The sequence below is a fragment of the Phaethon aethereus genome (assembly GCF_964289735.1).
Source record: "Phaethon aethereus genome assembly, chromosome: 5".
NCBI classification, from domain to species: Eukaryota; Metazoa; Chordata; class Aves; order Phaethontiformes; family Phaethontidae; genus Phaethon; species Phaethon aethereus.
Genome location: NC_138579.1, coordinates 71,916,541 through 72,051,724, shown reverse-complemented (window position 1 = coordinate 72,051,724; position 135,184 = coordinate 71,916,541). Strand labels below are relative to the sequence as shown.

At 58.9% G+C, this 135,184-nt stretch overlaps 10 protein-coding genes across 12 annotated transcripts in view; 3 read left to right on the top strand and 7 right to left on the bottom strand.

The window, feature by feature from the left end:
* Nucleotides 1-29,725: 29,725 nt before the first annotated feature.
* On the top strand, nucleotides 29,726-31,888 carry MPEG1 (macrophage expressed 1; the record flags this gene model as incomplete). Its single annotated transcript, XM_081999987.1, has 1 exon — nucleotides 29,726-31,888. The coding sequence occupies one exon, from the start codon at nucleotides 29,726-29,728 to the stop codon at nucleotides 31,886-31,888; it is 2,163 nt and encodes a 720-aa protein (XP_081856113.1).
* Nucleotides 31,889-34,697: 2,809 nt separating this feature from the next.
* Nucleotides 34,698-43,021, bottom strand: DTX4 (deltex E3 ubiquitin ligase 4; the record flags this gene model as incomplete). The annotated part of the gene is made up of 9 exons (XM_082001121.1): nucleotides 34,698-35,109; nucleotides 35,492-35,581; nucleotides 35,969-36,130; nucleotides 36,863-37,015; nucleotides 37,337-37,398; nucleotides 37,542-37,703; nucleotides 37,855-37,916; nucleotides 38,770-39,493; nucleotides 42,811-43,021. The coding sequence occupies 9 exons, from the start codon at nucleotides 43,019-43,021 to the stop codon at nucleotides 34,876-34,878; spliced, it is 1,860 nt and encodes a 619-aa protein (XP_081857247.1). The 3' UTR covers nucleotides 34,698-34,875.
* A 4,903-nt stretch (nucleotides 43,022-47,924) lies between these two features.
* CNTF (ciliary neurotrophic factor) lies at nucleotides 47,925-49,030 on the bottom strand (the record flags this gene model as incomplete). The annotated part of the gene is made up of 2 exons (XM_082000942.1): nucleotides 48,728-49,030; nucleotides 47,925-48,398 (listed from the first exon to the last, which is right to left on the bottom strand). Exons 1-2 carry the CDS (start codon nucleotides 48,860-48,862, stop codon nucleotides 47,925-47,927), a joined length of 609 nt encoding a protein of 202 aa, XP_081857068.1. The 5' UTR covers nucleotides 48,863-49,030.
* Nucleotides 49,031-52,618: 3,588 nt separating this feature from the next.
* Nucleotides 52,619-71,858, bottom strand: ZFP91 (ZFP91 zinc finger protein, atypical E3 ubiquitin ligase). Its single transcript, XM_082000420.1, has 11 exons — nucleotides 71,361-71,858; nucleotides 70,534-70,559; nucleotides 59,343-59,558; nucleotides 59,052-59,088; nucleotides 58,479-58,571; nucleotides 57,996-58,118; nucleotides 55,632-55,682; nucleotides 55,038-55,116; nucleotides 54,555-54,669; nucleotides 53,940-54,039; nucleotides 52,619-53,561 (listed from the first exon to the last, which is right to left on the bottom strand). Exons 1-11 carry the CDS (start codon nucleotides 71,714-71,716, stop codon nucleotides 53,051-53,053), a joined length of 1,707 nt encoding a protein of 568 aa, XP_081856546.1. The 5' UTR covers nucleotides 71,717-71,858; the 3' UTR covers nucleotides 52,619-53,050.
* Nucleotides 71,859-78,798: 6,940 nt separating this feature from the next.
* LPXN (leupaxin) lies at nucleotides 78,799-81,088 on the top strand (the record flags this gene model as incomplete). The annotated part of the gene is made up of 8 exons (XM_082000247.1): nucleotides 78,799-79,137; nucleotides 79,257-79,327; nucleotides 79,675-79,780; nucleotides 79,857-80,012; nucleotides 80,104-80,277; nucleotides 80,347-80,428; nucleotides 80,590-80,738; nucleotides 80,822-81,088. 8 exons carry the CDS (start codon nucleotides 78,799-78,801, stop codon nucleotides 81,086-81,088), a joined length of 1,344 nt encoding a protein of 447 aa, XP_081856373.1.
* Nucleotides 81,089-84,232: 3,144 nt separating this feature from the next.
* Nucleotides 84,233-99,429, bottom strand: CTNND1 (catenin delta 1; the record flags this gene model as incomplete). 3 transcript variants are annotated; one of them, XM_082000636.1, is made up of 17 exons in its annotated part: nucleotides 84,233-84,417; nucleotides 84,512-84,598; nucleotides 84,930-85,017; nucleotides 85,573-85,687; nucleotides 85,794-85,986; nucleotides 86,262-86,412; nucleotides 86,995-87,122; nucleotides 90,155-90,223; nucleotides 90,481-90,498; nucleotides 90,901-91,054; nucleotides 91,728-91,845; nucleotides 92,129-92,312; nucleotides 92,417-92,880; nucleotides 96,840-97,372; nucleotides 97,591-97,749; nucleotides 98,029-98,100; nucleotides 99,235-99,429. In XM_082000636.1, the coding sequence occupies 17 exons, from the start codon at nucleotides 99,427-99,429 to the stop codon at nucleotides 84,302-84,304; spliced, it is 2,844 nt and encodes a 947-aa protein (XP_081856762.1). In that variant the 3' UTR covers nucleotides 84,233-84,301. The 3 variants fall into 3 exon arrangements, with proteins under 3 accessions (XP_081856762.1, XP_081856761.1, XP_081856763.1); XM_082000635.1 differs by lacking the exon at nucleotides 90,481-90,498; XM_082000637.1 differs by lacking the exons at nucleotides 84,512-84,598; nucleotides 90,481-90,498.
* A 25,954-nt stretch (nucleotides 99,430-125,383) lies between these two features.
* SELENOH (selenoprotein H) lies at nucleotides 125,384-125,963 on the bottom strand (the record flags this gene model as incomplete). The annotated part of the gene is made up of 3 exons (XM_082000136.1): nucleotides 125,787-125,963; nucleotides 125,558-125,703; nucleotides 125,384-125,484 (listed from the first exon to the last, which is right to left on the bottom strand). Exons 1-3 carry the CDS (start codon nucleotides 125,918-125,920, stop codon nucleotides 125,384-125,386), a joined length of 381 nt encoding a protein of 126 aa, XP_081856262.1. The 5' UTR covers nucleotides 125,921-125,963.
* Nucleotides 125,964-126,514: 551 nt separating this feature from the next.
* Nucleotides 126,515-129,167, bottom strand: TMX2 (thioredoxin related transmembrane protein 2; the record flags this gene model as incomplete). Its single annotated transcript, XM_082000068.1, has 7 exons — nucleotides 126,515-126,855; nucleotides 126,990-127,302; nucleotides 127,415-127,521; nucleotides 127,599-127,675; nucleotides 128,034-128,147; nucleotides 128,327-128,387; nucleotides 128,979-129,167. The coding sequence occupies 7 exons, from the start codon at nucleotides 129,165-129,167 to the stop codon at nucleotides 126,709-126,711; spliced, it is 1,008 nt and encodes a 335-aa protein (XP_081856194.1). The 3' UTR covers nucleotides 126,515-126,708.
* A 271-nt stretch (nucleotides 129,168-129,438) lies between these two features.
* Nucleotides 129,439-131,252, top strand: MED19 (mediator complex subunit 19). Its single transcript, XM_081999933.1, has 5 exons — nucleotides 129,439-129,649; nucleotides 130,055-130,311; nucleotides 130,413-130,509; nucleotides 130,600-130,694; nucleotides 130,857-131,252. Exons 1-5 carry the CDS (start codon nucleotides 129,454-129,456, stop codon nucleotides 130,923-130,925), a joined length of 714 nt encoding a protein of 237 aa, XP_081856059.1. The 5' UTR covers nucleotides 129,439-129,453; the 3' UTR covers nucleotides 130,926-131,252.
* Nucleotides 131,253-131,968: 716 nt separating this feature from the next.
* ZDHHC5 (zDHHC palmitoyltransferase 5) overlaps nucleotides 131,969-135,184 on the bottom strand; it is a gene marked incomplete at its 5' end in the record, with an annotated part of 6,718 nt that continues 3,502 nt past the window's right edge. Inside the window, 3 exons of the mRNA XM_081999889.1 lie at nucleotides 131,969-133,429; nucleotides 133,917-134,797; nucleotides 134,888-135,000. Coding sequence (XP_081856015.1) covers nucleotides 133,264-133,429; nucleotides 133,917-134,797; nucleotides 134,888-135,000 — 1,160 coding nt within the window. The remainder of the gene's footprint in view (nucleotides 133,430-133,916; nucleotides 134,798-134,887; nucleotides 135,001-135,184) is intronic.

Sequence of the window (135,184 nt, the reverse complement as noted above, 5' to 3'; positions counted from 1 at the left end):
CGACGGGGTGCAGGACAGAGGGAGGAAATAAAGCACAGAGACAGGGTGCCGGAGGGAGGGAACTGTAGCGCGAGAAATTAAAATGCAGCAGGGTGCAAGAAACACAGGAAAGCGTTAAAAAACAGGGAGAGGGAGCCGCAGAGAGGGAAACGTGGAAAAAAATTAACAGGTGAAACGGTACAGGGCAGAGTCGGCAGACGAGCAGTAAGTTTCGGGGAGCCGACACACAAGGGATTCTAAAGCAGTTCCAAGAGCTTAAAGTTCTCGGTTTCGTATTTCACGTCCAAAATATGTCGAACTTTGACAGAGATGACATCGTGTTTTCCTTAAACCAGCTGATTTCAAACTGCTGCACTGGGCGAGAACACCATAAACAGTTGAAGACGAACGGCCACGCTCCTAAGTAAAACAATAAACCCAGCGCACGGGATCCGCGCAGCCTCTGCTTCGGCCTTCGCCTCTCGCCATCCACCGCCAAGCTGCTGCCGCATCCTGCGCGCCACACGTAGCAGGTTTCCAGCCACGGCCTGAAAGGCGGTAAGGGTAAAATACAAGAAAAATGTGCCATTACGCTCTGCGGTTACGATTAATTCAGTTCCTGTTTTACAGTCCGGTTACGGAACGCGGGGTCGCTCGCAGGAAGCGTCGTGGCGGAAATCAGAGGGGTGCCGAGGCGGCCGGAGAGACGGCAGAAGGCTGGAGGGCACAGAGGTACTCGGGAGGGGATCTGAACGGAGCACAGGCGGCGTCGGGGAGACGCTGGCCGACGGGAGGCGAGCCAGATGGAGGAGAGGACAGAAAGACCGCTCTGAGGAAGAGGGATGGCCCGAGGAGATGTTCTGACAAACCGAGAGGGGTACAAATCACGCTCCCGAGAGAAAAGCGTGCCAAGGAGACCCCATAAAACCCCGGGATGGGGGGGGGGGGCGGTGAGCAGGGGGGAAGGGAGACACGCCAGGGAAATCTGAAAAGCGACGGGGTGTGTGACAAACAGAAAGAATTGGAAAAGAATAGACATCTTGATAAAAGCAAACATAGAAAGAAAATTTAAAAAGAAAAAAAGGGTATGAGGCAGGGAAGGAAAAAACTAACAAATAGGGAGAGAAGACCAGATAAAAGTAGACAAAAAATTATCAAAAGCGAAAGCGTTAAAGAAGGAGAAACTTGGCAATGGGGCAGCAGAAGAAATCAACAAAGGCAGAAAGCAAATTTAAGTAGTGACAGGGTATAGCAGAGACAGGAATGAAATAAAGACAGTGAACTGGATGAAAACAGATGGGGAAAAAAAATTCAGAAGTGATTTCACACAGGATAGGCAGGAAGTAATAAAAACGTAGGGTTAGCCGTCTCCATAAAAGCAGACACAGAAAATGTAAAAAACGATGAGGTAGAGGAGAGACAGGAAAAGAGTAAATAATAGTGACAGAAAACCAGGTTAAAGTGAGCATAAAAACCTAAGTTCCTCACCGTTCCTGGAGGTATTTAAAAGGCGCGTGGATGTGGCACTTAAGGCCACGGTTTAGTGGTGGACTTGGCCGTGCTAGGTTTACGGCTGGGCCCGATGATCTTAAGTGTCTTCTCCGTCCTAAATTATTCTGTTATTCGAAAATGAAGACATTAAGACGGGGGAAAAAAGTTAAAATAGGGAAAAAACCTGAATAGGCAAAGACATAGCAAGAAAATTTCACAAGCAACAGGGTATGGGACACACTAGAATGACCTAAAAAAATGAAGCTGCTGAAGTGGATAAAAACAGACGAGGAAAGAAAATCTAAACGTGAGGGGGTACAGGAGAGACAGGAACCAACTGAAAAAAAGGGAGCTGCATCCTAAGAAAAGTAGATTTAGAACGAACATGTTAGAAGCGGCAAGTTACAGGAAAGGGGAAAAAAAACCGCAGGCATAGAAAATGAGATAAAAGTACACCGAGAAACAAAATTTCAAACCAAAAAGAACGATGACTAAAAAAATTGAAAAATGGGGACAGTGAGCCACATAAAAGTAGACGCAGAAAGGAAATACAAAAAGCGGTGCCCTGAGGAAAAAATAAGAGAAAAGAACTAATAAGTAACGACAGCGGACGAGATAAAAGTAGAAAATTTGAAAAGCAATGGGGATTAAGGACTTTTTGATTAAAGACAGCGATGGTGAACTAAAATGGAGATGTAGAAAGGAACCTGAAGAAGGGGCGGCACTAAGGAAAGACAAGAAATAATTGAAGATACAGACGTGGAAGGGCACAGAAAGTACATGTTAGAAGTGACAGGCGTTAGGGAAATAAAGGAAGAAACAGAAATAGGGACAGTGGAGTAAAACAGCTGTAGAGAGAAAATTTTAAATGCGATGACAATAAAGAAAAACCAGAAGAGAGAGACAGAAGATGGGATAAAAGTAGAAAACGTTAAAAGCAACAGGGATTAAAGAAATAAGCAAAAAATTGTGAACTAGGGACAGTAAACAGAGATGGAGAAAGAAAGTTTTAATAGCGAGGGCGCTAAGGAAAGACAAGAGCTAATTAAAAATGCAGACAAAGGGAACAAAAGTAAGCCTGGCAAGAACATTTAAAAAGCGATAGGTGTTAGGGAAAGAAGGGAATAAAACATAAAAGAAACGGCAAACTTTTAAAAGAGTTGGAGAAAGAAAAATGAAAAAGCGAGGTGATGCAGAGAAGTGAGAGAAATTTAAACTCGGTAACATCACTGTGTCATTAAGCAGACGTCTTCTGTTTCACTTCCCCCCTTTTCTATTACCCTTGCGAATTCTTTCGCAGTCCCTTACAACGTACCATTCTCCTCTGTCCGTCGATTAAAATACCTCCCTGTTGCGACTTCAGGTTTGACCTTACTCTTTTTCCAGGTAACACAGTCATCCCCATTCTTCTGACAACGCCATAGCCAACCTCGAATTACACAACACGTACCTAAAACAAATAAGCTATCAACTAATACGAGTACAAGCAGCTCTTTGATCCATTTAAAATTTGGTAACCGAGAGGCTAATTTGCTCCGAACTTCTTCACAACCCCAAGAGGTGATGTAAATCTAAAGTCGTTCTTATCATGACCTACTCCGTAGCGGGGGTTGTTAAATAGAGAGGGGTTAACCGGAACCGGAACTCCTGTTAGAGGGAACGTCTGGCTAGACCCTCTAGGCACTTGCAATCGCTCTCGTTTAGAATTTCCTAATATTATTATGTATTTCTATAGATTATTTTCGCCTAACTGGGTGAGCTCTTCCCCTCGGTATTGGGATCGGTGACGGCCGCCCCAACAAAATTCCAAATGGACTTAAATTCTCTTTAGTTCCCGGTTTTACCCTGATTCGTAGTAGGGCTACAGTGGGAGCGCTTGGTACCAATGTAGATTTGCTTCTTGACTAAGTTTAGCTAGCTGTTGTTTAATTAAGTGATTCATTTTCTCCACTGGCCCACTTGCCTGAGGTCGGTTGCCTAAAATTTTACTAACTCGTTGCGCTATTTGCGCACAAAAATGAGCACCCCTATCAGAAGATATTACTGCTGGTACTCCAAATCTGGGAATAACTTTCGTTTAAGAGTACTCCTGTCACTTCCCCTAGCCTTATTAGCCCTACAAGGGAAAGCTGCTGGCCAGCCCGAAAAGGTATCCGTTAATACGAACAAATCCCGAACCCCGCCCCACCCTTTCCGTGGGCGTTCAGAAAAGTCTGTTTGCCAATGTTGACCTGGAACTTTCCCTTTACCGAGACTTCCAAATTTTACACGATTTCCCACCTTTGCATACTTCACAGTTATTAACCATGGTTTTTACAGTTTGAAACAAATTCCTGGCTACTCTTTGCTTCATAAGGGAATCATACGAGGCTTCAGTTGCCCAATGAGTCTGGTCGTGTTCTGCTTTTACCGGTTTCCGTACTATTCTAAAGGGAACTATTACTCTGTTACCTTTTGATTTTGCCCAACCCGATGATTCAACTTCTGCTTCCAAATCTTTAATTCATCTAAGATCCTTCTCATCACAGTCGACCGAGTCCGGTAGCGGCAAAGCTTTTTCAGGAATCAAACTTAACATCTCACCTTGTTCCGCAGCTCTCTTTGCCTCCTAATCTGCCGATTTATTCCCCACTTCCTGAGCAGCGTCACCCTCTTGGTGCCCCTTGCGGTGCATAAGCGCAACCGCCGAAGGCGACTGTACCGCATCCAAAAGTCTTAGGATCACGTCAGCAAGCTTAATACGTTTTCCTTGGGCGGTCAGAAGTCCCCGTTCCTTCCGGATAGCCCCACGGGCATGAGCTACACCCAAGGCGTATTTTGAATTTGTCCGGGCATTCGCTCGCAGTCCTTCAGCAAGCTCTCGCTAAAGCAATTCATTCGGCTCTTTGTGCGGATGTACCCTCAGGGAGTGACTTTGCTTCCAGCGCTCGCTCTGCGGTGGTCACCGCATACCCCGCCGTTCGAGCTCCATCCTTGGCCGACAGTGGGCACCCTGATCTTTCGGGAGGGGTTTGACTTCCCCGAGACGGGGCACTTGGGCTACTTCTCATGGGTCCTCGCCTCCCATTAGTGGTGTTTCCCGGTGGGTTCCCAGAGGTTACCTGGCCCCTGCGGTGCGCAAAGCAGCCGCCGTAGCGCTGGCAATTGTTTTGCCCATTCCCCCCCGCCCCCGCCTGTCCCTATTGCGACACACTTGCCAAGCAGTCTCCAGCAATTTCTCTAAATCTCTCACATCTGTTCCTTGCACTTGCTCTAACTTTTTCTTGGCATCATCCGTCAGCTGTCCCAGAACCAGGAACATCAACTGACCCTTTCCCTCCTGAGAGGTAGGGTTTAAAGGAGTATATTTCTGCATCCCTTCTTTTAATCGGTTCAAAAAATCAGTAGGGGATTCTTTTCTATCTATCTTGTTTAATTGCATACAATTTAGACCAATTTACTGATTTTGGGACAGCACTTCTTATTCCAGAAGCCATTCGTTCCCTGTACCGCAGTACTAAGTCCCGGGCTCCTGGCTGGTTAGGGCCCCGACCGGGACTGGTAATGGGAACATGGTTATCCGCTGTTCCCGGCAGAGTTCCAGCCAAAACCGGAGCCTGGCCTTGGGTGTCTGGCCACCCTCACAACACTCTGCTTTTCTGCCTCGCTGAACACCGCATCCGACATTGCACGCACATCCTCGCAGTCGGGGTCAAACAATCCTTTCATCTCCCATTCTGTCAACCTATAAACATCTTTGTCCAATGCTACAAGGCGAGCAACATCTCTTTTGCTTCCTATTTCGCTTTTTGTTTGTAACAGTTAACCAGACCTCCAAATGGGGACGCAGCCCCTCCAAACGGGGAAGTTAATCCCCTACCAAATGGGACACAAGTCCCCCAGAGGTACACCTGTAAGGTGCTAGCGAGCCGGTATACGCCGACCCGCGTGCACGTCTGCACGTCTTAAAGACGGTCCCAAACTGATCGATCGTTGCCAGTTCAGGATTTAAGGATGTCTTCTTGCCGGAGGGTCTTTGTCTGTCCCCGCGGTGATCCGACTGAGAACGGGGGTCTCTCCGGAAAAGATCTCCGGGGGTGCACCCAAGAGAGTCCCAGACTCATGGGGTCCCGCAGCCGAACAGAGGATGTCCCTCCCAGCTGGGTCACCAAATGATTCACAAAAGTTACAGAAATTTAAACTCGGTAACGTCAAAGTGTCATTAAGCAGACGCCTTTATTGCCGCGCCGGACGCCTGGGGGATATCTCCTCCCAACGCGCGCGCGCTGAAGCAAAACTTCATCCTTTATATACCTGAAAGACGCGAATATTCGCACGTGTCCTGAGAAATCTCCGCCTCCTCGCTTATCTGCCACATTTACGTAAGGCTGGCGTTGCAGAACCACACTACGCGTGCGCGGGGGTCTCGGGCGGTCGCCGGTGGTCGTTTGGGGAGTTAGCCCCCTCCTCCTTTTTCCCTTTTATGGTCACAGGTCTCCTGAGGATAGTTCCTTCTCCTTGGATGTTTTCCCCTTCTGTTCTTCAGCCAAGCGGTTCCTTCTTCTCATCCGTGTTTGAGCACTCCTGCTAGGACGTTTCTGTGCTGAGGGTGAAGATATCTCCTCTGCACTCATCAACTTCTCAGTCCTTGCTCTTAACTCTTCTCCTCTTGGTTCTCTCCACCCGTCTTCTCCGTTTCTGCTTGGGTTTTAGTTTTCATCAGGGCGGCTTTCCTCCTGATGAACTGTTTACATATAGGTACAGTGTTAGCACTGAGGCAAATGCAGCCTAAGGACTATGAGAATAGGCCGTTAAACATAATGCCACGGTTGCTAGGCTAAAGAAGTCTATACTAAAGTGAAACTAATCACGAAATCAATAACCTTCCAGAAAGTACATCTCTTCAGAAATTTGCAAAACTGACAGTTGATTCGTTACACATGCGAAAACCTTACAATTGTTTTAGATCCTTGTTTCAGAGGGCACTAAGGGAAGGGAAGAAGTCAGTTAAAAAATAAGGGTAGGCAAATAAGGACCGCGAATGAGAGAAAAGGCAGCAGAAAATTTTAAAAGCAATGGTGATTACGGCAAAAGGAAAAATATTAAGAGGCAGGGATGGCGAACTAAAACGGAGACGTAGATAGAAAATCTAAAAAGTGAAGCCACTAAGGGAATACCAGAAACAATCAAATACAAAGGGATACTGAAAAGTCGGCCAGAAAACCCTCTAACACTTAGTTTGAAGCTTTAGAAGGCGGGCGTTCCTTACGGCAGCGCTGGGCAGCGCTGGGGATGGCTCCACCACGAGTGCTCCGACGGGTTAGTAAAGCACATCAGTTCATATGCAGAAAAGTCATACGTGGTCATCAGATGCCCCGAGAAGGGCAGTCTTAACGGTGAGGAGTCCCCGGAATTCGTTGACGTAGTCCAAGCATGCACAGTAAAATTAGGGTTAGGGTCTTTTCACCCTCAGGTGGTCGTCCACAGTCTTCCTCACGCAGTCCGCCAGTTGAACCTGGGGCTTCCTTTGTCCATATCTAGTCATCGAATTAGCTCCTCGGTCTTTCGGCCTCAGGATGGCACAAGGAGGTCAATTTAAGCCGGTACCAGTGATTTCCACGGGAAGCCTAAGGAGCTTGCTCACGGTCTGTTTGATCTTGTCGGGCAAGAAGTGACATGTTTAAGGTCTCAGCCAGTGATTTTACTTAAAAGAGTCAGTAAAGACGGAGACGGGGAGACGGACAGGGAGAAAGAGTAAAACAGCGATGGGCTTCGAGAGGGAGAGAGAGAAGAATTAAAAGATCCTGGCAGGGAGCCGGACAGGGCAAGACGGCAGAAGAAATGAAACTGCAGCGTGGCTCAGGGCTGACAAGGACGAAATTGCAGAACAGGGACAGGGAGCAGGATAGAGGGAGACAGAGGAAGAGAGAGACTTGTGCTGTGCTACAGGGCCGAGAAGCAAGACCTTGAACATCAGCAGATGTTCAGCCAGGCAGAGAGAGCCAGAGACTAGAGGACAGAGTGGAAGGAAGGCAAAAACGGTGGCTGGGAGCCGGACAGAGAGAGACTGCGAAAGAAAAAGAGCAGCAACATGCTACATGGCAGAGAGGGAGGAATGGAAAAGCAGGGACAGGGAGCCAGACTGGGAGAGGCAGAGGAAAGAAAAATAGCCACGAGCTACAGGGCAGGGAGAGAGAGGACCTAAAAGATGAGGACGGGGAGCTGGTCAGAGTGAGATGGAAAAAGGAGGTATGGGCGGGGGGGGGAACCACATCAGCGTGGGAAAGAGGGGGGGCCAGGGGAGGGGCAGGGAGGGCCCGGGATGCAGAATAGGGGCAACAGGGCCCCGGGGGCCTGGGACTCACCGCAGCTTTCACTCCCTGCACTGCTGGGAGAGGTTGCCAGCTCAGACGCTTCCTCCTCCTCCTCCTCCTCCTCCTCCTCCTCTCCTCCCTTCGCCTTCTGTAACTCCTGTCGCTTGGCTGTCCTCCACCTAAGAGGATACCGGGGTGTCTTACAGCTCGTACAAGACGGGGCTCCCTACACACGGAGCCTCGCTCGTGCGCTACGCGGCCGCCTGTGGTGACGCGTACAGACCCTGCATGTCGATGGCCTGGCCTGCTGCGGACTACGAAGAGGGATCCTACCTCACCTGGAGGGGCTGGCTCTCTCTTCCCTGCAGCGGGAGGCAGCTGCCGGCCGGCCTTCGGTTTCTTCTTCCTCTTTACCGTTCTCTGGCCTCTCCAGCTCTGGCCGCGGCAGCTCCCGCCCAGGGCCGGCAAGCGCTCCGCCTGTCCCTTCCTGCAGCCGTGCCACGAGGAGAGCGAGGTGCCACGGGCAGAGACAACCCACGCGAGCCCGAGGCGGGTGCGGTCAGCGGCGAACGGACGGGGACGAACGGACACGCGCAGCCTCAGCGCGGCCCCCGGCAGAGGGAAAGAAGCAGCAGCGACCCTTATTACCGTAGTTCCCCCCTGGCCGAAGCCTCTCCTTCCGCGGGGGCCGCCGGAGACGCCGCTCTGCCCCTGCACCGCCGCCAACGGCGCCCGCTTTCACGGAGAACCCAGCGCACGCGAGGCCCGGCTTGCCGCCTCTGCGACAGGGCCCGGGGCCGGCCCGGGGCTACGGGACGGGCTTCAGGGGAGGGGCTGGAGCTGGGGGCAGCTGCGCGGGGCCAGGAGAAGCGAGCGGGGCGGCTCTGGCGAGTTGGGAGGCGCCCGGCGTCTGCGCCTGGGGGGGGGTGTCCGCCTCCTTCCCTCCTCCCAGCCCCCCGGTAACTCCCCGGGGCTGCCCCGACCCGGCTCGCCTCCAGCGGGCCGGCAGCCGGCCGCAGCGGGCGGCTCGAAGGTCCTGTCCTCGCCCCGCCACGCGCGGGCGGGCGGGCGGCGCGCAGGAGACGCCCCCGCACCCGCCCCAGGGGCTCGCTCGCCTCACCGCTGGCCCCGGCCCTTCACGCCCCGCCGGGAACGGGACCCCTCTGCGCCGGCATGCTGCTCCCGCGCGCCGCCCATGCGCCGGACGCCGACGGCGCGCCGCAGGGGCGAGGGGCGGCGGCTGCAGTAGCAGCGAGCACCCGGCGGCCGTGCCTCATTTTGCAGGGCGAGCGACCGCCCACGCTGCGCACATGGGGCGGCAACGACGCGTCCTTACCGGGAAGTAGCAAAGAGCGCGCAGGGACCGCAGAACGGCATCGCGGTTACCGGCGGCCGGCAGCGTAGGTCACTTAGGCGCGTCCGCGCATGCGCGGCTTCCTAGCCACCGCCAAGTGCCCCACCGCGCATGCGCGGCTTCGGAGCGGCGCTCAGGCACTGCACCGCGCATGCGCGGCTGTCGAGCTCCGCGAAGCTCCGCAGCGCGCATGCGCGCCTTTCGACCTGCCGCGATGCACCCACCGCGCATGCGCAGCTCCGGAGCGGAGACGAGGCGCGCCACCACGCATGCGCGTTTGCCAGCTGCGGCGTAGTGCCCAGCGCGCATGCGCGGATTCGCGCTGTGGCGTCGCGCGCCGCCGCACATGCGCGTTTGCCAGATGCAGCGAGGTGCCCAGGACGCATGCGCGGCTGTTGACCTGCCGCGATGCACCCACCGCGCATGCGCAACTCCGGAGCGGAGACGAGGCTCGCCAGCGCGCATGCGCGTTTGCCAGCAGCGGCGAGGTGCCACCGCGCATGCGCGGCTTCGGGTTGTGGCGTCGCGCGCCGCTGCACATGCGCGTTTGCCAGATGCTGCGAGGTTCCCAAGGCGCATGCGCGAGTGTCGGGCGCAGCGAGGCGCGCCACAGCGCATGCGCGGCTTCCGAGTCACCGCGAGACACCCCCACAGCGCATGCGCGGCGTCTGAGCGACGAGGCGCTGTAGAGCGCATGCGCGTTTGCCAGCCGCCGCGGGGTGCCCGGCGCGCATGCGCGGCTTCGGGCTGTGGCGTCGCGCGCCGCTGCACATGCGTGTTTGCCAGCCGCCGCGAGGTGCTCACCGCGCATGCGCGTCGTCCGAGCCGCCGCGAGACAAACCACAGCGCATGCGCGGCTTTCGAGCTACGAGGCGCTGCACCGCGCATGCGCGTTTGCCAGCCGCGGCGAAATGCCACCGCGCATGCGCGGCTTCGGGCTGTAGCGTCGCGTGACACCGCGCATGCGCGTTTGCCAGCTGCGGCGAGGTGCGCCATAGCGCATGCGCGGCTGCCGAAGTGCAGTACCTAAGTTCGGCCACAGGGCGGCAGCACCGAGCGCGGGGAGGAGGCGCGGCAAAAGTACAGCTCCCGGCATGCACTGGCAAGCGCAGCATGGCCGCCCGCCCCCCCCCCGCCACAAGACTACCCTTCCCGCCACGCGTCAGGGAAGACATGTCATGTTTAAGGTCTCAGCCAGTGATTGTCTGGTAATTAGTCCTTTCAAAAGACACTGAAGGAAAAAAGTAGGCATAGAAAGCACATTTTAAAAATAAGAGGAATTAGGGACAGAAAGGGAAAAACTAAGGAAAAAATGACAGGAAACTAAAACAGATGTAGGGAAAGAATTTTCCAAGCGAGGGACCTCAGGAAAGGTAAGAAACTAATTAAAAAATAAAGGCAGTGAGCAGAATAAAAGTGGACATAAAATGTAAGAAGCAAATGGGACCGGGGAGCTGAGGAAAAAATTAACTAATGGCAACATTGAACTGAAACGGAGAAGTAGAAAAAATTTTTTGAAGCAACGGCACTAAGGGAAAACAAGAAAAAGTAATTTTGAACTAAATCCCGGAAGTCCTCCGGCATCAGCGATACATACCTCCAGGGCCCTATAGAGCGGCGCTATGGACCACTGAGACGGCTTTCCAGCGGCTAGAGTTTCAGCAGAAACTGCGGAAGTCCTCCCGGATGACTGACACATACCTCCGGGGCGGCTACAGAGGCACTCAGCGCCATAGAGACGGCGGGTGCCAGGCTAGAGAGTCGCCTCCCAGTGCGGAAGTCCTCCCGGGTCACAGAGAAAGACCTCCGGGGCGGCTACAGAGGCACTCAGCGCCATAGAGACGGCGGGTCGCCGGCTAGAGAGTCGCCTCCCAGTGCGGAAGTCCTCCCGGGTCACAGAGAAAGACCTCCGGGGCGGCTAGAGAGGCACTCAGCGCCATAGAGACGGCGGGTGCCAGGCTAGAGAGTCGCCATCCAGTGCGGAAGTCCTCCCGGGTCACAGAGAAAGACCTCCGGGGCGGCTAGAGAGGCACTCTGCGCCATAGAGGCGGCGGGTGGCCGGCTAGAGAGTCGCCTCCCAGTGCGGAAGTCCTCCCGGGTCACAGAGAAAGACCTCCGGGGCGGCTAGAGAGGCACTCAGCGCCATAGAGACGGCGGGTGCCAGGCTAGAGAGTCGCCTCCCAGTGCGGAAGTCCTCCCGGGTCACAGAGAAAGACCTCCGGGGCGGCTACAGAGGCACTCAGCGCCATAGAGACGGCGGGCCCCAGGCTAGAGAGTCGCCTCCGAGTACGGAAGTCCTCCCGGGTCACAGAGAAAGACCTCCGGGGCGGCTAGAGAGGCACTCAGCGCCATAGAGACGGCGGGTCGCAGGCTAGAGAGTCGCCTCCGAGTACGGAAGTCCTCCCGGGTCCTAGAGACACACCTCCGGGGCGGCTACCGGGGCACTCGGGCCATACAGACGGCGGCCGCACGCCTAGCGACTCGCCCCCAAGCCCAAAAGTCCTCCCGGATCACGGGCGCATACCTCCGGGAAGGCGCCAGACTGCCCGTCTGGTCAGAGAGAGGTACTTCTGCCGGTCGGACAGCCGCGTCCGCTCCCGGGAGCGCTCCAGAAACATCGAGACTCACGGCTGGGCCACAGAGCTCTGCTTCCACAGCGGCAGCTGGACTGCTTCTAGCCACCAGCCACATCTTCCCTCTGATACCACCTGCCGACGACCCACCTCCTCACCGCGCTCCGCTCGTCACCTCCGTTCCTCTTGCGAGAGCTGCGACTTCGACAAAACGAGTCCAAAGGCGGCTTACGCAGCTAAAAGCGTGCTGTGGGGAACGTCTAAGACCTTGGGTGCCATCGTGACGGTAGCAGCGGGGTTCCGAGAGGCACAAGGAGGCTCAAGGACACGACGACATAGCCCAGAGGGGATGTGAACAGTCTACAGCTGTCCTCACGCGACCCGGGACTGAACAGAGGCGTCCTAGCTAGCCTCGAGAACAAGATGAGTGTTCTGGAGTTGAAAGATGGCATCAAGAAAGGGTTTTTGGGAAGGGAGAAGGGCGCAAAGTGCGCTACAGAGCCAAAAGAGGGTTGCGGGGGGGGGGGGAGGGCGGGGCGTGGTGGTGGGGTGCAAACGTAAAAAGCGACGAGGTACACGATAGCCAGGAAAAATAAAAAAAGGCGATGCGCAGCCTGATAAGTTTTCCTTCTATGTCTACTTTTAAGTGACTGGGTACAGGAAAGACGGGAAAAAAAACTTACAAAATAAGCGACAGTGAACTGGAACTGAGAAATACAACAGACGTTTAGAAGCGGCGGCGCACAGGACAGAGCAGAAAAAATTAAAAGATAAGGACAGCGAACAGGACAAAAGTAGCCGTAGAAATAAAATTTAAAACTAACAGAGGAGAGGAAACAAAATAAATGGAGTCACAGAGAGAAAACTGTTAAAGCGACGGGGTACAGGACAGAAAGGGAGGCATTACAAAGCAGGGACAGGGAGTCGGGTGGAGGGAGACGTAGGAAAATAACACAAAGCGACAGGCTACAAGAAACGCGGGAAAGAATCAAAACATAGGAGCAGGGACCAGAATAAAAGGAAACACTGAAAGAAAAATTTAAAAGCGACAGGGTATACGGAAGAAAGGGAGGAATTAGAATTTAGGGAAATGGAGCCGGATAAAGGGAATTGTTGAAAGGGAGACTAAGTAGCAATGGATTACAAGAAGTCTAGAGAAGAGTTAAAAAACTGAAGGCAGGTAGCCGGATAGAGGGAGAGGAGAAGGAACTTTGAAAAGCAACTGAGTACAAGGAACATAGACAAGAATTAAAACACAGGGGACAGGGAGATGGACAGAAGACAACACAGAAAGAAAATCTGAATTGTCATCGGGGATAAGAAACACAGGAATATTAAAAAACACCACCACCACCACAGGGACAGGGAGGAAACACGGGAAGAAAATCTTTTAAGTGGCGGGGTACAAGACAGAGGGAGGAATTAAAAAAAACTGAGACAGGCTCCTGGCGAGAGGGAACTGTAGAACGAGAAATTAAAATGCAACAGGGTACAAGAAACACGGGAAAGCATTAAAAAGCAGGGAGAGGGAAACACGGAAAAAAAATTAATAGGGGAAATGGTACAGGGCAGAGTCAGCAGAAGAGCAACAAGTTTTGGGGAGCCAGGCAGGTAGGTGGGCCAGCAGAGAGGGAGACGGAGGCAGGGACAGGCAGGGAGGCAGGCAGAGGGCTGGGGCAGGGCGGCAGAGGCGGACCGGGACGCACGCGAGCGTCCTGGCTTCAGCTGGGACAGAGTTAATTTTCTTCACAGACGCCAGTGCGAGACGAGCTGTGGAGAGCAACAGCTCAAAACATCAGCATGTGAAGTACCCAAGGACAGCCCAGCTTCTCATGCTGGCCGGCCAGCGAGGAGGACACAGCCGGGACAGCACACCCAAACTGGCCAAAGGGATACGACGTCGTGCTCGGTATATAAACCGGGGCGGGGGGGGGGGGGGGGGAAGAAGGGGGAAGTGGCACACGTTCGGAGTTACTGCATCTTGTCTTCCCAAGCGACCGTCACGCGTGATGGAGCCCCGCTTTCTGGAGATGGCTGAACACCCGCCTGCCGACGGGGAGCGTGAACGAACGCCTCGTTTTGCTTTGCTTGCGTGCGCGGCTTTGCTTTACCCGCTAAACTGTCTTTATCTCCACCCACGAGGTTCCTCCCTTTCACCCTTCCCATTCTCTCCCCCATCCCGCCGGCGGGGAGCGAGCGGCTGCTTGGGGCTTCGTTGCTGCCTGGGGTTACACCACGACACTTCGCTGGTATAGCTGTGTCAATGTCCCGATTTCTGGACAAGGAATGAAGGGACTAAGCGGGGGTGATACTCCTCTGCTGCCTGTGCATGAAGTTAAACAATGGGAAACCAGGAAATCCATGGGAGAAGATGATGCATTTTGAATTATTACCAAAAAAACCTGTTCAGATGGCAAATAAGGCGAGCTGCTGGGTTTGTATTCGTTTTCCAGAACGCTCAAACAAAGGGCTCCCGCTAATCGGAATCCTGGTACCGACTGATACCTCCTCACGGAGTGGTTTGTGGAAAAATGCAACGCAGAGCGCCAACAACGCTGAAAATCAGGAATGGGAAATGGAAATTACAATTTCCACCAAAAATTATGCAGGTTGCCTAACGATACGTCCCAGAGGTACCCCTTCGGCGGGGACGTGCCCGTAAGGCCTCGCCACCAAACTGCTTTGGAACTTGCGTTCTAGGAGCCATAGTTCCAAATAGCGCAATAATCGAGAAACTAGAGTCTCGAGCGTGACTAAGAACCTACCGCGTGAGAAATAAAAGAAACGGAAATAACCCACGATTGACAGACCCGCAGGATTTCGCTCCTTCGCGAGGTGGCTTACTCCCTGGCGAGGAGGTAGCGAATTAGAAAAAGCTATAATAAATACTTCAGCCGCAAGCGAGAAAATCGGAAGCGAGACCTGTGACGCTATAAAGGCCCTGTCTGACGCTCACTTCCCAGGGAGGGATAGGCACAATTTTAAATACGGGCTCCTGCGTACACGTGGATCAAAGCGGCAGAACCTCTCCAGACCTAGAAGACATACGGAAACAGACTAAAACGCTCCACGAGATACAAAGGCATGACCCACCTCATGGATCTGCGGAAACATTTAAATGGTGAATTTCCTGGTTCCCTGATCTGAGCCTATGGCTAAAGAAGTTATTGAGCAGTATAATCATCGCCGCCTTAACTTTTGTAGGGATCTGTGTAATAACACAGGGAGGTAGGGTTATGAGAAGATGAGACTCGTACAAGAGAAACTACAGCGAAGTTCCTCTTCCACGGTCTCAAAGGGAGGAAACGTAGAGCGACTAAAGCTGCGTGTCCGGGTTAGCGCCTGGGGGACAGTGACGCTGCTTAACGGAGGCCTGGCTGCTTCGTGTAAACTCGCCCGCCTCGCTCATCACCAGCCTCCGGAGGAAAACCGAAAAGAGGCACTTCAGGGACGGGCAAAGGGAGACATCCTGCTACAAGGCAGGTAACAAGGACAGAAGAACGTCGCCGGTACGAAGTCAGCGGAACCCACGGCGACCGGGATGAAGGTAGAGGCGGCAGGGCGAGATCGCGACCACCGACTCCACGGAGGGACCGTGCAAATTGCCTCCCCGGCTGCCAAGAGCAGGCGTGCCGACTGACAGAGCAAGCGAAGCTCATTTCCATATACCTGAGCAGGAGCGAGTGACAGGGTAGTCACTAGCCAGGGCATGTAAATTTGGGCGGGTTTTCCACTGTCTTTACTAAACACCTAACAAGAGACACACGCGGTCGCTCCTCCGTGCGGTGTGCCAGCTTTGGGGAATTGCCACCCGGCACCCACCTTTGCGCAAACGCTTTGACGTAAATAAATGTCTCGGCTCTGTGTGCAAGACTGGCCGATGGCACACCGGGTACCGGGCCTGACTGTGGGACAACACAGGGAGCGGGAGGGGGGGGGAAAAAAAAAAAAAAAAAAAAAAAAAAAGAGAGCTGGAGAGCAAGAACAGCAGCGATGAGCACGGAAAGAAGGGGGGTGGGTGGAGTCCAAAGTAGGGTCATCAGGGAGCCAGAGACTGAGAGGGAGAACGGACAAAAGCGACAGGCGCTGCAGGGGCGAGAGGGAGGAATGGATGAGCAGGGACAGCCAGCCAGCCAGCCAGCGACGGAGAAAGGCAAGAGACCACACGGGCGACAGCGCGGAGAGGGAGGAATTAAAAGTGAGGGACGGCGAGCTGGGAGAGCAGAGGCGGAGAAAGAAACGGCATCACAACGTGCTACGGGGCCAAGAAGGAAGAATCGGGGACAGGGAGCCAGGCAGAGAGAGCCAGGGCAAGAAAAAGTACGGACAGAGAGAGAGGAACGGCAAAATGGGGTTCCGGAGCCAGGCAGAGAGAGAGATGGTGAAAGAAAACGATAGCGACGGGCTACAGGGAGGAGAGGAAGGAGTGACAAGATAGGGACGAGGAGCCGGACGCAGAGAGAACCGTGCCTCCGTGCTCTGAACGAGAGGCCTGTCTGGAAATGGAAAGTGCAGATACTAAATCTAATAAAATAACAGGGAAGACGACATAGATGAGACGTGACCAAGCGTAGCACAAAACGTAACGCACGCTACCCTGCGCCGTCAACCGCTGTGGCCCAGCATCTAATGGCAGGCTTACTTTCTGTTTTCCAAGGAGAGTACCACAAAAATGTAACTTTCAGATTATACGAGTGTTTGATCAGGCTATACAAAAAAGGTAACGAAAATTGCCTTACAGATCTACGTGAATACGTGACAGCAGCGGGAAACTGCTAGACTAAAAACACTCAGCCTTACAAGTCCACAGAAAGACATTAGGTCTTGTAAATAATCCGTTACAAAGACGCCGATGCCAACACAGCACCGCAACATGTCACCCACAGCGGATTTCTTTCTTCCCGGGTTTAAGGAATTCATTCTTTTGGGGGGGTTAGATTTGGTGGGGGTTTGTGAAGAAGGAAGTTCCTTAGCTCTGCTTACGCCTTAATTCTGGCATTCCAGTGCAAGTCGTAACAGCTTTGTCTTTCAGTGCGTTAAGCCTCGGCATCGATTTCCACAATGACGTAACCAGCTCCATCCTAGTACTTTCCACTCCCTTTCTAGCACAGGACTGTGCCACCTGTCATACGACACATAAGGGATTCTAAAACAATTCCAAGAGCTAATCCCAGGAAACCCAAGATTAAAGCTCCCGTTTTCCTATGTCACGTCCAAAATATTTAGAACTTTGACAGAGATGACATCATGTTTTCCTTAAAACAGCCGATTTCAAAATGCTGCGCTGGGCGAGAACACCATAAAAAGTTTAAGACGAACGGCCACGCTCCTAAGTAAAACAATAAATCCGGCGCACAGGATCTGCGCAGCCTCTGCTTTGGCCTTCGCCTCTCGCCACCCACCACCAAAGCTGCTGCCGCATCCTGTGCGCCACGCGTAGCAGGTTTCAGACCACGGCCTGGAAGGCGGTAAGGGTAAAATAAGAGAAAATGTGCCATTACTCTTTGCAGTTATGATTAATTTACTTCCTGGTTTACAGTCTGGTTATGGAGTAAGGCTGCAGACTTTATATCAAGCATTTGCCATTCAATATGCCAAACGTATAAAAAAGCCCGGTACTTTAGAAAGGGGCACAAAGCTAATTCACAACCACCACATGAAGGACAGAAATAGAAATAGTAATATTAAAAAAAAAAAAAAGACACTAATTAGCTTCATTATTTTAGACGGGTAACTATCTCAGCCCCTCGATGGTCAGTCCTGGCAACCAATGCATCTGTTACAACCAGACTCACGCGTGCTTTCCCTCCTCTCCCTACCACTCGATTTTAGATAAAAATAGCCTTTGAAACTATCGGGTCTGCTCCAGCAACAGAAACCAAAGGTGATTAACTGCTACGGCGTGCTGTAACGATCGCAGATTTGATGTGTTTTCCTGGAAACAAAAGCTGAATGCAGAAACAACTCAAAGACCCAAGCACAGAAAATGAGCTAGGATCCTGGCGTACAAGCTGGTGTAGCCAGAAACGCTACAGAAAAGGCGGCTAACTGGAAAGTCCTCACTCTGCAAATGCTCACACGCTTACCAATCCATTACTTGAATCCACTAGCTTCGGATACAGTAAAGCCTGCGAGAGTAAACGTCGCCGTCTGCTTGGTAGATTCACCCGTGACTCCGTTCACTGCATATTCAATATTCTGCCTTCCTGTCAAAAGGAATCCGTTTACCAAACGAAGCTCACATCGTCCACGGTCACTTTTATGGGGAAACTGGCATAAAAAAGATTTGTCCCTAGGGCGGAAGAGGGAAAATGTCGTGTGGCCAAAAGAACAAACCCAGGATTCAAACGCAAGTCCACTCACGCCCTAAGAAGTTAAGACTTCCTCTCCTATAACAATTCCCCACACAGAGCTCTAGAGAACGAGAACCTTGTTTTGCTAGTTCTTGGATTTTGCCCACAGTCAGGAACAAAAAAAAAAAAAAAAAGCTCCTCAAGGTTGACTCACAGACACGTCCTTCTACAGCTGACAAGACACTAGGTGTTTGAGGAGGTAGGGGGTGATGAGGACTTTGGGTTTGGTTTGAATTTTTTTTTTTTTTTTACAGCCCAATTTCAGGTACAAATTAAGGAAAAAAAAAAAAAAAAAGGAAACATAGCAACACAGACACGCATAAAACTTCCCTCAGGTTTGGTTCCTTCCACAGTAGTCATCATGCATTCAAAACGAAGGTGCATCGCTGTGCAAAGCAACGTGCCACTTCTCCGCATTATTCATCACAGGCGACGCAGAAGTTCAAATTCAACGCACGAGTTCTGCAAGGACGCAAAAGGGGACAACACACGCCATCTAGTTTCCTGCCCACTGAGAAACTGGAAAGCAGACCAAAAAAGGCAAGACATACAGAAAAGGATCCACGGCATTAAGAACTCTGTTATCCTGGTGAATATTGGCAACTATTGCTTGGATTTCTTTGTAAAAAGAAACACAAAGGAATTAGACTATGATCAACGAGAACTAAGCCAGCAGGGTAAAAACCCAAACCCACCCAACAGATACACAACTTGAACTCCTCCAAAATAGCTTCCGACCATTTCTTTCGAAGAAAAATAATAGGGAACGCGCAGTTACTGGAGACCTCAATATTGATGTCTTTCTGCGACTCTCTCCACCTACATTTGGGGAGAAGACTATAAAACAAGTTCACAGCGCATGAGGTCCTTTAAACTAAAAATGGATTAAACTTATGAGGAGTATTGTACCTTCAGAGCTTCACTTGTTCTCTTTGCATTAACACAGGACCCACAGAAGCAAGTCTAAAAAACTTGTGGAAAATTAATTACGTGAAGTGTGAAAAGAGCCCAGAATCTCTCCATTTTAAACCTACCTCAGGCAAATGATTCCGCCAGCAGCTCTTCCACGTTTTCCAGGGATTTTCCTGCTTTCCGTATTTCCGACGGTGGGGGAAGCTACCATGCTTGTATAACCTTCGAAGCTGTTGGCACTTCTGCAAAACACGAAACATTCCTACACACCCTCTATGCAACGGGGAAGATTTTACAGCCGTCCCTCTGTCGGTACACACAATGCCATCCTTCTCTCAAAACTGGTAACCAAGGAGCGAAGGTTTTGTACACTTTTACCTTCACCTGAACTCTACTGCATAAATACGAGGTCTTTTTTAAAGTGCTGCAAACTCCTCTTCCTCTTCTGGGCTTGCTCGGTATGGATATACGCCACGTTTTAATCAGGCCTTGCTACCTAGCAATTCCAGACGCTTCCTAGCTCAGAGCTTGACAAACGCACATACTCTGAACACTGCAGATGTCAAGGGTGGTGTGCAGAAGCTTGGCTGCTAAAAGGAGTCCGGCGTGACAGGCCACAATTTAAGCGTCACGGAAGATGGCCAAATCTGTTCGGAAAGTACTACAGTTTTTTTACATCGCAAGTCATAAAAGCGTTGGTATTTCCTTCAGTGCTCAGCAATTTACAACAAATGATTACGGATGGACAACAAAAGAAAAAAACAAACCACAACCACCACAAAAAAGTCTCTCCTAAGCTTCTTGATGATAACAGAAATCCAAAAAACACAGCGTGCCCTAACAAGCCCTGAACTCACAAAGAAAGCAAAGAATGAAATGATCTGCAGTATAAAAATCTCAATTTTTATGCTAGTCCCATGATTACAGCAGGCACTATTCGGGATGGAAAAACGTCTGGAGTTTGCCTACTGATCGGTCTTCCATAGCTTTCAGGGAAACTTTCAAGGAGAAGCAACAGTCTAACTCATCACCAAACCACCACTGCTGTAGCAAGCCATCCTTCCTAAACCTCTCACACAGAACGCGTGATTTTTACCCCGGATACACGTATTCATAAGCTCTACACACACACCCCCACACACCACCACCCCCCACCCCCGCTGTGGGCAGGACCAGATGTTTTCCAAACACAGGCAGGCAACTGGGAACACGGAGGATTCGCTGGGATTTCTACAGCTGCTGAGCTAAGCGAGAAACACCCTTGATCACCATTTCCCCCAGGTGGTTTGTCACTGCAGCACCACTTGCGCCGACTTCGTCTAACCAGGTTCTGTGGCGAGTGGTAGGATTGGGTGGGGAAGGGGGAAAAGGCGGGGAAGGGGGAGCTGATGTAAAGGAAGATTGAGACTTTGCCTTAACATTAAAAAAACCAAAAAGCCCAAAGCATCACAGAGTCTTTTTACTCCTCCAGATAAGAAGGTAAGAAAGAAAGATTCTGCGAGCCTGGTTTGGACCTAGGTTACTGTTATTCCACCTGCGACCTTCCAACTGCCCCTTAGGAGACAGCAGGACCCCATCACCCAGCTTGGTTACACAAGCGAAACCCATGTCAGAGGCCCAAAACTCCTGCAAGGATTTAGCCAATGAGGCACCTGGAGCCAGAATATTTCACAGTTGGTGAGACAACCTCCAAGTAACTAACTAACCCTTAATGCTTTCACAATACTGAAATCATTCCTACCATTGTATGGACCATGACGTTTCACCAACCAACATAAAAATGGCAGGGGAGTACTTGCCAGGTGTAATTACCTTCTAATGTAGCTTTTTCCAAAGCAGAGGTCTTCACCCTGACTGCAACAAGCTCACCTGCCGCGTAAAACTTTCCAATGCACACATATAAAAAAGTCATGGCCTTTTTTTTTTTAATTGCAGACATCAAAATGCAAAACTGAAACAAGCGTGCCCTCCTGCTACAGACTTAGTGCAAAGAAAGTGAACGTCAGACCTTCCAAAAAACAGGTGTAAGACGACTTGAACAGTAGCCACTAACAGATTTCCTGTAATCTAGTTCTCAGAAACACCTCAAACTTTTGAGTTGAAACACAAAACTTCCAGGAACTTGCAAGTTTTAGCCCACAAGAATGGGTGACACCACAAAGGTTCAAGACACTGAAAACTTTTTTTTTGGTTTTTTTTTTTTGTTGTTTTTTTTAAATCGGAAAGGCCGGGCAAACTTAGAAACTAAGAGCGACGCACAGGCTGCTGTCACAATATTTGAACACCTGCAGCAGAAGAGCTCATCCTTTCAGAGGAAAACACTGTTCTACCGAGTACACCACATAGGGCATAAAATTTAAATAAGCTTTAAATAAGAGCTGGTCCTTTAAGAGGAAGAACGAAATGCGTGGAGAGAAAAATAAAACCTCACCTGCCCAGTCAAAATACTCATCTTACCTTTCTCCTTAGTATTATCTTGCTGACAGCACATTACCCCAACACTGCAAGGAAGAGAAATTAGATGTCACCGTACAGAGAAAACTATGGAAAAACCCCAACCCCTAACCTGTAAAGAATTCACGTCCAACAAAGGAACCGGTGAACTGCCCACAATTTTTCAACTAAACTTTGGATTGGCAGAGCTGCCCATCTCTTCAGGATTTCAACTCACTTCAGGTGAACCTGCAGGTGCTTAGAGCCCTAGAACAAACCAGCTCTTTTCTCCACATTATATCGGAATCGGAGATGCAGTAGGGACTCCATAGTACCTGACTTGGCCTCTAAACCGAGGGGCCTTGAAAGCAATCGCTCGGAGATTACTAAATTTAAAATAGTCGTAACACCAACTGGCTGCACAGAACAGCTCACAAATGGTATTTCAGTTCATACCTTCAGGAAGACGACATCTGTCTGCCTGCAGCAGAGACACAACCTTTGTCGGAGAAGCGCGTACCATATACTGTTCGCGTTGCCAGAAACTCATCTAGAACAACAAGAGCTCTATGTTTTCAAAGTTCTCCAGAAACTAAAGAGATCAGGCACTTTTCTTTAAAATAAACAGACGTTTCTGGAAAAAAAAAAGTATTAGCAATTATATAAAACTTACGGGCAGATATGAAACGTGCCCCAGAGCACAGCATTGCTGAATTATGTTTTTCCAAAGTTATTCTACGAGCTGAACTTTCCTACACACGGAGCCTCGCTCGTGCGTTACGCAGCCGCCTTTGGTGACGCGTACAGACCCTGCATGTCGATGGCCTGGCCTGCTGCGGACTACGAAGAGGGATCCTACCTCACCTGGAGGGGCTGGCTCTCTCTTCCCTGCAGCGGGAGGCAGCTGCCGGCCGGCCTTCGGTTTCTTCTTCCTCTTTACCGTTCTCTGGCCCCTCCAGCTGTGGCCGCGGCAGCTCCCGCCCAGGGCCGGCAAGCGCTCCGCCTGTCCCTTCCTGCAGCCGTGCCACGAGGAGAGCGAGGTGCCACGGGCAGAGACAACGCACGCGAGCCCGAGGCGGGTGCGGTCAGCGGCGAACGGACGGGGACGAACGGACACGCGCAGCCTCAGCGCGGCCCCCGGCAGAGGGAAAGAAGCAGCAGCGACCCTTATTACCGTAGTTCCCCCCTGGCCGAAGCCTCTCCTTCCGCGGGGGCCGCCGGAGACGCCGCTCTGCCCCTGCACCGCCGCCAACGGCGCGCGCTTTCACGGAGAACCCAGCGCACGCGAGGCCCGGCTTGCCGCCTCTGCGACAGGGCCCGGGGCCGGCCCGGGGCTACGGGACGGGCTTCAGGGGAGGGGCTGGAGCTGGGGGCAGCTGCGCGGGGCCAGGAGAAGCGAGCGGGGGGGCTCTGGCGAGTTGGGAGGCGCCCGGCGTCTGCGCCTGGGGGGGGTGTCCGCCTCCTTCCCTCCTCCCAGCCCCCCGGTAACTCCCCGGGGCTGCCCCGACCCGGCTCGCCTCCAGCGGGCCGGCAGCCGGCCGCAGCGGGCGGCTCGAAGCTCCTCGCCCCGCCACCCGCGGGCGGGCGGCCGGCGCGCAGGAGACGCCCCCGCCCCAGGGGCTCGCTCGCCTCACCGGCGGCCCCCGCCCTTACGCCCCGCCGGGAGCAGGACCCCGCTGCGCCGCCATGCTGCTCGCATGCGCCGGACGGCGCGCCGGAGGGGCCAGTGCCGGCGCGAGAATGCCGGGCTGCAGTACCACGCTGCGGCCACGGGGCGGCGCCAGCGGCGGCGGCGCGTGCCCCAGGGCCGCACCGGCGCGGCCGTTCCGCGCTTTGCGCGCCAGGCGCCCGCCGGCACCGCGCACGTGGGGCGGCAGCGACCTCTCCTTACCGGGAGGCGGCAACGAGCGCGGCGGCATCACTGCGCAGGCACCGCAGCCTCGCGATGCCGTGACCGGCGGATTGCAGTACCGCGTTCTGGTCGCCGCGTGGCAGCAGCGCCGTGCCTGGGGTTTCTTCCAGCGCAAAGGCCTTCCCGAGCCTGGGGTCACGCTTCGGGGAGGGCTGCGCGCCCCAGCCCCCGGCTCGGTGAGGCAGGGAACGGCTGTGTGTGAGCTGGGAGCCCCGCGGGGACGGAGCAGGGTCCCAGCAGGGACGTGCGCAGGGGCTTGGTTCCCTGGGTGCTCCTGCCGTGGGAGGCGGCCGTCCCACGGAAGAAAAAAAACAGCCCGGCAGCGCAGACACCCAGAGCAGGGGGGCCAGAGCTGCTGCCGCGCTCTTTCAGCTTCCCACCCCCGGGAGCGGCTCCGGGACCCCAGGCCTAGGATCACAGACTGGCAGCGTTCGGCAAGGAACAACCTGCCTCCGAGGAGGGAGAACTCCACAAGCTCCCTGAGCCGCCTGTGCCAGCACTCGGGCACCCTCGCAGTGGAACAGGGTTTGCCGATGTCCAGACAGAGTCCCCTGCGTTTTGGCCTGTGCCCATTGCAACACTTGATTTCCCCCGAGTGCAACATTTCAGCTTGGGCAGAACAGGACGCCCCTGCCAGGGGCTCCTCTCTCCGGGATCACGGCGGTGTCACTGGGGCTCTCCAGCAGGCTGAGGCTCAGCTCCGGTTCTGTTGTGAAGGTATCATCATTAATCTAGATACAAAAGAAAATACAGACTGTTTTGGTGGCTTCTGTCAGGGAGCAGCAAAGACCAGCCAAGGATGGGGATCCATCTCCTCCAGGAGAGGAGCTCCCTAAAGCACAGGTCCCAGGTGTCCATCCAGGAGACAGGGCTGCCGACCAGCACAGCTACAACATAGCTCAGAGGACAGAGGGTTCAGGGCTGAGCACAACTGGGACACCTGTGGCCATGGGTGTGGAGCCAGGTGAGGCTGCTCAGGGAAATTAAAGCCTATTAACGCCCTCTAGGCCCCGACAAACTTAAAATAAGTCTAGGAGTCGGTTTGCACTGCATAAGCTTCTCTATTGCTCCCTTTCAATAGAGCTTACAGAAAATGGTGCCACCCCACCACTCCAGGTGCCACTCTGGCGCTAGATGACCATTATACAGGGAAACACAATTTGAAGTTATCCTGCCTGAGATCTTCATGGCTTCAGAGCTACTCCCCTGTACTCAGAGAGAAAAAGCACATATTATATGCATCCAGAAATAATGCTGGTGACTACTTCACTGAGAAAAACACAGGCTTTGATCAAAGTGAAGAAAAGTGAAATGCCCTGGGCAGAATTACCCAATATTGGTTACACACCCATAATAACAGGGCTCAGGCAGTGAGCAAGCCAGGCCTTGTGGGTGGCAGAATCACCCACTGATTCCTGCCTGGTTTCCCTTTCCTTCTTCCCCAAAGCTGGGAAAACCCGTGTGAGGACAAGTAAGCAAAGCTGTAGGAACAGCCACAGTCAATACCCTTCCAAGAAACATTCTCCAAAAAAGCATGCTGGAGGTATCTGGGCTTCTCGCCTGCCACAAGTGCCTCCAGCATCCCCATCACCTCACCCCACAGAGCTAGCACATTGAGGTTGCTGTGGGATAGCGAAGTTATAGGGCCCATTAAATGGTGGCACTCACCTGCAATTAGACTCCCTGGGAAAAGTCCTCACAAATTAGGGGATGATTAGCACGCCCCTAATTGCCCCCACTCCCTCTGGTGCTGTAAGAGTGTTGCTAAACAATTTAGTTTTTACTCTACCCGGGAAGAAGATGGTCTGTAAGTGCCTGAAGACTGTTTTCTACACCTTCGGGTGCATTGAGGTCAGGCGAGACATGCTTACTTCTCCCATCTTGCTTTGCCATGGCCGGTCCCAGTGGGGCCTCCTGGGCTCCTCACTGCTTTTGCAGCTCTCCTCTGGGGAATGACCTGAGCCTGTTGAGATGGTCTAGAGAGCCCTAAAAATTTGAGGAGATCGCTTGTAGAAAAACAGGTTGCAGATGAATTTCAGGAGAAGGGGCCCTTTTGCCTGAAAGTGCTTTGAGTTTGGGTCTCTCTAGGAGGCAGGTCTTGACACTGGATCGAATCGCTGTCTTAATACAGAGACGTTAATTAAAACAAGCAGCCAGGACCATGCTTACAACCACTCAGGTCATACCTGCGTCTGCATGGCCCAAGTTCCCACTTTGTCTCCTTCATTTACCAGCACACATGCTGCGGCCTAGAGCTTGCAAAATTCACAAAATCACAGAATCACAGAATCACTAGGTTGGAAAAGACCTTCAAGATCATCAAGTCCAACCTTAATCCAGCGCCACCATGTCCCCTAAACCATGTCCTGAAGCACCACATCCACACGTTTTTTGAACACTTCCAGAGATGGCGACTCCACCACCTCCCTGGGCAGCCTGTTCCAATGCCTGACCCCCCTCTCAGTGAAGAAATTTTTGCTAATATCTAGTCTAAACCTCCCCTGGCGCAACTTGAGGCCATTTCCCCTTGTCCTATCACTAGTTACTTGGGAGAAGAGGCCAACACCCTTGTCGCCACAACCCCCTTTCAGGTAGTTGTAGAGAGCGATAAGGTCTCCTCTCAGCCTCCTCTTCTCCAGACTGAACACCCCCCCAGTTCCCTCAGCCGCTCCTCATAAGACTTGTGCTCCAGACCCCTCACCAGCTTCGTTGCCCTTCTCTGGACACGCTCCAGCACCTCAACGTCCTTCTTGTAGTGAGGGGCCCAAAACTGAACACAGTGTTCAAGGTGCGGCCTCACCAGTGCCGAGTACAGGGGCACGATCACTTCCCTACGCCTGCTGGCCACACTATTGCTGATACAGGCCAGGACGCTGTTGGCCTTCTTGGCCACCTGGGCACACTGCCAGCTCATGTTCAGCCGGCTGTCAACCAGCACCCCCAGGTCCCTTTCCGCCGGGCAGCTCTCCAGCCGCTCCTCCCCAAGCCTGTAGCGTTGCATGGGGTTGTTGTGGCCAAAGTGCAGGACCTGGCACTTGGCCTTATTAAACCTCATACAGTTGGCCTCTGCCCATCAATCCAGCCTGTCCAGATCCCTCTGCAGAGCCCTCCTACCCTCCAGCAGATCAACACTCCCACCCAACTTGGTGTCATCCGCAGACTTACTGAGGGAGCACTCGATTCCCTCATCCAGATCATCTATAAAGATATTGAACAAGACCGGTCCCAGAACCGAGCCCTGGGGAACACCACTCGTGACCGGCCACCAGCCGGATTTAACGCCGTTCACCACAACTCTCTGGGCTCGGCCATCCAGCCAGTTCCTCACCCAGCGAAGAGTAAACCTGTCTAAGCCACGAGCCGCCAGTTTCTCCAGGAGAATGCTGTGGGAGACACTGTCAAAGGCTTTACTAAAGTCCAGGTAGACAACGTCCACAGCCTTTCCCTCATCCACTAGGCGGGTCACCTGGTCATAGAAGGAGATCAGGTTGGTCAAGCAGGACCTGCCTTTCATGAGGTCCTCATGAAAAAGCTCAGTCCTGCTTTCTCCACAGAAATCCACAAATCAGGCCACCTCCTCTACCAGCTGCCAACAGTCACAGCTGGAAAAGGGAACAAAACTGAAAAACCCCACATGGTTCATTTGACGGCTTTTGAACTCATGTTTCTCCGCTTCTCATTGTGATTGGTAAGATTCTCCAAGCTTTGCCTAAAAACCAAACATCAATGAGGACAAAAGGGTTGTTTCTTGTAAAAGTATCCCCTCCCCTTTCAGGGGGGGTACATGTTTCTGCATAGCCCAGAAAAGCTTAAGTATCTGTGTGTGTGGGTGTGTACATGTAGACTCTCTCTCTGTCTATTTATTTATTGACATGGTAGATACACAGTTTTTCAACCATCCTAAGGAATTTCAATGCTTTGGTGCTGAGCAGCAACCCAAGCCAGCGACCAGCCGCTGGCTGACACAAGCCCTGGTGGCTGTAGGATACCTCATGCTTTTCTGATTTAACCTCAGTTGCGGGTGATCCCCGCAAGCACTTAGGCTCATATTGCTCTGTGGTTACAATCTGTGGTTTTCCTGTTCACTGAGTAACAATCCCTAATTCCTCCCACCAGGAACTTTGCTGCAAACCGATGTATTTATTAGCAGCCCTTGGGCATTTTTCTAAGGCCACCCGCTTTTTACAGCCAGAGCACAGAACCACGCTGCCTTCCCAGCCTAATTTATTCTCGACTTCGCAGCGCCTGTAAGGAGTGGCAGGAGGAGGCTACACGACACAGCACTGCAGGGGATCCCAACCCATCGGAAGCCCCATCATGCTGCTGCTGCACAAGGCTGGTGTGCCAGGGGCCGTGTCCTTGGGGATGGGACCCGGGTGGCCAAGGGTCCCTGCCAGGCCCAGCAATGGGGCCAGAAGTCTAACCTGGCACACAGAGCCCGGAAGCAGCACCAAAAAGGTTTTCCAATTGCCTGCCTGCCTCTCTTTCTCTCTTTCTTTCTTTTTTTCTGTCTGTCTTTCCTTCCATCCGTCCATCCATCCATCCCAGGCCCTGCCGACTTGGGTTGCGCCAGCATTGTGGCTTGCCATGAGCAGCACATCCCGCCCCTTTCCCCAGCCCCAAGCATTTAACGGCTTTGCTGTTTCCAGGGGGAGGTCCAAACCGCGTTTCCCCCTCCCGCTCCAGCACCTGCAGCTCGGCTGGTGGCCGTCCTCCCTCGCTTCCCCTTCCTCACCCTCTGGATGGTGGCAGCAGCCCTGCTGAGGCTTCTGCCTCCCCTCACAGCGCCCACCAGCCGGTGAGCACGGCGTGCTCTCCCGCTTCGGTATTTGCTCGCTCCCCGTGGCGCTCAGGAAGGAAATTCACTTTTTTTTAATCCCGCAGCTGGATGCACCGGACAGGTTTTGCCTCGCTGTGACGCATCTCGGTGACCGGGGATGGGATGGCTCACGGCGGCGTGGGAACACGGCCCGGGGAAGCCCTGGTTGGGAGCTGCTCCTGCACGGTGGAGAGACAGGGCAGCTCCCATCCGCCCCGCGGGGCTTCTCTCCCTCCTCCGACCCCGGGGGCTGTGGCCGCCGCCGGCTGTGGCTCTCCGCCAGGGACCACTGCTTAGGCTTCGAAGCCGGCTGGCAGTGAAACCCGTGGCTAGATTTTGGGTGAGGCGACCTCACAGCCTAGTCGGAAATGCAGATGGCTGCAGGTTGGTGTGGGAGCCTCCAGCAAGGGGCCCCCCACACCAGGGTTTTCCAGCTACTCCGGGGCCCAAGCCCCGCGCTGGGGCCAGCACAGCCATCCCTGGTGGTGCTCCCGTCCGCGCCCCCGCGCCACTCCCGGCGCTACCCTGGCAAAAGCCCACGTGCATCTACAGTTCCACCCCCCATCACAGCTCCCGCCTCAGCCTCGGCCCATGCCAGAACCGTCCTGGGAAGAGAAACCAACCGGCAAAAATAGGGGAAGTGAGCCTGTCCGTATGGGAAGAGCCACAGCTTTCACAGCAGAAGCTGCTTTAACTGCTTATTCCCCAAAACACGCAGCAGCTGCCCTACGCCGCTGAAACTGGGGCCCAGCCCACGTGCCAGCATCCCTGGGCAGAGCCGGCTCGGTGCCGCTGGGAGCAGCTTCCTGCGGCTCAGCAATCCCGAGCAGGAGGTGCTTTTCCCAGCTGGGGCACTGCGGACCCGGGGGAAGGACAGCGATGGGGTAGGGGAGGCTGCAGAGGGCCCTGATGTAGATGTTGGTATGGGGCTGGCCCCCATGGGAGGAACCTCCAAACCCACCAGTGCCTGCCCCAGGGTCTCAGGCAGCCTCTTCCCCAAGGGAGAAGGGAGACAAGCATTGCACTGTCCCCCGCCCCGAAACCACGCTGCACCACCTCCCCGCTCCCTCTCCTCGCCTTCTGCCGCGGGGGAAAGCCTTGGGGTCAGCAGCAAAGCCCATGCGACTAGGGCCAGACCTCACCTCGCCGTGTGAGCGGGACCCCAAGGCCGTGGGGCTGGGCACAGGTCCCTCACATGGCACCAAGGAGCCAAGGTCACCCAGGGGCAGGGGGGATTCATCTTGGGGAGTCACCCAAGCACCGGCCAAGGCAGATTCACACAGTGAAGTTCCCTGGGCACAGTGAAGAGATGAAGCGAGATTTCTCCCTGCCCCATCCGTAGCAGAGCGGCTTTCATGGGGAGAGGGAGCTTTCGCAACAGGGAGGCAATGAGCTCCGGGCACCTCTGCTTTCTGCTCCCCACCTGCTTGTCTCAGCTCCGCTCAGTCGTTTCTCACATTCACCAGTTCTCACTTCTCCTTTCCCTTTTGCTAATTCAACCCCCAAAAGGAGGAACCACCCAGCAGCTGCACCCCCAGCCAGCTCATTTCCCCGGATCCCGCCTCACCGCTCAGACGTCTGGTGAGGGCCCTGCGCCGGTTCAGCCATGGGCTGGGTGCTGGGGGGGGTCCTGCCCGCCTGGGTGTTGGTGGCTTGGGTGACAGGCACTGAGCAGGTCCAGGAGCTGTCCCCCTCTGCAGAGTTTCCAGGGTGCAAGAAGGCCCTGAAGCTCCCAAGTCTGGAAGTCCTGCCGGGGGGGGGCTGGGATAACCTCAGGAATTTGGATATGAGCAGAGTCATCAACCTGGGCTACTCGCTGTGCAAGACCACAGAAGATGGATCTTACATCATCCCAGATGAGATCTTCACCATCCCTCGCAAGCAGAGCAACCTGGACATCAACTCCGAGATCATCGAGTCCTGGAAAGATTACCAAAGCATCACCTCTGCCTCCATCAACCTGGAGCTGTCCCTCTTCTCATCCATCAACGGCAAGTTCTCCTATGACTTCCACCGGACCAAGACCCACCAAGTGAAAGACCATGCTGTCACCACCCGAGTGCAAGTCAGGAACCTGGTTTACACTGCCAAGATCAACCCAGGGGCAGTCCTGGACAAGGGCTTCAAGAAGCAGCTGCTGATGATCGCCAGCCACTTGGAGAGCAACCAGACACGGATGGCTGATTTTCTGGCCGAGGTGCTGGTACTTAACTATGGCACCCACACCATCACCTCCGTGGATGCCGGAGCCAGTTTAGTGCAGGAGGATCAGATCAAGGCAACCTTCCTGAAGGACAGCGGCGCTACACGGAGTGCTGTCACCGCCTCGGCCGGCGTGGCCTTCCACAGCATCATCAATGTGAAAAACGAGGAGTCCCTGGATGTCAGCTCTGGCTTCACCAAGCAGTATCTGGAGAACCGCACCAACTCCAGAGTAGAGAGCATCGGCGGGACCCCCTTTTACCCAGGCATCACCCTCAAGACCTGGCAGGAGGGGATCAGAAACCAGCTGGTGGCTCTCGACCGCTCAGGGCTGCCCCTGTACTTCTTCATCAACCCCAGCACTCTGCCAGAGCTGCCCACCCCCACGGTGAAGAAGCTGGCCAAGCGAGTGGAGACGGCCATCCGCCGCTACTACACCTTCAACACCTACCCTGGGTGCACCGACGCCACCTCCCCCAACTTCAATTTCCATGCCAATGCTGATGATGGCTCCTGCAAGGGTGCCATGACCAACTTCACCTTCGGGGGAGTCTTCCAGGAGTGTGCTGGGCTGGCTGGCCCTGACGCCAGCACACTGTGCCGGGGGCTGGAGCAGAGGAACCCCCTCACTGGGACTTTCTCCTGCCCCACCACCTATGCTCCGGTGCTGCTGGGCGTGCAGGAGCGGGAGGAAGGCCACAGCCATCTGGAGTGCCATGACAAGTGCATCCTGGGCATCTTCTGCCACCCTGAGTGCCGGGACATCTTCAGGCTCTCCAGGGTGCAATTCAGTGCCTACTGGTGTGCTACCAGCGGGCCGGTGGCCCCAAGCTCGGGATACCTCTTTGGGGGATTGTTCAGTGCCCACAGCGCCAACCCCATCACCGGTGCCCAGTCCTGCCCCTCGGGGTACTTCCCACTGAAACTCTTCGATGAGCTCAGGGTGTGCGTGAGCCAGGATTACGAGGCGGGCAGCCAGTACGCGGTGCCCTTCGGGGGCTTCTTCAGCTGCCAAGCAGGGAACCCCTTGGCCGGGCAGCACCACGGCACCACCGAGGACCCCCATGCCAAGAGCTGCCCCCCAGGCTTCAGCCAGCACTTGGCGCTCATCAGCGATAGCTGCCAGGTGGAGTACTGCGTCCAGGCTGGCGTCTTCACGGGGGGCTCGCTGCCGCCCACCCGCCTGCCACCCTTCACCCGGCCCCCCACCAACCTGCCGGCCATCGACACCGTGCTGGTGAGCAGCGGGGATGGGGACAGCACCTGGGTCAGGGATGGGCAGAGCCACACATGGCGGCTGGCCCGGCCAGAAGAGATCCAGCACGCGGCGGAGATGGTGAGAGGGGGGGGGCTGACAGGCGGTGAGGTGGCTGGCATCACCGCGGCAGTCCTGGCGGGGCTGGCCACAATCCTGGTGACGGTCTGCTACAGCCGCCGGAGGTACAAGGCGAGGGGGTACTGCGCCATGAGCGAAAGGGACAGCCTGGCCGCCGCGAGCCCCGAGGACAGCACCGTGCTGAGCGTGGGTGAGGGGTACCAGCAAGAGCCGGAAGGGCCGTTGGCATGAGCATCGTCCCTCCCTGCAGTGGCCCCCAAACCCAGGCAAAGCCCCCTGCCCACCCCCCCTTTCCAGAGGCAAAGCTCTGCAGCACCACCAGCCCCCTGCCCCTTGCGCCCTGGGGCCAAGGGTCCCTGTCCCCACAGAGACCACAAGCTCGCCCCTCCGTGGGGCGACATGCTCTCGGCCCCACTGGATCCCCAGGCTCCAGCCTCGAGCACCTGGGAAGCTCCATGGCCCTTCAGACGTCCTTCCCCAGCTGCCCTCGGCAGCCAGCTCCCCGGGCCAGCCAGTCATCAGAGCCCGCACGTAATCCCTCCGCCAGCCCCGCACCTCCACGGCCGCCCCCCCAAGTCTCGGGGCTCTGCCCCTTCCGAGATGGGCGAGCTTCCCCTCCGCCGCACACCCCAGCTGTCCCCCCACTCCAAAACCAAAAAAGGGGGCCCAGGGCCCTTCAGCAAGCCGCTGGGCGACACTTCCCCAAAACGCCAGGGGAAGTTGTGCGAGCCCCCCAGCCTCACCCCGCACACGGGAATGCCAGCAGGACTCGAGCGCATCCACGGTGGAGACTTGCTACTTGTAAAAACACTGGGCGAGGATATTTCCCGGGGCCCGACTCCTGGGAAAAGACCCCAGCCCTCCAAGACCAGAGACCCTCCCCAGCTGCTGGGGGCACCCAGGGCGAGCGCAGACGTTAGCGCTAGCACTGATTCGCCTTGCGGGAGAGGAGGGAGCGGAGGGGCTCCGTGGAGGCGCGCGTGGGGCTGGCCACCGATTTCTGCCCGCTGCGACTAGAGGGCAACCGCTGTCCCCATGTATATCTATCGGGATAGATATACACACGCATGCAGAGAGGCACGGATCAGTTTTATTTCAGCCGGCAACTAACTGCGTAGGCAACGCGGCATTAAAAAAGAAAAAGAATCACGTTGTGAAGAGACTGTGTCACATTAAGAGCCGTCGGGATGGCACCAGGGGAGGGGAAGGTGGGTGACACACCACCCCCACCCCCACCCCCCCCAGATCACGGGAGGGTTTTGCATAGCTCCAGCCAGGGGTTTTCTGCGTGGGGGGAAGCCCGGGGCTCGGGTGGAGGAGAAATCACGCTGCTGCAGCTCCCCCAGCTGCAGAGCCGCCCGACACAGGGGTTTTCCTGGGGAGAGAAGTTTTCTCACTTGAGGTAGAAAGGAACAGCCCATGCTAAGGACGGCTGGGGACGGAGCGGTGCGAAGGGGCATCGGGGGGCAGGGGGTGCCTGGCCCTCCCCACGGTGCCCCCTCGCTCGCCTGGCCACACAGACGACGGACAGAAGACAACAGCGAGGCCAGGCCGTGCAGGGACAGCGAGCGTCCCCCGCTATCCGCTTTATTGACCCCCACCCCCCACCTCCGCGTGGCGGCGGGCGAGGGGCGAGGACCCCCGGCCGGGGAGGGGGGAAACGGCAACGACAACGGCACGATGCACAGCAGGACGGCCCCCCCCCGCCCCGCGCCGCCGTCCCCTGGGACAGAGGGCGAGCCGACCCCCAGGAAAACCAGGCGGGGAACGCAACAAAACGGGCCTGGAGGCGCCAGCCCCCCGGAGCAAGAGTGCGGGGCTGCGGGTAGCCCGGGCCGCGGCGGGTGCTGCCCCCCGCTCCAGCCCCGGGGCCTCGCAGGGACAGAGGCATGATCACAGCCAGCACCCACCCATGGGGAGAGTGCCCCCAAAACCGCGGGGACCTCCCCAGCACCACGTCGCAGGTGGCTCTGACAGGCCCTATGAAGTCCCCCGGGGGCTGGGAGGGAGCCCAAGATGCCATGCAACACCCCCCACCCATCACCCACACTCCCCTCCCCACACCAACCCCCCTGGCCCCAGCCCAAAACCGCCATGCCAACCCACCGCCAGCCAGCCGCCTCGCCTCCCCGCCCCCCAAGGCCTCCCCAGGGACCCTGGGGATGCTGCTGGGACCCAGCAGAAAGGGGAACGGTTCCCCCCCACACCTGCGCCTGGCCCCACGGGGACCCACAGGCGACAGCCCGACCGGGGGCACTGACCCGCTTCGGGGCAGGGGGGTGCCCCCGCAGTAGGGGAGCAGCGCTGGCCCCGTCCCATCCCATCCCCTCCCCGAGCGCCGCTGGGCTCGGCCCCCAGCCCGGCCCCCGCATCACATTCTCCCAGCCCCCAGGCCACCTCCCAAAACACCACCACCTATATGTACATATATACGACAAAACCCCAAAACACGAGGTATATAGAAATTCAAGGTGGGGACACCCCCATACGAACAGTTCAAGGAACCCACGACAGGAAGGGTGGGCGACAGGCCAGGAAACGTGCCTCCCCCCTTCCTACCACCCACTGGCCCGTCCCCGGCACAGGGAGGGGTGAGGGGCAGCCCAGACAAGGGGACCTGCAGGGCACAGCTCAGACATCACCAAGAAGAGAAGGGGGGCACGGGGCTGGGGGGGCCATCTGAGGCAGACCAGGGTCCCCCCCAACCTCCATGGACACAGGAGAGCCGTGGGGAGGTACCAGACAGGACAAACGAACAAACAGACGGCTGAGGGACGAGGCAGAGCGAGGGAGACTCCCATGGCCCCTGCTCCCACCCCAGATCGGGTCCCAGCCCCAGGTGGGTGTCAGGGGCATCGGGCCAGGCTGGGACCGTCCAATGGATAAGAAGGGAGGGGAGCCGGGCACCCCCCGAGCCCTCGGCACGGTGGCAGCGGGGGTAGGACAGCGGCCAGAGGGCACAGCCAGGCCAGCGTGAAGCCCGTGAAGCCCCACGGCTGTGCGGGGGAACGGTCCCTCCCCGCGGGAGTGAAGGGGATGGCCAAAAGGACCTTCTCCCGCATTCCCGGGCCAGCCTGGGGATGCTGCCACTGGGTGGGTGCCACCGGGAGCAAGGGGCTCCAGGTGCCCCCTGCAATGCGCCCCGGTGGGTTTCTCCAGCAGCTTTATCCTCAGGGGGGCAGCATGGGCACCCCTTCCCTTGCCTCTCCGCCACGGTCTCAGTCCTTCTCCTGCACCAGGCTCTCCTCCGTGATGCCCTGGGCCGCAAGCTCGGCCAGGACATTGTCCAGGTAGTTGATGTCAGGGTAGCCATGGCCGGTGAGGTTGGAGCCGAACTCTGTCTTGTGGTGGATCTCGTTCCAGATCACTGTGTCCGACTCGCCTGTGGTGCTGGAGGTGCCGATGGCGAAGATCAAGCGACGGTCCCAGGCTACCAGCAGCAACTTCAGTACCTGTGGAAGGGAGAGATGGGGCAGGCAGCAAGGCAAAGGCCCAGGGGGAAGCACTCTCTTCTGCTCAGGGCACGCCTGATCATCCTGGTACACCCCGGCAATGTGGCAGTCAGCTCTCTCCGGGAGCTTGGGATTCCAGCATGGGGTCCTACCCCAACCAAAACAGCGGGACCAGGCTGCAGAGATCCCCCAGCGCATGGGAACATCACTGGGCTCCTGCAGAGCATGCCAGATGGGCTACAGGGAAAACCCGCACCCAGATCCGCCTGCATGAGCCCTATTGCTTTTCCTCGTGCTCCAAACAGCTGCTCACTCCCTCTCCCCCTTGATACGCCTTTGAGCATGCCTTGGCCAGCTCGAGCCACCCGGGTGAGCCCCTCACCTTTCTGCCCTTCTCGCTGTCTGGCAGGTAGCAGTGCCGGGGGAAGCCGCGGGCGGTGAAGCTCTTCCCGGGGTTTGGATGCTCTGGTCCCTGCAGTGTGTGGAGCAGGAGAGGAACAAAACATTTTTGGAGCTCAGAAGGACACTCTGGGCACAAGAGCCCTGACCTCAGTGGATGCAGAGCTGCTTGCTGCTGTGGGTGAGCCATGCTCCAGCACGGTGGCCACGCTCCAGCACGGTGGCCCTAAATGCCACTGTCCCCCCCGCCACCAAGCGCAGATGGGGCCAACACTTTCATGCACATGTACCCCAGACTTCCCACAACGTCCTTACGGACACGCAGCTCCCGAGATATCGTTGAACCTGGAGCTCTCAGTCAAGGCTGCAGCGTGACCTGGGGGTGACAATGGTGACAAGGGCCACCAGCCCCCACAGGGGACCACCCGTGTAATGCCCTGGGCAGAGGGCCAGGCCGCACCTGCACTCCCGGGGGAATGTTGTAGATGATGCGGATAGTTTTGCAGTCAGAGTGGCCAGGCAGCGCGTGAGGGATGATGTGATACTCCATCTTCCCTGGGGGCTGTGTCCCCGTCTTCACCCCATAGATGGTTTTGCAGGTGGGACACTGCAGGCTCCCATCCTGAGAACAGGAAAAAGAGGGGAACATCATGAAAACAGTGTCCCCCAGCACCCAGACAGACCAGGCACTTCATCCCTGAGCAGCACTGAATGCCGTTTTCATCATGAAAAGTCATTTCAAAAACCCTCCGGAAGCAGGGGGTAGGGCTGGAAGAATTTGCTACGGTGACCCAGCTTAACCAAACACCTGAGGTCTGCATTTCTCTTCCTCCTCAGTTCTACAGTCCTTGCTACTTTCCCTACCTCTGTTTTGGGGTGGTTTTTCTTTTTTTGTCCCCGCCCCCCCCCCCCCCCAAAGGGAAAGATAATAAACATTAGAAAACCCCAAGCAATGCGAAGCGCATTTTCTGGGGATTGTCAAGCACAAAGGGCCATTTGCAGGGTCCTCAGGAAAGCCACCTGCGGCTGGACAAGCACCGCCTGGCCGCAGATGCCAGGTAGCTCTGCTCGAGCACGCAGGGATCAAAGTTCACCGCTGCTAACTCTGGGAAGGAAAGCAAGGACACAAAACTGGGCACAGTGGTGGAAAACACACCCACACAACCCTGGTTTCTCATTTAGCGGTCCCAAAGTGCTTGCTGCTGACAAGAATTTAACTCTCCGTCAGGGCAGGAAGGTCAGAGCCCCCACAGGGCGGCAGGACTCGAGCACTGTCCCACTGAGGGGCAGGTGGAGCTCAGCACAGGTCGCCGAGCCAGCGGCCGCAGCATCCCCCGGGGCCGCAGCATTGCACCTTGTTGCCGTTGTTGTACATGGCGACCAGGCAGTGGAGGTGGAAGATGTGTCCACATTTCACCAGCTTCCCCACCAGGTCGGGCTTGACAGCCGGCTGGGGTCCCTTGTAGCCGGAGGGTGCGGAGAGGCACTCCATGCAGATGGTGCAGTCCTGCGTGGAAGGGGAGGAGAGAGGTCCGATGGACGGATGCAGCCAGAGCCTCGCCGAGGACATGGGGCTGATGAGCTGCCCTGCTCTTGCCCAGGGACCAGCACCCACCCCTGGTGCCGTGCCATCACCCTGGGCCACCACAGGGCCGGCCAACACGTGCATCAGCACACAGCCCCCCTTCAGAAGGGGATGGGGAGAGGGCAGAGCCACGAGGGGCGGCAGGAGACCCCGGCACAGCACGGGGGCATGGCCCGTGTCCCAGTCACTCCTCCCAGAGCAAAGCACCCGGGGACACCCCAGCGCGACCCCGGCGGCTCGCACCTCATCTGGCGGATGCCGCACCTTCTGCAGGTATTTTTTCAGCACCTCCTGCGGGGTTTTACCTGCGGGAGAGCAAGAGTCAGAGGGGCTGGCGGGCAGCACGGGGAACACCCGCTGCTGGGGGCAGCGGACGGGGGCACAGGGCAACCAGAGAGAGAGGGAAGGGGGGATGGGAACAGGGGCCAATTGGCAAAGCGCCTCTCACCCTTCTTGGCCTGTTTCTTGGTGGTCTTGCGGCAGGTGTGGGAGATGCCGGGGATGGACTGGATCTCGCTTTTGCTGACGGGCGGGGGGTGCAGCACCAGCTTGGGGGGCCGTGTCAGGCAGACAGGCAGCCCGGCCGCACTCATTAGGATCCCCGTGATCCCTGGGCGAGGGGGTTCAAAATGGCACTGAGGAACCAGTGTCACCCCCAAACCCCAGCTGATCCCCCAAAAACCGCCCCACCGGGGCTGCCTCCACCCCGGGGAGGCCAGCACTCGCAGGCACCGGGCGCCGCGCCGCAGCCCCATCCTCACCTGCCAGTGCGGGGTTGACGGGGCTGGAACCGGTGAGGTTCTTCACGGGGACAGTGGGGACCCTGTGAGGAGCCAGCAGAGACCGCGTCAGGGCCGGCAGCAGGCACCCACGTCCCCGCAGCCCCGGGGGCCAGACAATAGTTGCCTGAGCAACTGCACGGGCCCTGGCTGGAAATAGAGAAACCCCGGGCAGGGCGACGTGCCCCCCCGGCGCACCACCGCCTTTTCTCTCGCCCTTTAGAAACCCCGCCTGCGTCTCCATTCACATCCCCTATTTGTCACCGCTCCCTGGGCTGGTCTGTTGTTTTTTTCCCCTCTTTTCTGCTACAGCCATGTCGCTGCCGCAGCTCTTTCCCCCCCTCCCCTTGGGGCTCTCTTCCATGGGAAAGTTTCCCCGCGGGTCAGGAGCAGAGGGAAGGGGGAGGATGGAGAGGGAGAGGAAAGAGGCCAGGCTGCGACAGAAGGCTGACGGCAGAGCCAGACAAAGGGGAAAAACAGGCTCATTAAACGCCCACCCCCTTGAAAAAAAAAGTGTCTTTGGAGGGTAGGGGTCTGGAGGGGCCCTTTCTCATGGGGCCTGAATGGCTTTTCTTTGGGCCTTTTGCAGTCCCCACCCATCCCCTGCCACCAAGATAAAGAGCAGCCTCAGCCTCGTCATTGAGATGCAGGAGCCAGCCCGTCCCCGCTCCAGTCCCCGGGCACCCGTGGGGAAGGCGAGGGGCCTGGCAGGGCCCTCCACCTGCGGGAGGTTGGGGACCACCAAAACCCATCTCCCACCGGGCTGAGGGGTGACCGCACCCCTGCAGTGGGGAACCCCACTGGGCTGCAGCCCCTCTGTGCCCCGCGGGGGGGGAATATCGCGCTGCCCCTGTTCTCCCCTCAACTACCCTCTCGCTCGCGTGCGGCAGGACTCACCCAGAGGCAATGAGCACCCGGGACTGGGCGATGGCCAGGCGCTGCAGGTGGCTGCGGTTCAGGGTGCTGAGGCCAGGACGGGATGCCTTGCCACTGCCCGCCCCAGGAGGGCTGGCAGTGGAGCTGGCCGAGCTCAAAGCGGGCGTGCTGGCTGCCTGCTGCCGGCCCCCTTGGGCTGCCAGCGGCTTCAACGAGCCACGCATTGTGGCCATACCGTCAGGCACCTTGGCCCCCGGGGCTGGCACTGGGGCTTTGGGGGCGGCGGGTGGTGCAGGGGGGGCTTTGCGGGACTGTAGGGTGGCGGTGCCAGGGCCAGCGGCTGACACGGTGGCTTTGATGCTCATGACCAGGAGGCACTGGGGACAGGCGCAGGCAGGGACCGGGGGTGCTGCCGCCACCCCAGGGCTGGCTGGCCAGGACTGTGACTTGGGCAGGGTGCCCGAGACCAGCGGGTAAACCATGTCAAGGCGGCGGCGGACGCGGCGCTTGCGCTGGGTCTGCCGGTTGATCTGGCCCATGGTGGCAAAGTCAATGACGTAGCAGAAGCCAATAGCGCTCAGGTCCACCCACGGGTGCTGCTTCTCGTAGGCGCGCTGGATGGTGATGCCCACGTCCATGTCATAGGGCGTCCACGACCCGTTGTCATTCTCCCACTCCCACACGACTCCCTTGCCCGGTGCCGATGATGGGTCATAGTAGCTGCGCCGGACAGGGCGGATAGTGCCTGAGGGAAGGCGAGAGATGCCGTCAGACCCTGGCGCCGGCACCCACCTGTGGGCAGGGAGCAAAACCACCCCGACCTGCCCCGCCAGTGCTGTTCGGCATGGGGACAGGACGGCTTTCTGGCTCAGCGGTTGTCCCTGCCCTGCCAGGGGGCTGGCGTGCCTTGGCTTCCCCAGGTCGCTGCCTGCAAGCCACCCTGCCACAGGCACGCCCAAAGGGCCAGGGAGCTCCCCTGGGCTGTACGTGCACGGCACCGCGGTGCACCCCCAGGGTGTCCGGGGTGAGGGAAGGGCAGGTTTCACCCCCACTGGTCTACAGTGGCGGCCGCCCTCCCAGCCCCAGCATGCCCCCACTCAGCCCCGACGGGGAAACACAGAGTCACAAGCTCGGCCACTCCAACCCGCTCCCAGGGATGTCCTGTGGGAGCCCGATGAAAGCAGGCATGTAGGCACAGGCCTCCTGCAGCACCCACCATGGCCCGCTCTCCCGCCCCGCTCCGGGCTGGGACAGGGGAATAAAAGAATTAAGGTGCAGCTCTGAGCCCTGTGGCGGTGACATGCACAAGCACCCACGTGCGCAGCGGAGCCGGGCTCATGCCAGCCCCACTGTCTGCAGCTGCCAAACCGGCCCATGACGAAAACCCAGCCCGTGGCACAGGGAAAATCCCCGAGAAGCTGAGCAGAGGGGTTTGAGTGGGTCCCCGTGCCCAGCTCCTGCTCCCCTGTGAGTGAGCGTTAAGAGTGGGATGAAAGCACAAAGCACGAAGGCTTTGTGGCTCACATCCTTATTTTTGCTAGGCGTTTCCTTTCCCACTGCTCCCAGTCGAGCAGGACGCATTCAAAGCATGGACGCAAATTTTGGAAACTCCTACAACGAGGAGAAAGCCTTCATCTTTGGGATGTTCCACGGCACAGCAGGACAGGCTGAACATGGCTGGGCTCAGCATCCCATCCCGAGCATGCTACTAGCACCCAGAGGTGTTTGGTTAATAGGTGGGATGAGCTCACGAGCATCACTGCCTCCATGCTATTCTGCAAAACCCCTTGGCTCGGCCCCGTTGCCAGCAGTAGGAACAAGAAAGCTCAGAGAAGAAATAATAAGCCTCCTTCTTTGGCTTTTCACCACGTGTCTTGCAAAGCCTGCAAGAATTTCAGTGCCTTTTCACCCCCACCTCTCCGCTGGGAGCGGCCGCCACCATCAGTCCCCACACAGGACCACATCCCACGAAAAAGCGGGCTAAAAAGGAAAAGCTGTTTATTAGCACTAATGACAGGCAAACATCAAGCACCCTGCTATGGAGAATGGGGTGCAGCTGCACCCCACGCAAGCCTGGCTACCTGTCCTGCAAAGGGGCACCCAGGGGAGAAAAGCCGCCAGCGTTGGTGGCACAAAGTGGGGCTGGAGGGCAGTGATTTATCCTAATCCGGCGCGAGGCGGGGAGGGCAGCAGCAGTGGCATGCGGCATCTGGCGGTCCCCGGGTGGCGGTGTGGGAACGCAGTCCGTCCCCCCCAGCCCAGCACGGCCAGCCGGCCTCCCATTCAGCAGGGAAAGAAAAGGGACAATAGCTATTCAGGGCCTGCCTCGGTCGCGACCCCCCCAAATCAGAGCCATTTAATGACCCAAAATACCAACATCCCCAGCAACCCAGTGAGAGACAGAACAATCCCCCTTTCAGGCCTCCTCCCTGGGCAACAATGGCCCTCAGAGGCTGGCCCCCAGCCCCGCCGCAGAGATCCCTTGTCCCCACATCCCCAGGCAGGGGAGGGTCCCCGCCAGCCCTCAGAGCTGCTGGGGGAAGGAGGACGAAGGAGGCTGTCCGGCACCCTGCCGCACCCAGCACCCCCTGTCCCAGCGACACGGGATGTTGGCTGGTCCCCATCCCATGGCCGTCGCAGGGGTGTTGGGGGGCACAAATCCCCTGCACCAACCTCTCCCCCATGGGTGCCTGCGCCCCACATCATGGACACCCCCAGCACCACATGTGCCCCACCACCTTGGGAACCCCTCCACACCCCCACCACCCTGGAGACCCCCACGCCTGCTTGTTGCGCCCCCCAAATACCCCTCTTTACCTGTCCGAGCTGCCACCCTGGGGACCCCCCACCTGCCTGTGCCCTCCCTGAGCATCCCCCCAGCTGCCTGTGCCCCCATCCTGGGCACCCCCATGGGCTGCCATGACCCAGAGCAGGATTTGTCCCCCCAAGCACCATCCAGTACCAGGCCTTTGGGGTTGATGGCAGCTCAGAGGTAGCACCGAAGGAGCTGGGCATGGCAGGGCAGGGCCCTGTGAAAGCTCTGCAGGGGACGGGCTCCACGCACAAAAGCACTGTGGGCCAGGAGAGGAAAAGGCCATAGCGTGCAATAGGACCCAGGGAGGTGGCTGGGCAGCACGACGCCATAAGGGACCCGGAATGCGCGGACGGGCAGGGCTGGGCAGCATGGGGTACAGCAAGCACCCTGGGGGCCAGGCAGGACAGCATAACACAGGCTGGCAGCGGGCAACCCCTGGCAGCGTGGGCCTGGGCAGCGGCGGGCAGGGCTGGGCAGCAGCGGGCAGGGCTGGGCAGCAAGGACCAGAGCTGTGCAATTCCAGGGCAGGCAGAGCAGGGCGGTGCAAGGCAAATCCAGACGCAGTATGGAACCAGGCAACGCAATCCAGGATCAGGCCGTATAGCTCAGCACGGCACCCAGCAGCACAGCGCCGTAGGGCCGGCAACGCGATGGCAGAGCGAGCGGCGGGACGTAAGGCAGGGCAAGGCAGCACAACGCAGCGTGGGACTGGGAAAGGCAGCGCAGTACGACCCAGCTGCAGATCAGGCCGTGCAATGCAGCACGGGACCCGGCAGCACAGCCTCGTGCAGCTCCGATTCCAGGTCAGGCAGCGCTGCGCAGTACCGGACCCGGCAGCAAAGCGCTGCACGGCGCCACTCTACACCAGCCGGCGCAACGCGGTGGGGGACCTGGAAACACGGAGCAACCTCGGATCAGGCGTGTCAGGCAGGAGAGCACCCGACGGGGCAGGGCAGCACGGGGCCTGGCCCCACAGCCCCGAGCGGCGCGGTGCCAGGAGGGACCGGGACCCGGCGGCACAGCGCAACTGCGGAGCGGGGAGCGCGAAGCCGTGCGAGACCAGGCAGGGCCGGGCAGCGCTGGAAGGCACAGGGCGGCGCAAGCCCCTCCAGGGCCGGGAGCGCTGAGCAACGCCCGGCCAGGGAGCGTCGGGCACGGCGGGGCCGCGCAGCGCAATCGCGGCCGGGGCAGCGGGACACGCCGGGGCAGGGGTCGGCCGTCCGGCGGCTCCCCCCGGGCTGACTCACCGGTGTCCTGGCGGAACTGGTGCATGGACTGCAGGTCGATGATGTAGGGCGCCAGGCGGCTGTCGGCCTGGCCCAGCACCACGCTGCCGCCCGCCCGCGGCCCGGCGCGGGCCACCGCCTCGATGTGGTGGCTGACGGCCGGGCTGTAGGGCCGCCACCGCCCGTGCTCGTTCAGCCATTCCCACACCACCACGGCCGAGGCCAGCAGCATGGCTCCGCCGCGCCGGCCCGCGCCGGCCCGCCGCCTCCCCCGGCTCCGGCTGGCCGCCGCAGACGCCCCGCGGCCGCTGCAGCCCGCCCCGCCGGCACTCGCATGCTCGACGCGGCGCAGGGCTCTGCCCGCCCCCGCCCCGGGGCTGGCCGCCGTGCGGAGCCGAGGCCGCCCCTCAGCGCGCGGCGGACCGCAGCGCCGCTCCCCGGGCGGCGGCGGCGGCGGCGGCGGGCGGCGGCTCCGCCCCGAGCGCGCGGAGGGGCGGTGCCGCCCCGCCCCTGACGTCACCGCGCCCGACCCCGGCCGGCGGCACCGAGCGCCCCCCGGGGGGGGGGAGGGAGGGGGGAGGAGAGCGCGACCGGGAGAAACCATTCCCGCCGGGAGGGGGGGAGGGCGAGTGGCGCGGCTCGGCCCTGCGCACCCCGTACCCCACGCCCAGACCCCGGTGCCTCCCGCACCCGGTACCCCTGGGCCCCCTCCCAGTGCCCCCTGCAACCTCGCCCTGCAGCCCAAGGACCCCCCAGTGCTCCCCGCACCCCTAACCGAGACTGCAGCCCAGGTGCTGCAGGGAGACCCCGGCGTGCACCCATCCTCGTACGCCACCCCGGGCGCAAGCCCACCGGCAACGGGAGGCGGGGAGTCGCGTGCCCGCCCGAAGGCAGGATCTCGGAGCCGGAGCCCGCTTCGCGCGCCGTGACAGAGAAACGTGGTCCGAGAGCTGCCACCACCCACGGGTGGGCGGCCCCTGGCCACGGCCCGTGACGCACAAAAGTGGGTTCAAAGCCCGGGATCGCTGTGTGCCTCGAGCGGCGCCCGGCCGCAACCCCAGCGCCCGTGCCCCAGCCCTCCAAGCCGCCTGACACAGTGCAGCCTCCCTGGAGAGCGCTTTGTGGTGGGAGTTCACGCAGCTTCGCCTGGCGTGAGGCTGCAGGTCCCTCAGGATGCTCCTCCGACTTCGCGTGCCCTGGCGTCCCGGCGGCTTTGCCGCGCAAACCGGAACCGGTGCCACCAAAGCCCGCGTGCTCCCGCCGGCAGCGCGGCATGGGTGCCGCTGCTTTACAGCGGCTCCCTGGGGCCAGAGCAGCTGCTGCTGGCCCTTCCCCGCAGCCCCTCCCCCCCCCCAATTAATCCGGAGCTTGTTCTTCCTCCGAGCCCCACGAGCAGCATCCCAGGGCAGCCCTGGGCGGTGGGATGTCGGCGACAGGCGAGTGCTGGCATCAGCTCTCACCTGGTTAGCGCTCCTGTGCTCAGCCGCACGGAACGCTGGTTTTGCGGGGTATCGAACAAAACGCCCATGGCTGCCTGGCTCGGGAAGAGCTGTACAAAGTGGATCTGTGCCCCGCGCGCACGGGTTTCCCAGCACCAGCAAACCCCCCGGTCCACGGCTGATGTGGCTGATGAGGGCAGCTCATCGCCGAGACGCGGGGACCCGCGGTGCTGCTGCGCGGCGTTGCTGAGCTTGCGGCGGCGGCCGCTGCAGCTCCTCTCCTGACAAACCTGCTTCCCAAGCACTGCCCAGCCTGGCGGACGCTCCTGGTGAGAAACCGTTAGGCAAGAGCTGAACAGAGGGAATAGAGAAGGGAGGAAAAAAAACGGGGGGCGGGGGGGAGAAGCAGGTGGGGACTAACTGCAGCGATGCCAGCTGGCGAGTGCCGTGGTGAGAGAGGAGGAGGTGAACCGCAGAAGTTCAAGCAAATCTCTCCTTCTTCCGTCTCGCCCTCGGAGACACACTTGAAGCACGTTTTCCTGGCCCTTCCCGGGAAGGCAGCGTGGCGGCAGAGAGCCGCTCCTCTGGGTTTTCACCTTCTCCTTTGGGGCAGGCGAGTGCAGCCAAGGCCACGATGGGGAAACCCGGGGAAATCCTTTCCGCTGACTCAGGCGGGAGGAAAAGGTTTTCCTGCTCTTAAAAAGGAAAGCATTGGTGAACATTCCCCCCCCAGCCCTGGCTCAGGATCAGAAAGCCGGGAGCCAGCGCTGCAATGCCGGCACGGGACGGTGCAAGGTGACGGGAGAGCCGGTGGGCCTGCCTCCGGTGCACAGTGGGCGCGGGGTGGATTTATTCTCTCCCAGTGCCTGGTGCTGATGCCAGCACCCAAGCACGGGCATGCCTGAGGTCAGGGTGCGGCCTCTGTCAGCTTAAAACCTTCCCAGCTCCAGAAACCGTGCCCAACCTGGCCACATGTTAAGCCGAAACATTTATTTTTTGAAATTAAACACATCCATTGGTTGGTTTTGGTGGCTCCTTCCCCACCGCATCTCAGGAGCGCAGCCCCCCCGCCCCTTCCCGTTCCCACCAGCACTGCAAATCTTTTCTCTCTTCCCGAGGCACAATCTCAGATGGCTTTTGAGTGGGTTTTTAGTTTGCAGGAGACCATTCGGGGTCCTCAGCGGCCTTAGCCATGTAGGTACAGCTGTCCTCCCCTCAAGCTCATCATTTTTGTCTCCAAAATCAACAGTTTGACTCACCTCCAGCCACTCAGACCAACTTAACTTCAGCCTGCAGCAGCGCAAGCCCAAAGGGCCTCCCAGCAGCAAGGGAGCCCGGCCGCCCCTGTTCTCGCCCAGTCAGTGATTCCCTTTGGGCTTGCAGCTGAAAAACAGCGGTAAAAGCCGGCAGGCTCAGCCGCCACCGCCTCTCCACTGCGCGGTGGGAGCCTGCTGGCAGGGAAAGCTCGAGACCTGGAGCCTCCCGCTCAGCCAGGCCGCGGAGGTTCGCATTATGGCTTGCTGTTTAACGTTGCGTCTGGTTACAGCAGCCATCTCGAAGCACCGCGGGTGCTTTGCAAACACAGACGTGCCCAGCGCTGCTGGCAGGGTAGCAAGGAAGGAGCAAGTAAGGTTGTGAAAGCGGCGACTCGCGCTGCTGGGCACAGCCCAGGGAAGCCCCTGAAACAACATCACCGTCCACCTTCAATGCCCGTTGCTGCTCCGGCACCCCGAGCGCGACCGCGGCGGGCCGAGCTCGGCTCGGAGCACCGCCAGCAGCGGATCTGGAGGGATCGAGTTCCACGGACCCGTGCCACGGCTGGGCCCGGCTCCGCTGGGAGGTGAAGGTCACCTCACACCCGGGCTACTGCGGGGGGGGAAAAGGGGTCTGTTCCCGCCTGCTTGGGTCGCGAGGTTCAGCGACGGAGGTGCAGCGTTTGAGATGCAGGTGCCCGCCTTCGGGAGGGTGAGGGGCAGCGGGCAGGCGGGCATGGGAGCACCGGGCTACCGCTGAGCGTGAGGGTGTACGGGGAGAAAAGCAAGATGGCTTCAAGCGCACAAAGCAGACAAGACTGGGAGAGAGAAATACTTGCTGGGAAAGGGACTCACTCCGACTAATCCTGAAAGAAAGAAAGGCCAGAAAGCGTTACTCCCGAGTACAGGGAAGCAGAAACATTGCAAATGATCCAGTCTGAGCTGCGAAGCTGAGGTCAGGCAGTAAGTGTCAGCGAAGAAGGTGCACATTCTTCCTCTTGGGAAGGGTACCACCTAACCACCCTCGCCCCGACCCTGCTCACCCCGACGTGGCCGTTGGCGTGGGGAGGATGGGCGCTGGGGGCCCTGCCTCAGCGTCACCCTTCCTTCTCCCGCGCGCCTGGGCCCCCCACGCCCATGCAGACGCCGCTGGCGCTGGAGCAGGCGCTGTGCCCAGTGCTGCCACCGGCCGCGGTGACAAAGCCGCTTTGTGCAGGGCCGGCCGGGCACGTCCCCAGCCTCCTCCCCACCCCACGCCTCGGCATCCCCCCGTGTTGCCTTCCCTCTTGCAGGTCAGGGAGGAAGGCAGGGCCACACCAGGCTGGGGCACAAGCCCAGCAACCGCCCCTCCCATCCTCCCGTCACCTTCCATCACCTCCTTCTCGTTTCCCATGGCTTCCCAGCGGGTCCTGTCCCATCCACCCCCTCTCCCACCCCACCAGGACTGACCCTTCCCTGGGGTGGCAACAGGGCAGACCAGGCTCTCCAGTGAGGCTGAGCCCCACTGTCCCACCTCCCCCAAGAAGTCACGTCACCCCAGCAGATCTCCCAGCCCTTTTATTCGCTCAGCAGCCATCAGCCATCGCATCCATTCAGCAAGGAAACCAACGGCCCGGGCAGCTGTGAAACCTCGTGGCATTCCCCTTCACAGGGTGAACAATGTGGCTGGGGCCGTTTAATCCTCTGTGCCAGTCCCAAAATAACCCCTGGAGGCGCAAACCTCCTTGCAAGGGTCTTCTGGATCACAGCCTTCAGTTAAAAGATCCTCTCTGTTACCTTGTCCGAGCAGTTAAGAAATCCCCTTCTGATCATAGCCCCCACTCCCCGAAAAAAGCCCCTAAGCAGTTAGAGCAGAAATTCAACGCGCAGAAAATGCGAGCCAGGTGGGACGAGAGAGTCCAGGGGAAGGAGAAGCAGCCTTGCATCTTGCAGCTGGGTGGCAGGTACCAAGACTCCTTTCACCAGGCGCTATTCTTCTGTCCCTTTGCTCCTGCCTTGCCTCCGCAAGAGCCCCGAGGCAGCTTCCGTCCGCGGGAGGCAGCACCTGGCCATGGCGAGCCTGGCGGCAACCGAATTTCAAAAGAAAAAGACCAGCCTGCTGAGGGTCACAGCCTCTGGGCCCTCAGGCGAGCGGTAGGGCTGCTTCTCAGGGGATAATTCCAACCCCGCAGCAGGCAGAGCCTGAGCCATCCCTGAGGCTCGCCCTGCCTGGGGATCCCCACTCCCTCTGTGCTGGAGTGCGGCCTGTGCCTCAGTTTCCCCACAGGGAAAGGGGCCCACAGGGAGTGGCACCAAAAGCATGGGGGAGCCTGGGGCTTGATGACATGGTCCCTCCCGTCTGCCCCCCCCTCGAACAACCCCCCTCGCTGTCAGCAGCCCTCCGCAGGGGTGGGCAAGGAGCCTCCAGCGGGACCTGAGCCCCCCCGGCGCCCCGTGCCCACCTTCAAGGGCTCTCAGCCTGGCTGGGGGCCGAGCTGCCGCCCAGGCTGGGCTTGGCGAGCTGCCGCAGGTCCCGCGCGGACCTGACGGCCCACTGGGCCAGCTCCCGCAGCACCCCCAGGCCCCACAGCTTCCTCTCGAAGAGGCCGAGGTGGGGGGGTGGGGGAGGGCCAGCCCCCTCCTCGCTGGGCGGCCCGCGGCTCTCCAGCCGCAGCAGCTCCTCAAGGTGGTAAGCGAAGGCCGAGACCTGGAGCAGGACGGCCGCCAGCGCCCGGCCCAGGGCAGCGTCGGCTTCCCCCAGCTGCTCCCGCTGCTCCTCCAGCATCTGGGACAGCAGGGCCCGGAAGGCCCGGTACGCCGCCAGGTTCTCCAGCAGCCGCTGGGTCCCCGTCTGCTCGTCCCAGCGCTCCGCTGCTGCCGCTGGCACCCCTTCCACCGCCGCCACGCTGGCCGAGGCGTCCAAGCCCTGCCGCTCCACCTGCAGGGGCAAGAGCAGGGGGGGATCAGCGGCGGCAGGAGAAACAGGGGGACCCCCCTCCTGAGCCCCGCCGGCACCGGCTCCAGGGGCCCCCGATTCAGTTTTGGCGCTGGCCAGGAGGCAGCCGGGGCGCTGCAAGGCCGGGTGCCCGAGGTTTGCCCAAGCATCGGCCGGCAGCGCCAAGGCCTGGATACCGGCGGCGTTTCATCCCCCATCTCTACCCTGGGCCCGAGCCCCCATGCCCCGGCACAGCTGCCCGGAGCCCCCCGGACCCGGGTAGCAGCGGCGGCCACCCCGCCAGCCGCCGGGGGGGAGCAGGGTGAACTCACGTAGGTGTCCAGGAGGTCGACGACATCCGAGCGCATCTTCCCGGCCAGGCGAATGCCTCGGCTGCACAGGTCGCGGCGCCGGAGGGTGGCTGAGGGGCTGTCTGCTGCCGCCGCCATGGCCCGGGCAGCCGTCATGGGCACCAGGATCACGGCGCAGCGCCTGCCCGGCCCGGGGAGGACAATCCCTTGCTGAGCTGGTGCATTCCAGCTGGGAGCTCTGCTCACACATCCGCTGGCCTGGCTCTCCCCCTCTTCTGTGCCTGGGGCCTGGCACAATGCTGCAAATTCCCGCCTCTGGGATCAACAGCGACAGATTATTTCCCTAATTCCCCCATGCCTCGCTACTTCCCGTGCCTTGCCCAGAACGGTCTCGCCCGGCAGCAACAGGCTCCCAGCTCTGACCCGTTCCCCGCTCCCAGCCCCACAGTGAGATTAGCAGCAGGCTAATCCCTGCCAGCTCCTGCCAGAGAGCGGGAAACTGTTGCCGGGAAGAGGCGAGGAAAGCCCGGACATTGCTCAACGTCTCAGCCCGGGCAGCGGGCTGGGGCTTGAGCAGGGCAAAGCGCTGCAGGATCGCCGGCAAGGGATTGAGGGGAGCCCCCCCGGGCTGGAGCCCCAGCTCGGGCTGCAACCCAAATCCCGACGGAAAGCCTGTGCCGGCCACCTCCAGCCCTCTTATTCCCCCACGGCTGCATGGGACTGGGTGCCCCAGGCCCAACCCCCTTTTCCAGACGAGTCCCCTGCCCCAAAGGGGGGCTGCAGACAGGGGAGGAGGTCCCAGCCACCCCAGGGGAACATCGGCCACCCGCCACGGGTGAGCTGCATGCACCAAGACACAAACAGCCCTTCTGGTTGGTTTGGTTTTTCCTCAGTATGTTTATTTTGGTTATGTATTACCCAGATTAAAAGAAAAAACAGGAGTTGAAAAGCAGTTTCCCTTTAGTATCACAGTGCACCGAGCCTTGCCCCAGCCTGGCTGGGGGACTGCCCCGGACCCCCAGCCCGAGCTCCCAGGGCCGGTGGCCAACCCAGGAGCGTCGTTGCCACGTGGTGGCTACTGCAGAAAGCGCTGCTGAGCTCCGAGAGCCCCCAGCTCCAGCCGGTGTGGCCCCTGGCCCCAACCCTGCGCCCCAGTGCCCCTGCCCATGCCGGGCATAGCACCCGCAAGCTCTCCGGGGCGCTGAGAGCAGGCAAAGAGCCCTGTGCCCCCTCCATTCCCTCCCCGTGAGGAGAAAAAAAAAAAAAATAAATACAGGGGAAAAAAAATACAAAAATGTTTATTGCAAACAACTACAATAATTTATTGAAGCAAACTGCATGCGAGTGAAGGAGAGACATCAAGGAGAGGAGGAGCTGCAGGAGGGCTGTGTCAGTTTTAGAGTTTCAAATGGGAGTGGGAAGGGAGCTACACCAGTCTCTCCTGCATCAGGGGCTAGCAGGCTGTGGTTAGAGGACAGACAGGCAACTGGCAGAGGCCAGAAAAAGAAAAAAAAGAAAAAGGAGAGCTCCGAGAGGTGGGCATGGAAGGACACGGCGGGGAGTGGCAGGGATCAACGGTGTCCTGGCCGGGAAGCAAACGAGCTGGGCGATCCTGCGTCCCAGCGACACGGCCAAGGGCAAACCCTTTGCTGGGCTCGGGGCGGCTGGCGCAGACGCAGGATGAGGCAGCCCCCTCGCCTCCCAGCCAGGTGCCGAGCGGTGCATCACCAGAGGTGAGCAAGCCCTTGACCCGAAAGCATTTAGTGCCATCCCTCAGAAAACAGAGCCCCAGGCTCTCCATTTAGTGTTCTGTGCAAGGCTCTGCCCGCTCGCACCTCCCGTGGGGCGCAGGGGCAGGGCACAAAAAGCAGCTCCAGCAGCACAGTCCGCAGCAAGCGCGGGGATGATGCAGCCACCCCCCGCCACACGAGCACATCTGCTACGGGTGGCCGGGATCCAGGCCGGGAGACATGCCGCCACACAATGCGGCTCGGCCAGCCCCAAGTCTCCCCCGGTAGCGGACTCGCTGCTGGGGGTGAAGCCATCGGAGTGGCGGTTGATCGAGTCTCATTGTGCTGCTTCTCTTTAGTTTGCAAGGGGAGGGGACCGGCTGGCCACCCGAAAGCTTCCTGCTAGACATCACAATAGTTTGAGCCAAGCAAGAAGTTGGATCGTCCCAGCTGAGGAGACTGGTTTAGTCTAACACCGTACACCGTGGACCCGACACACGCTGTGCCAGGAGACCCGCCTTTCGCTACGCTGGGCCCCCATCCTTATGTCCGGGAGGGGCTTGTGGCCGGACGTGCCTCCTGCAGGCATGGGAGCTGCGCCGCAAGAACACGGGGATGCCCATGCCCAGGGCATAAGACACCAGGGTTGCAAACTGTTCAGCCACGAACCGCCCCAGCCCCAGAAGTGTTTCTACTTGCCCTGACACAGCTATCTGTGTAAAGGGGGGGAGGGAAGGGGCAAATCAGGACAAACGGCCCAATAAAAGCTGTCAGGCTTGGGCCACAGCTGGATTTCCAGGCAGCACAGGGGACAGAGTGGGTGTTTAGTTTCATAAAAAGTTTCCAATTCAATTCCATGTTTTATTGCCATTCTCCAGACCCCAGGTACCCGATTTTGCCTAGCTGCTGTGTGCTATAGACCCCTTTAGCTCATCTTGTGCTTGGACAAGATACTTCAGCTCTGCTCCCAAACACATAAACCCAACTGAAAAAACCAAGCGAACAAACAAAAAGCCCAGGTTATTCTTCACCTCTTCCAAAAACACTATGAATTCAAGGCCACTGAATCTCCACACAAGGTTTCAGATAAGAGCAAAAAGATCCCGGTCTCCATAGCAGACACATCACACCCTACGTAAACTTTTCCAAGGGCTCAGAGCTGTCCTAACTACACCGGCAGGCAACACTTGAACCGCCACGTTTCATGGAAAGCAGGGGTGTTTGCGCAGAAGACAGAAGCTCTGATTGAGAACACAGCTGCACAACACCCTCCCTCGAAAACGGGGGCAGGGAGAGAAGCTGACAGCCCCTTAGTCCCGCATCAGTCATTGGATCGTTGCCTTGGATAAACAAGCCTGAGACAACCATATCCAGTCCCTGCTCCTGTATCTTTGTCTAGACCTGGAAAGGAGAGGCAGAGTTGGATGAGGAGCACAACATCCCCCAGCAGCAAGCAGCTCACAACTGTCCTAAGTCACGAGAAAGAGTTCCTGGCTAATGATGTTCTTCCCTGAAGGGCTCGGGAGCAAGGGGGAGGCAAAAAGAGCGTTTAATGCAAGGAGCTCAGCCCGACCTGGAAGGGAGGGAGACAGGAGCCCACTGTTCCATCACTCACCTCATCCTCCTGCTAAAACACTGCTGCAGAGACTCCCACTGCAAACAGGCTCTTCTCCAGGGGCTCTCCCTCTACTCTGGAAAAGCTACGAGACATCCGACTCCAGAACACGGCCTTCACCTCGGCTCGCTCTGCTGCTGTTACGATGGCACGACGTGCTCACTGCAGCTTGCTAGTGCGAAGGAGCCTACTGGGAAATAGCCTGAACCCCTTCCACCCCCACCCCCTAAGAACATAACTAAAAAATACCGACCCTTTTTTAATCAATAAATAAGGAATCTTGTTACCACAACACAAAAACGAAACACGTTCAAAGTGCAAATTACTGTCGTCAAACTGGGATGCTCCTCCTTGCCTCTCCCACGCAGGGCTCCCGTAGCCCCCGGGCCTCTCCAAGCAAACATGATCTATGAGCCAGGGCGTTCCCTCGACTTCCTGCCAGAGCTGGAGCAGAGGAGCGCGGTGGGGAGAGGGACGTGCGCTGTTTCACAGCTCACCCTGCTGAGGGGGCCTAAAGTGCCAAGCCAAACTCCCAGCCCCGGGAGGAAGAATGAGACTGCAAGGACCCGAGTGCAGCGATGCATAGAAGTTGGGACCAGGGGCGAGTGGGAGTCCTAAGAAACTTGTCCAGAGCACATCAAATGCTTTCTAGTTTGCAAGTGGGACCACGTCAAGGAGCCAGAAATGCATCTGCTTTGGGGTAGAGCGAAGGGTTTCAGCAGTCCCCCCCTCCCTCGGAGAAATCCGTCGCTCAATCCAACTTGCTCTGGTAATGGCAGCATGTGCCCCTTTCTACAAAGGAGCGGTGGGAGAGAGAGAAGTGGTTGGGAAAAAGGATGTGCTGTGATCCACGCTGGAGGAGAGCAGACCCTTCGATTATTTACTAGTATTGTAAGTTTTGTTTAACTTTTCTCTCTTTCAGTAAGTGTCTCTCTTTTTTTTTTTTTCCTTTTAAATACAGCGTCCAAACTGTCCCAGCACCCACGTGCTCCCCGCCCACTAGGGTCCAGTGGAGTCTGAATCTTCAATGAGCACCTCCGTGGTGGCTCCCAGGATCTCTGTGTTCATGACCAGCCCCTCCGGGTTTGTACTGCTGCCGCTGCCCACAAAGAGCTTGCCGTCAGCCACCAGGCTCACGCGCTCTGCCCCACCACAGTATGTCTTCGGCATCCCATCGGGGCTCAGCAGCAGGCAATCTGCCGGGGCAGCACTTCCCAGGGGGTCCGGAAGAAGGGGAAGGCCCTGGCCATCGGTGGGAGGTGCAATGGCTTCAGGATTAGTGCCCAGGATGTCGGTGCTGGTGATCAGGGCACCCGCATTGGCAGCCAGTGCCTCAGCAATAAGCACTTCCGGGTGGCTCTTGGCTTTGTGGGCCACGACACTGTCCTTCTTCTCAAATTTCTTGCCACAAATGTTGCAGGAGAACTGGTAGAAGGAGTCCGCATCGTGCTTCTTCATGTGCCAGTTGAGGGAAGCCTTCTGCCGGCAGGTGAATCCACAGATCTCACACCTGGGAGGGGAGAAGGGGGAAGTCACAACAAAGGGACATCCCCACACATCCTGCTAGGGACAGCAGGAGCAAAGAGGCATCCCAGGAAAACAGTAGGGGCTCACTAAAACAGGGTGTCACTGTAGCTCCAGCTCTTCCAGTTTTATTTGCAGAGAGCTTATGTTCCTCAGATCTCTACTGAGACACTGCCTCAAGGAGCAGGTGAGACACGTGGCAGCTCAAACACTCCTACAGGCGTGCATTTGAAAAGAGCTGGGACACCAAGAACAGGTTCCAGCCCTGGCTTCAGAGCTGCCCCTGCTCTTGGTGCAGTCCAAGAACGGGTGTATCCAAGGGTCCCTCAAAGTAGGGGAGCAAGAGACAGGCAGAGGTACTCACTGCAAGGGCTTCTCGCCTGTATGGATCATTCGGTGCACCGCCAAGTTATGAGAACTTTTAAACGCCCGGGCGCAGTACTCACAGATGTAATCTCTTTGATCTGAAAAGCAACACCAGTTGGAGCATTACTCTCCCGTAGACCTGCTCCCTTTCCCAGCTCTCACATGTCGCAAGTAAAGCCGCCCAAGAAGCAGCAGAACTAGAAGCGCTGGGCGGCGGGCAGGCATAGCAAAGGAGGAGGTGTCCCACAATACACCACAGCAGCTGATCCGGAGAGTTAAGGCGTGATTAAGACTCTCCTAAGAGCTAATTACCCATTCTGACCAATACTGAGGGGGGCTGGCCAATTAGGGTAATGCTTGGCTTGGTTTATTCCTCTACAGAACCCCTGAGTGATACTTGCCAGGGAGTGAATTAAAAACTCTATAGTCTATTTGTTTCATTTCCTTAAAAGACTGTAATCCTGAAGGAAATAATACCCTGCTGCTGCTCCTGCAAATCTATGCCACCTGCCTCAGCTTCACTCTCCCCAGAAGTCCTAGAGGCTTTTCTATTTTTCTCCCCTCTCTGCTCACTGACCCGAGGAGCCTGTATCTATTTCCCACCTCCCTGTACCTGTGTGATGTTTGGCATGGCGCAGGAGCTGCTTCTGGAGTCGGAAGAGCCGACCACAGGAGGGATGAGGACACACGTATTTTTTCTTCAGCAAGTGCTGGTACTTTATGTGATGCTATAAAGGAAAAGTAAAAGGTTGTAGACTCTCTCTTTACATGGCTAAGAGAAGAGCTGAGACACATTGACCTCACATGGCCCCTCAGCAGGCCACCAGACTCCAGTCACTGACAAGACACCCTTATACCATGAACACAAAGGCTTTGATCACCATTGAGAGAAGACAGCCAAATGAATGTGGGCATCTAGCAACAGGACAGGTACAGACACACATGTGGCTACAACTGGCCACAACTGACTAAGTCCACCAAAATGACAGTGTTAGAAAGGAGTGCTTCAGTGCCAGTGGAGGATTAGCTGCCTGTTCCAAATGGCCCTTCCCTGCCCTCGCACATGCCATTCAGGAAGTGAAAAGTCTCAACCAACCTGCAGGTAACGTGGGTGAGCCAAGACTGTGCCGCAGCCTTCCATCTCGCAGCGGACATACTGTATCGGAGGCTTCTTCCTAAGAAGGCAGTAAGGAAATGGGCAGAGTGCTTAGTGGTTAGCTGACGCATCTGAAGCCAGGACAGCAGCAAGATACATGAGTGTGAGTGCAGCTCAGTGATGCGAGAGCACGGGATTACTGCTCCGATATTCCTGTTTGGGCTATGCTGACAGACTCAGTCCAAGCATTCCTTCCACTCCTAGCACTACTTGAGGGCTCTCCCCAGAGCTGAGAAAACCCCAGGAGAATGAGAGTTCCCAGAACCTTACTGCCTGGCAATGCCAGGCTAGGGATCAACTCAGGAAAGGGGCGGGGAGGGGGAATGCTGGTTCAGTTGGAAGCAATCAAACCCACACCAACAGGGAAAAGGGGGAAGGAAAGGAGGGAAGTCAAGGCATGCTGCTATTCCTCCCTGCTTTAAGTAAGATTTCTATACTGTGCGAGAGAGATGGCTTTGAGACAATCAACATCTCTGTGTAGGACACAAGGGAAGCAAGCTTTCAGAACAGAACCGAGTAGAGGGGATCGCTTACCTTCTCTTGGGCAGCCTTGGGCTCTTGTCATCCTTTCTCCTCCTTCCCCTCCTGTAACAGGGTGACGGAAACAGAATTGAAAGAACCCTCTTTACACTGGTAGTGGGCAGAGTTTGTGAAGTCCATACTCTAAAGCAGCAAGGAGCACGCTCTAAGAAATACTACAGAACTCTCCCACACTTTTAGGCCGAGAAGTAACACTGCACATGGCAAGTCAGCTACCTGCTCTGGATCAAAACACCTGAAGAGTTTCTAAGGAAATGCTCTTGTAATAGATGGGCATGTTCCCTAAAGAAGTTAAAGTAACCAGGCCTCCATGCAAATTGTCCCTGCATTTTGGAGAACTGCCGCATCACGCAGAAGACCGCTCCCTGTGGAGCTGTGTTCCCCGTGTTTCTGGCACCTGGAGGACACACTTTTCTGCATGACATTTGGTGGCATGTGGCAGACCTCAAATCACCCTGCCTCTGCCAACATAGTCAGGCTGTGGCTGCGTGACTACCTGCTAGGTCTAGCGTACAACACATTTTGAGCGCGGTTGCCTGGCTCAAATGCGTCTCAGCCCACCATTCACAACTGTGCAGATATCAGTAAACAGGCATCAGACAGCCACAGCCCAACAGGCTGCGGTTGGAACTTACCAACCCTTCTTCCTCTGAGGAAGGCATATTTTAAAAAGCCCTCAACCAGGCACCACACACTTCCCATTTTTTTCTTTTAAACCAGCAACTGTCCAAACAACTTGTGACCTTTCAATTAAATTAATCCCTTTCCAGGCTGCACATCAGCACATGAGATTCTGCGCTCATGAGTTTCTGCTGCAGTCAGTTAGCAAGCTATCGCCTCATTAACATTAACTACAAGCACTAGGATCAATCAAGCACAACTTGGAGGCAGATTCAGAGGAAGGCAATGTTCTTGAGAAATAAATGCTTCATCTGGTTTGCTCTCACAATCCCTCCCATTTCATAATGCATTTTTTATAAACATGTAGTTTTGCCAAACAAAGCCCAGAATGGATGGTGCACCCTCCATCCTCTGCTCTGTTGGGTAACGTTTCCATACCACGTGAAAAACATCAATCTGCATGACTAGGAAGGATGGGATTAATGATCTAGCACCTACTTTACAGTCCTCTGAATTCACTTAGAGCAGCTTATACACCCATCAAGACAAAAACTATGCTCTTTCTGAGCAGACCTATGCTTACATGTAAAATGCACCCTCCCAAGCAACAGCTCTGCCCTGAACATCATGCCTGCTTGATCATATTGCTACAGAGACACATACAGTAGATTGATGGAAGTCTTTCCTAGACTGTACTGAGACATTTTTATTGATAGCAAGACCATGCCAGTAACATGCTGAACGGGCACTCAGCATTCAAGCCAAGCCTTCGGGAGAGGCACAGGTTTTATCACGCACAGAAGTAGCGTCTGATCCAAACAACACGGCCACAAGCCTCAGAAAGCCATCTCTAACAGAGGGAAAAAAGTTCTCAAAATACCAACATCCTTACTGCTCTCCCATGTAAATCAGCTCTGCAGCAGCTTAGAAACAGCAAGAAAAATAAAAACGAAGATGTGCAGAGCCCCCCCGCCGCAGACCAGCAGAGGGAGTCCCACTTGTTCCAATTGCTCACAGAGGAGCTGAAGTACCAAAACCGCCTCCCCCCGCCCGGCCCCACCCCACCCACTATCCCAAAGAACGACTTTGACACAGACACATAAATCCAATCTACCTCAGCTGCCAGAAGGCAAGCTTCAGGGTTGAGTTCCAGTGACAGCATACCCAAAGGCTCCGAGTCCCCACCCAAAGCACTAGTGACTAGTTAGCAAGGGTTTGTTCTTACTTCTCCAGAACAAGGGAGACCACAGCTGTTCTTCCTGAGCTCTGGTACGTTAGTCCCACATGTACAAAGAGGACATTTACCAGACGAGATGTACAAAGTATTCCCGTGTCTGCCTTTAGGCACACAACAGAAGAGATGTTGCCTTCTCAAACTGGCTTTCTAATACAGTCTAATCCACTTCAGACATCACAACAGAAACCAATTTTTTTTTAAGAATGCTCTAAAGTATTTCACACTGTGCAGCCATATCCAGGTAGGCTGACTAAACCACAGTACAGAGAAAAGAAACTCAACTTAAACTAAATGAAAATACCAACTCTTTTATTTTTCCTTGCCAAACATGAGCAAGATACCAGGAAGCAGGACTTCTACCAGAACAAAAGGTTCTGCCCTATTGTCTTTCAGGCCCAGAGGAGGAGAGGGGAAGCCAACAACAAAACACTGCTGTACACTAGCAAGAATGCCAAATACACAATAGGCACTGCTACATATAACTGCAGAGTTTTACTCACTTCCTTGGTGGTTCTTCATCTTCCTGAAACTCACTCTCTTCTTTCACTTCTACTTTAATCTCTTTCTGTTTCTCTTTTTCCTCCTTCCCCTTGCTAGCTTTTCTCCTTTGCTTTGGCGCTTCCCTACAAAGATACAAATACAACGTATTACTCCAATACTCTTCCTGTTGTCTGCTTTTTACAAAGATTTAAGAAAAACTGGATAGAAGCTCAGGTCTATTCATCAAGTCCCACTTCTAAGCAGAAGTACGAACAAGGATTAAGGAAGAACCTGGAAGCCAGCAGGGCTCTAAAGGCTTTAGTCCGTTAGAGAAGAACAGTCCCGACAGCTGTAGGCATTATTTAGGAAAACACTGCGTCCAACAGGAGCCATTCCACCTTAGCGACTAGCACAGGTTCTTTGGGTCATATTAAGCTCATTCAACTAAGTTGTCACAATTTTATTTTTGTCTAAAAACACAGTAAGTACATAATCCAATATACTTCTCTAGATGGGGCTTGTACGTTTCATCTCTTGGATCATCTTTGAAAGGAACTTCTTCCTCACTGATGAGCATCTCCTCCTCATCATCACTGCTGGGAGAAAAGGAGAAGAGAGTACTTTAGCAGCAGTAGCTTGAGCACTACTGCAAGAATATTCATGCGTCATCCCCTAGGATGGGAAAGACACTACTACACAGCACTTTCTCATCCAGCAAGACTGGGGAAAGCTAACAGCTTGCGCTGACTAAGGAGCATGATGACAGCCAAAACAGACAGGCTAGGCAGAGCAGTCTCCTCTTGTGAGCCCGCCTAAACTACAGGATCTGCTCTGAAGGAATAGCACTACCAGGTGAAATGCCCAGATCAAATCTCACTATCCGTTTCTCCGCAATACCTCCCGTCATCTGCAACCCAGACTGAAAAGGCAAAGGTCTGGGACTGAATGAAAACAGTGCTACTATCCGTCCCATAGATCCTTTCACAGAAGCATTTATTTTTTAAAAAACTCAGGCCCTTATTTTCCCTTCTTGAGACAACAAATGGGAAGAAATACCACAAAATGAAGTTTCCTACCTGATTCCAGCTGGAGACTGATGCTCTTCTGTGACCTCTGAAAGGAAAAGTCACCATTAGGTTTCAATCTGTGTTCGCTGCAGTGAGCTCATCTGTCTCACGATACCTCCGTCGAACATGCAGTGCCAGGAGTGCTGGTGGCAGAAGGTACTCATGACCAAGAAGCACCACGCCTGTACCAGCCACAGTCTGCATACAGCTCACAAAGTTATGTCCACATCCAGCTCCCTTCACATGTTCCCAAAGACCTGACTATCTCCAGGCACTTTCATGCCAGGGCTTCCCACGTACCGTATTCAAGCTGGTCTGCGTTTGGCTCCGACTTGCAGACAAGCTGCAGGGAACCGGTCTTGGATCTGGAGGCACGTGAATTCTCGGTGTCACGCTGGCGGGCGGCAGCGGCTGACCTGCTGCTGCGCCAGCTTCTGCTAGGCCTGGCTGTGCTGACGGGAGGGCCGTGGCCGAGGACGCTGGAAACTTCCTCCTCTTCCTTCTCTTCTTTGGGATCTGAAACACCCATTGCAATCTCTTTAACGATAATAAAAAGCATAAATCCCATGATTAATCCACACTCCTATCTGTAGCACAATGCGGAACAGCGTAACTGCCCCTGCTGACCCTGACGGGAAAACCACTACCTCTTGCAGATGCGGAGCACAGCTCTGCCGAGCCAGCCGGGACACGCCCCAGGGCCTTACCTCGGCCAGCCTTCGTTTAAAACCCCCATCACACTTCCTACTGCCTCCCAGTAAAGGCGCAAATATTTAAAAACAGCCTATAAGCTTTTATCGGAGGGAAATGTAAGATGGTTATTTGCTGGCTCTGATCTCCCCTAAGCACTACAAGATCGACACTCATAAACCTCAGCAACCTGCTTTATGAAAGATTAGCTTCAAAATTGGACGACATTAAAAGTCATGTTTGCAGAGTCCCCCCAACACATATTTAATCAGAACTGTACACCTGGTAATAACCCAAAGGAATCTGAGCTGGATGTTTCTGGTCTTACGCTAGAGCAAAAAGCATCACAAGCACTCTTAGCCCAAGGTCTTTGCAGTCATTTATAGCTTCTATAGGTGGTTTCTTTTTGGCTGATCTCCAGGTATGTTTTGGCAAGATAGCAGAACTGACTGAAACGTCTATGTGAGCAAGTTCACTCCTTAAAAACTAAAATTCCCGAGTACAGTTCACTTGATCTCACTTTTTGGTGCTTGCTGTGACAGCGGGCCTTACAGTGAACTCAAATGCCTCTTCAAATTTCACAACCGATGTACCGAAGAGAGTAATTCCAAGCAGCTGGCTATGCTCGGTCCTCCAGGTTTGCCACTGCTTTAGCACACAAAGCCACCTGCAGCGCTCCGCAGGGCCTGCGCTCTAGGCTAAGCTCTAACCCACGCCTTTTCACCCGAGTACATTAAAGCTGCTGTCTAGTTTCAGGTGGGTTTCTGCTGCCCAAGCACCAGCCAGCAGCACCACTGAGATGCCTGGGAGTTTATCAAGCATGGGCTGGCAGTCAGTGGACAGTCCTCTAAGGACTAGCTGAGGAGCAGCTCTGCTATGCCGGGACTCCCGGAAGAGCACGCTGCACGTCCAGAGGCAGCAGCGTGCCCTGGCAGCAAGGGACGCCGCAGCATTCTGGGCGCCCTTCTCAGGAGCACAGTCGGCAAGCAGAGGGACACTGTTAATCCCCTTTACTCGGCGCTTGTTAGACCACATTTGGATGCCCCCTCCAGTTTTGGGCTCCCACCACAAGAAGGTTGTCAACATGTTTAAGCAAGTCCAGAGGGGACCACCAAGACAGCTGAGGGCTGAAAACACACAACCTGTGAGAAGAAGCTGAGGGAAACATGCTTCTTCAGCCTGGGGAACCGAAATCCCTGCGTGGACACAACAGCAGCCTTACAACGCACAAGGCAGGTTATCAAGCTGCCCAAACCTCCTCGTTGAGGGGCACAGCAGGGAGATATGGGGCAGTGGTCATCAACTGAAACGGGGAGGTCTGGATACAGGAAAAGGATTTTCCCCCAAGAGAACAGTCAAGCACTGGAAGAGGGGCCCAGCAAGGCTCTGCAGCCTCCACAGAAACACAGAATGGTTGGGGTTGGAAGGGACCTTGCAAGGCCATCTAGTCCAACCCCCTGCAGCGAGCAGGGACATCTTCAACCAGGGCAGGTTGCTCGAAGCCCCGTCCAGCCTGACCCTGAATGTTTCCAGGGATGGGGCATCTACTACCTCTCGGGCAACCTGGGCCAGGGGTTCACCACCCTCAGTGTGAAAAATTTCTTCCTTATATTTGGTCTGAATCTGCCCTCTTTAAGCTCAAAACCATTAGCCCTTGTCCTATCGCTACAGGCCCTGCTACAAAGTCTGTCCCCGTCTTTCTCCTCAGCCCTGGCAGCTGCAGGAAGGTCTCCCCGGAGCCTTCTCTGCTCCAGGCTGAGCCCCCCCAGCTCTCCCAGCCCGTCCTCCCAGCAGAGCTGTTCCAGCCCTCGGAGCGTTGCTGTGGCCTCCTCCGGCCTCGCTCCAGCAGGTCCGTGTCTCTCCTGTGCCAAGGGCTCCAGAGCTGGATGCAGCCCTGCAGGGGGGTCTCCCCAGAGCGGGGCAGAGGGGCAGGATCCCCTCCCTCGCCCCGCTGGCCACGCAGCTTTGGGGGCAGCCCAGGACATGGTTGGCTTCTGGGCTGTGAGCGCACGTTGCTGGCTCATGTCCAGCTTTCCACCCACCAGCCCCCTCGAGTCCTTCTCCATGGGGCTGCTCTCCATCCCCTCATCCCCCAGCCTGTGCTGACACCGGGGCTTGCCCTGACCCAGGTGCAGGACCCTGCCCTTCGCCTTGTGGAACCTCATGAGGTTCACATGGGCCCACTTCTCAAGCTCGTCCCTACCTGACCAGAGGAAGCCCTGAGCAACATGATGTGAACTGTGCCGAACCCATGTTAAGCAGCAGGTGGGGCCAGAGATATCCTGAGGTCCCTCCCAACCTGAAATCTCTAATTTTGCACCAAGCTTTTTGAACCAAATGATCCTTTTACTTCTAGCATGTGGTTTGCTTTGCGTGACTCATCCCCCAATCCCTGATTAACAGGGTATTAATCAATATTTGATTGAAAAAAATCTGACTGGAATACAGGATGTGAGGCGTCACAATTTCATTGTAAAACAGCAACCAAGCCGATGTCTTCATGTATAAAGCCCACTGCATCATCAGAGCATGAACTACGCCTTCTTTTTGGCTTCCTGGTTTAGCAGATCTGAAGGTGAACTATGACTGCTTTACATTTTCAATCCCAATTGTTAACATCCTCTTTTTTTTTAATGCTAAATCAAATCTAATGACACTTGAAACCGTTCTCTAGAAATTCCCCGCTCAAACACTAACGTGCTACCAGTGTTAGCACACACTGCTGCTCTTGAAAGAGGCTTATTCCGTTGGACGATCAGGCATTCGGCCGATTTCTTAGCAAGAGCTAGTATTTTAAAGATTACTTACAGAGTTGAAACAGACCTCCCTTATAATACATTTCTACAAAGCACACCACTCACCTAGCGATTTTGCTTAATTTCTCTGAAGTGAAGGTGTTTAATAAGCCTTTCCCCATGATTTCTCCTTTATACTTCTTCCTCTACTTCAGCGTGCTTGTCTAACAGATTCATTGCATTTTTACATGCTGTGAATACCTACGTACCTCCAAAAAAACCCGTAGTTAGGAGAAGCATCAAATACTTACTTTGCAGAACTTGTAAAGCAATATAGAGCTGTTAGGTGAAAAATCCTTATAATTCTAGATCCTCCCAACAGGGGACACAGGCCCCTGTGCAAGGGTCAGAGCTGCACAAGGACCCTTGTATCTGCAAAGTATTCAGCTGCACTAGCAGCTGCAATCGGCACTCACCACAGCTTTGCCTGAAATCTAAAACTGCAAAAGGCAAGTCCTGGATTTTTAATAAATTTTATGTCTCTCTCCCACACCCAAATGTCTTTTTTCCTTCACAAAAACAGCTTTCTGATTAATCCAGCCTGCCTCTCAAGAAAACCAAAACAACCACCACCAAACCAAAATTAAAAAAACAACCCAAAACCACCAAAAAACCCCAGTTATTTCTTCCTCCTGCTGCTTTCTTGTCTAACACACCTGACATGGCATTAGAGGTAATCACAAGCCTGTTGCTGGAGGTGTTGCAATTTTAACTGTTTGAGGATTCCTCCCCAAACCTCTGGTGCCAGGCAGGAAGTGATAGGACTCACATCTGCATTTAGGTTAGGAACATGGCTGTCCTTGTCTCTCTGTATCGCCAGTGGAAGGACCTTGGAGATGCCTACCTCTCTCAGTTGACTACACAGGGACCTTAACGGTAATTTTCAGTCCTGTCTTGGGTACCACACTTAGCCTGGTTAAATCCAGGCCCTGTGAATGAACACAGCGTTAACCCCCTCCTCTCACAAACGCCTCTACACAGAAAGCCACACTCAGTTAGCAGGATTTGGCTAATGGCACAAAGCAGCAAAAGAAACAAAATAGAGGGAGTAAACTGCTACTACAGATTGTCAGGTTCTGCTCTTCCACCAAAAAAAAAAAAAAAAAAAAAAAGAGATGCTCCTTGAATCTCTTGAGACTGAGACATAGGAAAATTTTAAATTAGAAATGCAGTCAATTCTGCATTTAAAACTGTATAAGCTTGTCAACACCACCAGCTCTGGCTAGACGCAATTTCTCTGGAAGGTTCCTGTCCTCCCAGAAGACGCACGGAAAATGGATTATAGGCCAACATCCTGTTATTTCGTTGCAAGCATCAACAGTGGTGATGGACAGCGGGTCGTAAGAACTCAGACTCCAGGAGGACAAAAGAATACGAGACACAATAGGTATGGAGGCACCACCAGTGCAAAGCAAAAAGAGGCACTGCACATTCGCTCGCCAGATCATCTGCTGCAAAACAAGCGATGTGCCTTCCTTCCGGCAGAGCCTGCTGGCCACTCGGCACGTGCCACCTCAGACTAAGACCCGGCGCTGCTGTCCTTCACCCGAATCCCATTTCACAGGGAGGGGGCAGGAGAAGCCACGACTTCGCAAAATGAGTCCGCCAAGAACTGCCCCCAGGCTCACACTCCCCTGCGGCTCTCCAGTACTGATGCTAATCATTATCCACCTCATCCCGTTGCGTCTGCAGAGGTTAGTTTCGGGAACTGCGTGGATGCCTGTATCTTACAGCAAGTCAACTCAAGAGAGGTGGGGAAAACCCATCTTCTGAAGATCCTACCAATCCCTTTGATCTGTTGGCTCCTGGGGTTCTTCCTCCCTTGAACCCTCCCTTAAGAAAGTCACTTAATGATAAACAGCTCTCATTCTGAGGTACCTTCACCATTCTGCTGATTCCTCCCAACATCCTGTAAACTTAAGCGTCCAGGGCAGAAAACACATAGATTTGCGTGATGCTACACATGAGGCATCAAACGTCCTGTAATCTTAAAATTTGTGAAGTGAACACCAGTCACTGGGAGAAGGGACAAGGAAAGGAAACCTAGGAGGAAACTAGCTACAAAGCTGTAGCTCTGCTAGAATTGTTTAGACAACCAAAAGGCAGGGCTCTGGGCACTGCTCTGCTGCTTAACATAGCTTACCCCGTAACACTCCATCTTCACTCGGCAGACTACAGCACACTAGTCGGCACAGATGCCCATTTCAGACGTGCAGCAGAAACATATCCTCATTCACACTCTAATTCTGCCCCTGGAGCACTGCATGCAGGGTTACCGAAACGGCGAAAGCATCTCTGTCTCAGAATCCATATAATATTTTTCTATATACACCAGCGTTGCCACAAACTGAAACAAAAGGGATAAATACCAAAGTTTGTCCACTATCTCCTAGGCCAGGAGACAAACGCACACTTACGAGTCTCAATTCCTCCCTATATCATAAATCCACTTTGCAGGCAGGATACTCACAGGAAACCACGGAGACTGGCACTCGCCTTTTCTCATGCTTTGTTTCTTGCTTCAGCTCACAGCCACACCACTCCCCGGCCTCACGGCATTTTCTTTACAGGAGACTGTTCCAAGAACAGCGTCCTTACTGCTTTTTTACATCACTAGATGCAGCGAGTGTTAAGAGTGTGCCTGGGTAACTGACAGCAAGCCGACATGGGCCCGAGCAGTAAATACACATATCCCACAGCCAACGCCTCCCCGAACCTTTTTCCAAACACTGAAGGAAAAAAAAGTCTTGGGCACATATCAATTACTCATTGCAAAGAGCAGAAAGGGAAAGTCCAAACCAGCTGCATTTACTTCCTGAAGAAGCAGCAGTAGTTCCTTCACCACGGGACTTGCACGATCATGCTGTGTCTGTCCACTGCTCTCCTTCTACCCCTCTTCCCCGACAACGTGCAGATGCAGTGGCTATGTTGCTCTGTATTTTGGGAAAGATAAGCAGGCAGCCTGAGAACGGAGACCCGAATTACCATTCCCCACAGGAAGGGTGCGCAGAAGTAACGCTAGTACAGATGCCATTTTGCAAAGTCGGCAGCGCTGCCGGGAGATACTGGTGTCCTCGGGTTGCGCTGGGGACGAAGGATGGAAGCCCTCTGGAAGCAGAGCTTCCTGCTTCTGCTGCTTACAGCACAACTTACGAAAGGCCGGTGTATGCCAAGTCCACAACTGGTGCGTTGCTATGCACCAGGCCGGCTATACCGGCAGCTCGAAGAGCCGCTCAGCTACTCTCAGGACTGGGAGTAGTTTGGTGCTTCACAGCCACACCTGTCCCGGCGTCCCAGCTTTCATTTACGGACCCTTTCCGCCCGCAGCTCAGAGATGAGCTTGTTGCAATAACAGATCCCTCTTTTTTTGACACTACAACAGTAACAAATACCCATGCCACTTTATCGATCCTTAATGTATAGAAAAAATGAAACTTTTAACTGTTATGAATTAACAATTACTAATAAGAAATTTTCTCAACTTTATCAAGCACTTGAAAGCATCTTACTAACCCTGCAAAGCAGACACTTTCAGAAAATACCCATGTACAATTAAGTGAAAGGAAAACAAACTATGAATTACTAAATTACAAAACAACTATTATAAAAATAAATGCACCACAACATATATATATCTCAGACTGCAACTTAGATTAAACGACGGACAAGGCACTGAACATACAATTTTATAATGGCACAGACAAAAATGAAACTTGGGAAAAAATCCTACTGTAAACCTCTACCCAGATGGCTCCCTCCCTGCTTCCCTGCCATCCCCATCAAGAGCTGCGAAACCGTGCACACAGGGCACAGGAAAATCCTTGTAGGAGTCAAAGTAGATTTGGGCAATCCAAGTTATTTAAATTTGGCACATTTTTTGTAAGGTTTGATTTTAAGTAATGACATTTCTCTCAAAACACTAACAAAGTCTCACGGGAAAGCAGTCGTTACCAAAGCAGCATGAAGCTTTAAGAATACAAATAACGAAGGATAATGCAAGTTATCTACACTACCAAACCATTTTGTACAACTAGAGTCTTAAAGTTCTCCATCTTTTTTTAATCTGTGAAACCTTACAGTTTTTGTAGCAGTTCAAAGTGGACTGCTACACAGCAGCCTTGTATTTCCCACTCATTTCCCCCCGCAGCCCTTGAAGAAACCTGCTCTCTGACCTGCCCTCTCCTCTGAGGCTTCAAAAATCGCTGCTTGAAAGCCACTGTGGTGGGAAAATAGCCACCCTCACAGTGCATTACAGTAGCCTCACATGGGAAGACCAGGAAAAAAAAAGAATGTATCACAGGACAGATCACCAAGATAGATATTCACACATGTGGAAAACTAACAAAAGTATTCCACACACGACTGTTTCTAACACATGGTTTCTACAACCATGTGCTGAAGAAGTATGTAAATACTGCTGGCATCATCCCCGAGCCCACACTGTGCAAAAAGACTCTGATTCAAGAACGGACTTCCAAGGAGGTGACTCTCCATGCACATGGCACTACATCTCTTTTGATCACAGCTTGAAGTAAATAAAGGCTTCATGTGGCCCTGCTTTACCTCTCCAACAAACTTCTTTCCACCTTTTAATAGCGCTACTACACATCTGCAGTATGTGCACTTAAAGAATTACACGGGGTCTCATTCTTATCATTGCAAAAAAGCATCAATACAAATGTAAAGTCGCAAGATGAAAACGTGCAAGAAAAATAACTTGCACAAACAAGTGTCCACATCGAGTACGTTTCAGCTGCGTGACACAAGCAGAGCAATATCAGACACAGAGATTCAGCGATCTGAGTGTCCGTTCATGGCATATTACACCTGCACAAACCCTTCCAACCCCACCCTCTTTCTTCCTACTGCATGAGGAGCAACCTTCTTGCAGCCTGCAGCTCCAAAGCCTCCAAGACAAAGCACACACGTTTTGGGAACACAGCGAGGCAGGGGCACTACCACTAAGCACAAACCTGGCACCTTTATACCCAGCCACGACTCCAACACTCCCTCCAGAACAGCTACACAGCCTGTTTTTTTTCAACTGTAATTGAAAGGTTTTGTTCAAATGCTGAAAAGTGGTTACTAAACAGCAGAGGTAAAAATCTTACCAAAAGGTAGACAGAGACAGAAACTGGTTTGGGTGTAAAATTGAAATCAGAGAAGCAGGTTTTGTTTGACTGCTAACATGACTTTAAGAGTCGTGGCAAGCACTGACTTTTCAACCCAGTGATGGAAGGACATGAAGTGTACTCATTAAATCTATACTCCAATAATTAAAATTATTCAGGCCTAACTAAAATTAAAATTATTTCCACAAGAACATAGAGTATCATGGGAAGTCAAATGTGAATTATACTACACAGTCTGACTCTAGCTACATGAACTCATTTATAAACTGAGATTAAACGGTTTACTTATGTAACTAATATTTCTACAGAACACATTAGGGAAATACTGCAATTGCATGACTAAGCAGACAAGACAGGAAATACAATCGGTACGGCTGACTTTGCAACTGCCTTCATGCACACTAGCATGGTAACAATCACATACTAATTCTGACACAATACACACCTTCGACTTTAACCTTCCCATAATCTTCCCATCAGACCTGGGCAGTCAGACCTTTGCGCCTGCGCTCCCAAGACGACGAGCAGAAAAGCCCTCTGATCCCATGGTACTATAGAGAAGAACGTAAAACTTGGCGAGACGCTTCTGCTGTTACAGCATCTCTCTTACAATCGATGGCACAAATTTAGCCGTGATTGCACCCATCACCTCTAAGCTTTCTTTACCAACAGCAACACCAGTGATTTTACTTCAAAATATAATCCCAAACATAAGGCAACAAAACTTACTGAACAAACTTTGGTGCAGCAAGTTTTTCATTTGTCCGATAGACACACAGGATGCGTCACCAGGTATGCCTCGCTTCCAGAGGCCATTTGCCCTGTATACAGAGGCTAACAGTTATGGCTGAGCTTATGCAAATGTAATATTCTAAACTGGATTTAGTATTTTAGAGTAAAGGATAATAGTACAATGCAAATCACCACGCAGAATTAAATTCCATGTCAGAACTCAGGCCAATAAATGTCAGCAGTTTTACTGGGTTTCTTCCTCCACCCAGCTCCATTCAGGGGTTTGGAACGACAAATGGTATTTTACCTTCCAGAATTACAGAGGACTCCTAGCTACCAAAAACACTGCCATGCAAGGAAAGCTGCAGTTTGCTTACACCTGATTAGGCTTCTTCAAACATTTAATGCTAAAGGCCAAGAAGCAGGGAGCAGGAGGGAAGCTTCCCTCCTGCATACTGCATGACCTGCCCGAAGAAAACACTTTATTCAGTCTGTTTCCATGTCTTCCCCAGTAAGCACAAGCGTGCAGCTAGGACTTCATCCAGCATGCAGCTGGGACACAGAAGCACACCTTTCTCACTTCTGCATTTTTAAAGACTAAAAGACAAACAAGAAACAAAGAAAAATCACTACGGCAGATCTCCTTTGGACTGGAAGCAATCATCACTTCTCAGTGCCAATTTCCATGCAAACATTCATGCCATCTATTTTGGCTGCAAATCTAATAATAAAAAAAAAAAAGAGCCCAAGACATTTATTAAATACTTTTCCACTCTCACATTCAAGGACAGATGAATATCTCAGAGCACAAAGTTAAAGTCTAAATTGGCTAGAGTACAGAGAGCCACCAGACTTGGGAAGTTTCAGACTGACATTTCCAAGTACATCCGAAGAAACTGGGGTAAAAATGGGACTATTCTGACTGTTTTCCACCCCTATCGCATAAACATTTCTGCTTAAGGGTATCCAAAACACTGAGAATCACCAAGATGTGATGTTAACACTATACGCATATTAAGTGACAACGCCATGCCTTTTTACACGTTTCAACAACTTTGCTTTGACCTAAAAGGCCGAAGCTCTGACAATACTCTGCCCACCCTTTACACAGTTAAGAGGTAAATGCACATGAGTGGGGTCCATCCTACACGCACATTGATTAATTTTGCTTTGGCCTGCAAAAATACACTTCGCCAACTAGAACTGTGATGGATTTCAGCGCCCAAATGGAATAAAGCTATAAACTTGTAGGGAAAAAGCTAAAGAGTTATAGGGTTACAAGAATAAAGGCAGCCTTCAAGAAACAAATGCCTGCAAACAAGAACTGAACAGCTCCAGCAGAAAGGTGAGTTCATTTGCACAGGTGTATGACCTTCTTTCCTCACTATTTCATTCTGTGACAATTCTCTAGTGCCAGATCAAAACCAGCACTACACAAAGCCTTTTACTTGGAACTGTTTCAGAAGTCATCACCAGGTAAGGAGCAAAGCCCTCCAACTTTTTTTTTTTTTTTGGTACAAGAAACTGTTAAATAGATGCAGAGAGTTCACATAGTTTGCACTGGAAGAACAAAAGTTCTGCTCCTGGTTGCAGCTCCCCACAGTTGGGGCTTTCTTGACTAGACCTATTAAGCTACTCTCTCCCCTTCAAAACTTTTCTTTTTCATCCCTGAAGACGTAAGCATAAAAAATTCACCATCCACCAAAGGTAGAAAAAGATGAGTGTAAATATTTGAATACTCTTATTTCCACATATCTTTCACATGTCTCTTGAGGACCTACACCTGCAGTTGTGACAGGAGCAGAACAGACCCTGAGCCCAGGTTTTGCCAGCTACTCAGGACCACCGTGTAACAAGAGCTGTCAAACTGCGGTGCAGTGTGGTCTCAACTTCTGATAGCTATGTAATACCCTAGTGGTTATTTGCAAGAATGAGCTTTTGCACATCGGGCACGTGCGAACATCAGCAGCAGCTTATCGCAGTTCCACAATCTTGAGAAAGACCTTGGAAAGAAACTGCACATCATGAAGCCACAAAATATTATTTAAAAGGAAGATCCAACAGATGTTTGGCAATCTTTGTGGGAAAGCCCTGACTTTCTGCATGGGATACAATAGTAGGAGGGAGTATTTCAGCTCTTACCTTTACCAGCTGTTTTATTTGCGCACCTGAAAAAATACAAAAGGCAAGCATAAGAGACAGCTTCTATGGCATGGCAGCAGAAACAAGAAACTGAATGCTGTCGAGAACAAGCCCTCACTCCCAACTGCGGACAGACTCACTGCCGTCTTCTCAGATCACTGGTTTCAACCCCTGGTTTCATACCTGTTCGCTGGTTTCATACCAACACGGACTATTTCGTCCGGAGAAAACTTAGGGGAACTACAACAATACATCAGCAAACGCCCCGTCACGCCCATAACAGCCGTGTCCACGCCAGACGGACTTTGTCGTTAGAGCAAGGCAGATCAACTACCAATGCTCCGAGCACACATGTGCACGTGGCTAGCCTCCTACTCCAGAAATAAAGCAGCAGCGAGATGCAGTCATCTCCTCACGGGAAAACAAACCCCGCCACCTCCTTCGCTGAGGCTTTTGGCATACGGAGCCAAAACAAGCCGGGAAGGCGGCAGCTGTCCCCGGGGACGCCGCGCAGCAGGCGGCTCAGGCAGGAGGCACTCGGGGTTTCGCTTGCAACCGAAGGCACGCCGGCTGCGGCAGGCGGGGCGGCCGCGGGCACGCAGCCCTCGGGACACTGCCTTTCCTGGGCAGGGACCGGTGGGGCCGGCCCGGAACAAAGAGGCGGCGGCGCGGGGCACCCCGCGGCTGGAGGCAGGCCCCGCGGCCTAGACGCCCCTCGAGCGGGACGGGGGGAGAGGCCGCTCGGCCGGGGCCGCCCGCCAGCCCCCCACCCCCGGCCCCAAACCCGCGGAGGGCGGGGGCCAAGCCTGGCGCCGCAGGGCACTCACCCGGCCCGGGGGGCCTTCTTGGCCGCGGGCGGCGTCTCGGCGGAGGGTTGCTCGGCTGCGGGCCGGGCGCCGGGGCTGCTCCGCCGGCGCCGGGGATACTCGGCCTTACGGCGGCGGGAGGCGGCGGCGGCGGCGGCGGCTCCCCCCGCGGCCGAGGCGGCGGCGGCCGCCGCGGCCCGGCCCCGCTCCCGGCCGCCCCTCAGCACCCGGCTGCCGCCGGACTCCTCCCCCTGCTCGGCGACGGGCAGCGGCGGACGGCGGCGGCCCGAGGACGGCGGCCTCTCTGCCACTGCCGGCGGGCCCTGGGCGGGCGGCTGCTCCTCGGCGCCCCCCGGCTGCTCGGTGCCCGCCGGCATCAGGGCGGCGAGCGGTGGGGCCGCGGCGGCTGCTGCGCGCTCCTCCCTCCCGCCCGCCAAACCTTCCCCCGCCCGCCTCAGCCGCGCCCAATCGCCGCCCGCCGCCTACCTTCACGCGGGGCAGAGAAACGACCCACCTCCTACCCGCACCCGCCAATCCGCGGGCGGGAGGCGAGGGATGGCCTCGCCCCCCCTCCCCCAGTCCCGCCTCCCCTTACTCGCGGCCCTCCCGCCTTGCGCGGCCGCTCGCGCCCCGCCCGGCCAATGGGCGGCCTATCTGCGGCGGGGCCCGTCCCTCCGCTGCCGCGCGGCCAACCAGCGGGCCGCTCCCCGCGCGCCCTGTGCGTGCGCCACGCTGCGCAGGCGCCGCTGTGGCCGCCGCGCTCGCTCTCCCGCTCCCCCCCCGGCCGGCCCAGCCGTGGCGCCCGCCCGAGCGCGGCCCCTTCGGCTGCGGCTCCGCCGGCCCGCCGCCCGGCCGCCGCCCGGCCGCTGCCCGGCCCTCGGCACGGCCGGGCTCCCTACCGCCGCCTCTGCCTGCGCCCCTCCGGCTGCCCCCGGGTCTCCTCGCCCTGCGGGCGAGGCCTGGCAGGGGACGCCGCTCGCCCCCCGCCCCGCGCGGCCGCTCCCTGCCGCGGGGCTGCGGCGCCGCTCGCGGTTCCGGTGAGGCCTGGCGGCGGGGTCTGCTTTTGGCTGTTGCTTCTCCTTTAAGAAAAAAAAAAAAAACGCCCCGTCGGGCGGCGGGTGAAAGTCGGTGACAAAATGGCGGTCGGCGCAAAGGGGGCGGACCTCACGGCAGTCGCTCCGCCCACTTCCGTCTAGCCTTCGCGCATGCGCGCTGCCTACCGGGAGATGTAGTTCCTAAAGGCGGTGGGACGGGAGCGGGCTGGCCGGAAGCGGCTGCGGGGCACGCTGGGAGCTGCGGTCTCCCTTGCTCCGCCGGGGCGGGCCTGCCTGCGGGGATGCCCCTGCGGCCGCCCGGTCTCAGTGGCAGCTGAACATGACCGCTGCGTCTGCTGCCTGCGAGCGGGCCACGACCCGCAGGGCCTGTGCCGGCATGGCCTTCCACGCTGCCCGCCTTCACCGGCAGCATCTCCATGCCCTGCTGCAGGCCCGGCCCAGCAGTGGCACTGACCTGCACCCAGAGTGGTGGGGCAGCAAAGGGAAAATGGACCAAGCACCAACATACGCTCATGAGCTCACCTTCCCTGCCAGTAGCCAGGCCTCTGTGCCAGTGCTACAGCCGGCGACCCCACTAGGCCTTCCAGCAGAGCCTGGGAGAGCAGCTCTGCTGAAGGACCCGCTGTTGTCATCTCCAAACACCGAGTTACCTCCCCAAAGCAAAACTTTCACAACACCTGACCACACGCACTCCCTACAGAAGAAGCACTGTCATATAAGAACCAAACAGAGCACAGAAGCTTCAGGCCCACGAACACTGAAGCCACCACCTTCAAGCAGTTTTGTGTCCCAGTCTCTACTCCATCCCCTCCACCCAGTGTCAGGACTAGAACTGCAAACTGGGGAATCCCAGTAGCTGGGTATGCTCTCAGACCCGGCCAGATCCATCCTCGTAATTGCTGAGGCTGCCTCAAGACCCAGAGAGCAACCTCCAGAACTTGCCGCAGATCCTTTGGTGAGCTCCAGTGCAGCTGCGATGCTTTTGGAACCAAGGACGTCCTCTGGATCTCAAGAGCTGTCTCTCTCACTGGATGAAGTGGTTACCTCAAGTCAAATGCCCCCTCTGCCAATGGTCTTAGAACAGCTGCTCTCATCCCGCTGTGAAAGTGTCCCCTCACCCCACCTTGCCAACCGTGGGTTCTGACTCATCCAGCTGGAAGCCAGGTGTTGCTTTCGGGGATGAGGGTTGTCGCTATGATTCTCTGGAGAGGACGATTTGGCTGATCTTACCTACCATTTTAGAACAGAAGAACGAGAGATTAATACTTCCATGTCAGAAAAAAATCCATTCTTTCCCTCAGTTCTTGAAAAGATTGGTTGGATTTAATTTAATTCCATTCCAGGAGTCAACAGGGAGTCTCACTGATCAGTATCTGGATCAAAAACCCTCCTGCTAGAGTTGCCATGCCCTTGCATCCTGTCTTGGACAAGCTGGTAAAGAAAGCGTGGCAGACACCCCACACCATTCCTCCTGCGTCAAAGGAAATTGAGAGAAAATACATCCTCCCTGAGGATGCGGTCGGTTACGTCTCTCATGAGAGCGTGGTAGTCGAGGCATCAGTGGCGAGGGAGAAGGCGCGCCGGGAGCATGGCACTGCACCCTAAAACTTGGAACTGCAACACCTGGATTCATTTGGCCAGAGGCTTTACCAGTCAGCAGCTGCAGCCCTTCGTGTGGTGGACTATAAGGTCTGCATGGCCAGAGGGCAAGTTGCGCTCTGGAAGAAAGTGTCTGCGCTAGCAAAACACCTTCTGCAGGACCAGCATCAGGCCTTCCAGGCCATCGTTCTCGAGGGCATGGACATGGTCAGGCGTCAGGTGCGAGCAGCCTTTGACGCAGAGGATATGGTGGCAAGAGCCGCTGCCTCAGGGGTGGATGCCCGGCAGTCTGCTTGGCTGCACGCCTCCAGCTTCCACGAGGAAGCCCAAACAAAGCTCAAGAACTCACCCTACACAGGGGAGAATCTCTTTGGGGAACAGGTGGAAGCTACTTTACAAAGAGCCAAAGAAAGGCAGGCCACGCTGCGCTTCCATGAGGTTGGTGTGCTGCCCCTTGGCCACCTGCAGCAGGGTTGGGAAGGGGAAAGGTCCTCTGCATAAGCTGGCTTTTGTGTCCACTGTTTGTTTCAAGGGTGTGCAGTGCCCTTCTGGGAAGGCTGCTCCACCAGAGTAGCAGAAGGAGGTGCTCTTCATCCCCTCTCCACAGACAGCAAAAATAAAAGAGAATTCAAAGAGCCTGAGGCATTTAGCTGGTAAGTCATATTTGGTAAACTGATACCCATCAGTGAGATGACTTGTTCTGCCTTTTATTTCCTCCCACTTTTGAGTTTCAAGTCCTAAGCTTTATTACATATGACTAGAAAACAAAAGCGTGTCCAAATCTCCATTCCTCAATTCCGGAGAGTAATAAACCATCTTATTGTGGAGCACCGCATACAGTCTGATTCCTCTTGGCAAAGACACCGGGCCGTGGGGAGGAGTGCATCCTAACGCGAAAGTTAAAGAACCAGAAAAGTTCAAGGTACTCACACAAGGATTCCTTCTGTCCCTTCCAGACCAGGGCAAGAGGCTGCCGATTCAGCCTCCTGGAGAAGCTGTGGCAGTATGCTTTCTCAGCAGCAGACGTTTTTAAAGGCGGTGTACAGACTGTCTCCGGAGTTGGTTACCTGCGTGGTGTGAGGCTCATTTGCAGCACAGAGACAGTTTGGCTGGCTCTTGCTTTTTGATGGTCCAATGTCAAATCTGTTAGTTTTCTTTCAATTTAGATGTTTCTCTCTCTCCTCAAGATGGAAATCTCAGCAAGAATTTAAGCAATGTCTGCTACAGCTGTTTGCATTGTAAGTGGCTGAAAATATTCTTTCTCTCCCCAAGGACTTGTCTAGCTGGAAAACTGATTGACATCACTTTCAAAACTAACTGTTCTGCTGCAGTTAACCCATACTCGCTGCTATGAAATGACTTTGCACTTATTCTTAAGTAAAATCAATTTTATTTCACACTAGAGAATCTTGATGTGAGAAGTTATTCTCAAGTTGCTCTCATGACTGATTTCTCCCTTGTAGGCAAGGCATGGTGTTGCTTAATTCTTGTTAAAATAGGTCAGCTAAACCATCGCAGAAAAACAGCTCAGATCAGGGCCCAGCTCAGGCATTTGCATCCGTCGGGCTTGTGTCTTATAATGGGAAATTTTATAATATGAAGTTACAGCTCCAGGTGCTTGTTTGCACTAGGGCTCACATTATCACTGGAGGGGGAGAGTAAATCACTGAGAAGTCTAAAAATAACCCCAAACCTTCCGCAGACAGGAAGGTTCTGTTATTTGCAGAAAGGGAAGTGTCTGACGCAACGATCCTGTCTTGAAGTAGCCATAAGGGAGCGATACAAGCAGCGCCTCGTCTTGTCTTTTGGGTAGCTCTCGGTATTGCTTGTCCTGAAACGTATCATGGGACTCACAGCTTAGTGTCCCACGTGGCTTTCCCCGAGATGGCACCCTGCTGGATGTCGCTACTGTGAGCAGATAGCAAAAGAGCTGTCACCAGCGTGGAGCTGCACTAATTAAGTGAACCTTGGCATGCCGGCGTGGTACAAAGGGGCTTAATTCAACCCCGTTACACCCTGACAGCGCAGATGGGATCAGCAATGCGTGAGAGCGGGTGGCCGAGACCGCATCAGCTTGACCTGCGCAGCAAGCGTTCATTCCTCAGCTGCGCAGGGTGCTGCAGCTCCCACTGCGCGGGAGTTAACAGACCCCGGAGAGGGTGGACTCGGAAGGGGCAGGCTCAGCCCAGCCGCCGACAGAGCCTGCGGGTGCCCCTGAGGATGTTTACGGGTCCCGACTGCAGAGCCCCTTCCAGGTGGCGCAGGAGGTGTGGCAGAGGTGAGACATTGCAAGAAGTGTCGCACGCCCATGGGAGAAGCAGCAGGCAGCCATGGGCTCTGGCTGTGCGGCTCATAACTTTTGCTCTCAAGGCTTTTTTAGCATGCTTTGAACCCCCAGGTAGCCTGAAGTCAGAAGGAGCCTAGCAAGGATGCAGCGAAGCTTGCAGGCTTGCGTGAGGCTGCTAGCCAAGGTGTCCAAGATGTTATCGATGCTCCTACAAGGTGATGCTGCCTCCAGCCACCCAAGCAAGAGCACAAAGGACACGTCAAGCCACGTGCAGCCTCCCCTGCATGTGCCATCTGGGATTAATCACCACACCCGGCTCTCACAAGAGTGGGGCAGGGGTGTTGCGATGGGATGATAGACCAGCCAGGGGGAATGCACCGGCAGCAGCGTGGGGGAAAGCCCCTGCACAGCAGGTTGGAAAAGCAGCTCTGGGGGAGAAAGTGGAGCTGGAGGGTTGTGCTGGGACAGAGGGAGCATCTTCGTGCCACGCTCCCCTGCCATGTCATCCTAGATGTTTACACCTCAGCACTGGGGCGTTTTGATTGCAGGCATCATTGCACTGCTGTCTCCTGCTGTTCCCCTGTCCACTGGTGCAATGAATATGCCAGTTCTTTACTTCTCTCTGCCACAGCAGCCTCTGCTTCATCCCCCCGCCCCAGATTACTAACCAGTCCCCTGTTCCAACATGCACTGACTGCTCTCAGCGGTGCCAAAAGATTTCTGTGCTAAAAAGCCAAGCTAGATCACCCTCATAGGAGCTGGGCGTCGGTGGAAGCACCAGGGATAACAGCAGTACCTGTGGGTCTGCCTTCCCAAAGGCTCCTGCACAGTGAGGGACCCGTGCCCGCGTCTCAGGGGCAGGCAGACTGCCATCTCAACCTGTGCCTCTGCCAAAAACACTCGCATTGCTCCCGCTTCCAGACACGCATTCAGGTGCTCGTGGGCTTGTCGCCTGAAATGGCTGCACGGGGTGCCCAGAGGCTGCAGCAGTCTGGCAGGAGAGAAGCAGGAAAGTCCCAGGGGTAGTGATCTGGTTTACCCACCAGGTCACTGCTCCAGTCTGCTGCCGGGTCTTGTGCCTGTGCAGCGACGTGCTGAGCGGGCGTATCCCAACGCCTGCAGCGTCAGGGCCGAGCTGTGCCCAGCCGCCGCATGTGGCACCTCTGGGAAACTTTTAAGTGGCCCAAAACATTAATGCAGGGAGCGCGCAGCACAGCCACCAGCTTCGGCAGAGCCGCCGCCGCCAGCACTGCTGCAGCGAGCCAAGTCCTTGCTGGCTCTAAGCAACACGAAGGGATTTGCTGTTACCTTGAAATCCAAGACGAGGCTCCAGAAGCATCCCCCCAAAAGACGAGGCTGTGCTGGAGCCTGCCGGCACGGCAGGTCCTGCACCTGCCTCCATCACACTGACACAAACACATTTCCACCCAGCGCGGGGATGCCGTCCCTCGGCACCTGCGGCCGGTGGCTTCTGGAAGGGGCCTGGGTCTGCAGGACACGTGCGCTCCGGCTTCCAGCCGAGAAGCCCAAGGAGCTCCGATGTTTTTATGGGTTGGGAGCTCCCCAGACAACCTGCTGGCCAGTTTCTTCCCTATCCAGCCCCAACCCAGGGCTGCTCTTGGCTCCCCTTGCCCCAGCCTCCGCCACCACTTTCTGCCAGCTGCCTGTCACACGCGGTGCACGCTGCAAAACCCACAAAGGAAAAACCCTGAGCGACAAACCCCAGCCCTGGGGGGGCGGAGGCGAGGCTGGAGAGCGGAACCGAAAGCCTGCGCCGTCCAGCCTGCCATCTCGCCACTCTGCAGGCACTGCCACAGCCCCCCGGCCGCTGGGACCCCATGCTGCGGCAGGATGGAGGATTTAGGTAAGTTGTGCCCCTCCGCAGCCAGTCCCGCACCAAGGCTTGGTGCGGGGTCGTGCCTTCGGCTGACCAGGGAAGCCTTGTCCTTCCTCCACCTCAGGGTCGGGTGGGGATGCTGCAGAGGTGGCAGCAATAGAGCCGCACTCCCTGCGGTGCCTCCCCCGTCTTAGGGGATGAACGGGGCCCGAGAGGCCGAGCGAGTGCTTGGCTGAAAATGGAGAGCGCTCGAAGGCAGGAAACGGGCTGTGGCAGCGATGCAGTCCTGGCTGCACGCAACAGGGGCCCGAGGGTGCGGCGCGACGTCCAAGGGTGCCAGGAGTCATCCCTGGCCCGGGGTAGCGGAGACAGGGTCGGGGAAGCAGCCGCGCTGCAGGGGATGTCCCCTGCTTCCCTGACGAGAGGGCAGCGAGATGCCGAGGGACGGCCGAGGCGGCGAGGTAAAAGCGGAAAGAGAAAGCGCTTTGCCCTCCCTGTGGGAAGCACCGCTCTGGGCGCGCAGGAGGCACCGAGGCTTAGCTCCCTCGCACCAGGGCTTGCGCCGGGTGAGTTTAAGTTTGTAAGCCAGAGACGGGGCGTGGGGAAGCAGGACCCCGTTGCCAGCAGTCGCTCATGCCTCAGGAAGGCTGCGCAGCGTGGTGGGCGCGTCCCGCGCTGGGGATGGGGGCCCGGGTGAGGGTGCTCAGGGCCACCACAGCCCCTCAGGGCCCTGGTGCCTGCCTGGCAGAAGCTGCCGTTGATGCTGCTTTTGCTCCCGAGATTTCAGGAGTGGCACAAGACCGCCTGGGGGGTGTGCAGGCAGGGCGGGCAGCCAGCGTCTGGGATGCCCAGCCCAGGTCTCTCTGTGCAGATGCTTTGCTGGCAGAACTGGAGCAGAGCTCTCGCCAGGCCTCCGAGGACGGCATGCTGCAGAGGCCGAGCTCCTGCAAGAAGGATCCGGCCACAGCCAGGCCCCCAGCCCCCTGTGGCCATGAGCCGCTTGCCTCGGCAGACCTGAAGGTAACGCCTCAACACCGTGGGGCTGGCGGCTGAGACCCTGCTCAGCCCATGACTGGGGTGGTGGTGCTGGGCAGTCAGCGAAGGGTGCCAGGGGAGGAGCCTGTGGGCTCGGACCCAAGGGTTTGTCCTTCCAGGTGCAGCTGCCGCCTCCGGCTCAGCCTCCAAGAGAAGATTTGAAGATAGTGTACAGGTAAAACGTGGCCACGGGAGGGCAAAGCCATTGGCGACTACCCTTTTGAGTGCTTGGATGCGTCCTCTTGGTCACCTGGCCTCCTGCGCGTCCTTCCACCAGCTGGGGCGGGGGGGTGTATCCCGCATCCCTGCAGCACTGCTGGGGGGAGGGCTGGGCTTCCAGCAGCCCCCTCCCCACCGCCTGTGGCCACCCCCTGCCAGGGTGTCCCCAGGGAGGCACCCTGCCCGCTGCTGTGGCCTGGGCGGAAATGGCAGCGTCTCGTGGGGATGGAGGCTTCTCGGTCCCGGGCACCCTCCAGCCTCGGGGCGGAAGCTGCAGCATCCCTCACTCTCTGCCGTGGCCAGCAGCCCCACAGCAGCCCCCCGGCCGCTGCTCCCCTCTGCCCCACCCACGGCGGCCGCCCAGCAGCTGGATGAGCTCCTGGCCGACCTGGGCCACGTGCAGAATAAGGTAAGCCTTGTCCCTGGGGGCAAGGCGGTCGGGGGCTTGGCCTTCAGCCAGCCCTCACCATCCTCCTTCCTGGCAGCTAGCGGCTGCGGGGCAGGGAGCCGGGGTGCCAGCGGAGCCCAAGCCCTCGCTGGATGACATGCTGGGCAGCCTCACACAGGGCCTGCAGGAGCTGGGCATCACAGCCGCCCCTACCGGCGTCTGCGCCGCCTGCCGCAAGCCCATCGCTGGCCAGGTGAGCCCCCGCGCCTCCATGCCGGCACCCCTCTCCCCTCGGCTCACGGCATCCCCTGGAGCCGCTCTCGCTGCCTCCGGCCTCCTCGCAGGTGCTCACAGCGCTGGGCAGAACCTGGCACCCTGAGCACTTCACCTGCGCCCGCTGTGGGCAGGAGCTGGGCGGCCAGCCCTTCTTCGAGCGCGGCGGGCGGGCATACTGCGAGGAGGACTACCACCAGGCCTTCTCCCCCCGCTGCGCCTACTGTGCCGGCCCCGTCCGTGAGGTAAGCCCCCCTGGCCCCCCACACCACCCCCCGCCGCCACCGGCCCCCTCACCTTGCCTCTTCCTGCAGAAAGTCCTCACGGCCCTGGACCAGACCTGGCACCCCGAGCACTTCTTCTGTGCCCACTGCGGGCAGGCGTTTGGAGATGACGGTATGTCCCAGGGGACAGGCGTGGGGTCCTGCACCCACCCAGAGCCCAGGCCTTGTACCCATCTGACATCCCCCCAGGGTCTTTCCCTTGCCTCCTATCCCGGGCACCCGTGCCCCACCACCCCCTGCTGCGAGCCTGCCCTCCCGACACCCTCCCCGCAGGTTTCCATGAGCGGAGCGGGAAGCCGTACTGCCGCCGGGACTTCCTGGCCATGTTTGCCCCGAAATGCCAGGGCTGCGAGCACCCCGTGACGGACCATTACCTGTCTGCCCTGCAGGCTGTCTGGCACCCCGAGTGCTTCGTGTGCACGGTGAGCGGGCAGTGGCCGGCGGGGACACAGGGCTGAGCGTGTCCCTGAGGCCGTGCCAGCCTTCCCCGTCTCCTTCCCCGCAGGAGTGCCTGAGCAGCTTCACCAGCGGCTCCTTCTTTGAACTGGAGGGTCGGCCCTACTGCGAGCTGCACTTCCACCAGCGGCAGGGCAGCATCTGCCACGGCTGCGGCCGCCCCGTGACCGGCCGCTGCATCACGGCCGCAGGGCACAAGTACCACCCCGAGCACTTCATCTGCGCCTACTGCCTGAGGCAGCTACAGAAAGGTGCCTTCCACGAGCGCGGCAGCAAGATGTACTGTCAGGCCTGCCACGACAAGCTCTTCCTCTGACCCCCAGCCCTCCAGCTGCCCCCCCAGCCCCCGTTCCTGCCCGGCTGCCCGGCCCTGGTGTCGTCCCCACCATCAAAACCCCCACCATCAGCCCTGCCGAGCCAAACGTGCATCGTATTGTTCCGCTCACCGCCACCCTGGGCGCTGGTCCTGCCGAGCCAGACACACCCGGCACCATTCCTTGTGTCCATTGCTCCCGCCAAGACATTCCTGGCCTTGGCCCTGCCACACCACAGGTCCTGGGCACCGTCCCCTCGCCCTGAAGCAACAGAACACCCGGCCCTACCTTTGCTCTGCTCGCTGGTGGCTTTGGGGACAAGGGTGCAAGGCAAGGGGGGCAGGCTGCAGCCCGGGCCAGGTGGAGGCGCTTCCCCCCACCCATGGGTGCCTTGGGTCCCCTCTCCCAGGACACTGCAGGCCAGTGAGACTCTGCCCCAGCCGCTTCTCCCCCCTAACCCCGAGGACAGGGGTCCCAGCCTCCCTGGGGGAGCAGGTCAAGCTCCAGCCGTGCTGCGCCCCGAAGGAAACGGGCACCACCACAGACCCGTGTCCTGCTACCAGCGGGCAAAGCGAGCTGCGCCGCGCCCTGGGACATCCTTCTGACAGCAACACAGCTTCAGTAAAAACCTGCTTTGAAGCAGAAGCCAGAAAACTGCTTCCAAAAAGCTATTTCCACAACCGAATTTCTTTCTGTATTTATTTTCACACTCACACATAGGTGAGAGCAAAGCAGGGTAGCCCAGTGTTTCTGCCTGGTTTCAGGGTTCCCCCAGAAGAGGGGAGCATGCTTGCAGCCCAGCCGTGCCCCGCTGGGGCAGCCCTTGCTCCAGAGGGCTCCCCCAGCCAGAAAGCAAAGTTTTGGTGCTTTGTACTTTTCCTCCAACCTTTTGCTATAAAGGGGAGGAAATGTCACTCCGGCCCAAGAAAGGGTTTGTCACAAAGTGGCATCCTTCGGGGCCACGCAGAGACGAGTGACACTCAGAAGCAGAGCCCTGCCCCTGGAAGAGACGCCTGGTCCCAGCTGCAAAGCTAAAACCACGCAGCTGGGAGCCTTAAGTGGCAGGCACACAGACACTCTTTAAAAACTTTATTTATATAAAAAATCATTTTGTTTTAAAAGCGTTACAAGAGTGTGCACAGGAATCAGACAAGGAATGGCTTGTCGCTCCCCACTCCCCTCCTCCCTAGCCCCATTCCCCACCAGGGCAGGGGAGGAGGGGAGAGGGAAGCTTTTCTTTTGGTTCATTTGGAATTAAAAAAGGAATTAGTGTTTTACATATTTAAAGGAAAAGAGAAGAGTTAGACCCTAGAACAAAACCAAACCAAACTGAGGTGGGGCTGGAGCCAGAGAGGGCTCAGCCAGAGCTGGGAGGTGCTCTCGGGCAGAGGAGCAGGCAGGAGCAAGGCACCCGTTCTGCCTGCTGCAGCCTCCCCGCTCCCCACATCAGCCCACGCTTTGGGGGAGCCCCAGGCTGGGGAGGGCTCCTGCTCCAGTTTGCAGCCTCCTACAGAGGCTTCCAGTTGCACAGGGAGCCCAAGGGCTCCCCAAAAGATCACAGCACTTAAATGTGTCCCCCCAGCACCACAGCAGAGAGGGGGAGGATGTGGCAGCCCAGTCTCCCCAGGACAGGGTGCAGATGAGAGCCCTGCACCCCATCAGTGAGGGCAAGGGGGCTGGGAGCCCCCCCCAAAACAGGTTTCCAGCCCCACTGCAGAGTTAAGGCTCCTGATGGGGAAGAGAAGAGCTCAGCCCTGCCGGAAGCCCAGGAGACACCCCTTCCCCAGCCAAGCCGCCAGACAGTACAATTCAAAGAGCTATTTCACAGTGGCAAAAGAAAGGCACGTGTCAAGAGAAAGTCGGGGGGGCACCGCCGCAGGCGGCTGGTGCGCGGGGGTGACCCTGGCTCTGCCCACTTGCAGGCCTGCCAGCACCTGCTCCTCACGCCTAGCGCACCCCAAGAAGCCTGCCTCCCCCCTCCACGGGGACCCGTCGCCTCCCACGCTGGGGGGCCCCTCGCGAGCTGCCCCGCACTGACCACCTTCCCCACGTAAGGATCCCTCCTCACACCAATCACCGCGTGGGGGCCAGCGGCCCCATCCAGACCCCTCTGCGGCATCCAGAGTCAGGTCCCTCTTCCCATGCCCCTGAAGCCTCATCTAGAGCAAAGCAAGAGAAGTTATTGCTGTTTTTCCCTCCCCTCGCCCCGCCCCCCCCCCCCGACTCCAGCCCCCCTCACCCCGGTCCCAGCACCACCAGGGAGGGGTGCTCCCATTGTCCCCACAGCCCTGGCTGAAGAGTGATCCCACACAAAAATATATCCTATAGGCAACGAAACAAACAAAAAAGGTGGAGCGCGAGGCCCCAGTCTCTGTCCCTGCAGACGTCTCCGAGCAGAGGGAAGGCATGGGAGAAAGGCAGTTCCTGGTCAAGGCAGAGATACGGAGTCTTTTTGCAGCATCCATGCCGGCCGATCTGGCAGAATCAGGCAGGAGGGTTTTACTCTCTAGAGGAAGGAGATGGTGGTGGACGGGGGGAAGAGTTATTGGTCGAGGTGTCCCAGAACGGGGAGGTGCAACGGTCTAGAGGAGGCAGAGTGGCCTGGGCTGCCCCTGGGGGACCAGGCCCAGTCATTTGGCTGGCTAGTTGGCACAAACAGTCCAGCAAAAAATCCAGAAATAAGACAAGGTAAAAGCCAGTCCATTCCACCACGAAGAGTTATATATATATATATATTTATATATATAATATATTATCAACCCAAACTGAGTGGAGGCAGGGACATCAGCTAGATCTTCTGCTGTGGAGAGAGAGGGAGAGGCATTAGCACACCCGGAGAGCGAGCGCGCACGCAGCGGAGACGTGATCATGGCCCCGATGGATCAGGCAGCGATTGCAGGCAGCAGCGATCAGAGCAGAATTTGGCTGGCCGAAGCACCCCAACAGCGCAGCAGGATCTGTCGCCGCCGTTCAGATGGGGCAGGACGCTGCGGGACATACCGACACAGGGGAAAGCACGGCAGCATCCTCCTCCGCCTCCTCTACCTCAGGCTGCAATTCCTGCCCCTCCTCCTGCTGCAGACACATGGGGGTTAGTAGGGGCAACGGAGCGGGATGGGGGTGTTAGTTGTGGGAGCCCAGTTCTCCCCTCCTCCTGCCAGCCAGGACAACAATGTGTCATCTCCTGCACCCCAGTCCTGCTCACTCCTCCCTCATTAGGAAGAGCTGCTCACCATCAGTGGCGCTGCCTTCACGGGCTCCGTATCTCCAAGGTCACCAGTTCGGTCCAGTGTCCTGCTGTGGTCCCTCTCATTGAGTGTGGAATAGTTGTCTGGAGCAGGAGAGGGGACAGTCAGTCATGTCACCTCCGTGGGAGGCAGCATCATCCCCACAGGAGATGTGAACTCTGCCCCCTCCCAGCATACCAAGGAGGCAAGACGCCTCCATTCCAGTCCCTCTCCTACCTGGTCCCATGTTGCTCATCTGGATCTCCTCCCGGGAGGATTTCTTATCTACAAGCGTGGGAGAGCAGCAGATCAGACACAGCCCCTGCAGCCATGAGCAGCAGAGGAACGACTGCCTACCTCAGCTAGAAGAGCCCAGACCCAGTTGCAGCCACAGCACTATTGACCCAAGGATGCTACAGGACCTACGCTAACTGCATGCATCATTTCTAGACCCAAGAAGCCACCTAAAGCCCAAATTGATGCCCTTGTGTGAGCAGCTGCGGCTGCCAAGAAAGCCAGGGCTGAAGATCGGGGAGGGGACAAGCACCAGCTGCTCTGGGTACCCACAGGGTGGAAGGATGACAGTGGGGACAGGTGCTGAAGGGAAGGCACATACCTGTTTTTTGGTTCCTGTCGATGAGAGGCAAGGTGCTGTCATCAAACGAGCTGCCTCCCTGGGTCCGAGAGGCATTGCTCAGGTTCACCTGGAGCATCAGACAGTGACCACTCACACCTTGGCCCAGACACTCCATCCTCATCAGCACATCCCACCCCCCCAGCCCTCAACACCAGGATGGACCCAGGAACCCTCCCACAACCCTTGAGCAAGGGGGCTGAAGCAACCAGAGGGTGCTCCAGAACCCACGGCTACACCCACACTGGAGTGGAGGTGGCCTGCCTGGGCTGGGTCAGGGCAGCACCCAGCCCTTATGAAGGAAGGATAGTCCCAGCTTTTGGGAAAGAAACCAAGCCCTGGAGAACCTTGTTCTTCAGCACTGCCATAGTGGCTTTTAGTGCTGCAAACTCTCCTGCCAGCAGATCTACATGCTTACGTGCGGGACACAGGGCTTAAAGCCTTACAGGGTGTTTCTTCCTTAGTAGAGACTTCCTGCCAACCATCTGCTGAGAAGTAGCAGAGGCTTCAAGGATCTCTAATCCCACCAGCAAGGTAAGAGCTGAAATCCAGTACTGCTGAGCTCCAGGAACACCCTTCTCCCTGCTGCAGGACCCTGCCTACTGCCAACAGGGCATCCCCATACCTGGAAATCTGACTTCTTCCAGCCTTCCTTCTCAAGGGGCTTCCGCAGCTCTTTATATCCCCAGACTGTCTGCAAGACGAGAGCAGCTGCTCGAACTTCTCTCTCTGAGCGGTTCCTAGAAAGAGGTGAAGGAAGAGATGTTTGGAAATACCCATGGCCTCAACAAAGCTCCTAGAGAAGCCCCTCTCTATCCCTTGCACCATCTGTCAAGCAAAGCCTACCCAGACTTGTTGATCAGGACCAATTTCTCAATCCCCTGTGTTTCCCGCAGCTTCTTGGCAGCCTCAAGGTTGTCTACAATTACTTCATTGATGGTGTTGAGGATTGACACCACTGTGTCCTCAGACAGGTTTTTGGCTGGGGTCTGCTGGCCTCCAGGCAGGTTCTTCACTAGGTTGGGGATGGCATGTTTACCTGGGAAAGGGAAAGAGCTGGGCATGAGCAAGGGAGGAAGAAGACTGCAAGGTGGGGTGGGGGGGAATCACTGCAGAAGGATGAGGGACAGGTGACCAGTTCTGATGTCCCTCTCAGTGGAGCTCAGCACATGCTACTCTGGGAGAGGAGCAGCAGACAGATGCTGTGCTGGCGCCATGCCCACACATTCCCTCAGCTGCCAAGATCAGGAAGAAGTTCCTGCCTAACCCAGATGGATACGGAGAGCACGATGTCCTCTCCTTTGCAGCCCTCACCTATCAGCTCTTTGTTACGCAAGTCGACAGCCAGGTTGCGCAGGGCTCCGGACGCCGCTTTCACCACTCGCTCACTGTCGTGGGTCAGGAGGTCAGCGATGGCAGAGAGTCCCTTCTCCTGGCGCAGCGCCGAGCGGATGTACCGGCCATACTGCAGGGCAGAGGCAGAGCACCACAGGGTCATCTGGGCAGGCACAGTCTCTCCCCACTCCTGGGGCTGGGGACACCACCACGTGCCTTGCCACCCGCCCTCATCTTGGGAGCTGATGGTCCTGGCTTCACCCACGGTGAGACAGACTGTAGAGGCCCCGTTCCTGTCCCAAAGCCCCCCTGCAGGCCAGGCGAGCAAGATTTCCCAGGTGGTCTTTCCATAAACACCAAGAGAATGCAGGCCCAGGGGCTGTAGAGCAGCCCCAGACCTTCATGCCCTGCCGCCAGCCTACAGAAGGGAAGGAATGGCAGGGAGCTGGCTGCAGGCAGGGACGCAGGCAGGCAGCCCTTGGGAAGACACAGCTGACAGGGAGCACAGAGCCCTGGTCCACACCCGATCCATGCTCCTGAACAGCATCTTCTTGAGCAGTGAGCCACGTACAAAGCAAATGGCCTGAAACGGCAGCGCTTTAGCCATCTGCAGCTCTGCTGGGATCCCAAGGGTGATGCTCTCTGCTCCCCAAGGCCCCCTCCCCTGCACCACAGGGGAAGGTGGATGTGGCTCGCTCCACGAGGCACTCACCGTCCAGCTGCCAGCACACAGGTTCTGAATGGCTCCCGCCGAAGCCTCTAGGATGGCTGGAGTCTTGCTTTCCTTTAGAAGGGAGATGTATATCCGGACCACTTCTGGCTGGAAGAGGAGCTCGTAGCCTGACAGAAGAACACAGGTAGGAAAGACTCACTCGAGGGCTCTGCGAGCATCTGGCTAATTCAGAGAGGCACCGCTGGGCAGACAAGGCTGGAAGCTTTTACCCAGGATCACTGCTTCCTGGAGGCCGGATCCTGGGTACACAGGGGGCCAGGCTGCCCCAGAAACCCCAGGTCCCAGCCCTGATCAGGGGTGCCGTCGCTACTGCCCAGTCCCCAGTGCAGCTCGGAAGAGGTTTGGGCTGAGCCGCAGTACTGCTATCAGCAAGGAGACCTCAATTTCAGCACAAGACCTGCCTGAGAAATACCAAACCCAGGCAAGTGCACGTGGTGGGGCGGCCAACTCGGCAGCCAGGTGCTGCAGTAGCAAAAGGCTCAGCCTGCACTCTCAGGAGAAAGGGGAAACACCCTGAGCGAGGAGCGGCCACCACCATGTTGAAGAAGCTTGGGTTCAGCTCCTCCTCAGAGACTGAAGGCACCAGGTCTCCAGCTCTCCACTAACAAGCACGTAGGGAGCAGGCCTTCAAGTACTAACTCTTTTCCATGGGAACATACGCCCCGAAGCAGCGAGACCACTGTTTACGGTGGCAAGGCCATGTTTTCCATCTGGCTCTGTCCTCAGCTGCAGTGAGGGATGGCCCCGGCTCCTGAAGGACAGAGCATGTAGCTTCTCAGGCTTCCACCAGAGGTGGGTGATGACTCTTCCCACAGCCCAGGTCAGCCTGAGGAGCCACCACTGCATATCTGAGCTGCTCACAAGGTCAAGTCTGTCCCAGGTTTCCTTGTGATTCTTCTAGCTTAACTCTTCATACCTCTGCGAGCACCAGGGTCCTCCCAGGATCCACAGGGTGTTTTGGGGCACAAGTTGCTGAACTCAAGCCCTGGGCTACTGCCCACCACTTGGCCAGCCAGAGAGGGGCTGTGATTTGCAGCCCTCTAGGTGGTGAGATGCTGTATCGGGTCTGCGTGGCAAGGTTTTGGTAGCAGAGGGGCTGTGAGAAGCTGCCAGAAGCTTCCCCTGTGTCCAAGCCCCAGCCAGGGCCAGCTGGCTCTGAGACAGACCCGCTGCTGGCCAAGGCCAAGCCCAAGCCCATCGGCAACGGCAGCAACACCTCTGGGACAACATATTTAAGAAGGGGAAAAAAAACTGGCACAGCAATTGCAGCCAGAGAAAGGAGTGACCCCATGTGAGAGGAGCAGCCCCGCAGTCCCCGGCCCAGAGCAGGAGGGGCAGGAGGGCTCCAGGCGCCAGAGCAGAGGGTCCCCGGCAGCCCCCAGGGAAGCCCCCGGGGAGGCTGGGCTGTGCCCCTGCGGCCATGGAGCTCCCCGGGGGAGCAGATCTGCACCCGCACCCGGGGAGGGCCCCACGCCGGGGCAGGGGGATGCCCAAAGGAGGCCGTGACCCCGTGGGCAGCCCGCGCTGGGGCCGGCTCCTGGCAGGGCCTGTGGCCCCGTGGGGAGAGAGAGGAGCCCCGGCTGGAGCAGCCTGTTCCTGAAGGATGGCACCTGTGGGGGGACCCAGGCTGGAGCAGCCTGTTCCTGAAGGACGGTACCCGTGGGGGGACCCAGGCTAGAGCAGCCCGTTCCTGAAGGACGGCACCCGTGGGGGGACCCGGGCTGGAGCAGCTCGTGAAGGACTGCAGCCCGTGGGAATGACTCATGTTGGAGAAGTCCGTGGAGGACTATCTCCCATGGGAGGGACCCCAGGCTGGAGGAGGCACAGTGTGAAGAGTCCTCCCCGTAAGAAGGAAGGAGCAGCAGAGACCAGTGTGATGAACTGACCACAGCCCCCATCCCCCATCCCCCTGCGCTGCTCAGGGGGATGAGGGAGAAAACCAGGAGTGAAGTTGGGGCCAAGAAGTGAGGGGTGGGGGGAATGTTTTAAGACTTGCGTTTAGTTCTCATTATCCTACTCTGATTTTGATTAGCAATAACATAATTTCCCCAAGTAATAGAATCATTACGTTTGGAAAAGACCTTCAAGATCAACAAGCCCAACCGTCAACCCAGCACCACCATGGCCACTAAACCCATACCCACTGAAGTTGAGTCCGTTTTGCCCATGATTGTAATTGGTGAACAATCTCTCCCTGACCTTATCTCAACCCACAAGCTTCTTGTTATATTCTCTCCCCTGCCCAGCAGCTTTGCTGGGCACCTGGCATCCAGCCAGGGTCAACCCACCACCTTTCTGGCACCCAACCTGGGGCCCGAGGAATTAGAGGTAAGGATAGTAGTTGGGAGAGGGAACGGGCAAAGCACAGACTGAAGAATGTTAAGAGTGCAGAATGATCATGGGGAATTTCAGCTGTTATAACTGTGGTGAAGGGACAAAGGGTAGATGCTGTATGTACATCGTCCACTTCCGTTCGGTGCTGCGATCATGTTATTTTGATTTTGGTGTGGGGAATTCTTTTTTGTTAATGTAAGCGAAGTTTGTGAAGACTGTTAAGATTGTGTGATGAACATGGATTTTAATGATAATTCTTAAATACGTGATTCACAGAGGTGAGGGGTGGAATGGTGACTCTTGTGGGACCTGGCATACAGCCAGGGTCAATCCACCACAGACACTTGTCCCCAGAGGTTTCTGGGAATGACCCTTCCCCATGCTCATGCTGGAGAACACTTTAAATCCTGCCTGTTCTTCATGCCCAGGAGAGAAGAGCAGGCAAGAGGGCAGTTACACTGAGAAGTCCGAGGCCACCACAGAGGGCCACCCTTCCTAGGGTTGTGTCACCATGCTGTCCCTCAGACCCTAGGGCAATAGGGACCGCTCCTTTTGCGGCCCAGGAAGCCTGTCTTGAGGCAGCGCTGAGCTCCTCCAAGCACAAGCAGCACCCTCACAACTGTCTGTGGCACAGCTAGTGTTTTAACAGGCATCGGGGCAACCGGAAAGACACCTCCTCCAAACCAAACCTCAGCGCATCCGAGAGGCTCACTTCCATGGGAAATCAATTCTACTCACTCCTCTCCTGGACTGCTTGTGGAGAAGCAGCCCTGCGCACCCAAGCCCTGCACACTGAGGAACATACCTTTGGCTGGAGTTGTTCTTTTGGGAAAATCCACTGTATCGGCACCAGGATCTTCCGGGAGCTTTTTACCTTCAAAGGGCAAGTAGAGAGGCATAAGACACCTCCTCTCCCCACCCATCGCAGCCCAACAGCTCGTTGCCACTTGCTACAAGAACAAGCCCAGAGGTGAGCTGAAGCTAAGCTACCGGCATGTCCCAGAAGGGGACATCAAGGGCATTAGCCACACTGCAGGCAGAACACGCCCAGCTGGGGGGCGGGGGGGAACAAAGAGCCAGAGAAAGCACCCAATCAAACCATGGAAAAATTAAAACCAAGAGCACACTCACCTCTGGAGAACCACTCGTCTATTGGCGAAGCGGAGAGAAGGACAGGGGAGAGGGGAGGCAGGAGGAGAGAAGTGCCGACAGCATCATGGGGCAGATCATTTGGCAAGAAAGCAAAGGGAAGGGGAAGGGGCAACACAGGAGACAAGGGAAGGTGTGGAGTTAGTGGACATCTATCCATCACCATCCCACCACCACAGAAACCCACCATTAGCTTGTATCAAATGCTTTGGGTAAGCCAAGCAGTAGCTCCCAAAGCCAGGGGAGGCAGAGACCACTGCGTCTCCAGAGAAAGCTGCGGTTTAGCCTTCACACAAGAGATGCCAGAGTAGGCGCACCAAGACCCCAAGACCACCCTTAAGTTCCACTGTAGTAGATCTGTCTTCATCCCACCTCCCCCCATGTTGCTGACACCCAACGAACCTTTGCCCTTCTTGGCACCAAAGCAGCTCGCAGCGTGGGGCCCAGCATTGTTGGCAGGGGCCAGAGGTGTCTCCTGGTAGCGCTCGGCATGCGGGATCTCACGGTGGACTTGGTAGGACAAGTTTCTCAGCAGGCACACACAGTTCTCCACCAGCTAGAGAGAAAGCCAGATAGTTTGACTTGGAGCAGCACGTGCCCATCCCACGTCTCTGAGCAAGGGCCCCATCACAGCTTGCCACACAAAGCCAGGCCAAGGGGGTCTCAAGTGGGACCAGGGGGATATGTAGCTCCACCTCAGATGGAGCTGGAGCATACTCCCATCCCAAAGCAGGCATGGCCAGTTCTGCAGGCATGAGTTCATACTCCGCTGGCCCAAAAATCTCTCTGACATAAGCATGAAACATCTGAGGAAAGGCTCAAAGAAAATTAAAGCCAAGGCCTCACCAAAGCAGATCCAGGAGCCCTGAGCCAGGGGGTACCAGCGTGGGGGTGAGTGACACCACCAGACCCTGCTGGAGGCCCAGCGGTCCTACTGCAAACCGCAGGCTGAGCGCCAGATGCCTCCCGGTCAAACGGCACCCAGGTCACATCCTACACCAGCTCTCTCCCCCCAAGCAGAGATTGCGGAAAGGTGCGAGCCTGGACTGGGCTTTCCCAAGCTAGTCCTGTCAGACCACATCCCTCCCTGGTGAAGTTTCCCCTTATCCATTCTTCGTCCATCTTGGGATGAACCCAGCTTCAGCCACCATGAACAGCAGAGCACTGCTAGAGCTGGCTGACAAGGGCAGAACTCTACATGCGCCCCAACGCCACCCCTGCTGCGGTACCTTGCTGTCCGAGTCCTTCTGGCCGATCTCGGACTGGACGATGTAGATCAGGGCATCCACCAGCCCGTCACATTCCCGCAGCTTCCGACGGGCCTCACTCCGCTCTGAGCTCACGTTCCTGGCAGGCAGGAGAGAACCACCATGGGAGACACAGCTGAGGGCAGGCGAGGAGCAGCCCACACCCAGCAGAGCTCAAACAAGAGAAAAGCTCCTGTAGCTCCCCTCCACTGAGAGAAACTCCCCCAAAAATCAAGGGCTGCATCACCAGCAGCTGTCCTAGGAGAGCAGCTCTTCCGCAGACCTCCTTTGGCAGTCCCAGAAAGCTACCAGAACAGCCAGAAAGGACTGCTACAGCAGCCCCGACCCCCGCCAGCTCCCTGCCACCAGCCCCCCTCCCATACCTAAGGCAGCCAGCGGTGTTGGTGAGCACCGACTCCCACTCAATATGGCGTGGTTTCGAGTCCTCATTGGGTTCCCGCTCCCAGCCTGAGCGGGGAATGACAACCTCATCGGTCAGAGCATGTAGCGCATGATCCACAATGGCCATCTTGATGGAGTCATGCGAGGACAGGTTCCACAGTGTTCCTGCAATGCCACAAGCGGGAGGTGATCAATCAGACCCTGAGCTTAAAACCTGCGCTGTGCATCCCTCACCCAACAGATTAGCCTCTCCTCCCCGGAGCCATTACCTGTGATGACCTCCGTGAGGTCCATGTCATGGGCCTTCCGCAACAGGCGCACCAGAGCGGGTACCCCATCGCAATTCTTAATGGCAATCTTATTGTCTTGGTCCTTGCCAAAGGAGATGTTCTTGAGGGCTCCACAGGCACCATAATGCACCTCTTTTTTGGGGTGGTCTAGCAATCCCACAAGCACAGGAATGCCCTTCAGCTTGCGCACCTCCGTCTTCACCTTGTCGTTACGGTAGCAGAGGTGCTGCAGGTAGGCGGCCGCGTTGGACTTGACGGCATCCAGCCGGAAGCTCAGCATGGCTATCACCTCCGGCAGCTCTGGCTGGCGCCAGTTACCCGGGGCCGGACCTCCCTTCCGCAGGCTGTCCAGACTAGCCAAGCTACCCCGCTCATGCTGAGCCAGAGGGGCCCAGTAATACCGGTCAGGTGCCACTTCATCCACCAGCATGTCTTCATAACTCCTAGGAGAGAAGACAACAGGCATCAGCACGAACCCTAGACCTGGGGGGATGCTGTGCCCCCTCGAACGAACCAGAAATGGGCTGAAGTGCACGCAGCATCTAGTCACCACTACCCTGCTGGAGCATGCCAGGCAGACTCCCATCAGGGGCTGGGAGCGAGGTGGCAGAGCAGTGTCGGGGCACCTTCCTGCCGCCCAGTCAGGGCCCAGCTGCAGCCCATAGCCGCAGCCGGCCACCCCCATGCACCCCCAGGCCTGCTCAGGAAGCAGGCGGTTGTTCCGCTGGAGAAGGCATCCTCAACACCTATTCCAGCCCCTTCCCACCCCCCCACTGCACTTAGCTTTGGGTCAGAGGCTGGGTCCTGGTCTCTGCATAACCTCCAGGGCGGCAGGAGCCAGCCCCAGCGGCACAAAAACCCATTTGGGTCTGCAGCCACTAGAGGGCAAGTTCACACCACAACAGATCGCTGGGAGAGCGAATCACCCCGGAGCTCCCCAGGCCCACGCCACAGCACAGCAGTGCCCAGTTCTCCGCTGCACCACCCGGCCGTATCCAACGCCGCAGCCGTCACCCCAGCTGCCCCACAGCAGCCCAGCACACGCAAGCTGCTGCCAGCCCAAGCCACTGCCATTACTTCAGAGCATCACGGTGAGCGCAAAGACTTATCTTTTTTTACCCAGGATTGGGCTCAAACTCTTTTGCCTTCAGATGCCCGGCAGTATATGCCGACTGCCCTGCTGCCCAGGGGACAGGCGTAGTCAGGCACCAAGAGGCACACGGGCTGCAGGAGTTAACCTCGCTGCTCTCGGCTCAGGCACGGGAAGAGCTGTGGTCCCGCAGCCCCTGCCCTCGTGAAGAGTGGATCACCCACAGACCCAGCAGCGCTGGGAACAAGCCCCAGCAAGCACATAGAAGCCGAAAGAAGTGCAACTAGTCCCCCACGTGCCAAGGTGACATTTAACACCCCCAGAACACAAGCCACACAAAATCCCAGGTTCTCACTCTATTTTTGTAGTCACTGGCAGAGGAATCTAGCCATTTCCAACAGAAGGGGATGGGAGGGGACCTGGCACTTAACAGAGGGGCCTGACCACTGCCATCAGCCCTGCTGTGCCAGGGCACTGGGCAGGCACAACTGAGGTCCAAGATGCCGTAGCATCCTCCAGCTCACATCTGCCCCGGGGACTGCTCAGCCACCTTCCGAGCCCCCACATCAGGTGTGGGCAGTCCCCTGCCCCTGAGCAGGCAGGGAAGGCTGCAACGAGGGATGGTAACAGGTTCTGCTCCCTACACCACCACTTCCCCTACAGCCTCTGGTACAGCACTCGCCAAAAGCACCAGCTCCAGGCGGCGGCCGCTTCCATAGCCACATCCCCCTTGGGTGAGGATGCTGGCCGCACGGCGCCACCGCGGACGGTGGCACCGGGCTGCGAGGGTGGCTTTCAGCACGTCCCGACAGGGAAATGCGTTGCTTGCCACATCGCCTGGCTACTAAGAGATGCCGAGGAGCCCGGCCGCTCCAGGGAGTCGCTCCCCGCTGCTGCAGGGCACGGCGCTCAGCGGACCACACCAGCCACCACCTCCACCCCTGCAGCGGGACGAGGCAGGAGCAAGACGCAGCCAAGCGCCAGCGCTGCAAACGAGCCACTCGATGCTTGTCGGCGCAGCCGGCAGCGGACCTCTGTCCCATGCCAAGACTCACACGCCCCGAAAGGGAGCTCACCATGCCCAGCCGCAAGGGTCATTCAGTGCTGGATCCCACCCTGCCCCTCCAGGTGAGGTGGGGCTGGCAGGGAGCGGGGAGCACACCCTGCACTGCCGCTGAAGCCCCCTTCCCTCTTCCCCGAAGAGAGGGAGCTCCAAGAAGCGCCACAGGAGAGGGGACCGATGGAAGCCAGCATGTGCTGCGTCTCAGCTCAACACGCTCCTTCGTCTCCCACGTGCCTGGCAAGCTGCCTCCCTGAAGGAAGTCATTAACAGCCAGGCCCCTGCTCAAGACAAACATCTCTGAGGCAGGGGGGATGCTGATCTCGCCCGTTGCCATTCCTGCAAGCCGGGTGGCTGAGCACAGACGGTAACTGAGAAGGCAGGGGACAAGCCAAGCTCAACAGTGCCTGGATTCCACAGATTGCTGCGATCTTTATCGGTCTGCCTGGGGAAGGAGAGCCTGCTCATGGGCCGCACCAACCCTTCTTCCATACCTGGCACCATCCCTGCAGGACAAGGTGACATCTCCACCAGGGCTGCTCCTTCCAGCGTGCTTGGAAGTGGGACCTTCTCCCTCTGTGACCCAAGCCTCCTGGGCTCCTACCCAGCTGCACTCCTGCACCTGGCTCCTTAACTCCTGTCCTCCAGCAGGACAGCCTCAGCCCAGCAGAGAGGACTTGTGGTCTCAAAGGCCAAGCAGTTCAGATTGGGCCATCCAGGGAGTGCTCCGGGCCCCACGTGCTGGGCAGGACACAATCCCAGCGAAGGTTTGCAAGCCAGAGCCTTCTGCCTTGGCTGGCATTCGCTCCCTCCGCAGCCAGAAGCGGCCACGGGTTGGACACGCCTGCTTAACCCCTCCTGCCCAAGCTGCTCACCGTGGGGCTAGCAACGATGGCCACGTGCTCAAAACTGCTGATGCTGGCTGCCTGAGTCAGTGCGGGCAGCGGGGGCGGCTGCCCTGCCTGCTCTCCTCTAGCAGCACAAGCCTCACAGGGCGAGGCGGGCCCGGGAAGTCAGTCTGGGTGAACAACCGCCCCAACTGGTTGGGCACAGCAACAGAAACACTTGTGCTGGCACAAGCCGAAAGGACAGACAAAGCTCCTCCTCTAGTCCCTTCAGCATCCGGGAGCTACTGTGGATTTACAGTGCACGCCTCGAGATGGGCAGAGATCTGACGGGGGCTGGCAAGAGCCTCCTTTCCCTCGGGTCTCTCCCCTCCTGCCTCTGTTTCATGTCCCAGGAGCTTAAGCAGCCTGAGTTCAGCTTTACCTGTCTCTCCCTGCCCCAGGGTACTCGGGAGATGTACATCTGTCCCAGCCTGCTTGCACTGGCCCCCTCCCCATCTCTGGGATCCAGCCTCAGTCCCTCGCTCCATTCCTACCTCGCCGCCCTCGGAGCCCTCCTCCAGCACCTCCCCAAACCTCACTCGACAGCACACGCAGCAAGCCGAGCAGGCTGAGGGGCTGAAGCAGGCAGCAGCAGCATTTGTGCAGGAAGAAGACGCAGCTGGCACGAGACACCAGTCTGCAGGAGTCACAGCCTCAAGCAGGTGACATCCCAGGGTGCCCGGCCACGAGCCTGGCAGAGCGGTTAAAGGACTACCACGACCCTGCTCTGGCTGCCCAAGGGCAGCTGCAGCCTGGTGGGGCAGTCACTCAGCCACGGGGCTGAAGGAGCGGCTGAGCGATCGCCCACAGAATTACAAGGGGGAGAAGCTGCTACTGCCAAACAGGTTGAGCAGCTTCTCCTGCCCTGCGCCAGGGCCAGGCAGTGCTGCGGGAACGCTGCCCAGGGCACCGTGGGGCTGAGCCTTGCTCACCCCAGCCCCGGGCTCAGCACTGCTCCCTGGGGCTGCCTCTCAGCTCAGCGTGCGTGCGATCACGAGGCTGCTGCTACTTCTGATGTGGGGCTGTGCCGCACACCCCGCGCCAGGTGCGGTTCCCAGCAGGATAAGCAAGGCTGGGGCGCAGATGCGCCTGCCATCCCACTAGCGGAACGGGTGGCAGAGAGGGAAAGGCCCGGAGCTACATCCAACCGCCCAGTGGAACTCCTTGCTGCAGGATGACTGGCTCAATTAGCACCGAGTTTTAACCACCAATTAAGCAGACAATTAGAAGCGGATGCAAGTTTTCTCCTGCATGAGCTGCATGTGACTCAGCTCACGGTACTGTCTCTGCGATCCTCCTTCCTCCAAGGAGGGTGAAGTTAAAGGGACCCCACAGCATCTCCCCCCAGTGCCTCCTGCCACATACCTGAGCCGCCGTCGAGGATCAGACGGGGTCCCTGCCCGCCTGGCCGTGCCATAGTCAGACATAAGCCCGTAGTCCACATCTTCAAAGCCCATGCTGCGCTGGTCATCCTCCAAGCCGTACGGCTCGGGGTGGAAATGGTTGAGGTCCATGTTGCTGCCCCCAACACGCACTTGAGGCTGGGGGCCGTAGATGTCCTGACGGCTAGGGGCCCGGTAGGTGTCCATGGAGGGGCGGTAGCGCTCATCAATGCGGGTGACACGGGACAGGCTGCCATAGCTGTGATCGCTGCCCGGGTAGCTGTCCTCATAGGGACGGCCATAGCCGTCAGGGTAGTGGTAGTTACGAGGGAGGGTGGCTGTGCCTGGCTGGCTCAGGTAGCCGCCGGGGCCCCCGTTGCCATTCTTGCGGAAGTTCCTGTCCATGGTCTGGACGTAGTTGCTGGTGACTGGGGAGGTTTCCAAAGGTAACCCATCGGGCCCCACCGGCACCTGCTGCACCGTCCGGGTGGTCACAGTCTTCACCACTTTCTTTACCTAGAGGGATGGATGCAAGACACACTCCCATCAGGAAGTCCACTGCACCCCTGCATGCCCAGATTCCCCTTCCAGCCCAGGACCTTACTCCAGGCAGATTTCACACCCTGTTTCAGCTCACAGCACAGCAAGCTGGCAGACATCAACAGCTGTGGCACCCCAGCCATCACGGTCCCCAGCCAGAGCCCTGTCCTGCCACGCTCTCCCCAGGCCTGTACCGTGGTCTCTGTACGCCGCGTTGTCCCATCGTCTGATGTCTCCACAGACACAACCGACATGGCTCCTTCTGGGTCCTCCTCCATGGTATATGTCTCCTCCACAATCTGGCCTGGGTCCTGCATCCTGGGGATTGTGCTGTACAAGAGGTGGCTGTGGTCCTGAGGGGAGCAAGGGTCAGACAGTCAGCCCCCCACCAACACCACAGGCCTCCCTGGAGTCAGTCAGCCAAGAGATCTCACCTCCCGAGGAGCCCTGATATCCTCTTGCATGGAAGGGGGTACCAACAACCCCTCACCCAAAGCCCCTTCAAGCCAGGGTAGCCACATTAGAAACACAAGTCCCCCGCTCCCAGCTAGGGTGGGGACACTGGAGCCCTGCCCCCGCACCCCCCACCCAGCACCCAGGCTGCCCACAGCCAGAGGGCTCAGCTCCCTTACCTGCGGCCCGTTGAGCTTCAGATCTGGGTATTTCTGCCTTTCCAGGTCAGCATCGCTCAGGAAACGGCCGTTCTGAAACACACAGCACCATAGCGGGCCTGTTACTAGACTGACCTCCCACTGCTGGGATCCCATATATCCATCCCCGCCTTCCCCACCAGGCCCCGAGCAGGCCACCTCCTGCATCTGACAGAGACCCCACGTGTCACTCCCCGGAGAAGAGCGTGCTCCTCGGGGGTCTGTGCAACGTGCAGCAAACTACCCCCCACTCCAGCCTGGGGAAGAGTTGGAGCACACTCCGTTCAGCCCCCCTCCAGACATCCCAGCTCGCCCACAGTGCCCACACGCTCCTGAGGGAATGGCCAAGACCCTTCCCTGCTCCCCAGCACAGCCCCAGAGACCCTCCACATCTTCTGACGCAGGAGCCGCAAGCGACATCCCAGAGCCCCCACAGCATCGTGACGGAACAGCGCAGATGCTCGGCAGCCGATTGCAGAGTGCTACCATTCAACTCTTGCGCTCCCCCTCTGCCCACCCCTTCCTTCCCCCCAACCCACACATCTCTCCTAGCACCACCACCTTCCACCGCTGGAAAGGCACCTGCCTCCTGCACAACGCCACGCGCCAACCCTCCGAGCACCCCTCTCCAAAACAGAGCCTGGGAAAGTGAGAACAGGAGGGAGACCTCAAGCCAAGGAAGATGAAACCACATTTCCAGCCCTGTAGAGAAAACTCCCAGCCCTGGTTTGGCTGCCTGGGGGATTGACCAAGACTCCAGGGACTTGCCCGTCGTCACACAAGAGGGAGACGCACGCTCCCCCACAGCTATACACCAACCCCTGCATTTCGGCCACCTTCCAAGAAGCTGAGCGGGACGGGAAGAAAAGATGCCCAAGTCCTGAACATAGAGAGCCTCCAGCCTTCACAAAACCAAACCAGAGCTGACCTGGTAGCAAAGCTGGCTGCTTCTCCCCAGAAGACTCTGGCTGCTGAGGTAGGTTTGCACATCCCCAGCTCACCCTCAGCCCCAGCGCACATACAGCACCATCCGTGTTACGAGACCAGCCTAGCCCTCCTCCACCTCGCATATCCAAGGAGGGCCAAAGGAAAGGAGCCGGGCCTAGGGCTGCCCCCGCCGAGGCAGGATTGACACGGACGGGAGTTCCAGGAGCCTCCGCACCCACCTCTGCCAAGGGGGTTTTTTACCTGGTGCCGCCGGGTGAGCGTGCCGTTGGCCAAGCCCGGGCCGGCGTCCTGTGGGGAGACCCGGACTCGTTCCAGCTGGGCCGAGACATGGCGCCGTTCCTCCTCGAGCGCCCGGGTCAGCTTCTCGAACTGTGCCTCCTGCTCCTTGACAGAGGCAAGGATGCTGGCGGTCGACTCCACTTCCGAGTCGTCCATGGGTGATGGGTACCCAGGACGGGCAGGGCGGGGGCGGAGGGCACAGGGAGGCACAAGTGGAGGCGGCTTGGTGTCAAGGTGAGGGGAAGAAAAGTGACCCAGAAGGGCAGAAGCCCCTCTCTTCACTGCACATGATTTGGGGGAGGAAAGGAGGAGAGAAAAGACTGATTTTCAGACAGATTCTCAGAACTAGAAAAAAAATTATCTTATGGCATTAACACCCATTCCCACCCCACCACCAGAGAGCTGGCAAGAAGGTCTCGGAGCAGCACAGCCCCAGGCGTGACTCAGATGCTCCCTGCCCCAGCACTGAAGCTTGGAGAAGGGGCACTCTGGGGGCAGAAGGTCCTCCCCCATCACACCTAACAGCTGGGGTCGAGCCACGTTCAGAAGAGCTGCTGTGTGCCGAGGAGGTTCCCTCTTCCCACAAGGGTCCTCCCTCCTCAGGCTGCAGGAAAACTTCGCCTACAAGGAAAAGCTGCCCGCAGGCACCCTGGGGCGGAAGAGAGGACACACTCCCACAGAATGAAAAGTGACCTACATCCCATTATTTCCTCCAGGGAAGGGCTGAAGGAGAAGGCTGTGTCACTTCTCTGCTCCCTCCTCCCCAGTGTGATAAGAGGCAAGACAACAACCCCAGCTCCACAGCCACAGCCCCTTCCTACCCAGGAAAGGCGATGAAGTGGGACAGGGTCCCCCCAAAGAGGACCGTGATGAGCCTCTTTGCTGCCAAAACTCAGCAACCACCAGGTTCTCACCAGGGCTCTCACGGCTGCAGCCACCCCGGGAGGTCCTCAGCCCACAGTTCTAGGGATGGGCATTGACTTGGACCTCTCCAACATCCCCTCCCAAAGGAGAAGAGTGAACGAGCACACCACAATCACTGTATTTTGATAGAGAAAAGGCAATATTCTTCCATACAGACCTGCTGGAGGATGAAGCTCGGGTTTGATTGGCAAAGGCACAGGACAGCCAGGTCTAGACGCAGAGAGTCATGGCAGAAATAGCCCAGCCACCACAGCGAGGAAGTAGGAGGTAAGAGCGCTGCAGGGACAGCAGGAGAGGAGGTCAAAAACAAAACAAAACAAAAAAAATCACACGAGTGAACCCAAAACAGGAGGTAGGACAGGCAACAGACAGGGGAAACGGGCTCCTCTCTCCCACCCCCTCTCCTCTGAGGCGGGGCAGTCTCTGAAGAGGGCTGGTGGGTGGCAAATGCGGCGCCGTTCCCACAGCAGCCCCCCAGCCCCATGGAGAGCCCAGCATCTCCAACTGTTCCCCACCGGCAGGGGAACGGCACAGGCGCAGAGGAGGGGCACGGGCTCGGCCCTCCGCCCCCCGCACAGCCCAGCCGAGTCCTGGCAAGCCCGCCAGAGGTTTTCCCAAACCCGTGCAGTCATGGCAGGCGTGTGGGGACTCGTTTGAGCCAGGCTGCCGGCACAGAAACTGCTTTCCCACGGTCTCCAGCATCGGCTCTGCCCACTCCCCCAGTGCCACCACCCCGCTGCGGCGGTACCTGCGACCCGGGACCGAAAGCACGGGCAGTATCGCCCCTCCACAGCGGTCCGTCCCGCCTGCTTCCCACAGCCCCGCACTCCCTGGCAGCCCTGCCCCTCCAGTCCCAGCCCGCGGCAGATGCTGCTTCAGAGGAGCTCAGAGCAGGGCTTTCTGGGCTTTCTATTGATTTCCCCCACTATCTTAAGTGTATCCAGATCAAACCCTTCCCGAAATGCCTCCCCCGCTCCCAAGGAGTCCACTCCTCCCTGTAGCTCTGCCCGCCCCAAGCTCCCCTGGTGCTTATCGGGCACCCGAGCAGCCCCACGGCCCAGCCCAGCAAAGCAGAGCGGATTTTTTCCAAGCGCTCCGCAGGCCGCCTGCGGTGCGTCTGAGCATCTGGCTGCCGCCACCCTGTAATCTGCCTTCATCAATAAAAAAATCCAGTTCTTCAACTTGTGCCCATGCGGTGCCCAGCGAGAGATGAAGCCACGGTGCGCACACGCCTGCTCCAGCCCCGCTTCAGCTCCCGGTGCCGGCCCCGCGCGGGCCGGGATGCTCGTCGGCCAGGCCACACCCCGGGAGGGACGCAGGCCACCGCTCCTGGCTCAGGAGCCCAAGCAGGCTTTTGGAGGCTCCCAGACATGACTCCTGGCTCACGCACGCAGCTTTCCACTCCTCCCACCTTGCAACAGGTATGACCTAAGGTTTTTTCCCCCCGCCCCCCTCTTCAACAGATTGACTCCTCAAGCCTTGTATGGAAATGCAGGGACAGCTCTGACCCTTGCTGCTCCGAGGTACCACCTGCCCCGTGGATTTGCAGGAGATCCTCTGAAGGAGAGGCTTTGTGCCCCCCAGAACAGCGCTGACACACCCCAGCTCTCACCCTTGAGTCAAACACCCCCCATCTTTGGTGGGCATCCACCCACTTCAAGCAGGGACACCGATTCTCTGCCTTCTGGGACTCACTGAAAGTCACCGTCAGTGCACACGGACGTGGGAGCAGGTCTGCAGGGCACAGCCCCATGGAGCCCAGCTGCAGGGACGCTGCTGCAGCCAGCCGGCCGCTGGGGAAAGGCAGCCTGGACCACCGAGCCAGTCCCTCTCCCCCAAGAAAGGGGGAGCGTCTCCTTGCCACATCCCAGATTGTCCAGCAGGTCCTACCACAACTGGAGCATCCTGAACCCCAGCCACGAGCCCGGCTGGCTGGTTGCGATCCACTTCCAGAGCGGTATTTCACCAGGCCCCTTTAAAGGGAGGAACACCCCTACAGAGAAGGGATCCTCCACGACATGGCCTCACCCAAGGAGCTGTGCTGCTATGTAACGGCTCCCCAGCCTCCCCTCGACCGCCTCTACGCAGAGGCAGCAGATTTTCGGGGTGCACGAGGACAGAGCCAGCATGCTGACTTCAAAGAGGGATTTAGCAGAGACCCTGCTCTCGTGAACGGGCTCGCTTGCTTGCAAGCGGCCTCAGTACTGGGCAGCGAGCTCAGAGCAGCAGGGTTTGCCTCTGCGGGAAGGCACGCTGAGGAGAGACAGCAAGCCCAGCAGATTCCTCCAGCCCCGCGCGGCTGCCAAGCAGGCCCGGCACAGCCAGCAATGCCTCCCCAGCCCCAGGTCCCCACCTCCGCACGTCCCCTGGGAACACCGCCCGGAGGAGCTAACAATGAAACCTGCAGGGCCGTGCAGGGCCCCAGATAAGGGGCCAGAGCAGCCCGAGGCCATTTCCTTCCCGTCCCTTCCACAGGGAGTAAACACAACAGCAGGGGGAAGGAACAGGACGGGTCCCCTCGCACTCACAGATGCCTTCGGCCCAGGCAGGAGGGGGTGCGGGGACACACACAGGCTCCCCGGGTTTCCCTTTGGGCCGCCAGCTCAGAGCGGAAAGCCCAGGGAGAGGAGGCAGCCGAGGGGCTTTCAGGGAGTCACATCCGGGCAGCCGGCGGAGGGGCTGGGCTGTGGTCCCAGGCTGGATGGAGCCCCCGGCTCTGCAGACCCATCGTCACCGACGGGTTGAGTGGCCACGCCGCAGGATCAGGCCACGTTAAGCAGCGGGGTGGCGACTGGCGCCTGCCCTGCATGCGCGGCTGTCGCTCCTGCCCTGAGCACCGGGCACGGCTCCACCACGGGCAAGAGGCGCCAGCAGAGCAGGGTACCCGCTGCCCGAGGGGGCTCCCCCAGCTCTCCTCCCGGGCCCTCCACCACCAGGACACACCACCTCCCCCCGCTCCCATTCCAGCCACCTAGCCTTCATCGATCCGGGATTAAAGACGCAATTACCGAGAGGCAGTGCCAGGCTCAGAGGGGTTAGCGAGCGCGGCTCCCGGCTCTCCCCGCAGACACACGCCAGCGCCATTCCAGGCTCGAGCACAGCCATTCCCTTACAGCTGGCTAACACACAAAGCCCAAACAGCCATTCGGCCCCCAGCTGTGGAGAATCTGCCCCAACTCCGTCCCACGGTGGCTCGCACACCAGCGTTTCAGGCACCGGGGCTCCCCGGGCACCGCACAGCCCTCACCGCCTCGCACCGGTCATCCTCGGAGCAAGGCGGGGAGGGGAGACCACGTCCGGGGAGCAGCACAGCCCCCCCGAGAAGGAGAGCCTCAGCTACGCGGCCTGATCGTGCCAGCTAGCAAGCTGCTTGTGACAGCTTGAAGCCAAGTACACTGGATCCCGCAAGGGTGAAATTCCAGGGATCGCTTTGCGCCCATTCCCCCCTCCTCCTCCTCTGCCTCTGAAGATACAACTACAGAGCATTTTTCCAAAGCCAGACCCTGACCATCTTTGACAACGGCTGCATGAAAGCCTTTTCATCATGAGAGAGGCACTTGCTGACACACCCGTTACTTAAAAAACCCAGCAAGCCAAAAATATTTCGGCTGGCTCTGTTCAGCGCAAAGCAAAAAGCCTAAAGACAAAACACACCCCGGAGCACCTCCTGCCCCAGGGCAGAAGCACCACAGCACTTCCCCCGTGGCTGTTGGCAAGAGGAGACCCCCAGGGACCAACACAGCTACCCAAAAAGCTTTAAATCCAAACCCCTCTGCCTTGTCTCATCCCCAACTTCCTGGCACCAGCACAACGCTCTGCTGCGCCCTGAGATCCCGAAGCCAGAACAGATCCACTAGAGAGACATCCACCACGCGGCGCTTTCGGCGAAGAGGCCCCTTGCCGGCAGGGCAGGAGCCACGAGCCCGTGCGCACACACACACAGAGCTTCCCTCCGCAGGTACCCCCGGGAACCCGCCTGGCTGGACCACAGGCTCGGCAGTAGCCAGAAAGGCACCCTAAACCCTGGCCAAGCCCTCCGCTGCGGGCAGCTTTGACATGCCACATTTTTCCAAAAACCCCTTGTCCCTGCTCCTCAGGGGAATTGCCATGCCCCAGAACAAATCCTTTGCCGGGAAAAATAATTTCCAGGGCAAAACCACAGCCATACCCTTCTAGAGTTCACCCGCACCCTCCTCTACCAGGGGATGGAGTTCAGCCCTTGAGGGGACCCCACCAGGAGTGCTTCCCTGTCAGCCAGGGGAGTTTAAGCCCAGGGCCCCGACCAGGCCAGGAGAAGGGGAATTGTACACCGCAGGCCAGGGAGAACGGACAAGGTCCGGCAGATGAGACGCGGGCGGCGCCCGCCGTGGCACAGGGGATCTCCAGCACGCAGCCCGCTGCTTGGCTTTCCAGGGACCTGCTCCAACGCCCCGCGTCCCCAGAGAGCTATCACCCCGTGGTCTCGGGATCCCTGGAGCTAAGGCCACTCCCTCAGCACACAGGATTTTGGGCAAAGGTCAACCCAAGCACCTACGAAGCCAGAAGCCACCTCTGCCACACCAGCCCTGCCCAGCTCCCTGCTAAGAGACATGCTCGCTCCGACAGCCCCGTGCCGCCCGGGCACGGGGAACCAAGCCGCACCACCTCCGACTGCCGAGTCCCTGCAGCTTCGCCACTTCTTTGCGTCCCCTGGGCACCTGTTAAGCAAGCGGCAAGGCTCGTCACCAAGGCCAGACACCCCTCGCAGCCCCCGCGAGGCAGGAGCAAAGCGGGCCTCCTCCGCCCCGGGCTGGTCTCCACCAGCTGCCATCAGAGCCAGGAGTGACCCAGCCCCTCGCCCGGGCCGGCTCAGCCCCTGCGGGGACACCCACCAGGCTGACAAGGAAGGGTGCACTGCCCGAGGAGTTCGCTCCTGCTCCACCACAGTCCCCAGCACCGACTAGACAAGAAAAATAGCACCGTTGCTCAAATAACCTGCCTCGCCCTATCAATTTGAGGGACTCTGAGGAGAGCCAGCTGGCTGCCCCCCCCCAAAAGCAAACAGCAACAGCTCTCAGCACCAGACCTCCTGGTCCTTGAGAGAGGGGGGAAGCAACAAACTCTCCCGGTTCCAGTCGCCTATCACGAGGCACTTCGGGGAAAAAAACAAAACCCCATCAATAATTCAAGCCTGCAACTGTCCGAGCGCTTGCAGTACGTTACACTTGCTTACTCCGCACAGGTTCACAGCCCCACTAATTCACCGCAGGCTTCTGGTCAGTCTCAATTAGCTGAAAAGTAAATGAGCCAACATCTTTGGCATCTTTCCACCCCACTGAGCACAGGGGCCGGGCTCACACATCACTTCTTCGACCTCAGCCTGCCTGAGGCAGCAAGTGCCAACGCTAGCCAAGGTGCGGCAAGCCGGCAGGGTATCAGGCCGAGAGCCCACGGGCCCAAGCTCATCCCCATCTTGTCTGCTTCCACATTCAGTTCAGGGGAGCACAAGAACCCTCAGGCCACAGGGGAAGCAGGACAACCGAGGGTAGGCAGCAGCTCCCACGTCCCTGTGTGAGCCACGGAGAGTTTTGGCCATGGCTGTTTGGCTCCCGCCACCCCACGCTGCCAGCTCCCATAGCAGGCCGGCATGCCAGGAAGGGACCCGCCTGCCTGGGCGGCCGCATCCTCGCTTCCAGGCCGCACAAGCCGCCTTGCTCGTGCTCCCTGGGCTGCTCTGCCAGAGCTCGCTCTAGGGGAGAGGCTCCCCACCTCCCGCCGAGGGCTTCAGCTGCCTTCTCGGCCCCCAGCCCCGCCAGGAAGGGCTCTCCCCCGCGGCGGGTTACAGAGCGCAGGCACAAGGGGCTTTGGATGGGCGGGCAGCCCTCCCCGGGCAGGAACGGGCTGCTCCCGCAGGCGGGTCAGACGCCACCTTGGGCGCCTACCTGCCCCGGCCCAGCCCCACCTTCCTCAGGGGAGCCGTGCCCAGGGCGCCCAGCCCCGGCAGGAGCCGGGCGGGTGAACCGCCGGGAGCGGCCGCCTCGGGCGGCAGCGGGAAGGGAGCCACTCGCCTCCGCCCGTCGCGCCCAACTGGTCGGACCAGCGGCGGGATCGCCACCCGGCCTGCCTCGCCTGCCACCCCCAGCGCCGGGGATGAAGGCCACGCAGGTCCGTTGGGAAAGCCTCCCTCAGGAGAGGGGAAGTTACCTGCGGAGATGCAAGCAGGGACGCGGCTCCGCACCTTATAAGGGAGCGGGCCGGCAGCCAGCGCAGGGCGATACGGAGGGAGAGATAAGGGCGGGGTGGGGCCGCGCCGCGCGGAGGAAGTGGCTGCGTGTCGCTCCCCCCAGCAAGGGCAGGGGGCCCAAGAACGCACGGTACCGGTCGCGGCCGAAGGACGGGTCTGGACACAGCCGGGGATTGCGAAACACAGCGGGCGATCCCCTGGGGAAGGGATCTGTCCCTGGCCCGGCTGAGGTCACCAGATCGGTGCCGTTCACCACCCCAGGGGGATGAGGAGGGCGAGGCAGCCGAGCGGGGCCAGCAGGAGAAAGGAGCAGCGCGGGGTCGGCCACAGAGAGCAAGGCTTGTTCTGCTGGTATGCCAGCAATCCGGCTGCAGGACAGCTGTCCTGCCGGGCACCCGAGCGGGGCCACTCGCCCCTCTCCCGCGCACAGCCAGGTACAGCACAGGAGGAGCTCCCTCCCTCCCGGCCGGGCCGGAGCGAGACCTCCGGGTGGGCCCGGAGAGCTGCCGACCCTCTGCACGGGCCGGGAAGCGCCCGCCGCTCCAGCAGCTGGAGGGAGCAGCCGGCACCACGGCGAGCGGACAGGAGCCTGAGCTTCCCTCAGCGCTTTTGGGGAGGAGAGGACAAGCATCCCTCCCAGCAGAAAGGCAGCCAAGCCGCCGGGCTCCAGGCAGAGACACCGTCCACCCGCAATCTCGGGGCCAGATCCTTCCTGCCAGAAAGACCCCACTGCACCCAGCTGCCCCAGGGTGCCCCCCCAGCCCCACTCCAGCTGGGTGCCACCGCACGCCCCCCCAGCCCTGGGGACAGCAGCAAGGCGGGGGTCCCCGCCACCCCTCCACACCAAGCAGGCACCAGCCCCACAGTTCGCAGCGCCAGCCCCCGGGCCCAGGAGATTCACATGTTGGGAGCCCTTCGGCACACAAAGGCGGCTCTCTCTTCTCGGTGGGAATTTGCAGCTGAGCGCTCAGCGGGGACAAAGGGATTTCACAGGCACATCCCCAGCCGGCCGGCCTCCCCCCCCGGCGTTCCCGCTTCCTGTCACAGTAGCGCCAGGGCTCAGGGGCGCAGCAGCAAACAAACACCCAGCGCCGGATTCTGGGAACGGGGCCAGAGCATTCCCAGGGCAGGCCGTGCTCCAGCGGCCAGCGAGCTCCCGGGCCGCGGGGGGGAAGGCAGCAGCCCCCCCGGCTCCGCCAGCCCAGCCCCAGGAGCGGCAGGTGAGCCGGCGGGCTCGCAGGGCAGCTCCCCGGCTCCTCGCCGCACCCAAGCGGCAGCAGCCATCTCGAAGGGGGACGCGAGACGTCCCCGTGCCCGCAGGGCTCGGCTGGAACGCCAGCGTTGTGCTGAAGGTCATGCAGCCCCCCAGGCTGCGGCGCTGAACTTTCCCACTCAGCTGCCTCTCTCCCGCAGCAAAAACAAACAGCAGCCCGGCTCTGCAGAGATAAGGGCCGTGCTGACAGAGCCCAGGGAGCAAAGTCCTCCTCAATTCAATCAATCGGAGGCCGCAGCACCACGGGAGCTGCCCCCCCGAGCCCGAGCAGATGGGGTGAAGCTGCCGCGGCACCCCGTGCCGGGGCGGGCCGAGCTCCTCGAGGGCTCACGGCTGCTGCCGGCTGCCCCGAGCAGCCAGGCGGCCAGCGTTCCCAACGGCATTTCGGGAAGCCTCCCTCCATCAGGCCGTGGGCGCAAGCGTCCGCAGCTAGCTGCCGCCCGCAACGGCCCCTGCCAGCAGAGCCGGGATGCGGAGCGGCAAGACAACTCGGTGCCAGCCCGGCACCCGGACACCCGGATTTGGGTGCCCCTCCCCGGCACAAAGCCCTTGCCGCAGCCCTCTTCCCAGGGAAGCCACTTGAGATCATTTCCTCTCCCGACACCTGCAGCCAGGCTGGGCCCCAGAGCCCAGCCCCGACTCAGTTCCAGTTACTCTGCTCCCACCAGCACACAAAGGCACAGGGGACGGGAAGCATAGTGGGAATCACACCAGCACGGGAGCCGTGCCACCGGGCTCCGTCGGGGAGCGCCCAGCCCAGGAGGTCAGCCAGCATTATCCGCCTCCCCTGCCAGCGGCATTCAGGTCGCCAAGGAGCCAGGAATACGGAGAAGGGCAGGAGCCCAGGTCCCCCCACCCCAGCGACCCCACGCAGGGTGTCCCTGCCCCCCAGCCCAGGGTACCCCAGAGTCAGGCAGGGTGCCCTGCCCTCCGCCAGACAAGCCACACACCTCTCCGCTCCCCAGGCTGAGCAAACAGGCAGGCGGTGAAGTAATGTTCGGTGTGGGAGCGGCAAGGAGGGAATTGCCGAGATTAAGCCAAGCCGCCCTTGTGGGGGCAGCCCAGGGGAGCCGCCCCGGAGAAGCGGGACCCCCTGCCCTCCCTGCCCCGGCCTGCCCAGACTCCCCGGGCAGGTAGGGTGGCCGGCAGGCTGAGTCACAGCAGGAATCATCCAGGGGCCGGGCTGAAAACCCCAGCTCCATTCGGCATGACCTCATCAGGTGCCCTGCTCTCTAATTGCACACGTGTGTCTGCGCTCAGAGACGACTGCGAGGGCTCTGCCAGGAGCAGTAATGAATGGGTGAAGCAAAGCCACGGGAGAAGCATCAGGCAAGAGCCAGGGACTGAATCACGGCTGGGGGGGGGAAGGGGGCCGCGGCCCTGCCGATGGGCTGTGGCAGGGTAACGGCAAGTCCCCCACGGCGCTCCCAGTCCCCTCGGCGCCCGTGGGCAGGCAAGGCGCGCACATGGGCTGGCACGAGCCAGCGCTCAAACACAGCGGCAAGGGACAAACGCGACAGCAGGCCAGGCCACACTCAGAGGGACAGCGGGACTTCATCCCACCCCAGCCCAAGCTGTTTGCCGGTGCCACATCTGGCTACTGCTCCCCCAAGCCGCTCGCTGAGAAGCGGCTTCCCAGGCTTCTGCATGAGCCAAAGGGAAGGAAACCTGCATTTCCTGGTCAGACGGGAGATGACATCGTGACTTCCCTTTCCCGTAAGCTTCTAAACACGACGTCCTGCCAAGGGCTGCTCCCCACCGCCCCCGGCCCGCATGCAGACGCCCTGGAACCAGGCCGGGAATGCCAGGCGCAGGCACCACCACTAGCCCAGCCTCAGCCAGCTGCACCAGCCAGGAGGTCAGCTTGGTCCACCCTGAGATCAGACACGCAGCCGGCTTGCTGGAAGCATCCTGCCTCCGGGAAACACACACGAGTGCTCCTCGTCCACGGTGGCAGCACACTCCTGTCCAGGGCTAGGAGTATCTTACAAGCAGAGAGTGGAAGATGTGGTTTTCCAGCCCCAGGAGGACATGGCTGTGCCCACCGCACCCTACAGATGGGCTCGTTTTTGGCAGGCTGAGGCGGCACTAACACCGTACCGGCAGCACGACATCTGCTCGCTAAGACCAGAAGCAAGCACGCACTGCTGCTCTGCAGCCTCCCCCTCGCTCACCTTGTCTGCACAACCGCCCCGGCCAAGCAGGGCCAGCTGACACTCTGCGGCGCTCCCGAGGCTGCCGGAGGCCGGACAGGGACACCCTCGGGAAGCTGAGCCGCAGGCCCCCCTCACGGCACAGGACTGCCGCCGCACCTTCGCTCCCCGGGCCCGTCCGCCTGCCCTGCGCAGGGCGGCTCCTCTCGCTACCCGAGGAAGGAGAATAGAGAAGGGAAGTGGTTTTCCACCCAAGCCAGATGCTGGAGACAGACGCGGGGCCCTTTGCCACACCAGCGTGCGCTGGAGGGAGCTGCAGGGCCCCGGGAGCTCCCTCCTGCAGGTAAAAAAAATCAGCAGAGAGGAAGGAGGGCTACAAAGCCAGCACGGAGCAGGTGGCCACCCACATCAGAGGGGAGTTCTCCCAGGAGCACCCCCCAGGCTGGCCCCCTCCTCCACCATCAGACCCTGCTGAGCTGGAGGCAGGATGACATCTCCCCCCGCCGCGAGTCAGCCTGCCCGCAGCCGGAGCCGGGCACGGCAAGCAGCGCGGCGTGCAGCAACACGCTCGCAAGAATGTGTTACTCCACTGGGCAAGGGGCCTGCCAGCAGCATGCAAACACGACGGGTGACCCACCCTTCCCAGTCGGAAAAACTCGTCTTTGCAGTTCGACACACTCCCTCCCACCCGTCGCAGCTACCCATGCGTGCGAGCCGCCCAGCACCACCACCTCCCACCTCCCCTCTCCTACTGGGCCAGGAGAGGAGCTGGGAGCACAAGTGGGAAGCGGCCGAGGGATCTGGGAGCTCGTCTCAGAAAAGAAGACCAGCCCGAGTGCCACACGAGACGGGGCGAGAGGAAAATGCGTCAGCTGAGACCAGCGAGACGCCTTCCTCCTCCTGACCGGGGGGAGTATTGGTTCTCCGTATTCATCTACTCCGAGGCTACCCAATTCCCACACCAGGCCACCTCACCCCCGGGAGGGAGCCCATCGCCCTTGCCCCAGGTGATCGCTCTCCTACCCGCGAGGGGCTTCTGCAGTTCCAGAAGCCACGTGAGACGAGAGGGGAGGGCAACTCCTCTCGCCGCCGGCTCCCCCATGCCCCGGCTGCTCCCCGCACGGCGCAGGCAGCCCTCCTCCGCACTGCCGGCTCTCCAGGAAGCGGCGGAGGCAGGTAAGGCTCTCGCTGCTTCCAGGTTCCTCACGCCCACGAGGGGCCGGCGGCGGGAGGCCGGTGAACTTTGAGCAGCGTTCGCTATAATTGGGGCCAACGCCCAGGGGAGCGGGAGCAGTCGGGGCCGGGACAGAGGCGCAATGGCGGCTCCTGCCCTCACGCGCGCGAGCCCAGCTGCCACCGACGCCAGCCCAGCCAGGGCCGGGCCGGGGTGCCCTCGTACCAACCCCGGAGCTGCAGATGTTTAAAGAGTGCTCCCAGGACCGCACCACCACCACGGCCAGGCTACAGGAACGCTCTTCCCAGGGCTCACGCCCCGCCGTGCCCAGTCCCTTCCCTGCTTGTGCTGGAAAGCCAGCAGTCACTCTGGCCGGGGCAAGCACTCCACCAAGGCTGTTTTGCCGAGCATCGCAGCCGGCCAGGATGCCTGTATGCCTGCCAACAGCCCAGCAGCACCTCTACAGCCTCAGAGCCACCTTCTGCCGTGCCGAAAGGCCAGGGCTGTGGTTTCACAAAGAAATCTTGCTCTCTCATCAGCAAAGACACCTGGGCAATGAACTGTTAAAATTAAATGTATGGGTGAAGTGCTCAGCCCGGATCAGGTCCCTAGGCCCACGACAGCACAAGCATTTTTGCGGTGGGTAAGAGCGCCGCAGCACAGCCACCTGCGGCACACGGTCAGGGGCACGGGGACAGGCTCCCCGGCATCCACGGCTCCTCTGTCACTGCCCCCTCACAGGGACGCTCACCTCCCTGCAGGCAGAGGAAGGTGGCATGGTTCGTTGCCCCCCAGCCCAAGGCCCGTGCCGGCATCCCACCGCCAGCCTCCGAGCTACAGCCGCTCGCCGCGCTGGGCTGGAAGCAGCGGATGAAAGCAGGTGACAGGCACCCCGGTTAAGGGCTCACCCACCCTGGCACCACGCCCGGCAGCTTGTGCTCCTTAGTCACCGGTTTGCCCTCACCCCCAGCAGCCTCCTCACCACACCCCGTTGCCGTGCGGTTTTGATAAGAGCCAGGACGAGGAAACAGTACCCCTCACGGGGGAGAGCTCTCGCTCCCTCAATGGGGACGGGGAGCAGTGCTGCAGGACGACCGCAGGGCACCCGCCGCCTGCCTGACGCCCACTCGACAAGCTGAGGTCACACGGGAACACGACGGAACAAACCGACCCACAGGTCAGCCCCTGCACGCAGCAGTCACTGCGCAGGGCCAGCACGGCGACGGGCACGCCTGTGCTGAACCAGCGGCCTCCCCGGGCGTGCAGGAAGGCGGATTAGCAACAAGCACAAGACAGGCAGGAGCCGGATGGACTCATCGGCCTGCTGCTGGGAGTTTCCAGGGCAAGAGCTGGCTCCAGGAAACAGTTTCTCCCCCCAGACAGCCTCCTCGGATGGTGAGCAGCAAAGAGAAGGTTGCGGCCACCTTGGGGAACTCAAGGACGTCGGTCAAGAGCCCATAAATCCAGCCCCTTTCCAACTGCCTCGCGCCAAGACACATTCCTGCACTCCGTGCCAGAGGACAACCTCCTCCACCGGCCAAGCCCTGTGTCACACGCAGAGGAGCCGCCTGAATCACCCAACAGGTTTGGGTTTTGTCACCGCATCCAGACAACACCTGTTGCCTTTTATGGACCCAAACCAGCTCCGCGGTTCTGCTTCTTGCTGTCAGCGAGGCAGGGATGGGGGAAAGCAACCAGGCTGCAAAGACCTGGGTTTTCAGAGCCCAGAGGAGAGTTCTGTGCTTCCCCGGAGACAGTACCACCGCAGTCTTGGGAAAGGGCTCCGTCCTTGCCAGCAGTAAATGAGAGACCGTTACGAGGGGTTGTTGGGAAGAGAAACTGAGATTTAACCAGCACTCTCCCCTAAGGTCACAGACACTGGTAAGCTATTTTGAGAAGCCAACAAGCCTTCCAGGCACAGTCCAAGCCATGCTATTATTTTCTGGGTGTCCTAAAGCCACCCTCAGCGCAGATACAATGGACCAAGGTCTTATCTCCATGCCAGAAGCTGGAGGAGGGAAGAGATGAGAGGCAATCCAGGGACAGAGACGCAGGCTGCGCGGTCTGGGCTGGACCATTCATCTGACTCTCAACCCATCTTTAGGGAAGGGATGGCCTCAAGGGCTCCTCAACCACAAAGATCGGGGCCTGACCTCCGAGTCGGAAGGGAGGAGGCTCACTCCTCTGCGGCAGCCCAGGCAAACCCAGCACGCTCCAGTAAGCGAGCACTTTCATCGTCCCACCCCTTCCAGGAAGGTTCCGTGCAAGATTCCAGCAAATGCTGCACATCGTGAAGGACAATCATTTGCATGCAACAGCGTCCCAGCCAAGTTCAGTCCAGTGGAAGAGAACAGCTTTTTAAAAACTGCCTTTTTTTGCTTTAAAGTGCATGAGTAAACACCGGCAGGTAAGAGAACCTGCCTCAAGAAAGCAGTGGGAGCAGGACAGAGCAGGCAAGGTAACCATGGGGAAGGCTAACAATTGCCCTGCTCGGGGTCCTCCCAGCACACGGCTTCCCGTGGACCTGGGGGATGCTGTCCCACTCCTCCAGCAAGAGCCCTGGCAGGCTCCGCAGATCCGTCACGCATAGGAGCATGCGCTGTGGGCATCGGAGACAGGAGCCAGCTGCTCGTCCCCACCTCACCACATTCAGGAGAGCTTCTCAGAGGAAGAAGAACAATGCACAGAAATGGAAACTTCAAATGCAAGCTGTAGCCGCTGTCTATGAGATTCCCAGCACACCTGCAACCTAGAGGTGCTGAGCTTTCCTTGCTCCCTGCAAAGCCAAGGACAAGGCTGTTCTTAATTCCACACTAAGAACTGGGCAGCCGAGTCCAAAAGCATCCACACAGTGCAGGGGGAACATCAGGTGGAACTGCAGGCAGCTGTAGTTAGATGCCACCATCATGCTCCGCATGCCCAGGCAGTCCCACACATACCCAGACGCTCCCCTCTGGCTCACCAGAGGCCGGGCAGACACCCGTGCAGGGTTGGGTGCCACAGCCCTGGGACGGGAGCCTTCAGCCCTGCCACGGGTTCCCTGCTAGGGGAAGGACAGCCCAGGCCTCCCAGATAGCACCCTGTTACCCCCATCGTCACGGGCTCCGCAGAAGAGCCTGGGCACCAAGCCCTCGCCAGAGAGGGAGGCACCTCCAGGAGATCCAGCCCTCTCCCCAACAATCAGCGGAAGCTTGTTGTCCGGGCTCCCTCATTCAAAGCCCAGGGCCATAACGGAGGTGCCCAGCTTCCCTCCTGCGGGGCAGGCACGCCCGCGCCTCACGGATGCCAGAAGCCCCCGTGACAGACAGGCACCCGAACTGTCGCGCAGCCACCCCGAGCTAAGCCTCTCCTCCACAACGCTTCGAGGAGGATCGGCAGAGCCCGGGCTGCAGGAGGCAGCGCCGCAGGAGGTCACCGACCCCTCGCTCGGGGCGGCTGGGCTGCCGCTAAGTGACGGCGCGGCCGAGGGCAGCCGAAGAACAAGCAGCCAGCTGAGGCCAGACCCCGCGGCCGGGCCTCGCCGGGCAGCGTTCCGGGGTCGCTCGTTACCCGCGATGCCGGCGGCCGGGTGGGTCCGGCGGGTTTAAGCTCGGGGCTATTCCGTCAGGGACCTGCCGCGGGAGGAGGGGAAGCTGCCGGCCCCACCCGCACACTTGACCCTCCCCGGGCACACCAGCCCCCTCCCCGCCAGAACAAAGGCGCAGTAAAAGATACCGGGGGATAAGCCCGTCCTCGGCCGGGCAGCGGCAAGCCCGCGCGGCAGGGACGGGGCTGCCCCGGCGCGCCCCACGGCTGCCACCGGGAGGCATGGCCGGAGACCCGGGCCGCGCCCCGTCAGAGACCCCGCGGCGGGGCCGGGCGCGGGCCCCGCGCACAGAGGGGACGAGGGGAGAGGGGGCGGCTGCCGGTGCCGGCCGCGGGAAGCTGGCACACGGGCTGCCTTTGTTCCGGGCAGGGAGGGAGAGCGGCGGCGGGCCAGCACCGGGAGGGGAGGGAGGCGGCCACCCGGACCGGCCGCCTTTGTGTCGCTCCCCGCGGGCTCCGGGCGGGCCGGGTCCCGCCAGCGCCCCCGCCAGGGCCAGGCACCGCCACCCCGGCCGGTCCCGCGGGGCGCGGCCCCGTCTGGCACCCGGCTCCCGGGCAGCGACGGGCCTCCAAGGGCCCGGCCCCAGCCGGCCCCGGCAGGAAAGCGCGGGAGGGCCGCGGGGAGGGCGAGGGCCGGCCCGACCCCTCCCGCCGCGGGGGCGTGCGGCGCCCGGCAGGCGCCGGTCCGCAGCGGCTCCCCTCCCCCGGGCCGCCGGCGGCGGCGACGCCGAGCGCGGGACTCACCGTGGCCGGGCTCCTCGGCGGCGGGCGGGGGAGGAGGGCGGTCCCGCCCCGCGGTGGCGGCACGGCCGCCCGGCCCGCTCCGCGGAGACCCGCCGCGGCGGCGAGGCGAGGCGCCCAGTGACGGGCGGCAGCTGCGGGCGGCGGCCCGGGTCCTCGGCGGGCTGGGCTGAGCTGTGCCGGCGCGGTGCGGGTGGGAGGGAGCGGAGCGGGTCGGTCGGGTCGGGTCGGGCCGGGCCAGGCCTGGCCGCGCCGTGCGCCCCGCGCCGCTCCCGCACCTAAAATGGAAGTTGCTCCGGCCGGGCGGGGGGCGGAGCGGGGCGGGGCGGGGGCTCCGCCCCCTGGCGTCAGCGCGCCCCGCGCCAACGGGGGGCGGAGCTCAGCCGCGCTTGGCCCGCCAATGGCGCCCGCTCCTGATGGCAGAGTGGGGCCGTCCCGGTGGGGTCCGTCCCCCGTGGGGTCCGTCCCGTGGAATCTGTCCCGGTGGGGTCTGTCCCCGCGGAATCTGTCCTCATGGGCTCTGTCCCCGTGAGATCCGTCCCCCGTGGGATCTTTCCCCATGGGATTCATCCCCTGTGGGATATGACCGCGTGGGTTTGTCCTGTGGGGTCTGCCCCAGGGGTGCATGTTCCCCAAGCAGGGCTCTACCCTGGAGCGGGATCCAGCTCCAGGCGAGGGTCTGCCCCGGGGGCCCTGCTCCGGGAGGACGACGAGCTGCTCCCTGGGGCGCGAGGTCTGTCGTGGTGGCTGGTGGGGCAAGGGGCTCTCGGGGGGCAGCCCAGCCCCTCCGGAGCAGAACCCCCTGCCCAGCCTGTCCCGCTGGCACTAGGGGAGACGTGTGGCCCAATTTGCCCAGGAGTGGGATGCTGGGGGCGATGGGCTGCAGACCCACCCAGGGGTCAGCCTCTCCCTTCTGGCTCCAGGGAGCTGGTGCTGGTTGGAGCCCAGCCAAGGCTCGTCCTGGGGGAGCCCCACGAGCCCTCCTGCCAGCCCCTGAAGCCCCGAGCTCATCCCAGGCAGATCCTGTCCCCATGCCCCCACCAGTGTCCCATGGGCTGCTTCACCTGAGACCGCAGGTGGAGGGACACAGCTGGTGGCCGGGGACAAAGGCACTGACAATCCATCTGGCTGAGGGGGGACCTGAAGGCCCCATTGAGGAGAGTGTGGACAATTTTGGGAGGCCCCTCACGTGGCCAAGGCCACATGGACAGCCGAAGGGCTGCAAACGCAGGGGTAGGCCGGCGTGAGCCGCGTGAAGGCACAGATAGGATAAGCTGGGGGAGGCGTGTGGCAGGGAAGGCGTGGGGGCTCGGCGCGGCACTGTGTTTATACTGCCTTTCACAGCTGACGGGGAGGGAAGCGCCGACGCAACCCCGCTGAAGCAATCCTGCTCTGCCCGACTTCCACTGCACCGAGCCAAACGGTGCTGCTGTCCCTGCTGGCGTGGAGAAATAGCAGCAGGGGACCTGGGGGGGTACAGAGACCTGGGACAGGAAATTTAAACGTGAGGTTTAATAATTGCAACTAATCCAGCCAGAGAAACCTAACTCCAGAATGAATAGCACTCTGCGAGGGAGCAGCGTCACGTCCCAGGTTCTGCCGCTGCCACTCCACGGCTACGGGATTGGAGCCGAGCTCAGATGGGAGGCTGCTGCAAGCACCCTTGCACCTGCACCTCGCTGGTGGAGGATTTCCCCATCCCTAGGGAGGCGAGGAAGTGGTGCAGAGCCTGCCCCTTCCTGCGTTCGTGCCGCTCACCTGGGAGAAGTCCGGATCCGGGTCCCCCGAAGGTGACAGCTTTCTGCCGTCTCTGGCCCTGGGCTGGCTGGGGAGGATCCTGCCTGCTCCTGATCGCCCGACTATTAGTAAGACAATGACAAGAGGAAAAGAGGTGAGGAAGGTTTTGGGCGGGGACAGGTGATTCTTGGGGTAAATATGCATTGCTCAGTGAGGTGAGGAGGAGGTGGGGGAGATGCGATAGCAGCCTGCGCATGTTTGAAGAAGGTAATCCCCCAGATGGGGGTGGTGCAAAAAAGTGCTAACGAGGAGAAATGGGATTCGGTGCATGTGAAGGGCATGTTTAGGGAGATTATCGGGGCGTGTGACCCCCAAACCCTCCCTGATGTTTGATTTGTAAAACAGATATCCAACCTGCTGGCTGTAAAGAGCAGGGAGGGCTGGCCTCCACCCCTCCCAGGGAGGAGGGATGTCCCTCCATCCCACAGTGAGGAACTGAGACCTCCTCCCTGCACACCTTTGTCACCCAAAATGAGCGAGTCAGGGCCCCTCTCAGCCCTGTGCCTTGAGTGAGAACTGCTCCCAGATCACAAAGGATCCTTGGCTGCCCTCCCCTCCTCTTCACCCTCACACGGGTGCGCACAGGCATGGGAGACGCCGGCAGCACACCCCAGCGCGTGGTGGGGGAGAGTGCTCAGCAGATGGCTGCCCCCGACACAGGCAGCAGGTAAGCCTGGGGCAGCCTTCTGCTGTGCCTGGTATGTGGCTGCACTGTTGCTGTTTCAGTCAACCCAGAAATTTAACAGCCTCTAAAGTCTTCAGTTTCTGCAAAGATGGAACACACTGTTGCGAACACGCCTCTGCTGGCTCCGGGTTGGAGCTGGAGTCAGATTGCTTTGAAGCCGGGCAAGTGCTTCTTGTCCCGAGGGCTGCAGGATGGAGCTGGACAGGGTCTATCAGCGCAATTGTCAACTCAAACCCCTGACTCAGCCGTGCCCCGGCAGCTGCCAGAACGCCCTAATGCACGCTTACTTCTGAAGGCGGGCTGAATCCTCTGGCCTCAGCTCAACCAGCAGCAGATCATGCTCTCGTTTGAACATAACTACTGTGGAAGAGGAGTTCGTCACACTGCTTCCTGGGAAGAAGAGATGTGTTACTAGCACAGGAAAATTTGCCCTCTTTTACAGTAATTATGTGTAATAACATCTTGCACATCCCCCTTTCATCCTACAACCCTGCTGATGCCTTGTCCAGACGAGACGCCCAGAAAACGCAGCTACCACCGGAACCGAGCAAGACGACTTGTTTACAAGGCAGATCAGTGCTCCTCGGCGGTGGAGGGCAGGAGGAAGGGGAGGCTGCCGCCTCCGGGTCCAGCGCAGGCGGTTCAGAGAGATGGCCTGCATTGTTCTGAATCAGGACAACAAGGCACTTCCGCGGCCCCTTTCCTGTGGGAATCCCGACAGGTTGTTGTCTTCCCCCTGCACGAGGGGAAGTGTGGCATTGGGACAGTGAAACGACCCATCCGTCGGACGCCAGAGTTAAAGGGGAGGAGGGAAGCTAGGTCTGCCAGACCTTTTCAGCCCCCATTCACCAGGCAATAAAGCAAGTCCACAGTCCACCCTGACACCTTCCCGGAGCAGTGTCTAGCAGCTCCACGTGCTCGGCATGGCACCGAGTCAGAGGAAAGTGTGGTACCTGCCTCCCACCTGCCTCCTGCTGTGCCCGGGGTCTCCCGTGCCTGCAAACCGGCCCGCTGTTAACCTTTGACGGCTGACATGGCTGCACCCCATTGCGCTCTCAGACCGTGAAATTCCTGTTACATCTTTTGCTCAAATGTGCAAATGACAGAAACGTGCATAGAAATCTCCTTCCCTCCCAGACCCACAACGTTCTATCGCTACTTAGGGTCTCTTCTTCTTCCTCCCTCCACCTCCAGCTCTTTTCCCAGGCATGGACCCCTGCCTTCATCGTTCCCTTCCGTGGCAGCTGCAGCAAAGTACGAGGTACCTCCCAAGAATGGGGAAACAGAGGCAGCTCCTGCACTGCAGTGTAGCAACAAAAGGAAAAGGGGACATTGCTGGAAAACAATCGCAGCTGTAAGTGAGACCCAAGATGAAAACTTCCTTTCTCTTAAAGAAGCGAGCTCAGAATCTGCTGATTTGAGGGCTTGGGAGACATGGGGAAGACATGACTCGTCCTATGGGGAGGCCTCTCTTCCTGTCAACTGCAGAGGGAGCCTGGATAACCAGCACATGTTTAGGCTACCTTCAGACTGAGCTACCTTTCCTTCACCTCCCCAGTGAATCCCACCGGGAGATAAACCCCACTTGACGTTCCCGATCCACTGAGCCACCCAGTGTTGTGCCCAGCCACCCGCCAAGGACAGGGCGCCCGAGTCCTGGCCTCAGCAAAGCGAGGGCTGTGCCCCAGGTAACCAGCTCCTGAACACCTGAAGGTGGACAGAAAGATTCACGGTCTTACATGTTTTGCTGGTGTGTCGGCGGGAGTTACAGTCACACATTTTTAGCCAGAATATTCTGGCAGCAAATGTGGACATCGGTGTTTAAAGAGAGGGGTCAAAGGGAAAAAAGGGTGTCAGTGATAGACACATAGATTATTTGGCTTTGGGTACTAGTAAAAGTTACACTCATAAAAGGCCTCTTTTGTGTATCTACAATGGGAGCGTTTGCTGGTATTGCCAGATCATATATCATATCAGCAGCACAAGGCTGCTGGCGAGGCAGGAGAGGCAGCACCGCAGCCGCCGGGGATGCAGCGGAGGAGCGGGCTTTGCGTGACAGGGATTCGTGCTGTCACCTCTGTGAAATACTAAAACTGCCTCCAAGCAAAGGGCCCGTCGCCTGAGCTGGGCCCGGGGCCGTGTGTCGCGGCCCGAAAGTGGCCCTGTGAGCCTGCCAGGACAGAGTGCCCTCCGGGAGTGCTGAGCCTGGCTCAGAGGCAGCCCACCGCACCGGCAGGCCTGCGGGCTCTTCCACCACCCCGAGCCCGCCGCGCGCTCTGCCCCGGTCGCAGGAAACACGACTGCCAGCCTTTCCCACAGCCGCCGCTGGGCCTGCAGCCCCACTCCCTGTCCCAGGACACACCGGGCTGCCCACGGGAGGCCTCTGGTCCAGGCCGTAGGGCCGCCTCTGCAGGACATTGGGATCCCCTTGTCCACGGTGGACCCACAAGGCTGAGGAGCATCTGTGCCATGCTCCACCTGAAAAATACTTTCTGTAGGGCGGGGAGGCTCACACGGCGAGGGTGGACTCTGCCCTTTCATGGCAGGACGCGTGGGAGCTGCTTTGCATGGCACGAGCATAACTAACGCCTCCGGAGCTGAGGGACTTTGTCCTGCCGTCATCTGTCAACTCAAGAGCCCACGGGGCCCCCAAAGCCCCCGTGCTTTCTGCCAGCAGTGCGGGGTGGGGTGCTCACCCCTCAGCCAAGGAGGCGGCTGCAGCGACCAGCTCTCTGCTCGTCCTGCGGACAGAAGAGCCGCCGGTAGCCCTGAGTGTGTCCCAGGACAAGGACAGACACGGGTTGCTCACCCTTTTATCACCCCTGCCTTTGGCATGGCCTCGGGAGTGGGAAGAGGGACACAGAGGAACACAAAGGGACACAAAGGGGAGGGAAGAGCCTGGCCATGCCTTGGCATCCTCCCTGGGGTGGACAAGCAAATGCGACTCGTTCCTCCACAGCCAGAGCAAGGTGACCGGGCGAACACCTCGGCCTCTGCCCCTAGTCCGGGAGGGGAGTGCTCAAGCCACGTGAAGGGGAGGAGAGGCGATGCGGGGCATCTCTCCCCTCCTGATGACTGCTGCTATTGGTGAAGCGGGCAGAGCGGAGGCAGCCTTGCCGTCTCCCTTTGCAGCAGGGCTGTACAGGCACTGGGTGAGCTTGAATGAGGGGAGCGAGTCCTGTCCCTGAGCCAGCACCAAACATTCGAGCTTCTCCAGTACTCGGGATGTTGCCTCAGCTGGTGATCGCGGGGGGAGATCCTCCGGTATCAGTGACTTGGGATTTTGTAATTTTGCTTCACCCTGGCTCTGTGCCTTTCCCCTGACGTCTCTGTCCCCGTTGGCCCACCCGGCTGGAAAGCAATTTCCGCTGCTGATGTCCTCCCACTTGCAGGTTCCCCATCAGAGCATCCATGTGAACTTCAGCCTTGGCTGAAGAGGAAAGGGTTTTCCTCCCAGCTTCGCTTCTGATCCCCACTCAGTAAAATCCTCCCTTCCCTACTGTGTCGTCTCAGCGTAGCTGGGGCACGACACAGAATACTATGCAACAGCGGGGAAGTCCAGACTGCTCACCGTGTCCTAGGGCCAGTTACATCTCTTCTGTAGGGTCATGGAGCTCTTCTCTGAAGCTGAAGATGCTTCCTATTGGGGACTTGTCCAGGGATGGGAGCAAGGGCACGGGGGCCAACACGGACCCGCAGGCGGATCACCAGGCTGGGGACAGATTTAAAAACATGAGGCAGCAGTAGTCGGGCTCTGAAATAGGCAGGCAGGCCCCTTAATCAGTAGCCGGATCTGTCTGCTGCCGGTGAATTCAAGCTTTCCAAGTGACAGCTCTAATCATTGTAATTCTGAAAGAATTATTGCAAGGGCATGGAGAGGAAACATCTCTATTTTTCTTCTATTTTTATGAGCATATGATAGAACTTTGATATGAAATTATGTGTTTTGCTGTATGCCTCGGTATTTACGGCCAGGTTCCAAGCCAGCCGAGGTTAGTGGAAAGACTGCTACTAACCTCAGCAGCCACTGGCCCAGACCCATCACCAGGCATTTTCTTTCTTGGTTTGCGTCCATTTTGCGCGCAGAAAAAACAGGGGGGAAAAAAACGCCTTCACATGTCAAACCAGATGAAAATCCATCTGCAAAACCACAGAAAATATCAGGGAATGATACCACATTTGAAAACTTTGTAGGTTTAACATCTACGGCGTCATTTAGACTCCTATTCTTCTGCGGCTCTTGAAATTTCCACCCACTTTGGTTGTTTGTAAGAACAGCTAATATCTCCAGGCAATCGGGCTGGGATTATTATAATTGTTGTTCATGTGTGTGGAGTGACTGACGCAGATGTTTTTACAATGGATGCTTTATAATATGACAAAATACTTTCAAACTAAGTAGGCAGCATCGTTTGCATGAAGGACAGCTTCCAAAATATCCACCATCAATCTTCCCCTTTCTGCCCGCTGCCTCTGTGCGTGCCCCGCTCCCCCCGAGAGGCATCAGCAAGCTGCGAAAACGCCGTTTCTCACACGCAAGGCCACAACAGAGTCTGAAAATCCAAAACAAGGCCCAGCACAGGGCTCTGAACTAATGAACTCCAGTGCCACCCTGCCAGGAAGAGCTGCTCTGCGGACAGCACACTCCCTGGTTATTTATCTTGTGTGCTTCACTGCCATAGCGACGGCGGCCGCGAGCGGCACGGAGCTCTTTCCTCACATTATGGCTTGACTGTCTTGTCTATACCCCTGCACAAGCAAGGGCAAAGGCCAGGACAGGGTGGGCCGCCCCCCTGCTCACCTCCTTGCACCCCTGCCCCGTGGGTGGCGGCTGGGAGGGCACAGACCAGCCTGCAGCAGGGGTTCGGTCCCGCTGCCTTGTGTGCTCCAAAGCCTGGGGGCTGCGTTTAGCAAAATCCCACGTGGAACTCCATTTTGCAATAAACCATGAGCTGCCAGACCTCTGGCCAGCGCAGAGGCACCACTGCTAGAGAAGGGCTGAGAGAGATGACCAGGGCCACACCAGGAAGGCCATGGCGGTGGGGGTCTGCAATAGGCGCTTCCCCAGCACCCAGCGCTCACCCCCACAGCGCCCTGGCCCCTCTGGCACCCGCAGCCTCCGGCCGCAAGGAGCCCCTCGGCTGCCTCCAGCCACGACAGCGGGGCCTCGCCCCGGTGCGGCGCGATGCGATGCCGCGGGGTGGGCGTCGGCCGCGCCCGCCATGGCCGCTGAGCCACCTCCCCTGAGCCAGCAGCCCCGCCCGCGCGCCCTTCCCGCCACAGCCCATGCCGCGCCGCCATTGGCTGGCAGGGTGCGATTGGCTGGCAGGTGGACCAATGGCGAGACCGTTAGTGGGCGGGGCGAGCCATCGGGCACGCTAGGCGGCGGACGCGAGGCGCGTGCTGGCTGCGAGGAAGGCGAGCGGCCGCGTCCACGCGTGGCCGCCCGGTACCAGCCCCGTCTTCTCCTCGGCCTCAGGCCCCCGAGGATCTCGGCGGAGCCTCCAGCCCCCGCCGGCAGGTACGCGGTGGGCCCGGGTCTGCCCGCCCGCAGCGGGGGGCGAGGGCCGGGCCGGGGTCCGGCGGCCGCGCCTCAGACCGGCGGCGGGCTGAGGGGCAGGCGGCGGGCTCCAAACCCGCCTGTTCCTTCCCCAGAATCGCCGTGGCCGGTGCCCTCTGGTGGCCGAGCGGAGCCCCAGAGGTTGGCGGGGACGCGTGTGGCGTTGCACAGCCTGGTAGGGCCCGGCGTGGCCGTTGCGTGGGCGTTTGGGCCTTGGCACGGCTGCGTAGGTCATTGCATGGGCACGCGCCGTGTTGCACGGACAGCGGAAGGACATGCAGGCTCCCCCACAGGCGTGCAGGCCTTTGCACGGCTGTGTGGGCCATTGCACAGACAGACGGGGCTTTGCACAGTTGCGGGGCTGCACAGCTGATACAAAACACACCTGCACCCATGCTCCTGCGCAGGCCCCGCTGTGTCCCAGTCCCAAACCACTCAGGCCAGTCTGAAGTGGGGGAGGTGGGTGCTGATCCTCAGCACTGTGCTGTCTCCACAGGGTGCCCATGGGCTCTCCGTCGGCCACCCCAAGGCTGCTGTACCGCAGCACTCGCCTGCTCCGCACAGCCTTCCAGCACCTCCACCAGCAGCAGCAGCAAGCGGATGTCTTCTGCGATGTGGCCCTGCAAGCTGAAGGTGAGCAGGCAGCATGGCCCACAGCAGTGCCAGTGCCCTCAGGGACCTGGGGGCAGTATCCCTACAACCCCCCAGGGAGGATGGAAAAGAGCAGGGGGGGCTCAGGGCAGTGACGGCCGCTGTTGCATTACAGGCGAGGCAGTGGTGGCCCACTGCTGTGTCCTCTCTGTCTGCAGCCCCTTCTTCATGGAGCAGCTTGGCCGGGAGCTACCCCCCCGGGGTCGCAGGGTGGTGCTGGAGCTGGGGGGGCTGAAGATCGGGGTGCTGCGCAAGCTGGTGCGCTTCCTCTACACCGCCGAGCTGGAGGCCACGCAGGAGGAGGCACAGGAGGTGCTGGCAGCTGCCCGCCGCCTCCGTGTCACGGAGCTTGAGTCGCTGCAACTCCGGGGGGGATGCCTGGTGAGGCTGGGACCCCCACGGCAGCTCAACCGCTCCTGCCTGCGTGCCCCCCAGCAGGGCTCCCCCGTGGTGGGGGGTGGCAGGGCTGAGCCTGGTGGTGCTGGCAGCCCACTGGGGAGCACCAGTGTTGTGCCACGGGAGCGGCCATGCGCTCCGGGGACCACACACCCCAGCCCTGTGGGACGGGTGAAACTGCGGAAGGTGGAGAGTGGGGGGTGCTGGGAGGTGGTGCGGGAGAGACAGCCCCCCACTGTGCCTGGCACTGTGGCAGCAGGCGATGGCAGGGTGATGGAACCACAGCCCCCACTGCACATGGGCGCACTGGGGCGAGCAGGCAGGCGCTGCCCCCGCCGGCAGTCCCCTCGGGTGGCCTGGAGGAAGCAGGGCCAGGTGCCCCCCACACCCCAGCAGGGCTGCGGGCAGATGGTGCCGCCGAGGAACCGCGCAGGTGACCCCGAGGAGGTAGATGTGGGGACAGCAGAGCCGTGCCTGCCCCCTGGCACCATTTGTGTCTGGCCCTGCCCCTCGTCCGAGTCGGATGAGGAGGTGGATGTCCTCACCTAGGGGGGCTGGCTCTGCCTCCCCGCCACTGCCTGCCCTCAGGGCAATGCAGGCAGGGCTGCCTTCCCCCCAGGCAAAGAGGCCGCATGAGGCCCAGGCTGCGCCACACTGAAATAAAGTGCTGGGGCTGGCTACGCTGTGGGGCTGCTGAGCTTTATTGGGGAGTAGCAGGAGGACAAGGAGGGGTGTGGGGAGAGGCGAGGGGTCTGGCAGTGGCTGCCTGCGGCGGAGCTGCAGTGTCGGAGACGGGACTGGGCTGGCAGGTGCCCCCCACTTCATCTCGCCTCTTCATGGATGCTCACGCTGCAGGTGCCGGTCTCGGCCTGGCTGTGGGGAGAGGGCAGTTGGTACAGGGTCCCTGTCGCGTCCCCGTCTCTGTCCCCGCTCACCTAGCCACCGCCTCTACGCCAAGCTGCTCTTCAGGGCTTCCACCACTGCCTCTGGCTGGGGGAACTTCAGCTTGCGGGGGGGCCCCTTCGCAATGCCGCTCCACAGCTCCACGGCTGGGGAGGACACGGGGGGATGGGTCAGGGGGGGCGGGGAGCCCCCCGCCGCCCCCTCGGCCCCAGCACTCACTGCTGCCGTCCTCCTTCACCAGGGACACCTCGAAGCTGCTCCTGCGCGGCGGCCGCGGGTTGATGTCCACGGGGAGGTGGGCCACGGCCCCGCGCAGGGCCTCGCTCACTGCTGCCGCGTTGCGCCCGAACACCCGTCAGCTCTTGCTGGGGGGACGCGGGGGGGGTCAGCGCCGGTGTCCATCCCGGGCCGCCCCCCCGCCCGGTCCCGGCGGCGCCGGCCGGCTCACCAGTGCTCGATGACGACGCGGGGGCCGCTGCCCCCGTACTGGGCGCGCGCCTGCTTCTGCGGGCCACCGGCCGGCTCCGGTGCCTCGGCCGCCGCCGGCTGCGGAGCCTCGCGCTTCCTCCGGCGGGGAGCCATCCTGCGCGGAGGCTGCCCGGGGTCCCGCTACGGGGGGCGGAAGGGGGGTCCTCGCTGGGATCCGGCCCTGGGGGGTGGAAGGGGGGTGTCGAGGATGCCGCCGCGGGGCTAGGGCAGGGGCCAGGAAGAGGGACCCGAGGCCCGCTCCGAGGGGACGCAGCCCGGGGCCCGCAGCGGCCGCGCCGCCGCCTACCTGCCGCGCCGCGCCGACCGCGTGCCGGGCCCGCCGCGCCTGCGCGCCACTCGGGTGAGCCGCCGGGGGGGGGGGGGGGGGGAAGGGGAGGAGTCGGCGGCTGAACGGGGCTCCGGCGCCCGCGGGCCGGGGTACCGACCGTCCCCGCTCCTGCCCGCCGCACGGCCCGCCTGGCCCTTGGCGAGTCAACGGCGGCGGGACGGCCTGGGCCGCGGGAATAGCACCCGCTCACACACCCCCTCCCGGCAGGGTCAATGGTTCCGCCCGCGCCCCCAGCGAATCAGCGCGGCGCCTGCGCGGCGGTCCCGTCCCCGCCGGCCCCGTTCGCCCGCGGATACGCGCACGGACACGGGCACGGACACGGGCACGGGCAGTTTATTGTCAGCAATGAGGATGAGCGTTAACCGAGGGCGGGGTCTGTCCTACTGCTCTGCCCGGCCCTGCCCGCACCGCGGTCCTGCCCGCACGGGGCCCTGGGGGGCCCTGCGAGCCCGGGACCTGCCCCCAGCAGGCCCGGGGAGGCACACAGGTCCAGTGGGGCCGGTGCCACCAGGGTAATGGTGACATGGTGATGGGTGACAGCACCGGGCAGCTTCTACTTGTCCTTCTTGGTCTCCCCGGCCAGAGAGCTGGCAGCGGCCTGCCCACTGGGGAACTCCTCGGTCCCCTCCTCCCGTGGCTTTGGCTGCTTCTTGGCCTTCTGGTAGAGCTCGTTGAGGTTGAACTCCCGGATCACATTTTCCTGTGGCCAAGAGGCAGTGTCAGCATCCCCAGCGTTCCCCGCAGCCCCCCCTGCCCTTCCCAGGGCACAGGCTGGCTGCTGAGCCCCATCCTGCCCCACATGCCAGGGACAGAGGGCTGGACTGTACCCCCTACCTCGGAGAAGGTCCAGGACACCGCCCGGCCCTTCTTGTCGATCTGTGGCCGGCGCATGATCTCTGTCCCGCCCTGGAAGAGGATGAGGGTGGGCAGCTGCTTGGTGAGGGGTGAGGTGCTGACCTTGTACCTGTGGCAGGAGGGGGAGAGGCTGACTATGACCCCCAGGCAGCCAGAGAGAGCCAGGGGGCTCCCAGGGACCCTGCCCCAGCATAAGCCCTGCTGCCCAGGCCATCTCCCCCCAGACCTGGTGCTGACGTCCGTGTACCGGCCAACATCCACCTTCCCGAAGTGCAGCCCCGAGCAGTTGTACCTGGCGAGGACGGTGACATGTGGCTGTGAGCATGGCAGGTGACTGCAGGGCTGGGCGTGAGCCCTGGTCCCAGCCCCAGCACTTGCCAAGGCCCCCAGGGGGCACCACTCACTTGAGAGAGAGGTCAGCGAAGATGGGGGCGAAGGACTGGCACTCGCTGGACCAGTTGGCGAAGAACTCAACAATCCAGGTCACCCGCTTGTCACGGTCCAGCTCCTCCTGCCGCAGAGGTGTGGGGCTCAGCGGGGGACGACAGGCAGAGCCCCCCCAGCATGCCCTGGGGAGGGGATACTCACATCTATGGTCTTGTCGCTGAAATACTTGATGTACTCGGGGCCCATGTAGAGGGGCGGCTTGCAGGTCATCAGGAAGACTGCAACAACAGCGCCCCTGAGCCCCCTGTGCTACTCCAGTGCCCAGAAGGCCCAGGCTGTGTTTGGGATGAGGCTCCTCCTTTCCCAGAGCAGCCTGGGGGAACCAAGGCAGAGGGAGCCTTGGGGCAGGCAGAGCCCCCCCTCGCCCACCACTGCCCCCGGGGACTCCTTACAGCCACAGCCTCCTCCCACAACGAAGGCCAAAGGTCAACCCCAGGGCAAAAGGGAGCTCTGGCCCCTCCAGTTGGGTGGTGTGAAGGGCAGGCAGGGGCAGCAGGTGCTAGGGGCAGGCTGAGCCATGCCAAGGAGGCACCACTGCTGCCCCCGGTGCCATGGTTTCCCCCCGGCAGGTCTCACCTATGCAGAGCGTGAGGTAGAGCAGGCCCATGCGGATGTCGAGGCGGAAGAAGAGGATGGCATTTGCCACTTTGCTGAACATGAAGATGTTCCCGATGTGCTGCTCCACAGTGACTGGGGAAAGGAGAGAGGTAGAGCAGAGGGGACCAGATCCCCCCAGAAGACCAGGGGGGATCCTGAGGGAGGGCCAGATCTGGTCCTCCAAATCCCAACCTATCCAGGTCCTTGGGGGAAGCCCCATAAGCAGCCCCACAGCCCATCACACCCACCCCACAACACAGGCCCCAACTTACTGGAGCGTCGGTTCTTCATCATCACGATGGCACTGAGGAACATGAGGATCTCCACCTCCCGCTGGGACAGGAGAAACAGCATGAGCACAAGGCACCCATGGGACCCTGCAGCTGCCCAGCACTGCCAGCCTGCAGAACCTGGGAGTGGCCACCGGCGCCGGCTGCAGCCATACTGCCCTCCCACAGTCAGGCTGCTCCTGGCCCAGCCTGGCACAGGGACAAGTGGCTGTGCCAGGCCCTGCCGGGCCCAAGTCCTTGCCAGTTTCCCTGCCTCCTCCTGGAGCTCCTCTCCCTCCTGAATCCTGAGTGAGAGACAGCATGGAGAGGGGGCTGCCCCTGCAGTGACAGGCACAGTCTCCCATCCTCACCGGTGCCTGGGGAACCCCTCAGCAGCGGGAAGGCACTAGCAGAGCAACGCCACTGGATACTGCCCCCTCTCCCCAGCAGGGCCGGGGATGCAGACCCAGAGGAGAGCCCACCGCAGGGGTGCAGTGATTGGAAGGAGGCCGGACCCAAGGGGTCACGCCCAGCAGGAGGGGAGGGCAGGAGAGGAGCCAGGCCCGGAGAGTGCAGGCCCAGAGGAAGGCCAGGCCCGAGGATGCGGGGGTGGGCCGGGGCCGTGCCAGGGCAGCAGCAGGCCGAGCCGCCTCACCCAGTCGAAGTCGCAGGGGTTGCCATCCTCCCGCTGGGAAGGCAGCCCTTGGCAGAGCGGCGGGACCTTGCGGACAAGCAGGAAGGCGGTGGCGAGCAGCGCGGAGAGCGGGTAGTAGGGCCGCGCCAGCCAGCGGCACAGCCCCGGCACCGAGTACAGCAGCGCCAGCAGCGGCGCCACCACCGCCATCTTCGCCTCCGCTCTCCCGGCCGCCGTACGGCCGCCCCCGCTCCTATTGGGCTGCTCCTCTGCGGGAGGCGTAACTTCTTCCGCGCTGGCCAATGGCGAGCGATACTGTCAAAGCACTTCCCACACCCCGGCGGACCAATGAGAGGGGACGAGATAAGTGGCCAATCAGAAAGTTGGGACCGAGTCTCCCTTAGCAACCGGGGCAGTGGGCGGGGCCTGGGCGGTGCTTGGCCAATCGCGGCGGGGAGGGGCGGCGGTCCGGCCCCGTGCGGGGCACGCCGGGAAGATGGAGAACTTCTCGGCGCTCTTCGGCGGGGCCGAGCCGCCGCCCGCCGCCGCCGCCGCCGCCCTGGGCTTCGGAACTGCCAAGGCGCCGGGCGCCGGGGCGGCGCCGCCCCCCGCTGCTGCCGCGCCGCCGCCGGGAGACGACGCGGCCCGTAAGGCCGCCGCCGGCCCCTTCTACCTGCTGCGAGAGCTACCAGGTGTGGGGCGGGGCCACGAGGCGGGGGCGGGTGCCGCGCGCGACCAATCGGCGCGGCGGAACGGGGGCGCGGCGGTAACTGGCGGCGCGACGGGCCAATGAGGGCAGAGGGTGGTGGGCGGGGAAGTGCGAACTGACAGCGCGGCAGGCCAATGAACCTGTAGGGGGCGGGGCCTAGCAGCTCGCCGTCGAGTAGGGAAATGGGGCCTTAGGGGGGCCGAGCCGGGGAGCGGGGCCGGAGGGTCCCGGTGCTGGGGTGAGGAAGAGGATCGAGACTGGGGGTCCCCAGTGCTGGGGCAGGGGAGGGGCGCGGGGCCGGAGGGTCCCTGATGGCGGGGCAGGGGGCTGGGCCCGGCTGGGCAGCAGCACCATTCCATCCCCTCCGTGCGGCGGGCGACTGGCGCAGGCACCACAGAGCTGACGGGCAGCACCAACCTGATCACGCACTACAACCTGGAGCACGCCTACAACAAGTTCTGCGGGAAGAAGGTGAAGGAGAAGCTCAGCAACTTCCTCCCTGACCTGCCCGGCATGATCGACCTGCCCGGCTCCCACGACAACAGCAGCCTGCGCTCCCTCATTGAGAAGCCTCCCATCTGCGGCAGCTCCTTCACCCCCCTCACCGGCACCATGCTGACGGGCTTCCGCCTCCACGCTGGCCCGGTGAGCCCGGGGCTGAGAGCCGGGGGGTGGCCTCTTGGGTTGGAGGCAGCAGGGCGGGAGGTATCTGGCCTGGCCTGACCCGCCCCATCTCCTCTCCCCAGCTGCCCGAGCAGTGCCGGCTGATGCACATCCAGCCGCCCAAGAAGAAGAACAAGCACAAGCACAAGCAGAGCCGCACCCAGGACCCCGTCCCCCCAGGTAAGGGGCGGCGCCTCGTTGCCACAACCGCCCCCTCTTCCATCCGGCCTCCGGGGATGGCCGACTCATCCAGCGCTCTCATTTCTCCAGAAACCCCCTCGGATTCTGACCACAAGAAGAAAAAGAAGAAAAAAGAGGAGGATCCGGAACGGAAGAGGAAGAAGAAAGAGAAGAAGAAAAAGAAGGTGGGTGGGGAGAGCTGGGGTCTGATTCTGTGCCCACCCTAGGGGCCGGGTGGGAGCACGCTGGGCCCAGGCAGCAGCAGGGCAGGGAGCCAGCGGGCACCCCACGGCTGCTGCTGTCGAGCAGGAGGTCTCACGTGATACGTGTCTGTCCTTCCTCCACAGAACCGGCACAGCCCAGAGCACCCAGGGGTGGGCAGCTCCCAGGCCAGCAGCAGCAGCAGCTTGCGGTGAGCCCGTGCCAGCGCCGCGCCGGGGATCCCCCAGCTGACAGGAATGGCCCTGACTGACCTGGGAGGGACTCATCCTTGTGCAGCACGTGGCAGGGGGGCTCGGGCTGGCCTGTCGTCCCCCCCGGCAGAGAGGACACCCCCACAGCCCCCCGCTTGTGTTGTGCAGCCAGCCGGGACCAGGAGACGCAGACTCTGCTGGCACTAGGGTCACCAGCCTCAGCCTTTTATACCAAAAGAACCTGGTGCGTCGGGGCCTCTCTTTTATAGTCACCTTTTAATTAAAGTCTCTGCTCTGAGGAGGGGCTGGTGGCAATGGCTGCTGCAACCCTCAGCCATCACGGCGAGGAGCCGAGACTGGGGGACCCCACAGGGCACGGGCGACCGGCATTGCCCCAGTATGCTGCGGCATGGGCCGGAGGATCGTGGCTGAGCTCCCACCCCAGCTCTCAGCCCTTTCTCCCACCTGAGCAGCAGGGGTGAGGTGGGCTCCAGTCATGGCTTTGGTGGCTGGGCTGGGACGAGGGGTCTGTGCTCCTCTGCCCTCACCTCCCAGGCCTGGTGAGGACAGGCGTGACCCTGGAGAGGCACCGCGTCCCCACGTGGTGGTAGCTGCTGGCAGAGGGCCCAGGGCTGCTGTCACAGGCACCAGGAGCTCCAGCCGCAGTCGCGGCATGATGCCAAGGTCCTCCTTGGGTCCCGGCGTCTTGTGCCAGAGCCTCAGCCTCACCAGCTCCCGTGACACCTTCCCCAGAGCCGCTTTCCTCACGCCCTGAAAAAAACTTACCTTCTGTGGGAGCAGAGTTTGCTGAAAAGCACCCTGAGGCGATACCTCCCTGAAACGGGGCCGGGCTCAGCTCTCCTCAGGCCCCCTTTCCTCTCCCCCTTGAGAGAGGGAAGGCTGAGACCCCGAAGGACAGGAGCCCTGGGGGGGTTCTCCGTCCCTGGACGCTAAACAAAGCACACGCATGCCCGCTGGGGTGGCTCATTAAATATCCTTTTATTCCTCATTTTTAAAATGGCTAATAATAATTAAAAAAACCAATGGCGTGGCTCTGCAGAGGCCACAGGAGAGATATTGCCGTAGAGAAAGAGTCAAGTAGTGCCTGAAGTTTTGTGGGCCCCTGCACAGGGTGGTTTGCCCAGGCAGGGGCGGGGGACAGGGAGCGCTGGGCTCCTTGGCTGTGTGTTTTTGGCATGTGATGAGAAAATATTGCTTTATAGGGATGCATCCCACTGGCCTTCCTCTTCCCCCAACAGAAATAAACACAACCGTGTGACAGCAAGAGAACCCTATCAGACCCATTTAAAAAAACAAAACAAAACAGAAGCAACAAAAACAACGAACACCCCACCCCACCCCAGCCCAAACCCTGGGAAGATGTTGTAAAAAGAGCAAAAATCACAAGTGGGGAAAGGCTGGAGCCCGCGAGCGTTTCTCTGCACCAGCCGGCACCTGCACGTGCCAGCTCACGGGTGGGTTTGGGGAGGCGCGTGGGAGGGGACTGCCCCTCGCCTTTCCTCCTCCCTGGGCTGCGGCGGCCGCAGCAGAGTGGGCTGGAGGCTGCACAAGCAGAGAGCCGGGGAGGAGAGCATCCTTGGCTGAAAGCACCTTGACTTTCGGCAGGGGCCAGGGCAGCCCAGCGGGGCGCCCACCACCCCACGGCCCTGCTGGCCCCGCTTCGGGCAGGAGAGCGACACCAGGTGCCGGCCCCGGCTCGTCCCGCAAACGCAGGAGGCGGCCCCGGCCCCACATCTTTCCTTTGGGGATGGTGACAAGGTGGGGGCCCGGGCCCTGGGCAGGGAATGGGTAGTTTCTTCCTCTCTCTGGGCAAGATATATAATTTCTGCTTTTTTTTTTTTTAATAGTTATATTTATATATAGATATTTATATATACACACACCTGGTAACTCAGAAAGAGAAAAAAAATAGAATCCGTAACAATAATAATAAAAAAAAGTATTCTGGTTTAAAAACAATCCATTCCTACCACGCTAGGCGAGCAATTGATTGCACAAGGCCCACAAGTGGCTGGCCCAGCCAAGATGGTGCCGGGGCGCGGGGCTGCAGGATGCGGCCCCCCGCGCCCCCTGCGCCTGGCCGGGGCGGCTGCCGGCAGCAGTCCTCGGCAGGCGGAGGAAGAGCAGCCCCGCTCGGGTGTGTGTCAGCCCCCCAAGTCCCGGGGAGGGGTGGAGAAAGGGAAAAGCAGTGGGGGCCGCTGGCCCATCTCCCCCCGGTCCGGCGCTCCCCAGAGTCCGCAGAGCGTCCGGCCGCAGAAGGTCCCTCCGGGCCGGCGGGTGCCAGCCGGGGAGGAGGCGAGGGGGCGGGCGGCTCTGCCCCTCATACTGAGATCTCGTAGGTGGTGCCCCCCACGCCCGAGACCTTCTTGACTCCTCCACGGGTGGGGCTGCTGAGGGGCACCTGCCCCGGGCCCGGGGGGGCCGAGCCCAGGCTCTTGGGCTGCCCGTTGGACTTGCTGTAGGCTGTTCTCATCTGCACCTCGTCCCTGGGGAGGGAAGGAAGGACGGACATGGGGTGTGAGGACGGGCGGGGAGCGGGGTGCCGTGGGGAGGGCTTGGGGCGGGGGGAAGGACAGGACTGCAGGGCCTGGGAGGGAGGGAGGGAGCCCAGTGCCAGCGCAGCCACAACCCCGCCTCCCCGGGGACCTCCAGCACCCACATGCCACTCTGGCTCCCTGAGAGGCCCGTGGGGTGTCCCAGGGAGGTGTGGGGAGGCCCCCGCTCTCTTCTGGGAGGACGAGGAGGAGGATTTCCCTCGCCCTGCTCCAGGCTAGGTGCAGCGGCGCTCCCCAGTGAGGGGCGTTCGGCTGCCCGCGGGTGCAGAGGAAGGAGGGCTGGAGGGGGTGGCCAGCAGGGAAGGGTGTGACCGGCCCCGGCTCCGTCCGGGGAGTCCCGGCAAGGCGCTGGGGCAAGGGCCCCCCCCGCAGAGCCGCAGGCCACGCCGTGCGCGAGGCGGCCAGCGCCGGTACTTACTTTGGTGCCAGTAAGGGCTGCAAGGCCACCTCCTCTGTCTCGGGGGCGCTGGCCGGAGACGCTGGTTTTTGGCTGCTGTAAGACATGGATTTGCCCAGGTGGGGGGCGGCGGGCTGCTCGGGGGAGCCCAGGGAGCGCACCCGCAGCGCAGGGGGTGGCTCAGGCTTGCCGAAGCGGGGCGGGGCCGGGCGGGTCAGCGGGTTCTTGCCCAGGGGCGAGCGCTTCGAATCGTCCGAGGAAGAGCTGGTGCGGGGGGCGTTGCTGGAGCCCGGTGTCGACTGGATGCCCGAGTCCGCCAGCCCCGCGTCCTCCTCCCTGCCCGGGGCCGGCGGCTGCTGCAGCAGCTTCTCCCGCTCCTGGATGGAGGCCACAATGTGGCGGGAGAGATTGTCATAGCGCACGGGTGAGGGCTCGCGGGGCGGCGCGTGCTTGGGGGAGACTGCGCCGGCAAAGCGGCCGTGCAGGTCGGTCTCTCTCTGCTGGGCGATGCGGGCCGAGAGGAAGGGCGAGGTGTAACCCACCGGCGGGTCGGGCTCCGGGCCCGCCTGCACCGACTCGAAGTCGGGGCTGTCGGAGGGCGTGAGCAGGCTGTCGTACGACAGGCTGCCGTTGCGCGTCTGGTTGACCAGGCTCTTGTAGGAGGTGGAGGTGGTGCCCTCCGAGCGGATGGACTGGAGGTGGCCCATCTCGAAGCCCGTGCCCTGGGCCGACTTGAGGCTGGAGGAGCGGGAACCGCTGGAGAGGGGGTCGAAGTGAAAGCTCTTGCCGAAGGTGGGCGAGCGGAAGCTCTCAGGCTCCAGGCTCGGCTCCGAGCGGTAGCTGGGCTTGCGGCTGCTCTCACAGATGGAGTTGGGCTCCTTCAGGCTGTTCACTCGGCTCAGCTGAGGGGCAGAGACACAGCGGTCACCCACCGACGCCCACCCCAGGCTTTGCTCGAGGCTGGGTTCCCCCCGTGCCGGGCTCGGCCTTACCTTGGCACTGGTGGAGTGGGGCAGGGCTGCCGAGCTGCTGCTGCTGCTGTAGCCGGGCCGGTACTTGTACATGGTGGGAGTCGGGGGGCTGTCCTTGCCTAGCAAGCTGCTGTCTGCAGGCGGGGAAGAGAGAAAGGCGCTCAGACACATGGCGGCTCCCCGAGGCTGCGCAGGGGAAGGAGTGCCGTGCGGAGCCCTGCCCTCCCTTCCCAAGAACCGACTCGGAGCCTGGGGCGGACAGAGCGGGGAGGCGGAGGTGGAGAGAGGGATGGGCTTGAGGAGAGGCGCACCAGGGGC

What these genes read in the sequence shown, in the direction of transcription:
- MED19 (XM_081999933.1), top strand. Translation starts at nt 129,454, where the DNA reads ATGGAGAACTTCTCGGCGCTCTTCGGCGGGGCCGAGCCGCCGCCCGCC. An exon ending in CCTGCTGCGAGAGCTACCAG is followed by an intron (nt 129,650 to 130,054) that starts GTGTGGGGCGGG and finishes CGACTGGCGCAG; the next exon opens with GCACCACAGAGCTGACGGGC. An exon ending in TCCGCCTCCACGCTGGCCCG is followed by an intron (nt 130,312 to 130,412) that starts GTGAGCCCGGGG and finishes TCCTCTCCCCAG; the next exon opens with CTGCCCGAGCAGTGCCGGCT.
- ZFP91 (XM_082000420.1), bottom strand. Translation starts at nt 71,716, where the DNA reads ATGCCGGCGGGCACCGAGCAGCCGGGGGGCGCCGAGGAGCAGCCGCCC. An exon ending in CAGTCTCCAGCTGGAATCAG is followed by an intron (nt 58,572 to 59,051) that starts GTAGGAAACTTC and finishes CTTTTCTCCCAG; the next exon opens with CAGTGATGATGAGGAGGAGA. An exon ending in GATGAAGAACCACCAAGGAA is followed by an intron (nt 55,683 to 57,995) that starts GTGAGTAAAACT and finishes ACCCTGTTACAG; the next exon opens with GAGGGGAAGGAGGAGAAAGG.